Raw genomic sequence first — 126,564 nt, 5'->3', positions numbered from 1 at the left:
CAGTACCCCCTAATACTTCCCAGTACCCCCATGTACCCCCCTGTACGACCCAGTAGCCCCAGTACCCAATAGTTCTCCAAAGCACCCTCTGGTACCACACTGTACCCCCAGAACCCTCCAGTACCCTCAGTACCAACCAATGCCCCCCAGTGCACCCCAGTACCACCCAGTACCCGGTAGTACCCAGCAGTACCATGCAGTACCCCATAGTACTCTTTTTTGATCCCCAGCACCACCCAGTACCCCCCAGTATCACCCAATACCCCCAGTACCTGCAGTACCCCATAGTTACCCACAGTACCCCACAGTACCTGCAATACCCGCAGAGTACCCCCAAGTACCCCTTAGTACCCCCAGTACCTGCAGTACCCCAGAGTATCCACCAGGAAATAATTAAAAAATATTTGTAAACGATTTATATAAATATTTTTATAATCAGTTAATCAATAATTTGTTTAGACATTATTGATCGATTGATGAGTATGCAAGCATTGAACTGTGAACTGTAAGCTGTGACTACTGTGCTTTCATGTAAATGGATACCCACCGTAATGTAAGTTTTTATTTTTGTATTCTTTCATAAAAACTGTATTGTCCTAAAAAGTGCAACATATAAAATCTAAAAAGCTCTTGCTTATGATCAGCAGAAGGCCTCAGAAATGATGATTCATACTCCATGATATAAACTGTATTTTAAAAATATATACAGTGAAACCCTTAATAACGAATACATCGGAAGAATTTATCAAACGTCGTCTTGACAATTTTTCAATGAGTTTTATACTATATTACGTAAATTTCAGTATTAAAATATTCAGAAAATAAATAAATAGCCATGAATATGCGGGAACAGGTTTAAAGAGTTCCATATAATCATTTAATTAAAAAACTAAATATCTGCAACATTCCATTGTCAGAAAGTAAAGAATACGACATTTGATGAATTCTTTCGATGTATTCGTTATTAAGGGTTTCACTGTATACAATTTAATTGACCTATAATATTTAATTCATTTAAATTTAACTGGGTCAGCTTAAAGACATGTTTGATTTTTAACAAAATTAGTTTGAAAAAAGCAATGGGCAAAAGACATGCTCTTGGTTACCTGATCAAAATGTGTATAGGCAAACTTGATCAAGCTAGGCAAACTCGATCAAGCTAGGCAAACTTGAACTAGACAAAAAGTTACCTAGGTAAAATGTTACCAAAGGCAAATTATGTGACTAGGCAAACTTGAACTAGGCAAAATGTTACCTAGGCAAAAAGTTACTTAGGCAAAATGTTACCTATAGGCAAAACTGAACTAGGCAAATTGTGACTATAAGAAAAAATGTGGCTAGGCAAAAGATAAATCGGCAAATTTTGTTAAAAGAGAAAATGTCGCAGATAATTAGCAACAATTTAAAGTTATTAAATCGAAGATGGGCTGGAAGCGCCCTGGAACTTGGAAGCCTAGTCCACAATATTTACTCTAATTAGATATTAGATATTAGATTAGATATTAGTGATATTCCCTGATAAAACCTACATTTGCTAAACCACACCAGGTTTGTATAAACACTCTTAATTTCTTTAAACTTTAGCGAGGGTTTTTTTTTAACAGGGTTTTAAATTAGATTTGTAAAAATGTCAATAATCAGGATGAAGATTTAAATTTACACAATTAAAGTTTTAGCTACAAACTCTGATTTTCTAATACATAAATCTTTGCAACATGATGATGTGATTGTGAATCATTTTTATTTCAAACAATTAGATTATTTTTAAAATTTTTTTTAGTTTTAACTAATGTCTACGACAATGTGCAGAAAACTAGATTTTGTGGCAAAGATTTAATTCCTTTAAACCTTCTTTCGATGTCTGTTAATGCAAATTTTGTTATTTTGAAAAAAATTTTTTTTTAACCTTTCAAGTTCGTGATCTTCAATTTCAAAAGCGTAATTTTAATTTTGATCCTCCACGCAAAGATGGCAATGCCTGATTTACAACGGTACCCTTAAAAGCTTTGTTTGATGACGTAATAATTAAATTTGCATATTTGTGTGTCTTTAAACTGATTATTTTCAATTTCGGTATCTCTGCAAAACTGAATTGCGCATTTCTTGCTTTTAAGAAACAATGGAGAAGAATTCAGAGAAAGAAACAATTTCCGAGTCTGAGTAAGCACATTTTTGCACAGATTAAGGTTTTAATGGCATTGTTGTAAATCGGGCATTGCCATCTTTTCATGGAGGGTTACTTGAAATTACTCTTACAGCACCTTTAAGTTGGACAAATAACTTTGATGAATATTCTTATTATTTTCTAGCCTGGGAACTCAGCTTTGCTTTCTCAACCCACAAAAATTTCGTTTGAGAACTTTTCAAATGTCGTCTTCTTCTGCCATTTGAATGAAAAATATCAAGACCAATCAATCAACAAGGACGGTATCAGAAGATAAAATAAATACCCCCATTTCCCCTCCTCATTGAAGTTATGGGTATTAACTTGTTATAGCTGCCCAAGAGTCGGCCCTGTACTTACATCTAAACAGAGTTTTTAATAACAGACACCTTTACACCTTTAATTATTTTAAACCATAAACATTAGAAAAAATGCACTACAAATTTCAGGGTTACAAAGCAAATATCAAGGATGTTGTTAAAAATCTGGAAAATGATATTCAACATTTATTTTGTAGGTTTTTAAAGGGAGTGACCGGCTGTGTAAAATAGTTGAACGAAGAATGTAGCGATGAAGAGTAATTTTTTAGGATTCATTTGAGACCCATCAGACGTTTTTTAAGGTGCATATTTGTTCAGCAAGAGCGCAAATTCAATCTTTAAAATCCTCATAGATTGTCCATTTTGGAGGGGTGATATTGAGAATCCGTTTTTATAAAATTATTCAATGACAACCACGAAATATGTAACGAAAATACGACAGTGATATGATAAGTTGTTAAGGAACACATTGAGAAAATAAAAATTAACTAAAATTAAATTAAAAAGAAATAAAAATAACTAATTGTTCAGTTATTTATAGTTTCTGTAATGAGATATTCTTTACAAACATTTTCTATAGATTTCCTGCAGTTTTTATTGAAACGACGACATGTAAAGATTAGGGAAAATCCGATAACAAATTTGTAAAGAATAAGAAATTCATTATAATGATGAAAAGGATATAATTAATTTTAAAATTAACTTATTTCTATTTTGAACAATTACATTCCTACAGCCTGGGATAGCAGACCTCTGCAGAGAAAGAAGCGCTATATAATTGAACGGGCAAAGGGGGGCAAGAAAAAGAGAAACTGCGGACATGCAGATGTTAGTTGAGAAGATAGTTGGATAGTTGAGAAGAGAGTTAATTTGATATTATTCAAGTGTATCTTTATATGTTCCAGTTTTATGCCAACCAGTGCATGCCACTTCCACGAAATAAATTAGAAAAAATCATCTTTAAAATGTAAAGTTTGTTTGTCATTTCTGATATGAAATGTTGTTAAAAAGTGTATATACATTATATATTATTATACATATTATGAAAATATATCGGTGCGAACGTGAACCATAAATAAGTGATAATGGTTCAAGGGATTGATTTGTCCTGTGATTTCAACGGATTTCAAGCCTCAGCATTTCCTAACCTTTGGAACGCTTGTGAGCTATATACACATCTACCATACGGATACAGTACACAGCCCGATACAGGTACAATATTTATAGTACACAGTTACAGGTACAATATAATACAGTACACTGTTACAGGTACAATTCATATACAGTACACATACACAGATACAATATACATAGTACACAGATACAGGTACAATGAAATACAGTACACAGATACAGGTACAATTTATATACAGTGCACATATACAGGTACAATATATACAGTACACAGATACAGGTACAATTTAATACAGTACACAGATACAGGTACAATATATACAGTGTACACATATGCAGGTGCAATATATACAGTACACAGATACAGGTGCAATATATACAGTACACAGATACAATATATACTGTACATAGATACAGGTATACAATATATACAGTTCACAGATACAGGTACAATGTAATACAGTACACAGATACAGGTACAATAAATATACAGTACACATATACAGGTACAACCGTACAATATATATAGTACACATATACAAGTACAATATATACAGTACACAGATGCAGGTACAATGTAATACAGTACACAGATACAGGTACAATGTAATACAGTACACAGATACAGGTAAAATATATACAGTACACGGATACAGGTACAATTTATAAAGCACACAGATACAGGAACACTTTATACAGTACACAGATACAAGTACAATATATACAGTACACATATACAGGTACAATATAATACAGTACACAGATACAGGTACAATATATTTAGTACACATATACAGGTACAATATAAACAGTACAAAGATACAGGAACAATATGTACAGTGCACAGATACAGGTACAATGTATATACAGTACACAGATATAGGTACAATATATACAGTACACAGATCCAGGAACAATATGTATAGTACACAGATATAGGTATACAATATATACAGTACACAGATACAGATACAATGTAATACAGTACACAGATACAGGTACAATATATACAGTACACATACACAGGTACAATATATACATTACACAGATACAGGTACAATATATACTGTACACAGATACAGGTATACAATATATACAGTACACAGATACAGGTACAATATATGCAGTATACAGATACAGGAACAATAGGTACAGTACACATATACAGGTACAATATATACAGTACACAGATACAGGTACAATATATACAGTACACAGATACAGGTACAATATATACAGTAAACAGATACAGGTATACAATATAGAAAGTACACAGATACAGGTACAATGTAATACAGTACACAGATAAAATATACACAGCACACAGATACAGGTACAATATATACAGTACACAGATACAGGAACAATAGTTTCAGTACACATATACAGGTACAATATATACAGTACACGGATACAGGTACAATATATACAGTACACGGATACAGGTACAATATATACAGTACACAGATACAGGTACAATATATACAGTACACAGATACAGGTACAATATATACAGTACACAGATACAGGTACAATATATACAATACACGAATACAGGTACATTATATACACTACACAGATATAGGAAATGTTAAACAAAATAAAATGTGGTTTATTTAGAATCTGAGATACAAGCAAGGAATGGTGGATCATTAAACTTCCAGCTTCCAGACCCATTGTAAGCCATTTACTAAAATTTTTTTTTTAATTTTTCGGAGATAATAATTAATTTATTTATCAAGTTATAAAACTGAGAAAAATACAGAACAGCTTACTTTTACTTTTGTATAAAGCCCTAGGCATATACACTCTAAAATTGTAACACACAATTGTGTCTAGCATAGATTTGAAAGTAGGAATTACTATAATACTGCTCAAGTTTTGCGTATCCTGGTTCTCAGTAAGCAATTTAGGATTTTCTAAGTATCCTAACATTTATCTTTTCGTAAAGAATTTCCTTAAAAAAATGTAGATACTTGTAGAATGTAGATACTTGTAAATACTTGCGCCACTGCGCCACTCGTAGTGAGAATTGTATATTCTTGTAGATACAGCTAGCGCCACCAGTGCAATGGTGAGAAATGTATATATTTTTCGATACTACTAACGCCATCTTGTGGTGAGAAATGTTTATACTTGTAGATACTACTAGATACACTAGTGGTAAGAATTTCGTTCAGATTTCAGTTTTGCTACCCCTATTCTTGCCCCCCCTCCCCACTGTGGTTTTTTTCCATTTGCTGTTGAAATGTTCTGACTTTTCCTAAATGCCCATAGCCCTCCCTTTAAGTCTATAACCGTATTTTACACTTACTGCCAAAGCTCTAAGGCACACTGCCTGAATGAATACTTTTTCCTGTAACAATCTAAATCTATGTTTTGACCCAATTTCAGTTGTCTGATTTTGATAAGCAATTTTTAGCTTTTTGGAAAAGCATTTGACATAAGGAAATACAATGCAGCACAAGTTTTGCAAAGAAATGTTTGCAAATTATTTACATACAACCTGTCAAAAAAATGTCCACATTTTTATTTTTTCTTTATTACAAATCATCAGGTTATTTAAAATTTTGGTAATTTTTTGCATATTTGAAATGGCATGGCCCAAGACTTTTCAAAAATGTATATTTTATTATATTTTGGACTTTTTTGCAAACATTTTTACTGTGTAACTGCAGATTTTGGAGGGATAAAGTTAAATAAAACAAAAAATTGTCAAATCTCGGGAAATATTTAAAGCACAAAAAATGCAGACCACTTTTTGGAAATTCTAGGACTAGAGGTATTTTGTCTCTAGAATTTTACTTTTAAAATTAGGTTTACAAATAAATGAAGTTATTATATACGACGTTAAAGTCGTCTTGCTACTGTCATAATTTTTGGGGCACTCTGTATGTGCTCTTTGCATTTTCTTTATTATCATAACAGAAACATTAAATATTTGGATACGGTGAAAAATGAAAAAATGGAAAAACGTTTCATATCCGATCCTTTATTTGTAAAATGTAATTCTCCAAACATTTTTTAAAACATTAATTTTGATTTGAAAACGACTTGACGTACGTCAGTATATAGGGAAACCACAATCGGATATCATAAACATGGTTAGATAGAAAGATACGGTTATCTCAATCAAATTTACTAACAATGGTTGTTCATAGGGATGGATCGTTTCCACTTTTTTGAAAAACGCTAGTTTCGTTTTGAAAACGACAAAGAAAAAAGGAAAAGGAAACGATCTTTTTTTAAAAACAATCATTGCCAAAAACGATCGTTTTTCTTTTTTTAAAAATTAGGTCGTTTTAAAAAACTATCAATTTCAAAAACGATCGTTTTTTCGAGTTTTTAAAAACAGTTATTTTTACAAACGTGAACGACCGTGAACTACAAACCTTCGTTAACGACCGGTAACGACAAACCTTTGATGATGACCGTTAACGAGTTGTTTCGATAAGAAAAACATTTAAGACAACATTCATAACCTTATCTTTATGGAAAAATAATTGAAATTAATTGTCATAAAATTCAGATTCATTAGGGATTTTTTTATAAACGATCGGTTTAAAAAAAAATCTTTTAAAAAAACGATCTTTTTTCGTTTTTAAAAAGCTTTCCCTAACATCGCGCTACAGTGGTCGATCAGATGACGTCTCCGATTGTGTACGTCTGATCTATCTATCTATCAAAAAAGAATTTAACGTAAGACATTTAGCGGCCAATCATCGTCCTCCAAAGCATGCCATTAGGTTGGACATTGCTCATACGTTCGGTGGAAAAGAATGGCCTCTGTATCAACTGCTCAATGTAACAAAGAGGGTTGAGGATATTGTCACTTTCTAAGCTGCAAAAATCGGCCTGGAATGATGAGTATTATGATGAGTATGATCTATATTAATGATGAGTGTTATGATGGGTATGATATATATTTATAGGTACTGAGATGATGAGTCTTATGATAAGTTTAATCTAATTAGGTACTGGAATGATGAGTATTATGATGAGTATGATCTCAAGAATGAAGATGAAGATGAGACTGTTGATGATCAAACCTTCCAAGAATCTTCTATCCTTGACAATATTAGAACCATCATATCTCCAGTCTCCTGGCCAGCTAGAGGTAAAAGTTCACTGTAACATTAAGTTTAAAATAAAACTATACTAGTGTTAATGACAAATTATATAATAATCTACATAACATAAATTTCAAGCTAAACTCTCCAGTTTTCAAAAAAAAACTACAAAAAAGTTCTGTGCAAGGGCCTGCAACTCCCTGCCTCGTTTACTATGTTTCACTTGGTAATCCTGTGCCCATATTTAAACACCTCTTCTTTTCACCCTCTTTCAGAAAATCTTGGCTACGGGTCTGGCTTAAACTGCAAGAACAATAGTGATATAACTGTCACCATTTAAAAGTGTTATGAAATAAAGGAAATCTAAAGCCTGGAAACTGTCCCACTGCTATGGTTGACAGTTTATTTTAAGTAAACCTCTCTCAACCTCTCTCAATGCTTACATTGCAATCTGAGCTTATCTCCAGGTCATTATGAGGACTGAAGGGGTTTCATCAATGAAACTATGCAATCTGAGTTTAGCTCCGGGTTCGTATGCGAATTGAAAGTGTTACATCAATGGAACTATCCCTATCCGAGCTATTGAGCTCACACCGGTTATAATTAAAATGGGATCCCGAAAAAATTCTGTGTGGAATAAAGATAGACAACATAAATTATTAATGAAAACCATGGTAGAATCAAGATTAATCTATCATAATTATCTTCTCTATTAATTTATTTTTGATTTTAAAATCAAAGAAACCGAAGGCATCTTGCCCTGGTTATTCCAAGGTGATATCAGTTTAGTGTAAAATTTTCGTAGTTGTTAAGTAATTTATTTTTTAAATCGATTCTGAAAAGCAAGCCACCGAAATGTATAGTCCAGGAGAATTTAAAAATAGAATTAGCGCTCTTTCTAAGCATCCTTACACCGTATAAAAACGTCTTTAAAGTCTGTGATGAATTAAAAAAAATTTCTAGAATACTCTCATCTACCATGTCTATAATGTTTATGTTTTCTAGAATACTATCATCTACCATGTCTATGTTTATGTTTTCTAGAATACTCTCATCTACCATGTCAATATTTATGTTTTCTAAAATACTCTCATCTACCATGTCTATGTTATGTTTTCTAAAATACTCTCATCTACCATGTCAATGTTTATGTTTTCTAGAATACTCTCATCTACCATGTCTATGTTTATGTTTTCTAAAATACTCTCATCTACCATGTCTATGTTTATGTTTTCTAAAATACTCTCATCTACCATGTCTATGTTTATGTTTTCTAAAATACTCTCATCTACCATGTCTTTGTTTATATTTAATTAGTTGAATTATAAGATACTGTGGCGGAAGACGATCCAACATGAAGAGTCTGAAGCCGGATATTCTGACGCGGCAAGAAGAGCATAAATCCTGCCACGTCACCATCTATAGATTCAATTTTTGATTTTCAAAATTTACAAGATTATTTATTCAGTTAATAAAGTAATTATTTAAACCGTGGTTGTTTAAATCTGAGCATATCCAAATTGGTGACCCCGAGTTTTGAACACTATAGGATTTCAAGTTGCTTGTTTCCTCGCCGCTATAGACTTTAAGAAACTTTACTATAGGCTTTCAAGTGATTTGTTTCCTCGCCGTTATAAACTTTAAGAGAACTCCTGGCTGCTTACCTATCCATCAGACATTTCCGCTTCATGCTCGAAGGTAGAGAATTTTTGTTGTTTACAGACCACAAAACTCTAACATCTGCTTTGTTCAGGAGTTCTCTGCCTTGGTCTGCTCGTCAACAAAGACACCTGGCTTATGTTGCAGAGTTCACTAGTTCCATTGTGCATGTGCCAGGCCTGGAGAATACAGTAGCTGATGCCCTGTCTCGCCCCAGCCCTACTCCAATAATTTCACCTATTCAGTTTACATCCTCTGTATGGGACGGAGTCTGTCGAATCCTTGGAATTTTTACCTCTCAAACAACAAGCTTTCATCCACAGTCAAATGGCATGATTGAACGTTTTCACAGATCCCTCAAGTCTTCTCTCCGAGCCAGAGCTGCTGACTCTGACTGGGTTTCTCATCTACCTCTGGTTTTGTTAGGACTCCGTTCAGTTTCCAAAGAGGACACTGGTTTCTCTGTCTCAGAGGCAGTATACGGTTCTCCCCTGACGATTCCTGGTGAATTCTTAGAAGCTCCAGAAATTCCGAGTTTACAATTCATCAGCAAAGTGGAGAAAGTAATAGCCGGATTTTCAACTCCTCCGCCCCATCATGTTCAATATTCGCCTCCAGTTGAGGTTCCTGCGGCTCTCAGGACCGCCAAGTTTGTGTTTGTTAGAGAGGATGCCAGCAAACCTTCACTCAGTCCTCTGTATCGTGGTCCTTACCTAGTTATAGAACGGCGGAGTAAATTCTTCCGCCTCCAGATTGGTACCAAGGTAGATTCAGTTTCCTTGGACCGTCTTAAACCAGTGCTCTCAGATTCTCCAGTGATTCCTGTAGCCCCTCCGCCTCGAGGACGTCCTCCTCTTCGCCAATCAAAGGATCCTCCTGATCCTTCCTCCGCCACGAAGTCATCCGCCTCCAAGAAGAAGTCTGTATTGTTCCTAACCCAACCTGTAATTATACCAAGAAGGAATCCTCACAGACAAGTCAGGAAAGAAGCCCTTGCTCCGCCGTGACTCCGCCATGCCTTCTTGGGGGGAGTACTGTGGCGGAAGACGATCCAACATGAAGAGTCTGAAGCCGGATATTCTGACGCGGCAAGAAGAGCATAAATCCTGCTACGTCACCATCTATAGATTCAATTTTTGATATTCAATATTTACAAGATTATTTATTCAGTTAATAAAGTAATTATTTAAACCGTGGTTGTTTAAATCTGAGCGTATCCAAAATACTGGCAAAATTGCTTGCTTTCTATTTACAACAACATCAAAAATAACTAAGATTGCTCAAAAGTCTTCTTCGTAATCCACAGTTCTGTGGGTTCCGCTGTTTCTAAAATGAAATGGGATACTAAATAATCTATTAAAAATATTTTTTTTTGTTATTTGTTTTTAAAAAACGAAGTCAAGTGAAAGAGTTTCAATTTGAAGGCAAGCTTAACGTTATTTGTCAAATCAAAAATATTTTATTTTCAGGTTCTCCGCTTGATACCATGAAAAGGATGACATTTGAACTACCTGAATGGCCAGCGAGAGGTGACAACAAGCTTTTAAAATGTGTAAATAAATAAATAAAAATTTGCCTTTTAAGCAACTTCTGAACTGTTCAAAAGAAAAAGGGATTTTTTAAAAAGAAAAAAGTTTTTGTTAAAAATTTTAGTCGATTTTAGCAAAACTTTGATTTAAAGGACTAAAATAATGTTGATTAGAAAATCTAAATCTCTGTTACTAAACGATATTAAAAACAACATGTCAACACAAAATTTAAAAAGTAAATGACATGACAACTTGTAGAGAATAATTCCTAGCCACTGCAAAATATTATAATGTTATTGTTATTTTAGCGGACTGAACATTTTTGCGAGTTAAAAGGAACAGAAAAGAGGTTTCTTTAAACTAGTGACAAAAGTTTGCTCAGTTTTATGGCATCTTTACATTACATTTTCCCTCTTTAATTTCCATATCAATTTCCTTCCTAGTAATTGGAACAAGAACAAAAAGCTGATTTTCGGGATTCTGTATTGCAAACTCTTGGTATCCAGTGTTTTGTATTCTGTATTCTGCAATCTTGCATCTATATTCTGTAATCTTGCATCTGAATTCTGTAATCTTGCATGTATTCTGTAATCTTGCATCTGTATTTTGCAATCTTGAATCTGTATTCTGTAATCTTGCATCTGTAATCTTGCATCTGTATTCTGCTATTTATTAGTATAGTGCGTCTATACAATTTCTTATTCTGTATTCTTTACATTTTATTCTGTAAGTGGTCATCTTAATTTGTAATTTCTTTTTTATATTCTGTATTCTGTATTCTGTAATCTAAAGATTTTTGTTTGTTTTTTTATACCATCTTCTAAGTTCTGTATCATATCTGATGCGTATTTATTACTTCATTATTATTATTTTGTATTATTCTCTACATTATCTTATATATAAAGGATCTCCATTAAGAAACATGAACAAAGTTATGAATAGAATTCAGACTCAACAATGGCCGGCTAAAGGTAAATAAATATTTATTTTTATTTAGCTTTTCCCTTTTCTGTTGGGTTGTCTGTAGCGATGAGCAATAGCTGGATTGGTTTTACTGCGGATACTTAAATATTTTTAAACTTTTAAAAGGTTTTACGACAATATGTGATCTGGAGAGATTTGCTTTTATCAAACATGCAAATTTTTTATCCTACAGGTGTCCCATTAAACACGGGTATTAAAATACGATTTGAAAGTCGTCTTTGATTGCTGATATTTAATGCATGTTAAAGAAAGTAATAGTACGTCTGACGAGCTTTTTATAAAATGTTCTTTCTTTCTTGTATTTTATTGACGAAGATATAATATATTAAGATAATTTTGATTCATGAAATAATATGAAAGGAATTGATTCTTTGTCACAATTTCTGATTTTTTAACCTCTATATCTTTGCAACCAAATGTTGTAGATCTTTGATATTTCAAACTATTAATACTGCTTGAGCTTATAATGTTACAATTAAAAATTAGTATGAAATGAAGGAAATATAAAGCCTAAAAACTGACATGAGTTAAACCACAGAGTATAGGAGAAAATGTATTTACAAGTAAAAAATGAACAAATAAAAATGATACTAATGAATCATATAAGCCGGAGCTCTCTGGCAGACTCTCCGCCTTTCATTCTCGACCNGGGGGGGGGGGGGGGTTGCATGGCTACATGCCCCTTGGTTTTCATTGGTTGTGAATTGCACAACCAGATTGAAAACCACAAATACTTATGCTCATAAACTAATAATAAAAGGAGATAGATTACATAGAAGGACTGGACTAGAATGAGGCCGCTCTGCTGAACCTCCGTGACTCTGGGCTTTTGGACTCTGTCCCTCTGGACCCTCAGACTCCAAACTCTGGCCCCACAGCCTTATCCTACTGCCCCCTCCTTCTAGGAGCAGATGGGAGTTGGTTCCTCCTCTTCAAGGCTTCGTGGATAACTGCCCTCTTCAAGCAGTAGTTTAGCATTTATAGGCTGGCCAGGCTAAGGGAGGCTACAATAATATAAGTTTGAAATATTTACGATGTGCACCATTAGGTTCGATAGATATAGGGATAGGAAAATTTGTGTTTGTTGCATAGACTCAATTCCTTTGTACAAATTTTGCCATATCTCCGTCAATTTTGAAGATACAAAAATGGTAGACCACATTTGAAAGTCTCAAGACCAGGCGTTTTCGATGTTAGTTGTTTAATCTGGAATACTGAAATAATTATATTCATGAAAAAATTCCGCAAAAATTGAAGACGATATAAAAGTCGTCACTGAATTCTCATGTTTATTTGGACACCCTGTAGGTAAAAATATAAGGCAAAAACGAACTAAAAACTATCGTTTTAAAAACCCAAAAACGATAAAAGCAAACTTCTACATATAAACTTAGAAATGTTGGAAACTTCTCTTACTGTCGTAAAACATTTTAAAAGTCTAAAAAAAATAAAAGTTTCTGAAAAACGAATCTGGCTTATGTCCATCCCTAGTTGTCTGCTATATTCTATTCTATTATGATAGATCTAGGAATCTAGCTGTTGTCCGTCCCTAGTTGACTGCTATATTCTATTCTGTTATGATAGATCTAGGAATCAAGCTGTTGTCCATCCCTAGTTGTCTGCTATATTCTATTCTGTTATGATAGATCTAGGAATCTAGCTGTTGTCCGTCCCTAGTTGTCTGCTATATTCTATTCTATTATGATAGATCTAGGAATCTAGCTGTTGTCCGTCCCTAATTGTCTGCTATATTCTATTCTGTTATGATAGATCTAGGAATCTAGCTGTTGTCCGTCCCTAGTTGTCTGCTATATTCTATTCTATTATGATAGATCTAGGAATCTAGCTGTTTTAATATATTAAATACGTTAATTGAGGACATCTTTTAATGTTTCGGAATTTGAGTATATTTAGTGCTATATTAAAATGATAAAGTTTTTACACACAATGACTACTTATATATATCAATAGTGTAGTTTAAATTTATTTAGAACATTTTTCGAAATCAATATATTTTATTAAAACCAAATTTCTAAATTGCCTGGATAAGAAGTACGGAAATGTATTATTTTAGAAGCACTGTTTGAAATTATTTTGTTTTCGTGTTGAGTAAGAAAAATAATGATATCTTCATTGTCGAGGATTAATTGTACCATTGTGAATTGATAGAGGCACTTTAAAACCTCCCAGTCCCTTCTATCAGTTTATAACTTTAGGTTCTCTGCTTGATCGCATAGCAACCAGAATTAAATCAAATGGAAGTCCACAACAGGTTAACAACAGAATTTTTCCTATCAACAACCAACCCCAATCTTTCCCTTCAACTCCTCCATCAAGACGCCCTTCTATCCTTCACCCTTCCCAACCTCATACTGCTGAACCCCCTACTCCATCTTCAAACCAGTTTCAAAACCAGTTTCCCGCATTTCAGCCTCTCTCTGAAGAATTTATTGATAAACAAGATACATTAGACTCCAGGAGTCCACTTGTTCAGGTAGTTTTTCTTGTATTAGTTGAAACCTTGTAAAGGCAAGCGAGCAGTATAATGTTTTTCTCACAGTGGTAATATAAACTCTATTAAATCTATCTCTATTATTTCTACTCTAAGCTGATGGGCCTGGGTGCGCATAATCTGTTAACAAATGGCAAGTTTTGGAAATTAACAGAGAAGTCCCTCACCAAACTGCAAAAACTGTTAATTTTGAAATCGTTAACAAATTGAAATTATATTCGCTTTTGAACAAATATAATGGTTAGTGAAAAAATTAAATGATGTTTTTGAAAACATTGTTTTATTTTTACAGGGAGGATTTTTCGGGTTAGCTCTTCCATTGATCTTAGGAATTCTGTTCACGTTAGGAATACCCCTTGTTCAGGTAAATATAAAAGTTAAGAAAAAGATATTTTTCATAAGGCAAACATTAATAACAATAATTTTCATATAAGATACAATTTATTCCGAAATTCTTCAACTTTTTTATCGTTCCTCGTTCTTTTTTATTATTTTATTATTGAAAAAAATCCTTTTGATGACTATTATTCTTTTTAAATTCTTTTTTCTTCTTGAATTGTTAAGATAAGTAAAAATGTCTAAATTAGAATAATAGGAAATACGGAAATAAGAGTGTTATCTTAAAATATGTCAAATTGCGGATTTTCTAAATTTAATTTAGCGCATTTTCTCCGGGACATCTAATCTGATCTGTATAAGATTTTAGGTTTGATATAGCTAGAAACAATTTATTCCCACCCTTTTTTTCGCTATATAATTTTGAAAAACTAGTTTCCTGAATGTATAAAAGGGGTCTATCAGATTGCCTGAAATAAAAAAAATTAAAAATTTAATAAATTTTTGTCAAAAATGAAATTTTAAAAAAATCTTCTTTATTATATGCAAGATCTCGCTAATCACCTTTTCTTATGACTAACCTTGTAGTATTTAAGCAATATTAAAAAACCATAAGGGGGTTAATTCCCCCCCACCCAGCAAGAAAAGGGTTAAATGAAGATTACGCGCATTTACTATTTTAACTTTCTTGTTGAATTATAAATGTTGAATATATAAAGGCTTTTGAACTATTTTCTATGGATTTTGTATTAGAGATAAAAATATATGACTAAAAATATCGAACCAGAGAAAATGTTCTTTGTTGTAATTTAGTTCTATGCGTTCCTTTAGACGCACCTTCCTTTTATTCTATCGCATTGAGGGATGGGCAAAGTTCTATTAAAGAAACGGAGGTTTTCGAAAATTATGGGAAGAGTCTATTAACGAACGGAAAAACGGTTAATTTTTAAATCCTTATCAACACGGAATAGCCGTTTTTTAAGAAAAAAAATACAGTAAAAGTTTACAAAAACAAAAACCAACGGATTTTTGTTTTATTTTGATGTTTTTAAATGTCGTCTGCTGTGTGCTAGAGACGATATTGCGGTACCTTTGAATTTTGATTAAACAAATTTGGACTTTGTCCAACCGTGAAAGAGTTCTCCTCAGAATAGGATAAATATAGTTTATTTTGATATTTAGATACTACTCAGTCCCTTCAGAAAAGGATAAATATAGTTCAACTGCTAGTGTCGTTAACGATTTGACAAACTGTTAATGCAGTTAATACTACAATAATCGTAAACAACTGCACTGTTAACAATTTCAAAAACGTTAACGATTTTTTGGTGCTATGCGCTATTAATACTGAAATAGAACGTCTGTTAAATATAATTTGGACACTTTGGGCATTTAAAAATGTATTAGACCGTTAACAACTGGAGCCCTAGAAAACTTTAGTAAATGTCGTTAAAAAAATTGAGAACGATAACCAACTGTTATTTTAAAATAACGGTAAATGCAGTTAAAGAAACGAACGTTCCGTTTTTACCTTTAAAAATAAGCGGCTACCTAAAATTTTTCTTTTTTTAATGGTTGGAACTAACCGTTAATGAAACGGCTAGAAAAAGTTGGAATGTGGCCAGCCCTAATTGCAATTTTACCTTTCACAAAAATTTCTTTAAATATTCAAAAGTTTCAATATGATATAGAAGAGATAATAGTAAAAGAGTAACATTGCAAACTTTAAAACCTCCGGATTTCTTAGATGATAATTTCTTACAATATTCTGTTTAGATAATGTTTGCCAGTGCTTCCATAATAACAGCATTTATGATCCAGGGCCGTGGCCTAGAGGGTAGGTTTCTATCTAATTACCCCTTTCCCTGATCATCCAAGTAATATCAAAAATCGTTTTTTGCAAATGATATGAACTGCAGAGCAGATTTATGCTTTATTAAAAACCTAATTTTGAAAATGACCCTTCCTATTTAAAATAGACATACCCACTTCACTTTGGTTCCCGTTGAACCTTTATCTGAGCAGTTATGTGGAAGCTATAGAAACCCCAACTGAAACAATCAATTTTAAAAGTTAAAATCATAGATATCGGGTTATCTCGTGATCTTACACATCTTTAAAGAGTACCTTTGTGAGTCGGACTTGCACTCCTAATAGTGGAGAGAAACCTTTCATTAGAAGAAATTGAGTTTTTGCCACAAACTCAAATCTTCTGATTCCAATTTCTTTGCAATCTTACGGTGCAAACTTATATTTCAAACTTAGATTATTTTATCTATAAGTATTAATATCTAAAGTCTACGACATTGGGTTTCAAAGATATTAGAAAATCAGGGTTTGTGGCAAAAACTCAACTCCTTTACTTCAACAGGGTAATTTGTTCATAGTTAGTTGCACACTTTTAAAAAGAACGGTCATGGACATTTCAAGTAAGCTCTACTACTAACAGGGCCACAACGGTATCCTTCCAACCTTTAACTGAATCCATTATATGAAATGTATCGTCCGTTGCATTGCTTCAAAAGTGTTGAAATCTGTCCTTCATTTTTTCGGAAGCAGAAAAGAAATGCGCAAGTCTTTTCAAGAGCGATAATCATAATCATAAAAAGGAGATAATGAATATCTCTAGATCTATGGATCAGATGTGAATCGAACATGTTAATATATTAATGCAGAGTCACATAAAATTACGTGTACGATTCCTTTACCTTATAAATTATCTAGGATTGAATGCTGCCAGTTTTGATGCTGCTCTACGATATATTCTTATTTCTGCCATGAATATATTGCAAGGTACAGAGCGTCCCATATCATATTAGATTATCTCTAATCTTTAACGACAAAATAAACCCTTAATACTCGAAGAACTTATCATTTTCCGCAAGAAAATTCTTATATAAGCCTTATGTTATTTTTCAAATTGATTTATTCGAATTAAATTTTCTTAATAATCCCGAAAATCGCAATTTAGACCCGTTGACGGTCTAATATTATGTGGGACACCCTGTATGTAATGCGGTGAGAATCAGAAAACTATGGGAGACATGTCGTTTTTGTTCTGCATTTTACTTGATAAATGCTGCAATGGAATTTGTAATATTCAATTGATATTTTTCTAAAAATGTTAAGAGCACTTTTTAGAAATAGTTCATGTGCGAATTACTAAATCGTTAACGACATTTTATAACAGCTGAGAGACGACTTGAAGGTCGTCTTTAATCTATGAATAAAATGTAACCATTACATTTTTAACCTGATTACAAACGTAAAATTCTTAAATTAATATAAAATAACCATGGTCCTGTCATTTCCTGAATGTGGTCTGCGTTTATTGTCATTGTTATTATTTACACAATTTAGATTTTTTATATCTATATGATATAAGCTCTTCTTCGCTCATATCTATTCTTCTATGTTTTTGAAATTCCAGTGGTAACACTGGGCGCTTCAGCTAAAATCATGATTTAATACCAAGGGCGAGTAAAATATCCAGAGCACAAAAATGTATGATTCCTGACAGGTTTCTCTCGCGAGGCTAGAACAGTTGAACTTCTTCACAGTCTTCCATTTTGTGTCAACTCCTCTCTTCTATATTCAAGGTATCTCTCTCTCTATATTAATGTAAGAATCTTTGTTTGTTTGTTTTGATGTCCGATCATAACTCAGGAACCCCTGGACAAATTTGGCTCAAATTTTAATCGGGAAACTCGAAAGAACCACGAAAATGCTCTTAGATTGGTTTTTAAGTTCTCTAGTGGGAGGGGACTTTGAATAGAGAGTTTAGTTTCCAGACTAAGTTGGATTTCCAACATTAATGAAAACCTGAAATCTCTTTAAATTTAACGACCGGAAGGGGTTTTTCCTATTAATGTTGTTTATAATGGTTAGTCAAAGTGACTAAGAGAAGCATTGCAAACGAAAAGTCTCAATCTTTTCGGGTAACTCTGTACAGTGTACATTCAATAAAATACTATGCACTCGAATTTTGATTAAATATTAACAGCTTTATTTGCCTATCCGTATTCGCCGAAAAATTTTATTCCAACAGTACTATAATATATTGTTCAGGCCTTACTCTAAGAAATGTCAAATTTTCATCTTCGAAAATTTGTTGGAGCACTGCAGCCAAATTAAACTTCATTTAAGCATCATTCGTCAAATTTTGTTAGATGAAATTTATCATTCTTCAACATTTTGACGAATGATGCTACTGAGCTTAATTTGGTTCCAGCAGGTGTGCAACTAGGATGGGGGAAAGGGGGCAATGCCCCCCCTAGCCCCGATTAAGGGGGGTCATGCCCCTCCCTTAAGAAGGCTTGCCCCCTTGTAAGTTGTAGGGGTAGGGCAAGGGCCAAGAAGTCCACCCTGTTTTGCAGTTTAGTCTGACCCTGAGCAAATTTAAGAGCTCTTATCGTAAAAAAATAATAATTGAACGTTAGTTTATTGAGCTTAACCGAGGCGCAAAAACCTTGTGAAAATGTGCGTATAGGGAGCCTCTCTGCTGTTCCAGTCGGATTGCTTTACGTCGGGGAACCTTTAGGTTCACCGCAAATATTGTGTGATGTGTTGTAGCGACGAAAGGAATAAGACCAAATGAATAAGACCAAATAAATTGACTGAATATATATTTATCAAAAACAGTATTTATACTAGATGCAGTATATCATATACATGTGAAGTATGGAATATGCTGTGTACTGCATTCCAGGAATCCAGGGGCACCACAGGGGTCCCCCCAGCATCGAGGTGATGAAGTTGATGAAGAGCTCTAGGGATCTGAAGTTGGATTACGGATCAGATCTATGAGGCGAGTGGCAACGTCCTGGGGAAGGGCTGCAACACAGTGGTGAAACTTGGTTAGAGAAGTCGTCACGTGCTTGATTACAAACTGGGCCTCAGCCTGGAGGAACCACACCTCCGGGGAGTCCATCCAGAAGATGGGAAGCTTGATGGATACTGTGGTGAGGGATAACTGACCATCAGGGGGTGAAGATACCTCATTATTGGTCGACATTGCTACTACGCTGAAAAATAACACTCTATTGTCAGAACCTTACTTTGGTGTTTGAGTATGAAAAGAGCAGGGAATCGGTAGAAACCAATTTCGGCGCTTCAACGAGAGGATTTAATTCCGACAAAAGAATCATGTCAGGGTCACCAAAATGTAGCGACGAAAGGAATAAGACCAAATGAATAAGACCAAATAAACTGACTGAATATATATTTATCAAAAACAGTATTTATACTAGATGCAGTATATCATAATCTAAACAATAACATGTGAAGTATGGAATATGCTGTGTACTGCATTCCAGGAATCCAGGGGCAGTGTCATATTTTTTCATGTAAAATCATGATTTTATAATGAAAGGCATTTCTTGTCAGTGTCTGAGTACAATGCACATATTTGATATATGGATAAATATAGAATACAAATATGTAAATTGTATATTAATCAATATTGTAATTCACATTAGCCAGAATAGATTTCTTTTCTTATTTCATATCAGATAACACATCTGAATTACTAAATATCTGGTTGGTAAGGTTAGTTGTCTTTATTTTTTGATTATAATACACATTTAGGACGGGGCAAAAAAAAAATTTACCTCTTGCCCCAACCTTACAAAATGTCTAGTTGCGCGCCTGGTTCCAGTGCTCCTGTAAATTTTGTAAGATGAAATTTGAATTTTCTTCAAGTATATGGTTTATATTTCAAGCATGTATTTTTACACTGTATAGTTCAATTGATGCAAGTTGGTTAACAAACGTTGATTAACAATTTTATTATTTCATTTTAGACTTGAAGAGAACGAATGTAAAGGAGACTTCCTGGAATATATTCTGCCAAAAGGCTCCGGAATTCTGTCCGAAACACAGGTGTCAGACCAATTCAAGATGGCTGACAATGGATCAATGATGGCGGAGAGTAGACTGATTCCCCTCGTGTTGCCTGAATCCTTTGGTTGTCGTGAAGGAAGTATCCCAGATATTGTTGCCAAAATTGGCAGATTGTTGTCTTTAACACTTGGAGATTGTTCAGAAAATACAAATTAATTACTTTTTTATGCTTCCAGGGTTCCGAGGAGTTTCACCCTACTTTTAATAGTAATTACTTAAGCTTTTAAATTTAGTTAAATCAACTGCAAACATAGTTTCTTTGTAACAATTTATGATTTTGTAGATTATCTCACGTATTGATTCGTAGATTTTCAAACAAATTTTAAATCAAAACTTTTAAAGAAGCAAAACTTTGTTATTCTAACCAGCCAAACCTTCCTTGGGGCCTGGGGGCATTCATACAAACAGATCCAAAAGTCAATTATGGATGAACAGACAAAAGAACAATTTTTACCATTAGAACATAAGAAATAGAGTTTTTATTATTAACGTTACATTCAGAAAAATCTGCAGAAGTAAACACCCTACTCCATTATAGTTTCCTTAACAAGTAGTCATACAGGTACAACTCAGATTCTCTTGACCATCAATGTCAACACACGGCTACAATCCTGTGACTTATCAATGTCTCAACTAGGACACAATCCACATTCCATAAGGCTGCAATCCCATGAAATATCAACACCACTACCACTGGGTGCGATCTCGTTAGCTATCAATATCAATTGGGAGCTCATAACTATTGATGCCATCTCAATGGGCATGATCCACATGTCTACAATCCCGTGACTTAACAATGTCTCATGTAGGACACGATCCACGCCGCTACAATCCTGTCAACTGTCAATGCCACTACCACTACCACTACCACTTATAAATATCAATGCCAAATCAAATAAGCATGATCCTTAACCTGTTTATAAAAACAGGGAACGATTACTCTCTCACAGTAAACAGTACAGAGTCTCCATATCAACTATAAAGGTATATTTCTTTAGTTTGGATTAGAATTGGGTCTTAAACAGCATAAATACAAGTTATGCACTATAATATATAATGTCGTTAAGCAATCACCATATGGGTATGATGGAGTTACAGATATATCTACGTGCATTGAATGGGTTAATCACAATGCATGATTTACATTTTTACTAACAGGCACATTTAGCTATATATACAATGTACAACATAATTTAATATGGGCTGCTATATTTGCTAAAAATGGGGAGGGGGAAAGAATGTTGAAAAATAGGGCTATCTATCCCTTATTTTCTACACTTAAGCCACTCAATCTTTGTCTTAGGTATCCATGAACTTATTTCCCGTTTCCATATCTACATCATCGTCTTCCAGACAGATAGGGGGGGAAGGGGGTTCTTCTACTCCTCCAGATGTATTGTTCTTAGTAATTCCGTTTTCAAGTTCTGCTAAGTTTTCAGGAATTGGATTAACTGCTTAATGATTTTTGTTGATATTATCTTCCCTCTATGACGATGTCCCAGTTCCTGTGCCCCCATGAACTCCATTATCTCCTCTGAATTCTTTTAATACTTGTATTGTCTACCCCACAACTTCTATGTATAATCTTTGGATAAAAAATCCAGACCCACTCTCCAACTTTGAACCTTGACACAATCGATTTGTACAATTGAGCATTCCGACATACTGTGGCTTGTTGTTTCTCTCTCATACCAGCATAAGCTCTCTGAAACCTTTCTTGCATCACTTCTGTCCAGTCTGATAACTCCATTTCCCTGTCAGCTTCAGGTAAAGGATATATCCAATTAACAGGAAGTGTAGCTTCCCATCCAAACATGGCAAAGAATAGGGTTTGACCTGTGCTGGTTTACACGGTGGTGTTATAGGCCAGACAGGTTGCCTTCACAGCCAGATCCCATTCATCCTGCATCTCTCTTCCCATTGCCCTCAGAATACCCACTATAGTTCTATGCCATCTCTCCAAGATATTTGATGATGAATGGTATGGTGGTGTCTTTGGTTAGTAATATCTGCAACTAGGGCTGGGCCCGTTAACGGGGGAACGATCGTTCTTTGCCGAGAACGAACGGAACGATCAAGAACGATCCCATCGTTCCAAAAAAAAAACGAACGCTTAGAACGCGTTCTTAAAAATATTGGAACGATTAGTAAAAGAACGGAATGGAACGGAACGGGAAGACCGTTCTTCTACTCAGAACGGAACGGAATGGGACGGAACGGAACGAGAACGGAACGATAAAAAAAAAAGAGGAACGAGAACGGAACGATTTAGCTGAAGGCCCTCGTTCTAGAATGGAACGGAACGATTTCAAAAAAGTCGGAACGTGCCCAGCCCTATCTGCAACTCTTGAATTAACTCTTTCCATAACTGGTTTATAAACTTTCTGCTGTTGTGCAAGTGTATTTGCTTTGGTAAACCAAACACACTGAACTGTTCTCAAATGAGAACTCTTGCCACTATACCAGCTTCCTTGATACAAATCGAATAAGCACTGTCAAATCTTGTGAATCCGTCTTGCACTGTCAACAAATAAAGATTCTTCCTTACTGTTTTTAGATAATGATACCAGATTGATGAAGACTTTCTCCCCTAAGTTTCCTACTGTACTCAGCTTATCACAATGTTCTACTAAATTGCTGATAAAACAATAAAGGTTCTCCGGAATTTGTCTAACATGCCAGCTACTCCTCTATGTCCGGACATTATTCTTCATGACAGATCTAGAATGATTCTTTCAATCTTGCTTCTGGTAGGCAAATGCACAGAGCATTGTAGGGTTTTGTTGGATCTGTGTGCTTGTTGTAGCTTATTGAAGCATCATTCATCACAAACAGCGTAGGATTCAAGATCTGTCTCATATTCATCATGTCTAGTACTTTGCCCCTTAGTTCCTGCATGTGCTTTACCTTCTACAACCCATTGGATAACTTCCTTCAAGACTTTGTCAGTTTATTGTAGTTTCCTTAACTCGTTCCCTTCTATGATCTTATGTCTTGTTTCTTGACTCATGCTGTGCACTGCAGGCAAATAGCCGGCAAACCTCTGCCTCTCTTTAGCTATCTCAGCCAGATCTCATCCTAGATTTGTAGCATAAGTTATCTTGAGTTCTGCTACTTCATTGTCTACCTGGTACTCTTCATTCTCTTCCTTTGATGGTTCATCTAAATGATCTGATATTGACAATGCATCTGCATTCACATTCTCGATCCCCTTCTTGTGTATCACTATGAACTTTTACTGGGCCAAGTCTGCAAACCAATATTATATACCTGAATATTAATTCTGATTACAACAGGCTGCAGACTATTATCAACTGAGACCTAAATCTAGCTCAGAGCATACTCTAGTACAGTGTACACTGTAAAATGCAAACAGTACATGTTTATTTTTGTAATCAGGTTTCTGTATTTTCATCCTTCTCCAGGGTCCCTGCAGTACAGTAAGGAGCAGGTGAAGAGAGATTACACACATGTGAGTGAACCAAGTTATATCTGAGTTATATTAGATTATACCAAATCTATCTAACTTATATTAAACCACTTATTATAAGTGTTTGATTAATCTATCTAAATTCAATCTTTCAAACTGTATAAAAAGAATTCTAATTTCAACATTTATTCAAAATCAGATGCTTGATCCTGTCTGAATCTCTAACTCCCTATTTAATGTAATAGAACCTTTTACGTTATTTATTTTAAAGACACAAGTGCAAGGAAAGATAAAAATATAAATCACAAATCTAATCAATTGTTAGTATCCAGTTTCAAAGATATTTACCTCTATTTTCACAATTCTTAAAAACTAACAAACTAACATATATGTATATTCTTAGACAAAAGGAATTATACACTGAACAACTTCTATATAATGAGGTATTGGGGATTAATTAAAGGGGGAAATTAGCAAAATCTAAGTAAGTGTTACAAAAAATAATACCTAGAGCAGCAAGATTATTCAGAAAGTCCTCTGGGAAAGGTATCGCACTTACTCCCTGAAGGGAGAGGGGTGTGTAGGTTCGATTTTAAGTTCTTTATTCTATAAAAATTGGATTATGCAATTTCCGAAAACCCAAATTTTGAAAATAAAGAAGCCCCTTTCTAGTATTCTCTAACTACCAAAAATGTGCAATAAATTTGCAAACTTAAAATAGCAAACTTTGATAAGATCACGCTTCAAGTTATACAACTTGTATAGGATCAATTATCTTTGCAACCTGATAACATTGCACATTGGGTTATCTCCATCACATGGAGCTAACCCTTATACAATTACTTATCTTTGAAACCTGGCAACATTATACTTCAGGCTATCTCCATCATGCGAAGCAAACCTTTATATAATTACTTGCTCCTGCAATAATTAACACCCAAAGTAATAAACATGCTTTCATTAGATTAGTTACATTTATTTACATATTCATATATGCCTACATGATATAATATAGAGATAACTAGATGGTTTAATGATCAGCCATGGTTCCTTTACAACTTAGGTCCCTTAGTAGCTCTCTCAGTTAGTTTATCCAATCTGAAGTGCAGGACTACTATATTCGCCAATCCATCCATTATGTATTTATCATCTCTATTCCAGGTATGCTGGTCAACCCACTCCTGTAATCTGTGGAGCAGCTATCCAACCTGGACATAAATCTTGGAGCAAACCTCCTCCCTGCTTGCTTCGGGATAAAGGCTAAATCCCACTCCCAGGCCTTCCTTGCGTCCCATGCATTGACGTTGGGATCTACAAGGGGCTCTTGGGTGCTTGTGTCCTCCAGAGTAGAGGATACCATACTCTCAAGCTCCTGGTTCAGCTCTGCTAACCTATCCATCACCTCCTGCATGGTTCGCACCAGGACTTCAGTATTCTCATCCATATCCTCATCCTCAATTGTGTCCTCAGCTATGTCTCCGACCTCCGAGGCTGGGGCAGTGACAATGGGAGCATTCCCACTGACAAGAGGAGCAAGATCTCTAGGATCCACTTCATCTACATCTAAAGTAGCTTCATTGATTTAAGCTGGATTCATCTTCATCTAAGCAGCTCGTCCAGTTAGGTTCCCTCTGTATGCTGTATGTTCACTTTATGTTGTACAATACTGGCAGACTGACGTGTATAGTTACATGTCTACTCTTCTAAGGTTCGGGCTGTACTGATCTTCTGGCATCCGTTTGTATTCAAGGGACTGTTCATTCTTATTAAGAACAATCTAGGATACAACATTGTAACTCTGAGAGTGGGGGTTTCCCCTTCCTCTGGCTTCCGGCATGCTCAGTTCTAACTCTGAATTCATCCTCACTAGGTAACCTTGGGTACAATAATTTCACAGTGTCCAGTGTTGTTGTTGCTGTCTTATCTTCGAAGATATCTCCTCGTCTTGCTTCTCTCAGAACCCCCTTAAACCAGGTACTCACTTAATTTGTCTTCCTTGGAGCTCTAGGCATTTAATAAGGGTTCCTTGATTCACACCACTGCTACCACTTTTGTAGTAAACACCCTACTCCATAACAGTTTCCTGAACAAGTATCTATCCAGTACAGCTCAGATTCTCTTGACTATCAATGTCAACACATTGCTACAATACCATGACTTATCAAAATCTCTACTAAGACAAGATCCACACAGCTACAATTCTGTGAACTATCAACTCCACTACACTGGGTGCGTTCTCCTTAGCAATCGATATCATTTGGAAGCTCATAACTATCAATGCCAAATTAAATAGGCACAATCCTCAACCTGAATATCAAAACAGAGAATGATCACTCTCTCGCAGTAAACAGTAAGGAGTCTCTCTATCAACTAAGGTGTCTTTCTTCAGTTTAGATTAGGTAGTTAAGCAATCACAATATGGGTATGACAGAGTTATTTTTATATCTAGGTACATTGAATGGGTTAATAGCAATACATGATTTACGTGAAGATATCTTCCAAATTTGTTATCAGATGAAGGTTTCCAGGACCTCCTTTTTAGTTGAAATAAAAAAATATAAAAGTTTTGATTTAGATTTGAAATTTCTTTGATCTGAAAATCTATTAAAAATATTTTTCTTTGTACATATTTATTAAAAATGTATGACATACAATAAAGAACAAAGAAAATGCATGATAAAGAGCGAATTTTTCAAAAATTTGTACATAAATTTATTTAGATTATGCTGAATAAATAAATGGATAGATAATTGTACATTTAACAGCTGAACATTTGTAAAACATGGACATGAACATGAACTCATTTGGTACTGATAACATTCTTTTATTTTTTACATAAATTTGCATAGTTAATTGTGATGCATAAAGTACATTTTTGACATAAAATACTGAAAATGATTGGTTGTTTTAATAAATCTTGTTCTGTTTTTTTTTCATAGTATCTATCAAATTAATTTAATTTTGTAATAAATAAAATAAACATCTATTATTGTTGAAAAAAGAAGAAAAAAACTTTACTGTTTAAGGAAGACCTTAAACAATGCTATTTCTTTTTCATGCCAAAGGATGTTTTTTAACTAAAAATTCTTTTTTACCGGTGTCATTGCATTATTTACACATTTCAAATGAATTAGAAACAAAACTTCATGTCTATTTATATTCATGTTTAAAACATAATTAATTCTGATTCTTTTAAGGATGTTTAATAGGTGTAAAATGACATTTAACTATCATATCTAAGACAACATTGATACACATTTTTAACACAGATTTAGAAGATTTCTAAAGTCTCATGTATCTAATTACATGACTAGATTGTAGATACACTATTTTCCATATTTACATATTTTATAAATAAAGAGAAGAAAGGAGCAATTGCTGAAATCATTAAACTATTAGGTTACAGATTAGAAAGATTTTTTTTTAATTAAAATGATACAAATTAAATTTTTTTATATTGTGACAAGTGCCGAGTTTTGTGCAGTACTTTATGGCGATATGTTTTAAAAGAGTCTTGGCCTAGAGCTTCCTTTAAAAAGAGTGGAAAATTGTTGAAGAGATTAGCTTTAAAATAACTAATTCTCTTTGGCAAAAGTGTAGAAAGTCATTTAAACATTAAAGGGAGTGTTCACGAAAAATGAACTGGGGTAAAGGCTTACGGCGATAAATAATCGCTTTTGATCGCTAATAATCTTTCTTCTATTCGTTGCGTCTATAATGAGAAAATTGTTAAAAACGTCTCATACCGAAAAACGTAGATTCCTTACAAATTCAGAAAGTTGCAACATACGACTCGGATGGTAACAAAATCAATTTAATTCCAAACAAAGCATTCAGATATTACAACTTATAGTCATCGATTATTTTTCGACGCATTTGTATATAGTTAATATTTTATAATATTTTTTACTTTCTATGATCCGAGAGTGACTTTTGAAAACATTCATTCCTGTTTCGAGGATTTTGATAATGAAGACGACATTTTCCATATTTTCCGGGAATGCGCCAGTCGTGAAATCAAGTTGTAAGGGAAATATTAATTTTAAAAAACACTAAATAAAAAATGTTATGAAATATCAACTATTTACAAATGCGTCGAAAAATAATCAATGACTATAGGTATTAATATCTAAATTATTTGTTATTTATTAATTTGATTTTGTTACGATCCAAGTCGTATGTTCCAACTTCCTCAATTTGTATGAACGCTTCGTTCTTCGGTATGAGACATTTTTACCAATTTTCTCCAGATAAAAGTAAGATTAGTAGCGATCAGAAGCGATTATTTATCGCCGTAAGCCTATACCCCCTTTCATTTTCCGCGAACACTCTCTTTAATGCGACTCATCGTAGGTTAAAGGTTTGCTGTTCTATCAGCAAATATGCTCATTTCATCGAGGAAAGTTATGCTGCTCCTGCATGAAAGAGAGTTATGATGCTCCACTAAATATATGCTGTGGCTTTTTAAACAGAAAAACTGCCCCGTGTTAAGCAGAGGTATGCTGCTCCAATTTAAGCAAAGATATGCTGCTGCTCTCTAAACAGAGAAGTTGCTCAGTTTTAAGCAGAGGCATGTTGCTAAACTTTAAACATATTTTGCTGCTGTTCTCGAAACAGAGGTCTGCTAGTGTTCCTACGCAGAATTATGCTGCTCCTCCTTGACACAGCTGTTATTTTGTTCCATACTGTATGTTGGTGGATAGAGGGGTGGGCAGGGTGATCCTTGACTAGCTGGACGGTACTGCACTAAATTCTGAAATATACAAAGTACAGAGCCCGAAACTTAAGGTAGAGTATTCATGAAACCAGGTATCAGAAACCCAGTTTAGTGAATGGGGGTATTGCAAGTGAATCTCTATCTAAAAAGGGGCATATCCAATTCTCAACAGTACCCATGAAAGTTTTGTAAAATCTAGATTGAGTGAGATATCAATGATTTCTCTGTGAATTTAGATATTTCAAAGTAACTTTATTTTCAAACTAGGAAAACGAAGATATCTTCCAAATTTGTTATCAGATGAAGGTTTAAAGGTTATGCTACTCTTTAAATAAAGATCACTTGAAATAACAATGATAGTCCTCCCCTTAAGTTTTTTTCTTTTTTTCTTCAGCGATTTTTTTTATAAAGAAACTGAGTTTTTGCAACAAACTTACATTTTATAATCCCTATATCTTTGCAAACTGTTGGTGTAAACCTTTTATATTTCAAACCTAGACTATTTGATCTATCGGAATTAATAGTTTGAAATGTCAAAAGTCTAGGAAAACGGGTTGCTAAGTTATAGGAATTAGAAATTCTGAGTTTGTGGCAAAAACTCAATTCCTTTTGCTAACAATTGCTTATTGGTAAATTATTCCTACTTTCTACTCTTTTTTCTATTTTCTACTCTTTCCAATATAATCTAATCTATTCTTTATATTCTAAACTATTCTATATCAGTGTTTTCATTCTTATTTTCTATTCTTACTGTTTAATTCTATATCGTATATCATATTATCTATTCTTAACATTCTATTTCTATTAAATCCTAAATTAAATTATTATTCTCACTTCTTGTATAACCCATGTCATCTCTTCTCATCTGAAAATACTATTCAATTTAAAATATTACTTATACTGATCTAGTCTTTTGCATATTTAACAAGGCTGTTCAAAAATGAATATTTAATAATGTTTCAAACATTTTTCTTGTTGTATTTTTATTTTAAAAAATTGAATTTTTTAACTTTGCAAATGTAAATGCATCTTCATCAAAGAGTAAGAATGAGGCGGAGGGGGGTATTAGCTATTCTTCTGTACATGGGCAATGTTTTTAAATACAACATAAAAAAGTTTAGTAAACTTAGTAGATATTTTGGTTGAGACTGTTGAAGCTCGGAAAACTTTACTGCTTGATTGCATAGAAATAGGCATCATTTTCGTTGAAATACAAAATCTTTCTTAAGGAACAAAATTGTCCATGAACAATTGTATAGTTCAGAGGAAATAATAAAAGATTAATGAAATATTTACAATTATTCTAATTTCATTAAATTCAGATTGTGAATCATTAATTAACAAATTTGATAGTTCATGAACAGTTAAAAATAAAATTGTGAACCAATTTTTTAGAAACCATGCAGGAACAAACAATACAGAAATAGTCTGTGAACACAAAAGCATATCTGGGCCCCCTGGTAACGTAGAAAAAATAAGTTTTAAATGGAATGTAAAAATTGGAAAGGTCCCCGTAAACAAATTCCTGTATGCGCCACTGATTGCAATCAAACAATTTTACTGTACAAACAATCTCATCAAATAAATGATTTCAGTAAACTAAAGATTTTATTGAAAATGCACAATCAATGTTGGGAAAAATGTACAATCACTTATGTTCTCATTTTGATTTAGAGATGTCAGCTCTATTAAAGGGAGTGTTCACAAAAAAATGAAAGGGGATATAGGCTTACGGCGAAAAATAAGTGCTTTAGATCGCTATTAATCTTACTTCTATCTGTTGAGTCTATAAGTAGAAAATTGTTAAAAGCGACTCATGTTGAAGAACGCAGCGTCCATACAAATTCAGAAAGCTGTTGCATTATTCAATTCGGATTGTAAAATAATCAATTTAATTCCAAACAAACAGTAGTCATCGATTATTTTTTGACACATTCATATCTAGTTAATATTTCATAATATTTTTGATTTTGATTTTTTTTTAAAGTATTTCACTAGCGCTGGATTTTCTAACATTCATGGATAATATGAAAATGTCGCTTTCATAATCAAAAATCCTCGAAACAGGAATAAATGTTTTCAAAAGTAACTATCAGATCATAAAAAATAAAAAAAATTATGAAAGAAAAACCGCATACGAATGCATAAAAAAATTATCGATGATTATTGGTTGTAATATCTGAATGATTTGTATGGAATTAAATAGATTTTTTACGATCCAAGTTGAATACTGCAACTTTCTGAAATTGTATGTACGCTATGTTCTTCATGCAGCACGAGTTGTTTTCAACATTTTTCTCCTCATAGACGCAACAGATAGAAGTAAGATTAGTAGCGATCAAAAGCACTTGTTTTTCGCGAACACTTAATTAAGAGTTTCACAACGAGGCAATCATGCCTTAGAGGACTCAAAGAGATTTACATACACACTAAATGGAGTGTCCAACAAAACAACATAATGGAGGTGTACAAAACAACATAATGGAGGTGTACAAAACAACATAATGGAGGTGTACAAAACGGCAATGTTCAGGATCTCTACACTGTGCATATCCTGCCAATAATCAGTGACATTATTGATGACGAAAAATGTGTGGAATTTGATGAAGAACTCTTGGCTTTTGGTGATTAATATGAAACTTTGTGAATAGAGCGGCATGGACACAGAGCTGTTTGTGAAATCATTTTTAATCCATTCAGGAAGATGGAATTCAAACATGTTAGAATTAAGGTTTCCAATCGGAATTCTGTTGCGCGGAATTGTGCACAATGCTTGCTTCCGCATGCGCCATTTTATTGCATGCAATTGCCCTATAGTTGCGAAAATGGAAGCAATTAAACATTCGCGGAATTGCGTGCAACTGAATTGCTTTTCCATCTAAAAATCAATATTTTTAACTGTTTGACTTACAAATTTATGCAGCAGATACAAGAATGGAAATATCTCTGTAGATTTTAAAATAATCGAGGGCCAAGTTTCACAATTGTTTCAACAGTTTTCAAATTTTTAAGTTTCTATTAATTTTCTAGTTTTTAACAATTGAAAATGATACATTTTTCATTTGTTCACATTGGATGAACGTTAAAATGGAATATTTTTTGGTTAAGATTGTAAGGTTCATTTTATGAAAATTAGATATTTTGCTACAGTGAAAACCAAAAACCTATGGAACAGAAGGGCAACATCACAGTGTATTTTATGTTGTTACAAATTAGCAAAAAATATTAATTAGTATCTTATTAAATCACTTATTCAGTTACATTGGTCAGCTTGAGTTTAAAATGTTGTCCTCCTATGTTTTCTGGTTATCATGCTGCTAATGAATATTATAAAACAAAAGATTAAGTCTAAATTCAATTTTCTTAGCATTTGTGACTGAAATGTTAGTGCAATTTAGTTGTCAAAATAAAGTAAATTGTGCATAAGATTGAAATCTTTTATATTTTCAATAACTCCATACATCAAATCGGGCTATAGAGAGGACAATAAATATTCTCAATTTGTATTATGTAACAGAATAAATTCATGTTTCTCATACTTGTATTTCAAATCAAAACTAGAGGATCTACAAGGTAACAAAGATTTACCAGAAATGTGACATAAATTTGACCTTTTCCTTCTTTCTAGTTCACAGTGTATCTGCCCAGCCCTTAATGTTTATTCCCTGAGTTTTATGTATTGTTTATCTGTGTATAAGTTTAGCTAGATAATGAATATTAACAAATGCAATATCATTATAAAGCCCTACACTACATTGTTTTGTATTCTCCAGGGTATATACTGGAAATATGTTATTATACTTGACATCTACATCTACAGAGAAATATAAATAACTAAACCAGCCTTACATAATATTTTTTAACCAAAACCAGAGAAAATCAATGAAGTTATCTAAAAAGTTAAGAAATTTCAAAACCAAATCCATATTTTATTCAAATAAAAAAATACACAGTACATATTCAGTTACAACCGACATGCAGGATCAAAATATGAATTTTTGATAAAATAAATATACACATAGTGAATGGCAATTTGAAATAAATTAAATTTATATACATTAACTTTCATGTGTTTATACAACATAAATGATAAAATAATATAATTAATTTTGTTGGCACATAATTATACTAAAGTATGAAAATAACATTAATTGCCCGCTATTTGTTAATTTATAATCTGTCTTCAATAAAGTCTTCCAGTAGTCTGATTGGTAAGTTTTATTAATCCTCTAATTTTAGACCATCAAAATAAGAAAATTTATCTTCTGTTTTTAAATTATCGAGGCCACAGTTTTGAAAAAGACTTAAACCTTTTTTAGACTCAACTGCAACTAAGTTATGAGAAAAAAAGTTCTAAATGTTTTAACCACTACCTTAAACAGTAGATGAAAATTGCAAATTTCGAAGAGAAAAGAGAAAAGAGGATTTATGAATAAATTCCTGAATGCCCATAGTGGTTGATTCAAAGGAACAGAGTGACCTGCATTTCTAAAAAAAAACTATTAAATATAATCTTAAAGTCAATTTTGCTTATCATTTATTTTCAGCAAATATTTTGTTTAAATACATTTTTGACACTATTAAAAAATCACCAAAATGTTTAGTTTAAATACTGCTTGAAATAAATGAACATTATTGAATATTCTGTTTATCAAACAGATTTTCACACACAAAAGGTGAATATATTATACTGTTCTTCAATGGCCTTTAATGACAGCTTAACATAATCTGAATCCCCTTTTTTAATGCACAAACAACATATAAGAAAAGATTTAGAAAAAATACCTGATTAAGAAAAGATTCAGATTTCCCCCTTTTTTATAGTACCCAGCCAAATCATACCCAGATGTTTCATCATTGAATGCCCACCAAGACTTTCTAGAATTGGTTTTTCAAATAAACTTGAAATATGGAAATAAAATGTTTATCTTTCAGAAAAGAAATATTTCAATTCAGAGAATATTCAGTGAATATTGATCTAAATTTTGATATTCAAATTGAAATTTATTGCAGATAGCATGTAAAATGTAGATATTGTAAAATGAGAACTCATGTGGCATTGATGATAACTTTGTTAACAAATATGAAACTCAATTAGTTTATAGACAACATTAAATAACTCCAAAGATTATAGTTATAAGCACCACAGCAGAGTGATGTCATCTTCCTTTTTGGATTTGGAAATGTTACAAATGGTCTTTAGACACTATTTAAAATTTAAAAAATACAAATTCTATCCTTGTTGACTGCTGAAATTCATCTGTTCCATTCCAGGACAAAGTACTAAAAATAAAATTACAAATTTTTCACAATTGATAGTTACCAAAATGGAAATTTGATACCTAAACATTTCTTCAGCTCCATTATAATGACAAATGATATCCATTGCTCCATGATAAGCTAAAACCTAAACATTATAAATATTTTAGCTACTTTAAACATGTAAAATGAAAAACAGAGATTAAAGCAATAAATGTATTCAAGTTCAAATGGAGTAAATAATGTTTATACCTTGTAGTTTGGAAGAATTGACTCCATTATAGGTTTAATAGAACGCATTGTATCTCCAACCATAGACATATAAATATCCAATCCATCACTACAAAGTAGAAATATCTTTAAGTGATTGTCTGCAGCCTAATTTTTGTTTTTATTTTATTTCCACAGAATATTTCTTTTATTGTTGCAATAACTTCCAGAAATCTTTACATAAACAAACATATTCTTTTTTCCTTGACTAAAAAGTAAATTTTTAAGGGCAATTAACCATCAATTAAATTTATTGCGACTTTGAAATTTTCAACAGGTTTTGTTTAGAAAAGATGTCTAGATCTTTGTAAGTTAAGACTGATTATTCTTTTTAATTGTTGGTAGAAATTACCTGAAAGTTTGATTTCCAACATGTAAAGCCTTTCTTACTTCCATTTGTTCAACCCAGAACCAAAAGTTCATGGTTGAAGGGCGATATTGATCCTGGAAAAAGATATCATTTTAGGTGTATTCCATTGTATTTCACATTTTCCTCATACCTTGGTCATATCATAGAGATTACTGTAATTCAGTGATGATAGTATAAAATCCAACTGCTCATCTAATTACAAAGATTATAATAATAAGGGGTTCCAGAATTATATTCTCCCTGCCTTACTGAAGAAAAAATTAGACATTTCAAATATTTCTAATGTCTAAAAGATTGCCTGATGCTCTCCATGCTTCATCAAAGTTTTCAGATGTAATAAGGTTGACAATTTTATCATCAATCCTTAAAAAGTAATCAGGATATTAGCCAGAGATTTTTTACTTGTGTTGAAAGGGACTGTAAACCTAAGTTTAAGTAAACCTCCATCCAAAGATAAAAATGCCTGATTCACCAAACTACTATTTAATAAAGTATGAATAAGATATTCATGTTTATAATTATGAAAACAGATTATTCTTAACTGTTGTTTCTCTACAAGCAAGACTTGTTCATATCTACTGCAGGAATGGTTAGAATCAAAATTATTTAACCCAACAAAAAACTATAATATCTCCCACATTTTTAATTAAATAAAGGGTACCAATGTAAATTGGGCATTGCCTTCTTTGCATGAAGGGTCACTTGATATTACACTTTCAGACCCTTTAATTAATTAAATACATTTTTTCTCATACCCATTTAATTTGGTCAGCTGTTGTTTATCCAGTAACCCATGGTAATGAAGATAGTTTGCATATCTACCCTGAATGAAATTTAATAAAGAACAATTAAGAACAAAAGAACATTTATCTTGTTCTACCTGATCTGCAGGACTCATCCAACCATTTCCAATTCCAACTCCAACTAAACAAATAAGTAGCATATTTAAATCAAAGCCTTAAAAGTAACCATTTCTAATTTTACCTAAGTTTATTTTAATGTTCCCCTCCTTAAGGTTTTCATTTTCATTGTGTATTTTGTAGGCAAGCTGAGGGGCATACTTTCCCCCATAGCTTTCTCCAAAAATATAAAAAGAATTGGACTGTTGCTCCGGAAACATTTTGTAGAACTGTTGAAGGAAGTCGTAAAGATCTTCAGTAGAGTTTTCAACAAAGTTTGGGTATCCAGAAATATGCTCTGAATAACTCTGTTAGAATTTTATATTTCTTAACGGAAATATCTAAAGAAAGATTTGACAACCTATAAAATGATTTGTTCTTTATAGTTTAAACAGAATCTTCCCTGTGAATGAGAATCCAGTCCCAACAGGATTATCAACATAAATGACACTGTAACTCTTTGTCCAGCTGTAAGGGTTTTCTTTTACAAAAGGCATTCCCGTGGGATCCACATCTGCTAAAATAGGCCCATGCTCCTTAAGTAGTCCAAAAAGACCAGTAGATCCAGGACCTCCCTTTCATTTTAACATTATAATCATGTATTCTTTAAAGTCAATAATGACTTTGAGATTCAATAAGATTCGATTTTATTGATTGCTTAAAAAGGTTGATTTTATCTAATCATGAATTAAATGGTTTTAAACTTTAATTTAGTTTGATCTAAAATTTCAAGTATCAATTTTCAAAGATGCAAATAAAACCTTTCTCCCTTCCTTTCAGTCTTTTTTTTACAAAAAATTTAGATTCAGGACATTAAGTTTTGTTAACTTTCTTCAAATTTTGAAGTGAAAGAGCACTTAGCCTAAATTGGAATAAATATTCTGGTAGAGTCTTGAAGAATCCCACTCTCCTAGTAATTGGTGTTCATTACATTACATGCCAACCTAATTGGTATAATTATTAATTCCTGAAGCCATACAATGACTGGAGCTGAGGTGTTTCCTGACTGGGCAGGGAAAAACCAAAAGAACATGTTCGAATTATTGTCTTCATTTACTGTGATGAAACCAGAGTAAGATTCGAGGGTGCTTAGAATAGGCAGTTCCGTAACAAGTGACACCTCTCTAAACAAGAACAATTAATTTTTTCCTGAAATTATTAAAATATTAATGCAGTACCTTGCTTTTTCTATTAATCCACTTTTGATTAAAGGTGTTAGATAAAGTGGACTACCAACTTCTGTTTCCGTGAACATCGGAGGATCAGGAAATAAGAACATGTAATACCTAGAATGAGATTTAGAAACATTACATGAATAAAATCTAAAATCGTAATCCTTGGGTATATTTTAAATAAAACAATAAAATTATTTAAGTTTTGACTTGTGTTGCCTACTAGCAGAAACCCAAACAATTTTAACAGTTTGGTTTAATAATATATATACACTCTTGTAAAAAATGACTCAAAAATTAAGAATTGAACAATTTCATGTTAACATTAAAAAAGGTTGTCATCCTTTAAATTTAGTTTTGACTAACATCAGTTGAAAAGTTATAAAAAACTATGAAAAAACTGAAGAAGATGCTGAAACATTCTTTCAATAAAAAATGATTATTCCTGATCTTTGTAATGTGCCTACTCTTCCTACAATTTCAAAGTTGCATAATATAGTCCAATTCTAAAATCTCAGTGTTTAGGGCTGTTGGCTTTTACTCTGTAAGCTATCTTTATAATACAAACCTTCCAGGCTGGAATTTCAGTTTGCCCTGAGCAGTGAAAGTCACAACTGTTTTTATCAGTTTATCATCTCTAATTTGTCATTTTTTTAGATGTATTTTAATTTTACTTAATAAAGTTTTTAGTTTTCGAGAAACTGGCATATTTAATTTTGAAAAGAATGACTAGTTTCCTGTAAAAAATATCAGGGGACTCACACATTGAAAAGCATCTTGGCTTTGCAATAAATGAATGAGCATGATCAATATGCTCCACCATGTCTTTACTGAAATCTCTGAAGTCTGGGTCATCTCTGTATCCAGAATTGGGACCAATACTGGATACAATTAAAAATAGTTTTTAAAACTTTGCTTGAGGCTTTTAAATAAAATTTTAAATAAAATAAATAAATTTTCTAAAACTCACAACAATGCTTCACCAGTAGGAGAATGTAAAATTGATGTGACGTTTCTAACACAACTTTGTTACATCATAGCTCCTCTAGTTTTGAATTATGAAGAAATATAAAAAAAATTCAAAATTTTACCCTATTCCTGCTGGGGGGGGGGGGTGGTCAATTTGACCTCCCTTGTAGTTTTTTTTACATAACTCAAAAAGTATTGGTCTGAGGATGTTGAAATTTCCTGACTTTTCTAAAATCCCATAGCCTTCCTTTTAGGTATAAAACCAGGCTTTTATACTTACTGCCTGAGTCCTCAGGCACACTGCCTGAATACTACTTTTTTCCTGTAACAAACAAAATCTTTGTTTTGACCCACTTTCAGTTTTGAAAGCCTATACCGTTAGGAAACGGATTGCACAAGTTTTGCATGCAACCCATCAAAAGAAATTTGCACATTTTTAGTTTTTCTTAATTACAAATCAGGCTATCCAAAATTTAAATTTAGCATTGTTCACATTTTTTTGCAGATTCTAAAAGCAGATCATAAGAGCTTTCCAAAGATGTATCATTTGTTATATTTTGGTCATCAAACATCAAACATCGAACCTCCCCTCCTGGAATCCTGGTTTTAAAGTACCCCCAGCAAGAATAGGGTTAAAATAAGTTTTCCAAAACTCCAAAATAAAAGGAGTTACGATTAAAGACATAACAAATTTCAAATTATTGCGATTATTTTTTCTTCATTGCTAAAATTTTAAATTGTATTTTCATTTTAATTTCCTGGAATGCCCAAATGAGAACAAGAGATAAAGTAGGACTATTAGAACAATAAGTTGTACTAAACAGGACATTTTCTTTTCAAAACAATTTTCTTAAAAGATTTCTCATAATTTTTGTTTAGAAATACCCTTGTTGTTTGATTAAAGCTTAAGACGGCCCTTTATATTTTCAAAGAGATTAATAATATTTGATTTTTTTTCAAAGCAAGAATTCAAATTCAGAGCTGTCCAATACAAGTCAAGGAAAGATAAAAGGGAAAGTTATTGTTTAAAAGAAAATGTCCCGTTTCCTGTTATTATACATAAAAGAATAGAAACCACTCGGGGACCAAAGCACGTCAGCCTGTAAAAAAATTAACTACTTAAGCTACTTAAGTATGCATGGTGCCCTGAAATATGTATGGGAATGGTAATGATAAACAGGCTTTTTTTTCCGATTAAATGAAATATTATATTTGTTTTCATATTGTCTTGCATTTCAAACTTAATTATCTAATATTTAACATTTCTTGAATTTACTTTTATAATCCTTTTTTAGAAGCCCACGGCTTTCTAAAACCAATAATGACCTTTCAGGTGAAAAAAAGGCTAGCAAAAAAATTTAAAAAAAAATTTGTGTTCAATTTAAATTCTAAAATCAAGAAACACTTTTCCTGTTAGTAAAAAGATTACGCTGAGTGTCATCCTCTGCACTTTTTGGAGTTCTTACAACAACATTAACAGCTGAACTCTGTTCAATCAGATGATTGTCCTCAACACTAATCTCCGTATTGGTTTTAACAGAGTCTTCTTTCATACCGTTTCTGTTTGTGTCTAGTGTAACAAGTTTACAATTTGTGGGATCAGGTCCAGAAAATTTACCATTTTGTTTCACTTCATCACATTTTACATCAATCAAGGTGTTAAGCGTATCACCCGGTGTGCAGTTTTCTAGCTGAGTTTTTTTCTTGAAGCAAACTACCATTCCTCTACTGGGTTCATCCTCCTCCATGGATAAACATAAAATCAAAATGTTACAGATTTCTCATTTTTTCTGAAAATAAAATAAATTGTATTTAGTTCACTACAATGAGTTTGATAAGTGACAATATTGGGAAATTTGATGAAAACTAGCAATTATGATTTAAAAGAATTCTGATATGCGAAAACCTAAGTTGCTATAATCAGCAATGATATGAGTAGTAAAAATAGATTGATATAAAAACAATGAATTATTTTTATACAAAAAATTTGTTGAGGCTCCCCAAGCATACAACACTAAAGTTTGTTAAATGTTGTTTTAATGCTAATATTATTCCAAATCCAGTCTATCTCAACTAATGTGTGTTTGTATTTGTCTGAAGATAAAGTTGATGGAAATCTTTTAAAAGAATTTACTCTTATTTCTATTGAATTTTCAGTTGGGATATTTGAGTCCAATTGCAGATGTTTTAAGTATAAAGGAACTGAGTTTTTACCACAAACTCAAGTTTTCATAACCTATTGCTTTGCAACCCAATGTCGTAGACCTTTGATATGATAAACTTTAAATTCTGTTAGATATAATAATCTAAGTTTTAAATATCAAAGGTTTACACCATCCGGTCGCAGATATATAAGGATTAGAAAATTTGAGTTTGTGGCAAAAAAACATTTTCTTTATTATTAACAGGTTGAATTTTTTCAAGATAAAGCCAAGAAAATTATCATTTCAATTTTTAAATTAGATTTAGACCAGGTTTTATATCTGTAAACCTTTTTATTATTTCCTTTACTTCCTTGATATCTAGAACAATAGGAAGTCATTAAAAGGAAAAGTAAACATTAAGCTTTATTTTCCTTTGCTTAATTAAAAAGTCTAAATACTTTGTTAATAAAAGGAGCGTTGATTAAAAATTTAAGGGGGATTTATATCTATGTATTTGATTTAGCAATCATGAAAATGTTGAAATGGCTTGGAAAAATTGTCTAGAACATGATATATAAAATATTATCTATATATATATGTATGGCTTGATATATAAATAAATGTGATATTTCATAATACTTGGATTCCTAACCCTCCCCCCCCCCCCCCCTTGGCTCCCCTTATAGCTCACTAAACAAATATATAATACTGGGGAGCAGACCCTGTTGACGGAACTACTTGAACTGCCAGAGCCAGCTGATGATAGAAGGATAAATAGATGAGTATATAAACATATATATAAACATATATGAAAGGATGGGAGTTTCAAAAAGCATGAAAACAACAAAATTTAGGAAGTTGTCTTTGATTTATCAAATGATTTGCGGGGATTTCAAAAACGTGGGTTGTCTTTTCAGCATGTTTCAAATTGATAAGGAATTCTAAAAAGAAAATTAAAAAAATAAACATCAAATTATCAGTAAGGTTTTTAATACTATATTAAAGGGAGTGTCCGGGAAAAAGGAAAGTGGGTATGAGCATAGATCGAAAAATATTCGAAGGTGATTGCTGCTAATCTTACTTCTTTCTGTTGCGTCTATAAGGAAAAAAATTGTTAAAAACTGCTCATACCGAAGAACGTGGCATCCATACAAATTCAGAAAGTTGCAATATTTGACTCGGATCGATTCTAAAAATCTCACAATCTATAATTTTTTTTTCGACGTATTCATATATAGCTGATATTTCATAATATTCTAAATTTGTTTTATAAATGATGTAATTTAAACTACAAAGAATCCTGACAAAAAATCGTTGTTTTAAGTGCATTGTATATAAAACAAATAAAATTTATTATGAAATATCAACTATATACAAAAGCGTCGAAAAAAACGATGATTATAGGTTGTAATACCTTAATGAATTTTTTTTTTTGATTTTTTCATGATCCGAGTCGAATTTGTATGAACGCTACGTTCTTCGGTATGAGTCGTTTTTATTAATTTTCTCCTTATAGACGCAACAGATAGAAGTAAGATTACACAGTAGCAATCATCATCAAATATTTTTCGACGTAAGCCCCTTTTATTTTTCGCGAACACTCCCTTTGAGTAAAGAAAAAGGAAGAATTTAATTGATTAAATTTTCAAGATGAAAGATATGTGGCACTTTTAAACAGAGACACTCTGCATTATAATGAAGTTCTGAATACATATCTTTACAGGGGCACCCTATAGTATGATAATGTTGTGTATATGTATACAGGGACACCCTATAGTAAAATAATGTTGTGTATATGTATACAGGGACACCCTGTTATAATATAATGATGTTGTGTATATGTACTATACTCTATATTTTCTCTATATTCTCCATATTCTCCATATTCTCTGCTGGATTTTCTAGATTTTAGTAGATTTTCTAGATTTGGTAGATTATCAAGATTTTAGTAGCTTTTCTTGATTAGTTAGATTTGGAAGATTTTCTAATTTTAGTAGATTTTCTAGATTTTAGTAGATTTTCGAGATTTGCTAAATTTGGTAGATACTTAAATATTGGTAGATTTTTAAGTTGTATTGTAGATTTACTAGATTTGTTTGGTTTGGTAGATATTTCAGAATATATATGAATTTCTTCTATATCTACAGGGAATCTTTCTGTAAAAAGTTCTTCTGAACTATGCCATACTTGCTCTTCACTACACCACATCACTCTGCCCTGTTTTGCTCTGCTCAACTTATGCAACTTTGCTTTGCTCTACTAAGCTTTACTTTGCTCATATTTTGCACATCTTTGCTCTACTCTGCTTTGCTTTACTATACTTTGCTTTGCTCTACTCTAAAATTATCTATACTATTTTCCTATACTCCTCTCATGTGCTTTGCTTCGGTTTGTTCTACTCTGCTTTTCTTTGCTCTACATATGATTTGCTTTGCTCATCTCAGCTTTGCTTTGCTCTAATCTTCTTTGCTTTGCTCTACTCAGCTTTGTTTTGATCTTCTCTGCTTTGCTTTGATCTACTCTGCTTTGTTTTGATCTACTCTGCTTTGTTTTGCTTATCTCAGCTTTGCTTTGCTCTACTCTCCTTAGCTTTGATCAACTCTGCTTTGCTTTGTTCATCTCGACTTTGCTTCGCTCTCCTCTACTTTGATTTAATCTACTCTGCTTTGCTATGCTCATCCCAGCTTTGCTTTTCTCATCTTATCTAAGCTTTGCTTTGCTCAACTCTGCTTTGCTTTTCTCTACTCTAATTTGCTTTGATCTACTCTATTTTGATTTACTCATTTCAGCTTTGCTTTGATCTACTCTGCTTTGCTTTGTTCATTTCAGCTTTGATTTGCACTACTCTGCTTTGCTTTGATTAACTATGCTATACTTTTCTCATCTCACCTTTGCTTTGCTCTACTCTGCTTTGCTTTGCTCATCCCAGCTTAGCTTTGCTTTACTCTGCTTTGCTTTAATCTACTCTGCTTTGCTATGTTCATCTCAGTTTTGCTTTACTCATCTCAGCTTTGCTTTGCTCAGCTCAGCTTTGCTTTGATCAACTCTGTTTTGCTTTACTCATCTAAGCTTTACATTGCTCTATTCTGCTTTGCTTTGCTCTACTTTGAATTGCTCTACTTTGCTTTGCTTTGTTCTACACTGCTTTGCTTTGCTCTAATGTGCTTTGTTTTGCTCAACCATGCTTTGATTTGTTCTACCCTTCTTTGCTTTGCTCCACCCTTCTTTGCTTTGCTCCACTCTGGGCTGTAGAAGAGTGCGAACTGAGTTCCATGAAGAAACCTTAGAACTAGAATTATCTGCATTTTTTAAAGGATTACATCATTAGATAAAAACAAAATTCCAAAAATTTTAAAATTTGTCATTAAATATTTAGAAAATATTACGAAGTATGAATTGCAATTTAGAAAAATATTTCAATAACTGATATTTTGTTTGATGAAAATGTCGAGATTCACACAGTGAGCACTAAGCAGCATTAAAGTTGTTTTTTGTCTATTTATTAGAACTGTGAAAAAAACATATTCAAATTTAAGAAAAATATGATTTGCAAAATTCAAATGATGATAATTTATTTTTTTACGATATTTGTTGCCTCAAATTTTATAAAATGTTTTTATAAATCTCAGAAGTTAAATGCGAATTTATTTTAACGGATTTTCCCTTTGTGTGCTGAAATTTCTTAGTTTATAAATGTTTAACCTCTCAGTCTCAGCCTCTGTACTGGGTTAAAAAATGTGAATATATTGGGAATTTTGTATAAAATGTACAATGCATATATGTTTAGGAATGTATAATAGAAAATAATGGATCAGAGTGCAGGGGTTTAAACATGAAAACATACTTAGCTTACAATAAGGAGAGGAAAATGAGATAGAAAGATAGAAAGTGGAAAGATAGAAAGATAGACAGATAGACAGATAGACAGATAGACAGATAGACAGATAGACAGATAGACAGATAGACAGATAGACACAGATAGACAGATAGACAGATAGACAGATAGACAGATAGACAAATAGACAGATAGACAGATAGACAGATAGACAGATAGACAGATAGACAGATAGACAGATAGAAAGATAGACAGATATACAGATAGACAAATAGACAGATAGACAGATAGACAGATAGACAGATAGATAGATAGACAGATAGACAGATAGACAGGTAGACAGATAGACAGGTAGACAGATAGACAGATAGACAGATAAACAGATGTGCAGATACACAGATAAACAGATATACAGATAGACATTTAGACAGGTAGACAGATAGCCAGATAGGCAGATATAGACGGATAGACAGATATACATTATCATTATAATTTCACAAATATAGCAATCTATTTATGTAGTATGTATGTGTATATATATACTTTGCTTGTCTGTCTGTCATGTTTGTTTGTCCCTTTGTATCCAATTATTCGAAACGACTGAACCGATCGGGCACAAATTTGATGTGTAACCTTACATGACCCCACTAAAGGTTTAAGGATGATCAAACTTTCAAAAAGCAGCCTCCAACAAAAGTTCATTTTTGTAAAATTTTGAAAATCCACGAACATTTTTTGTTTTACAATGTATACAAAGAGAAAATGTTCAAGATTGAACTAGAAGATGGACGCGAAGCGTCCTGAAGCCTAGTTTATATATACAAATTTAAAGATAGACGTAAAATAGGGTACAGAGTAGGGTAAGACGACTATCAAAACTACTGAGTATTTTTTACTATCGAAGACGACAGAAACAAGAAGTTTTTGGGAAGACGACAATTAAAGTAATGGGATTTCATCTCTCCGAGTGTAAAAATTAGACTTATCTACCAGAAAATCAAAATATATCATCAAGAAAAGGCTAGATGTTTTTGACTGCTTCCAATCTAAATTTCGATAAGTTTTATAAATTATGAAACTGGTAATAAATAAATGGAGTTTAACGAAAAATATTAAAAGTTATTTAATTAATATTCATTTCCAGTATTTTCTTTGTAAGTTTTTAAATTAAAATTATAATTTCTTGATTTTCCATCTAATTCATAACTTCATAAAATATTGGTTTTAGAACTACATATGTTAGTAGAAATATAGAACATACATTTTGTATTTATATTCGTATATTACATTTCTATCCTTTTATTCAAAATTATTTCCGGAATTACAAAGCTATAGATTTGAATCATCATAGCCCCCGGCTTTATACATACAAATAGTCTAATCTTTTGAATTGAACTCTTATTCAATTGGATATTGTAGAAGTAAATGTTTTATTCAACATTTTAAAAATGTACGCTCTGAGACTATACGCATGAATGTCGATTTTATAATAGAATAAAATTTAATGTTTTATATGTCACACTCACATCAGATCAAAGTTTAAAAAAAAATTGCAAAAAAGACTAAATCCCAATGGTTGTGAAATATGTTGCCATTAATTATCTATAAGGGTTGTTAACGATGCGTAAAAGTGGTGGACAATTTGTTTTATGAAAGCTTATTGTTTATTGACTATAACTTGTTTCTCCCTTCCTAATTTATGTATGATGATCCTAATTATATTGAGAGTATCTATAAACAGTAAATACATATATTCACTGGAATTCCAAGAAATCACAAAATATAAATTATTATTGCAGATCACAGCCTAAACAACACTTTTTTTTAAATCGCTAATTTCGTTTCTTTTTCGCGCTGTTTTTGCCGCATATATTTAATTATAAATCATTACGGGCACGACTTTGTTACCTCGTAGCTCAGCTAGCTTCGATTTTTCACAAAATAAACGATGATTGTGAATCAATCCAGTTACTTCTCCATATCTTTATCAATAAGAGGAGTTTTCATTGAAAACATAATAGATTTCAATACAGTTAATTTACTATGGTTTGACGTTAGTCAAATAAATTAAGTTTGATGTGCTAATAATAAATTATAAATAAATAGATAAATAAATAAATAAATAAATAATAATAAATAAACATGATTTTAAATATATCTTACAACAACTTTAGATTTACTTAACACTGTGTAAATCTACTCCATCCATTTTGAAAAATTGGTCTGGGGTAAATTTTATGATCAGAGCTGGGAACTTTTGAATGGTGGATATCGAGATTTATGCTTAATCCACTCTTTTGCTTAATCTCCAGATTAAATAATGCTTGTTCTCCTCTTGTTATTAATCTCCAGATTAATCAACCGATCGGGATTAAGGATATCCCATTCTAAAGTTTTCAATTCAGTTTTTTTAGGATTATGATTACAGTTCCTTTAAAGATACTTTTGCTATCAAGAGATTTGTAAAATCTGCAAATTAACATGATTCAACTTTTGATTTCAAAAAGTTTGCTATTACAAAATCAAGCAAAATTTTCACTCTAACAGAAGATATTTCAGCCTGAACAAAGCAGTGCATCTGCAGTTCTCTGACCAAAGAAATTGTGAGTTTTAGTTGAGCTGTGCTACGGTCAAGTTACATTTTCTGGAAACATTTTTAAAAGTGAAGAAAAATCTAACTTTATAAAATACAACTTTGAAATCTGCTGAAGAACTAAACTTTTGAGAAATTTACCTCTGAAATGCCACAAAACCTATACGTACAGGGTTACCCGCAAAGGATGAGATTTGTTTACTCCATAGATATGACGATTCAAAGGTTAAATTAACTTTTAAGTAAATCGAGCAGCTCAAATATTTGCGATTTTACTTGAACGACTTTGTGACTTATAGTTTGATGTACAAGCATGAGAAAAGTCCAATCACATAATTTTTGAAATTCGAAACATTTTGTTCTTTTGTTCTTTAAAAATTACCACGGGTAACACCAGGCCCTTCAGCCAGTAACAAATAAGATTTCAATCTACCTAGCTGCATACAATTTACTTTAATTTGACATCAAGTGTTAGAGATGATATCTCTATGTAAATATATATCTAATATGAAAACAAATTATTTTTGTCTCAATATTCATGACTTTTTATTTTTATTTTCTTCCTATATATATATTTATTGTATAACGTGCTTACTGCTTATAGTTTCTTGGCCCAGGAATGCCCCCCTAACCCTGTGTGGGAGTTGAGTTACCCCTGAGTACATTCTCTGATTGTAAATTGGCTTTCAAGAGAACTCACACACTCCTAACATACAGGCAAATATATCATCAAAGAAATAGATAATATTTTTTCCACAATCTAAACTACGAAATTAAACAAATCGCCTATTTTGTAGCAAAAGTTAAATGTCCATTAAATTACAAAATATGACTTATATTCCCAAAAAAATCGCTTATTTGACTTTTGATGCCAAATAAGCCCTTTTCTAAATTTTAGCTATTTAGAGTGTAAATAACTTACATGATCATGACATGTCAACCAAACAATTCTTGTAGAAACCTAGAAAATGTCCTTATCACACACCTCTGATCCTTTAGTAAAAGTGAATTCAATCTAAAGTCTGACCACGTCAACCTTGTTGCACCGGCTAGTTCTATTGAGTGTCTGCTTTATTTACTCAATATTCGGGCGATACAGTACAAACTGGGACCAGAAAGGTTGACCCGGCTCGAAAATTCAAATGTACTACGGCTGCCCGTGTTATTGTTCTAACTTAAAAAGTATTTAGGTCTGCTACTCCGTTTTTTCGGAAGCAGAGTAGGGCCCTGGTCACTTCAGAAAGAAACCATGATAGAAAATAATAAATTAACAAAAAATATATTCACGGTGCAGTCTTGATCGAGTCTTCGAAGCTTTTAAGGTACCGTTGTGTATCGGACAGGACAATATGATAAAGACTCGTTGAAATTACTTCTACGAACATGAGAAAAAATTTTGAAAAAATCTTTTTTTTCAAACTTTTTTGAGAAAAATTTCAGGATTACGATTGATTTGAGTCATTTTTATAGAGTTAAAGTCATTTTAAGTTAATCTTTATTTAAACATTGACATTACTGATTCACAGCTGTGCCATTCACAAATGGACAAAATATTCATATCTTTTTATCTGAAAATTTATCATATTCAGGGATGGTTTCTCTTAATGGTGATTTATGTAGCGATTTTTTAAAATAAAAATTATTGCAAAGAAATGTTTGTAATATTATTTTAAAAGTACGCAATATATAATGAACAAATCTTGGAATTTTAGTTGTTCAAAGAATTTTGACTATGAAGGATCGTCATGAGACGTGAAACATTTATGTTTAGATATATTTTGAGCAATTTAAGTGTGATTCAATTTAATTTTAACACAAATAGAAATTTTTGGCTTGAGCTAATTTTATCGAATGTTCTGTCAAATTCGAAGCTATAAAGCAACATTTTGGCATATTTTTGCTATGTTTTACATTTCTCAGAATTTTGGGAAGCTCTTGTTTTTGTTAGAATGAAATTTGGTGTACTGCACTCTTAGATCTACACTGCACCACACCAAATTCACCTTCCCCCTTCCCCTCCTTCTTCTTTCCACCCCCTCCCTACCCCTTTGTATCCGTAGTAGCTGCCGTAGAATAGTGCTGTAGTGTCATATCCTGGTAAAAGCTGTCGGTCATCTACAAGAAATCAATTAATCAAAACCAATAAATCAATCATTCAACTTATATAACTTGTTGAGCCTATTCCATTTCCAACTAGCCTCTTCTTTGCCAAAAATACGATGGGCGGGAGAAACTATATCCATGCCATTTCAGACAATTTTTGGAAAGCCCTTCAATCACTCAATTAATCAGTCAACTGGAAATGGGAAATTGTGTACACATCTGGAACTCTGGAAATGGCAGCTGAATACAAGTGGGGTTCGATAAGTTTACACACACATATTCTCTGTACTCAACGACACCACGAAGGTTTTAAAGGTACCGTTGTAAATCGGGCATGGAGGGTCATTTGAAATTACGCTTACAGTCCCTTTAAGTAGTGTACACTGTACATACTATTTCTACGGATTATACAGAGTGATTCAAATAGAAAAGTGTGTTACTCACCTACCTGATTGTAGCGATGAAGGTTATGTTGATGATAACCCTGTATTCCTGGGTGGGGATATCCTCGACTACCTCCCCCACCCTGCCCTCCGGGATAAAGTCCTCGCATCATACCAGCGTAGTCTGCAGGACTACAGGAGGGTATAACAGCTGGAGAAGATAAAGCTTTCTGTAGTTGTTTCTCCTGTTTCCTATACTTAGCTCTCCTGTTCTGGAACCAAACCTAAAACAAATCAAATATAAGGTTATGTTCGGAGACATTTAATCTATATAAAAAACAAGACATTCGTATATATGTTCCTTTTGACCCCCAAACAGCTGGACCGAATGGGCAAAAATTTGTTGTGGACACCCCTGGGTAGCCTGGGGGTGACCTTGGCTAAAAAATCGGGTTTTTTTAATGTTTTTTTTACAATTTGTTTTCCACGGGCAACGCCAAGCACTTCATCAAGTATACGATATAATAAATTAATTGAAGGGACTGAGGACATAATTTCTGACGACCCTCGGTGTTTTGATTTCCATTGCAGACTTGCGGATATCTGTTGCAGAAACATTTGTGGAAATTTTGATCATTTAACACTTTCAAGGTAGAAGAAATGTAATATCTTTCCCATTATTTATCCCATAAAGATTTAAAGGGTGCCATTGTAGATCAGCCATGCTTCTTTTTACTTTATACTGGCTAGAGTGAAAAATATAAAAGGAAAACTTAGATAATTCTTGATCAGACAAAAGTTTAAAGAATATCTATGTACAGTGTACATACCACTCTACAAATGTTTAAAGAGTATTTGTGTACAATGTACATACCACTCTACAAAGGTTTAAAGAGGATCTGTGTACAATGTAAATGCCACTCTACAAAGGTTTAAGAAGTATCTGTGTACAATGTACATACCACTCTACGAATGTTTAAATAGTATCTGTGTAATATGTACATGCCACTCTACAAAGGTTTGAAGAATATCTGTGTACAGTGTACCACTCTACAAATGTTTAAAGAGTATCTGTGTACAATTTACATGCCACTCTACAAAGGTTTAAAGAGTATCTGTGTACAATGTTCATGCCACTTTACGAATGTTTAAATAGTATCTGTGTAATATGTACATGCCACTCTACAAAGGTTTAAAGAGTATCTGTGAACAATGTACATGCCACTGTACAAAGGTTTAAATAGTATCTGTGTACAATGTACATGCCACTCTACAAAGGTTTGAAGAATATCTATGTACAATGTACATGCCACTCTACAAATGTTTAAAGAGTATATGTGTAATATGTACATGCCACTCTACAAAGGTTTGAAGAATATCTGTGTACAATGTACATACTACTCTACAAATGTTTAAAAAGTATCTGTGTACAATGTACATGCCACTCTACAAAGTTTTAAAGAGTATCTGTGTACAATGTACATGCCACTCTACAAAGGTTTAAATAGTACAATGTACATGCCACTCTACAAAGGTTTAAATAGTATCTGTGTACAATGTACATGCCACTCTACAAAGGTTTAAAGAGTATCTGTGTAGTACAATGTACATGCCACTCTACAAAGGTTTAAAGATTATCTGTGTACAATGTACATACCACTGTACTAAGGTTTAAAGAGTATCTGTGTACAATGTACATACCACTGTACAAAGGTTTAAAGAGTATCTGTGTAGTACAATGTACATGCCACTGTACAAAGGTTTAAATAGTATCTGTGTACAATGTACATGCCACTCTACAAAGGTTTGAAGAATATCTATGTACAATGTACATGCCACTCTACAAATGTTAGTATCTGTGTACAATGTACATGCCACTCTACAAAGGTTTGAAGAATATCTATGTACAATGTACATGCCACTCTACAAATGTTTAAAGAGTATCTGTATACAGTGTACATGCCACTCTACAAAGTTTTAACGAGTATCTGTGAACAATGTACATGCCACTCTACAAAGGTTTAAAGATTATCTGTGTACAATGTACATGCCACTCTACAAAGGTTTAAAGAGTATCTGTGTACAATGTACATGCCACTCTACAAAGGTTTAAAGAGTATCTGTGTAGTACAATGTACATGCCACTGTACAAAGGTTTAAATAGTATCTGTGTACAATGTGCATGCCACTCTACAAAGGTTTAAAGAGTATCTGTATAGTACTATGTACATGCCACTCTAAAAAGGGAGGGTTACTTTAAACTCTAAAGTTCCTTGTGAAATTAAATAAATTACTTAAAAATTCTTAATTTGAAGGTTCTAAATAGTTTGTTGTGGGGAGATTTAAAGGTTAAAGAAAAAGGACGGTTATGGGTAAAGTCCTAAAAACTAATACTGACAGAGCACAGAATAAGTATAAAGCAAAGACATTATTCCATTACTCGTTTTTTCTTAAATAAATTAAACTTCTTTATTTAAAGATTATGAATGAAAGGAAAGATTTATAAAGGGTGAATTATTGAAATGTATGACTGAAAGGAATAGGATTGAATAGCTTATTAAGAATGCTTCTACACCCATCTATACACTTGTTATCAGCTATGTTTAACGCTCAGGAGTGTTCACGGTGTACAATTTTTAAGGGGGGGGGGATAGTGTTTTAAGCTTATTTGGTCATTCTACTTTTTAGCAGAAAGTTTTAGACCCCCTNGATACAATAGATAGATATAGATAGATACATAGATAAATAGATAGGTAGATAGATAGATATATACTGTTGATGATAATATATATAGATATTTCAACTAGATAAGGAAAGTTAGAAAGTTGATATAAAAAGGAATATCAGGTTTCAAGGGATACAAATATGTAATATATACATATATATATATATATATGTAATATATATATTAATATATTCAATATTTTTGTAAACTGTATCTGTACAGTGTACAGCACAAATAGAAAATGCACTGTTTTTATGTACTGTACAATAATTTATGAATTTATTTTATAGAGAAAATGTTGAAAATATGTCACAATATGGAAATCTCAACTGCACATTACTGTGAAAATTAAGAACTTTTCTTTTCTGACATTTTCTTCATTTTAATTTTAATAAGATGTTATATCTACTCTTTTTTAATTATCTATCTAATGTTTTGACAATCATGGAAATCAAAGAGTGCATTATCACGGGCAGCCGTAGTACATTTGAATTTCCGAGCCGGGTCAACCTTTCCGGTCCCAGTTTGTACTGTATCGACCGGACATTGGGTAAATAAAGCAGACACTAAATAGGACTAGCCGGTGTAACAAGGTTGACGCAGTCAGACTTTAGGTTGAATTTACTTTTACTGAAGGGTCAGAGGTGCGTGTTATAAAAGTACATTAAAGTAAACTGTTAATACAGATATGGATGGTTTTATAATACTTTTATCCCATATTATTTGGCTAAGGGGGGGGGGGACAGAATTCGAAGCTTAAATTTGTTTAAGCTTTCTAATTTTTCCCACCGGACTATTACTATTATTACTGTACTAGCTGTTTAACGCCGTTGAAAAACTGGCCGAATGCTTATTGAATTAGCCAAACTAAATCTGAATTATGCCCCCTTCCAGCCTGGACATATTATACCTGTATTCTGGCTTCGTTTAGTTTAGTAGATCTGGCTAGTTCCTCTCTACAGTATATATCAGGGTAATGAGATTTTGCAAATGCAGTTTCCAACTCCTGCAGCTGCTCTTGGGTAAACGTTGTTCTATGTCGTCTTCTAAATAGAAAAATGATTATGCTCGAATGGAGAATTTTATATCAAAATGTTTTTTCCTCTAAGTAATCCAATTTGGAATTTACAAACTGATATATGTCTTTTTTATATTTAAAAATATCGGAAATGAAATTATTTCACCATTGTTTCAGAAATTTCTTAATTATGAAGAAGGTAGGCAATATTTAACACGCTCAGTATGCATATTTGATAGCCATGCAAATAGAAAATAATATACACAGATACTGATACAAAAGTTGCAAGCCACGGGCAGCCGTAGTACATTTGAATTTCCGAGCCGGGTCAACCTTTACGGTCGCAGTTTTTACTGTATCGCCCGGACATTGGGTAAATAAATCAGACACTCAATAGGACTAGCCGGTGCAACATGGTTGACGCGGTCAGACTTTATGCTTCATATATGTTGAATTTACTTTTACTAAAGGGGCAGAGGTGCGTAAAGCTCTCATGGTAAATGTTTGTATTTCATGTTTTCAGCAACCAAAAAGGAGAAGTGAGTTTTTTAGGTAGGATCAAATGCGTTTCGACACTGCAAGTCATGAAAATTGATGAAACTTTACAGTTTGTTTTAGTTCTTTATTATATAGAGTTACCCACAAACGGTGAGACTACAGAGACGATTGTACACACATTACATTCACGTTTTCTTTCGGTTTTAAACTTGATTTATAATTTGAGAGACTAAATTTAAGATATTCAGATTGTCATGTTTAAAGAGTGGTCGTCATTACAGTTTCATCCGTTGTGGGAAACCCCTGTATATTCCTATTTTTAAAAAAAGCATAATTTTTTTTTTTACCAATTTGTTAAAGAAAGTGAAGATATGACTTGCCTAGCAGGTGTAGGACAGGTAGAGGCTGAAGGATTATGCATGCTTCCATTCTCCCCTTCAGTCTTTAACTTTTTAAAGGCGCCATCTTGAACAAATTAATTCATGTAAACCAAGGTCATAATGCAAGGAAAGTTATTTAAGAGGTGTGCGCATCTTTTGTACCGCAGTGTACTATCTCTGGGCGGTAATGGAAACACATGACGGATGTCGAAGCCTAACATGGGATCCATCTTTCACATAAAAAATCAATGAAATATTCTGGTCATAGGAAACTACTATATGTGAATTATCAAATTTATCAAAATTTAATGCTTTTAACCTCCTCGGATACTAAACGAACACATGATGCATCTATTCTTGTTTACAAATTCCGCCCCGAGAGAACTAGTTTCAAGTATACCCAACTGCAAATAACTTTCCTTGCTTTATAACCTTGATTTAAACAGAATCTAGATGTTATGTTAAATGACCCTCTATTGGATGAACTATTCCTAACGTTTTATCTTGGTCTGATCAAAAATAAAATGAGATATTTTTATTTGATTTATTTTTTTGAAAAAGACACTTTTTTCTACTGAGACATGATTGTCAGAATTCCACTCGTGCTTGAAAAAAAGAAGATGTTTTTTTAGTATAATGTAACTCAAAACTTTAATAGAGATAAGGTTTAAAAAGTACAATTGTGAATCAGACATGACACTTTTTAAGCTCTGCAGCCCTTTCACCAAAAAAAAACTATAATAACTATAAATAATTATAAAATAAATATAGTTCAAAGTTAATTCAGATTTGAAAACTATAATAACTATAAATAATTATAAAATAAATATAGTTCAAAGTTAATTCAGATTTTAAAAAAAATACAAAGAGTTACTTTTGATTGATTGAATAATTGTAAATCAAAAGTAAATATATTTAGTTTTTGAATGATATGATTTGTAGATTATTTTAACTAATAGGATTCATAGTTCTACAAAATTTGGTTGCAAAGATTTAGAAATTAGAAAATCATAGTTCGTGGCAAATAATTAATTCCTTTGTATCTCAAATAAAGAACAATAGAAACGACAAAGGAAAGAATTTGCTGTTTAATATATTAAAAAAAGAATTACATGTCAATTTTGTGTTTATATTACTATATTTAAGGTATTTATTTATGAAGGTTGAAGGATATTTATTAATTTACCAATTGTATAAAGGTTTCTGCTACTGTTGTCTAAAGAATGAAGACCCAAAGATCTGCTCTCGTCTAAAACAAAATCTATGTTCAGAATACTTTAAATATAATTATGATAAAGGTTTATAATTAATGTAAAAAATAAAATATTTTTTTAACGTCACGAAAAAAAATTTTGCGCGCAAGATATTTCTCTTTCACTGAAAACCCTAAATTCTAAAATAAAAACCAACTAAAAAGGGAGAAAATTCGGTTTTATTAGGCTTCTAGAAACGTTGCTGAACTCTAAAAATATGCCTTCAGCGGAATTCAGCACATATATGTTTGAGGATTAACAATATTTGCACAATAGTTCCGATCTCAAAGCATTTACAGAGAAATTTTAAATAAAACTTTAAAAATATTTTCATTAATCAATTACAGTAAGACGGTTTATTTCAGTTTCTGCTGATAATGACCGTAATAATAAACCCGGCCACCTTGAGCTGATAGCCAGAATTGTATTGAAGATGGAATATCCCCAGAATTAATAAAATACACCAACCTTGAGCTGATAGCCTGAATTGTATTGAAGATGGAATATCTCCGGAATTAATAAAATACACCAACCTTGAGCTGATAGCCTGGATTGTATTGAAGATGGAATATCTCCAGGATTATGGGAACCAAACAGAGATCCAAACTCCTCTGCACACCTAGATATTAAAGAGATTGTTCACCTATTTCCAAATATACCTCATATCTCGATTTCTAAGTTTAGGATCATAATTACTCAATACTCATATAACATTATTGTAATTCTCAATGCTTTTCATCCATCTGCAGGTGTTACTAGAAGTGAACCTTTTTTGCTACAAGTTGATCACAGCAAACTATAGACAGAAAAAGAAGGTGGTAAAAGGCATTATTCCATATGACTAGTGAGGCTTTGTGACTATAAAGTGACTTATAGATTTGAGGGGTTAAAAATGTTGAGAACGATTAGAATTAAAAACAAAAAGTTGGCCCCACAATGACGTTTATTGGAAATTTATCAATTATGATAAATAAAAAAAAACTATGTAAAATAGATTGCAAAAGAGGAAATATTTCAATTAGGGATTTCTCAATACAAAGATGGTATAAATTGATTCCGCAAATTTTATGTTAATAAAGAAAATTTTGTGAAATTCAAACTATAGTAAATTGCAGGTTAATCTGAACTGAACATTTTTTGCAAAAATCCAAACATTTCTTATAGAAAACTAAACATTATGTAGATAAAACTAAACATAGCATAGATAAAACTAAACATTATGTAGATAAAACTAAACATAGTATAGATAAAACTAAACATTATGTAGATAAAACTAAACATTATGTAGATAAAACTAAACATTATGTAGATAAAACTATTCAACAAACAGACAATGTCTTATCAAAACAGATCCAACTAATCCCCTGTTATTCCCCATCCCCCCTAAAATCCCCAAGTGCGATCATTGATTATGTGTTAATGGTTAGATAATGTTGTAATAATTGTTAAAGTATTTAAGAGATCATACAGTTGTCGTATATATCAATCAAACAGCATGGAGGATAAACAAATAAACATGGTAACAAAGAGAAGCTATCAACGAACGGATTTTCTTTGCTAACTTGTAAACTTGTAATTTGACAAAGCTTGCTAGAAATCAAAACTTAAATATAAAAGTCGTCTTCATTGTATTGATATAAACGCCAAAGTAAATTTCACGTTAGAATAAAAACTGACATGTTTTCAAAGTTACAAATAAAAAGTCAAATTTTCAGACTAGGAATACTTTGAATTGTCTCAAAACCTTGATTTTACCCCCACCAACTCACTTAAACTCTTTTGTTGTACTGGAATTAAACATTTTTGAGCTGAAACACGTTTGGTTCAAGAATTTTATTTTAAAAGAAGTGATTGGCAAAATCCTAAAAGTGTGCATTTTTTTACTATTTCTAATATATAATATAGTTAAATGTAAATTGTTGTTAATTTTCCCTGCGCCAACCTTTTTGATAATGTGATATTTTGGCGGATTATAAACTTTCTTCATTCTAATTTTTACAAGAACATTTACAAAACTTTATAGATACCCATTTTTATGTACTTCACACTAACAGAAGAAAATGTCGTGTATCAATGAAATAAATATATATATATATATATATATATATATATATATATATAAATATATTTATATGTTTATATATATATACTAGCTATAGTTAAGCAAACGGCTTGACCAAATGTGCTACATTTTTTGATGATATCCATGGGTACCCAAATGGTAACATAGGATAAATTTTTTTTTTCAAAATCGATATTTTTTTACTTCGAATTTTTTCAAGAAGTTTTTTTTAATTCCACGGGCAACACCAGACACTTCATGGACCTCGTTCCATTTTTTGAAAAAATGTTAACATACTAAATTTGTCTTGTAAACACCTAAACTTTAACCTTACATGCTTATTTTAAAAACCTAAACTCAATTATCTTAAATTACTCCTTGGGCCCTTGTCTACTTGTAGTTGCTTGTTTATACATAGTCTTGTAGTCTAAAAAATAATAAAGCTAAGCCTAGCATAACATTTTGTTTATTTAAAAGAAATTAACGTCAAAAAATGCTCCATTAACTTCTTACTGGAAATTCTAAAATTTAATTTTTCCTCATGTAGATTTTTTCCTTCACGAGAATAAAATTTAGATACAACAATATCTGCACGGCGTACTGACCAATGTTTAGCGCGATATGACTGTTTTTTTTTCACAATCTTCTGCTTAAATGTACATGCCTTGTGTTTCATGATGAGAATAGACCAAATAATGTATATTTTATGTTATTTCATTTACAAATATTGTATTTTAAGTAGCTTGCATGGAATTTATTTAAAATGATTTCCATTTATATGATTACTTTTTCCAAGGCCGAATTTAAAGAATTTGAGTCACGGCTTAAATTTAAGCCGCGGCTCAAATATTGTTGGTTCCACTTAAAGTTGTATTAAATTTTTCAAGATTAAGGCCGGCGCTCAATTGAAACCGATTTTTTGTTGGTTTTGAGCCGCGGCTTAAATTCATTAAATTCGGACACCGTTCATTTTATTTTCTTGGAATTAATCCAGTAAATCCACTAAATTGGGTACAAGGTGTCTCAATAAACATGGGAATTCAGTGACGAATTCGATATCGTCTTTTTAAATGATTCTTTGATTTAGTATAGTGATACATACTCAGATACCTGTGATCCGTAATATTTTCGTCTGCTATGTTTACAATTTGTTTGTTTATGTTTTGACTGCATACGGTTGTACTTAGTAAAACAAGAAAATTGCAGTATACAAACACAGTAAACTTTTCCGTCTTCATTGTTCTTCTTTCGGAGACATTATAGACACATCTTTACAACCATTTACCGTTTTCATAAATAAACTCTAGCAGACATAATAATAGTATGGCTTTTGAAATCAGGTATTACAATAAAAATTCATAACAAAGACGATATCGAATTCGTCGCTGTATGTTTATTGGGACACCCTGTACAATTGCACAGGTCACTGTGTACATAGGATACACAGAAGACGTAAAAAATGCCATAAAATGCCGTTTTCCGTTGGTTTTTTAGAACTTCAACGTAACATTACAACGAATGCATACTTCACTCAAATAAAATTCTNCCCCACTTAGGGGGGGGCACCTACCTTTTTTTCTCCTGTGATTCTAGTAGAAGAGATCGTTGATGAAGAAGTGGTTGGTGACTATCCCTGTGGTCCATCTAAAATAAATATCTAAATTAACGGAGAAACTGTATTAAACTTTATTTTTCTAATTCCTTTATCTTTGAAACCAGATGTTGTATATATTGGATCACACATAGACTAGTTGGACTAGCAGATATCAAGTTTAAAATATCAAGTTGGTGCTTCTTGCTACTACATATAAATCGACATTAGGTTGCAAAGATATAAGTCTAGATTATGTAAATTAGAGTCTAACCCTATTTGACTTTTCTAACATATACATGCCCCTCATTTTAGGCTAAAATTTATGTCTACTGCCTGAGTCCTCATGCATACTGCCTGAATGCCTTTTCTTACTGAGTGTTACCAGACTAAATCTTTTTATAGTCCTACTTCCAGTCATCGGATTTCAGAGCTTTTTGGAAAGCCTATGCCAAAAAGATGCAGATTGCACAATGTCTGCAAAGAAATTTTACCTTGATTTTTGCAGACGCCTTTAACGCCTTTAATTGGAATTTGCACAATTTATATTTTTCTTTTGAAATTGCAATTTAATATTCACTGGGTCAAGGGCTTTTCAAAAAATGTTTACTTTGTCATATTTCGCAAAAAAAAATTGTGCACACTTTTACTAAATAAATAGATTTCGCAATAAATTTTTGGATTCTTGCAAATTCGCATTTTTTCTTCAGATTAATGAAGTACAGCTGCAAGGGCTTTTAAAAATATATCAAATGTTATAGATTTGTAACCAGCCGTCAGTCGGAATAGGGTTAAGGCAAATAATTAGTTGTTTCCACGAACAATTTCTGTTTAAACCTTTAGATTTTTAATCAAAAATCTAAATGTTTTAGTCAACATCTTTTTGATACAAAAAAATTATGTCTATGTTTCATAAACTTGAAAATTAAAATTTAAACCACAATTGCAAAAAAAGGGTTTTTTTTGGCGGCAAAAATATTGTAAAGCTTTCGGGCTAGATTTTTTTTGTTCATTTCAAAAATTTCACTCACGAAGATAGGTCCTGATTTCTCAAAGGTTGACAATTGCTGCCGCCAAACCTTCAATCAAGATTTACCAAGATGAAAGGTCGAGTCGATGAAATTTTAAGATTGGCAGGTCTTATTCACAACGGTACCTTTGACACCTCTACCTGAGTAACGAGTTGGAAGGTATCTTCGTTTTTTTATCTTTAAAAGTAAAAAGTCGAATTTTTAAAGAGGATTAAACAATTGCTTCATTTAAAATCGATTTGTATTACATATATTGTATTTTCAGGTTGTTATAATCGATGAAAATGTTACTGATTTCTTATTTTATAATGCTGAAAAGTTAAAAAAGCACTTAATTGCTTTAAATTTTCCAAGTCTGTAGAGCTGCAAAAAAATGAATAAGTAAGTAAATGAGAAAAAAATCTAAGGCCAAGGCGTTTCGACACTTAAGAAGTCAACCCAGTCTTGAAAATTGCTGCAACTTTTCATAGCTTTCTGATCGATTCTAAGTGATCTTCCATTTAATTCACCATATTTATTGACACTTTCAAATATTTAACTTGAAAAGTTTAATTCCTCAATTTTTAAAACAAAACAAAAAAGATAAAAAGGCTCAACATCTTCAAATCAAAATGTCTTGTTAATAATATGCATCCAGCTTATTTATACTTCTTTAAGTTTAGTTAGTTTTGTTTATCAAAAACAAATGTCCAAAATTGTCCCATGATATATTCTTTGGAGAAAAAAACAGCAGTAGCGGTTAAACGATCGGTTGAGACATATCTATAGACTCTTTGAAGAATTTTAAAATATTTGAATACTAATAAACCAGTAAATATACAAATATTTCATAATAATTTTCTCTTTTAACCGTTGGAACTACAAATTTTGTAAACTTCTTTTCCTTCAATTGATGGAAGCGCGATTCGTATGAGTTACCACTGAGTATTTTCTCAAAAGTATGTAACATTTTCCGCAATCATTAAGATTGATATCTCCAGGATTCTCATTTGTTGGCACTACATTTTTGATTAGAAAAAAAATATTTTTCGATGTTTTAATTTATATTTTGCGGATCCGGATCCGGATCCAGAGAGCGCCAACCAAAGAAAATAGAATATATATTAGAGTGGAATTTACTAGAAAAAATTGTAAAACGGCCATTTTGTTGTACTGTTTCCATACTGCAGGTGTACTTCACATATTTGTGTTAAATAAACTTTTGGGCCCATGGAATATCATTTTATAGAAAATCTAAAATTAATATTAAAAGAAAACCAAATTATGAAATAGGCTTGTTTCATATCATTTCACATTATAGACTCTATGCCTTTTACTTTACAAACGATGATTTTCTGTTATAACTATAAACTAAACGATTTTATTCACCTAATTCATTTTATAAAGTTTTTAAACTTAACAGCTTTAAAAAATCGAAATTGAAATGGATTATCTAGGGAACATACTGTATTAATGTACTCTACTGCATACAATTTGTGAACATTTACATGATTTGTACACTTTGAACTCCTTTTCAGACTGAAAGGGACTGACAAAATTCATACCGAGGGATCGTCTAATTTCCACTCTAATATATATTCTATTCTCTTTAGCGCCAACATTTCGGATCCTAAGCAATGATTACATGAAAAGCTTTCTATCCAGTAAAAGCGCATATAAATGGGACATGATTACCCAAATACCTAACTATTTTTTATCCTTTTTCTTCCTTTCATGTACAGTTTTCTTTCCTCCTTCTCTTTCCCCCTTCTCCCTTCTTCTTTTTCTTACGCTCCTGTGTACTTTTCCTTTAATCTCCTATCTCCTTTCCTTCCCCCCCCTTCTATTTATTTTCATTTTTCAGTCTTTCATGCTCAGTTCTCCACCCCACCTTCTCTCTTCTTCCTGTACAAAACAATGCAGTACGGATTTGAGGATTTGTAGCTAGGGTTCCTTACTGATAATCGTACAATTTTTGAGTGTGTTTGTAAACTTGTGTATTCGGGAATTATACCATGAAGGAACTATTAACGTTATCTCAATTAAAGATTTGCATGCTCTTTCCACAATGATACCCTTTTAAACTTTATCTGGAAATAATGAGCAAGATATCTCCTGGAAAATTTGTTTATCACTTTTAAAAAAAAAACTAACTGAAAAAAAACTTTCCACATTTGTTCTCAGGAAAAGGTCAACATAATATCCTGCAAACATTTTTCAAGTTTTAGGGTGACAATAAATATAACGTCTATGCAGTCCCTTTAAATTAAATCCAGATTGTTTTTCACTTGTTTGCAAATAGTTGAGTCTCATTGTTTTTATTTGGTCAGACTTATATTGAGTTTGAAGAATCTTATGAAAAATGTTAAAACAAGAAGAGGGCTGGATGGAAGACATAATTGAGTCAAGTTTAAACATGAGTTTTGTTAAATTTGATTTTAAACTCACCGGAAAGTCTGGTCTATGGCCGGGTTTAGGTTCTAGGCTCGCCAAAATGCGGGAAGAAATTGGATTAAGTCTATTAGGGTCCACACTAATACGACCTTGCCTGGTATATTACGAACAGATAATAAGTTAAATTTGTCTAAATTTTGTTAGTTCCGCTCAATAACCTTCTTAGCTAACGATAACTGAATATAGGAGAAGGACAAGTATGGTAACTCTATTAGAGCGCTACAGGACCGGGAATCCGCGAACTATCTGCTCTCCTATTGGATAGAATCCTGCAGTGACGTCACGCTCATTTCCCTCTTATCCAATCAGCGTTTAATAAACAGAAACTTAATGGAAAATCAGGCTGAACGTGATCTTATTGGTTAAGGGAATGGGGAAAGAGTGTTGGGGAAAGTTGCGCAAAGCTGGCAAGGAAAGGAGAAAGGAAGGGAGTACTGAGACCAAAGTCTGAAACCTTGCAAAATGGAATTATTAATTTTATTAGAGAACGGTTGCAGCTTTACAATTAACTTATATGGGGTCTCTGACAATGAATTAAGATGCAGAGCTCGTAAGGTTGCTAAATGAAATTAGTTGCGTACACAAATAATTAAGTTTAGTAATGGGATTGCACGGTGCACCAGCTACCCTCGCAATAAAAAATACTTTAAACTGTTTTTTAATACCTCCGCGCGCACTGTAAAACAAAATAATAAATATGCAAACTTATTGATTATAAATACATCTAATTTATATTGAATAAATATCCATAACTATTTATTTATTGAATAGATTGGGTTAAAGAGACTTTAAGCTTAACTGTGACCCTCCATGCAAAATATGCAATGCCCGATTTACAACGGTACCCTTAAGACCTTTTGTATATTTGTGTGTAAACTTATCGAAACCAGTTTGTATTCGAATTCAAATTCCGGTGTGCGCTACATACAGTCTACTGAACTCAACACACAGATTTTTCGGCTTTGATTTTTACCGGACTATCTTAATTTTTATTTTGCTAAGCCCTGATACGAGTACTTTTATGAAGTTTTTTGGCAAAATTCTACATTAATTTGAACAAAAACCTATATGTTGCTTTTTTAAAGATTAAACCCCTTACTTATAGTGTCATTTAACTTCCTCTGTTTTAAATATTGTTTTCAAAATAAAGACTTCCTTCGATAAAAGTATTCAGAAATCTAGTTATTTAGCAAAAACAAAAATTGCGCAAAAAGTGGCAAATTTATAATTTTTTAAAAACCTTAACCCAGCAAATTCAAATAAGCAAAAATTGTCAAAACCTAAATGAGTGTATTAAAGAAAAAAAAATGTGCAAATATTCTGTAAAGTAAAAATAAAAATAAAACGCGCAGAGTTTCGTTGCCAAAATTATGCAATGTAATTTCTTATGTTTTAGGCTTTTTAAAGAGCTAAAAACCTGAAAGTAGATCCTGATACAGAATTAGTCTGGTATAGGTTTAATAAGGCCTTAAACGTGGGGCACGTGCTAACCCTAGTCAGGCCGACGTCTGGGTTGCCTAATATATTTCCGTATTGTGATACAAATCTAGAACATTTGATACATTTTAATAATCGGCGAAAACAATTGCGAATTTGCGGTAATTATCTGCAAAGAAATTGCAAATTTGCACAATTTCAAATATTTATTGCAATAATAAGTTATTAAGCAAAACCAAAAGTGTGACTGTGCGCGCAATATGATAAGTTATACATTTTTGAAAAGCCCTTGCCGCGGCAAATTCAATTATGCAAAATATTTGCAAAATTTTCAAAAACTAAATTTGTATTCAAGGAAAATTCAAAATGTGCAATTTCTGGTCAAAAATTCTGCAATCTGCTTCCTTTTGTTCATGGCTTTAGAAAGCGATAAAAAAAGCCGGAATCCAATGACCGGAAGTAGGTCTAAATATAGATTTAGTTGGGTAAAGGTAAAATATGGCATTAAGGCAGTATGCCTAAGAACTAAGGCAGTTGGTATAAAAGCCCTGATTGGAGGCTGAAGTGGCATGTGTTAGTTAGAAAAGCCAGAAAACTTAAGCCTCTTAGCTCAATCACTTTTCAAATGCTCACCAAAAAACTACAGGGGAAAGGGGGATCGTTTTGACGGGCCTCTCCGTCAGAATATCTTATTTCTTTCTTTCTTTTTGCTTACTTTTTTCTGATATATTTGAATGAAAATTTGACTTATTTTGCACTAATTGTTCTACATATGATACCTTTTACCGATCATTCATGAAAGGCGAATACGTTTTAACCGCACAGCCTATTCCCGGGACATGAATTCTTTGTTTATTTTAAGTGTACGTATATATCCTTTTTATCACAAGAATTCTAAATATAAATTTATATTATACTTCGAATTTCCCCAATTTCATTCTTCTGTTGTACATCCTTTGTCTCTTCTAGCCCCCTCTTCAACCCCTTGGGGGTGGGGGGACCATAGATGGTTAGATATATAGATAGTCGGACATGTGTGAATAACTAAGATTATTAGAGGGATTATCCCCCCACTATATAGACTATAGAGACCATACAGCAACTAGTCAAGGGATTTTCTTACACTTCAGATAGTCTTGGAGTATATATGTATAGATACAAAGTATATATAGAGATATCATTATCTTGGAGTATATATATATATATACAGAATATATATAGATATACCATTATCTTGGAAATCTTGCCACCCCCTGGATAAAATCCTGTTACGCGCCTCTATATACATATACAATATACATGATATAAATAGAGATATTATTATCTTAGAGTGTAAGATATGGGATATATATAGATATCATTATCTTAGTATAGATACAGAATATATATGTATAGAGATATCATTATCTTTGAGTATATAGCTATAGGAAATATATATAGAGATATCATTATCTTGGAGTATATAGATACAGGATATCTATATAGAGATATCATTATCTTGGAGTATAAAGATACAGGATATACATATATTCAAGTGAACAAAGAAAATAGTTTTATGAATGCACAAATTTTAATACTGTAAATACTAGATCTCAGTGTATTTTAACGCATTTATTTCATTTCAAAATAAACGAAAATAAATATTTCTCTTTAAAAAGGATTAAAAATAATATAACGACAATTTGTCGAAGAACAAACATTTATATTAACTTTTTTTAAATATTGAAAATATGAATAGATAACCAACAAATTACATCAAACAATTATTAAACAAATGAATATTATCCGCCTGTACTGTATCCCCTCCAATCCTGAGAGAGTCTTCAGCTTGTTTAAGAATCTTCGAAATCTTCATTTTCAACTAAAAAAATCTTTATTCATTATTCTGACATAAGTCGGATCTTTGTCTGAAATCAAACAAATCTAGAACTTGAACTCCTTCAACCAGGGCTAATAGTACCTGGGGATAATGATTAAGAAGAACATGAACTCCTTGAACCAGGATTAATAGTACCTGGGGATGATAATGATGAAGAAGAACATGAACTCCTTGAACCAGGACTAATAGTACCTGGGGATAATGATGAAGGACATGAAATCCTTGAACCAGGACTAATAGTACCTGGGGATGATAATGATGAAGAAGAATATGAAATCCTTTAACCAGGACTAACAGTACCTGGGGATAATGATGAAGAACATGAAATCCTTGAACCAGGACTAATAGTACCTTGGGATGATAATGATTAAAAAAAACATGAACACATTGAACCAGGACTAATAGTACCTGGGGATGATAATGATGAAGAAGAACATGAACTCCTTGAACCAGGACTAATAGTACCTGGGGATAATGATGAAGAACATGAAATCCTTGAACCAGGACTAATAGTACCTGGGGATGATAATGATTAAGAAGAACATGAACTCCTTGAACTAGGACGAAAAGATCCATTTCTCCAGGTCGTCTACTCAGGAGAAACCCTGTACTGGGGTTATAGACAGATCTAGATTTAATGATGTATGGTAATGTTAACAGTTAATAATCACAATAATGATCATGCTAGTAATAATGAAGAAAAATTAATATTATAATGGCATTGTTAATAATATTAATGATATCAATAGTAATAAAACGATATTAAAAAAGAAGTTTTTGCAAAACATAGCTTCATTGGATTTAAATGCTTTTAAAAATATTAATTATCATATTTTGACCGTGTATTGATTGCTATAACACTTAACCTACTACTAACTAAACCATTATCGAAAATGACGTTTTTTAAACAAATTAAAGTTTTTATTAATAAGAAAATATTGAAGATATCCGATGAAATTTGAATATTGAAGATAGTAATGTTTAAATAGGACTGTAGACGTGTTTCAAGAGACCTTTTAAGTAATGTTCTTGCATGTCTGATTCAAAAAATGAACTTTTTATCTGATCTATATTTTGGATAAATAGTGTTGTTTTTTTAGCTTCAAAGGTTTTCATTCTAAAGATTTCGTTCGTTCAGTTCGCTCAGAAAAAAAAGTTTGGCAGATAAAACTGTTTTTCGGTAAATTAAGAATCGTTTTGTGAAAAGTCAGTTCAAAACTATCGTTTTTGTCAAAATCTTTTGAAAAATTTGTTTGTTCTGTAAAACACAATCGTTCTAAAGTTTGTTTGAACCATTTAGATGGATTTTTTTAATATTTTTTGTTTTTCCATTGCTCTGAACGATCCAAGACGTTTATCCATCCTTTGTTTTCTTTTCTGATCGACACAAGCATTCACAAAAAAATGTCCGTCCGTCCGTTCTCAAAAATGTTGTTTGTTTACAAATTTCTTTCTCTATAAATAATGCTGGACACAATTGAAATTACGTCTACAGTCTTTTTCAGAGAAAAAGCTCAGCCATTTTGAATTTATCTGCTTACTTTGAAACCTGATGTATGATGAGAAGCGCCAAGAATAGTTCCAAGTTTCTAATTGGAACCGGAGATGGAATATAAATCTGATCAACTAAACAGAACAAATTATTATTTATCTAAAAAAATTATAAAATACAAAACTAAAAAGTAAAAGGTAGAGATGGGCGCATTCGGCTTTTTTAATTAGTTTATTTATCGTTCGATCGTTAATAACCCAATTCGCTTGGTTTTTTTCAGTCATTCAAAAAAAATTTTTTTTTCGTTTTCAGAATTATCGTTAATTTTCTAATTCTACTTACGATTTCTAACTAACCGGGCAATCAATTTAATCGTTCGTTTTATAACAATTTGCTAAAAAATTCGTTTAGTAAAATCTAGATTTTTTCAAGGTTGTTCAAACAATGATTTATGAATCGTTCATAAAACATTCATGGATATGAATGATAATTTTAAATCATTAGTTTTTCAAAAACGATGATCTCTTAAAAAAGTGACTTGAGGCCGAAGTTAAAGAATTTGAGTGGTGGCCTAAATTTAAGCCGCGGCCTAAATATGGTTTATTGAATTCAATGTTTCAAGATTTAAGCCGGCGCTCAATTGAAACCGGTTTTTGGCGAATTTAAGACGCGGCTCAAATTCATTAAATTCGGACATTGGTTTCTAAAACCTGGCTGATCAAGTCCGATCCATTGAGTGATACTTGTCAGCTCAGATACCAGGTTTCTCTTACTCTCCTCTCTAAACCCAGATTCTGGAGAAGAGATCCATTATTCTATAATTTACAGGGATTTTTTAAAGAGATTTTAGCCTTTAACTATTTATATTTATTTTAATTTATTAAATGTGTTTGCTTTAATTGGTGTATTTTCAAAATTAGTAAAAGCCGATCTTTTTCAGTCACAATTTTTCAATTTTAGGTGCCCTATGGGTTATGTGAGATACTGCAAAAAAATCGGTCTGATAGGATCAGATTCTTTGGCGTTAGTTCCCGCTAGACAATACATTTTATGTTATATTTAGACTAGATTTTTAAAGTCCCTTTACGACCCTTTCATTTTCAATCTCAAAGAATAAAAATAAAAATTATTTTGAGGCACATTTTTTACTGGCTTAACAGTTAAAACCTTTTTCTGAGTTACCATAAAGATTTGGGCCCAATCATTTCTTTAGTTTTTGACGTTTATAGGGACAGACAATTGATTGTGGGCCTTGTTGTCAAACAAGAATTGAAATTGTAATATATATGATTTATAAAATCTGCTGTGTATGTTTTTCACTTGATCTTTAAAATTTTATTTTTTCATGAACAACTATTTTGGAAAATGAATGTATTCTTCTTTATTGTGTTATCTTCTAACACTACACTAAGCTAGTGGGGTAGGTCAAATAGGCCTGGTTGATAGGCCGGGTACTGTACAAATAGGCCTGGTTGATAGGCCGGGTATTACTGTACAAATAGACCTGGTTGATAGGCCAGGTACTGTACAAATAGGCCTGGTTGATAGGCTGGGTACTGTACAAATAGGCCTGGTTGATAGGCCGGGTACTGTACAAATTCTGGCCGCGCCATTAAAGTTGAAACTGAGCAGTCATAGGTTAGTGTTGGGCCAGTACTTTCCACTCGTCACTCAGGCCATAAAGCAGGGTCGGTCCAGTTCGAAATCAAATTGACTTTATTAGTCCACTCTGTGCCATATAGATGAGTTTAACAATCAACTTTATTTTACCTTTTGTCTGCCCAACAGTGATGATTCCAGCTTGAAGACTTTCAACCGTGGATCTGAGGAGAACAAATGTTTTGTCTTTGAAACTTTTTATCAGCTTTTGATAAATAGATTTTTGAATAAACTATTCTTGGAATTTATCTATTAAATTGACAGGTTTTTCTTTAATTTCAATGTTTGGTTTTTATAATTTTACATTGTAAGGTAAATATGATATATCTAGTTCAAGGGACATTAGTTCTAACCCAGGCTTATAGATCATTTTCTTACACTAAGTATCATTTCTTACACTAAGTATCATTTCTTGCACTAAATATCATTTCTTACACAAAGTATCATTTCTTACACTAAGTATCGTTTCTGACACTAAGTATCATTTCATACACTAAGTATCATTCCTTACACTAAGTATCATTTCTTGCACTAAGTATATTTTCTTACAAAAACTATCATTTCTTATACTAAGTATCATTTCTTGTACTAACTATCTTTTCTTACAATAACTACCATTTCTTGCACTAAGTATCATTTCTTACACTAAGTATCTTTTCTTACACTAAGTATCTTTTCTTGCACTAAGAATCATTTCTTACACAAAGTATCATTTCTTACAATAACTATCATTTCTTGCACTAAGTATCATTTCTTACACTAAGTATCATTTCTTACACTAAGTATCTTTTCTTACACTAAGTATCATTTCTTATTCTAAGTATCAATTCTTACAATAAGTATCATTTCTTACACAAAGTATCATTTCTTACACTAAGCACAAAGTATCATTTCTTGCACTAAGTATCATTTCTTGCACTAAGTATCATTTCTTACACTAAGTATCATTTACACAGAGCTGACCCATTTACCTGAGAAGCTTGGCCTGAAACCTGGCAGACCCAGAGAGATGATGGGACATCAGTTGGCGAAGTATTGTTAATTGTCCCAGGGACACAATCAGTACACTTATATTCTAAACAGAAAGATATGGGACATGAATAGACGTAGTTTTCAAATCAAAACAAATATAAAATTTGTCTCAAGCATATAGAGAATAACATTTTTATAACATATTTATGATACTTTAGAGTATTGTCATCTGTGCAAGGGACGACAAAGCTATTTAAAAAAAATTCAAATAAATTTAAAACTTTTGTTTGAACGACTGAAGGTGGATTTTTGAACATTTCTGGGAAAGAATTAAAATGTCGCCTTCATTATTAAAAATCCTCGAAATTTCAGGAATTAATATTCGCAAATCACTTTGATCATGTAACATAAAGAATATTGTGAATCATTAACTACATTTTGATAATAAAAAAATCCATTATTTAATAATTACAATCTCTGAATGATTTTGTTTAATCGAATTATTTACAGTCTGTGTGAAATAAACGCAACTAAGTGAATTTATATGGGGATTAGGCTCTATTGGGTTGTAGGCGTGTTCAATCAATTTCTCCAAATAGACGTAACTGATGATGTAAAATTAGCAACGACCGAATCCGACTTTTTAAGGGTTCAGCAGGACCCTCATTTAATTGTTCGCGAAAACTCCCTTTAATTTCTCTGTACTATTTTTTGTGGTATGAATCTTTTTAAATTAAAAATTTCAAATTTGTGTATTTAAATTTTTTTAATCAAATTTTACCCAAGAAATTGCTCTCTTTTGAAAATGGTTTAATATCTTCCCTTGCATACCTGTATGTTTTTACTAATTTTATTTAGGATTGTTCCATAGGTTTTAGCCGGGTAGGGAACCAGGTCCGAATACGAACCTTGTAAAAATTCCTTCAATTATTTTTATATTTATTATAATATCCAAATTTTACTAAGTTAAAATATCTTGCCGGGTATTCATAATTTTCAATTTTAAAAAAAATTGTCAAGGCGACATTTTATAAAATTGTTTCGATGACTCCGAAGTTCCGGGTTCGAATCATGCAAGGATTGGACTGGATTAAGATGACCCCCCTCCCCTGTTGCTTCTCTGATATTGAAAATAGATCAATAAAGAAATATTTAAATTTAGAGTTTTTAAATTAGTAAGTTATATCATTTATTCCAACTTTTATCGTTTAGTTACCAAGATGTTCCTGAGTTTGATCCAAAAGTTTGAAGACATCTTGCTCTTCCAAAATCTGAAAAAAAAATGTATTAAATGTAAAGTTAGGATTATGTTTGGCTTTATAAACATTCAGGCCCATAGAACTTTGGAATAAGTAGATGATTGTTAGACTCAATAACTTATTTTTAAAACCACTCATAAAAATATTTCCTTTACAACAACTTCAAATTACGTCTTTTATGCTCCATAGTTGTTTGGAATTCAATGCAAACTACGTTTAAAAACCGTAACTAATATTTTAAACCTCTTTTTGTAGAACCTCCACTAGGTTTTGCATCTTCTGCACTGACATCAGACCAAGCAGTCTGTACAGGATGAGACTTTAGAAATTCTGTATTTCTGCCCGTCAAAAGTATACTTCTTTGTTAGGATCGATCTAAGGGCACCTTCTTAGAGACGTAAAAGCAGAAAAATACAGAATGATTGGATAATTTAAAAAAAAGAAAGAGAAAATGCTCATTACTATTAGTCAAGTTTCACTAGACATGAAATATTTTTTTTCAGGCAAAATGAAATTAACTCTGTCTGAAAAAAATGTGATCCCGAAAGAAAATCCAAGATCAAGAAAAAAGGGACTATCGATAAAAAGCAATTTTGTAAAAAAGTCCTACCTTGATAGTCCCGCTATTCCTGGCACTCCAATACTAAGTCCAAGCTGATTAATCACACTCTCACTCACCTAAACAAACTAAAATTAAACCCTTGTGAGCATGCGATGCTTTTTTTAAGAGAAAAGACAACTGAAAAATGCTTTAAAAATTATTTACAATTAATTTTTCCCATTTTTCACAATAATTGACAAATTTCTTCGATAATATGTGTATTTAATATTTATCACTTTAATGTTCAAGATATAACATATAATTCCTATAAATTTTGTACAGTGGGAAAGTGTGTCTGATATCTTTTTTGAATAAAAATTTTAAATTAAAGTTTATAATTTGTCTGTTTAACTGACCATTAAGGAGTGCGGAGGCTTCATAGAAAACCAGGATTCATCTTCCCCAGCATACACTACATTCTGATATTCAGATACACCTGTGTATCAGAAATATATATATAGTGGCATACACTACATTCTGATATTCAGATACACCTGTATAAGAAATATACATAGTGGCATACACTACATTCTGATATTCAGATACACCTGTATCAGAAATATATATATAGTAGCATACACTACATTCTGATATTCAGATACACCTGCATCAGAAATATAAATATAGTAGCATACACTACATTCTGATATTCAGATACACCTGTATCAGAAATACAAATATAGTAGCATACACTACATTCTAATATTCAGATACACCTGTATCAGAAATATAAATATTATCTTTATAGAAGTATAAACAAATTGGAGGCGATCACTTGTTAATAATTCAAATTTAAAAAATTTAAAAAATATCTTTTAGAATTATGTTCATGTCCAAAAATTAAAAGACCCACCTATGAGCTCTCTGGCAATTCGTCCCATAAAGTTTTTTGATGCATCGTCTATATTTAGCTTGTGCTCAGGGATAGGTATAACTGAAACAAACTGATTAAAGACAGGCAGAGGTGCAACTAGGACAGGGTAGGGTAGGGTATGGCAGAGGTGCAACTAGGACAGGGTAGGGTAGGGTATGGCAGAGGTGCAACTAGGACAGGGTAGGGTATGGCAGAGGTGCAACTAGGACAGGGTAGGGTATGGCAGAGGTGCAACTAGGACAGGGTAGGGTATGGCAGAGGTGCAACTAGGACAGGGTAGGGTATGAGCTCTTTTTATTTCATTTTCTAACTGAACGATCATTAAGTAAAATCGTTCATTTGATTAATTTGTTGTTTCGTTGTTTCAAAAGTTTGTTAGAAAAAATCGTTTGTTCAGTAAAAACCTTATAATTTTCAAAAATATATGCTACATATGGAACTGGTTTAATTTCTACAGACTTATTTGTAATCGGAGTTTCAAAATTGACTTTTTTAACATCTACGTAAAATGTCCGATGTATTAAGCACAATATAGATCTAAAAATGACCATTTTAAAGGCTCTCAAAGAGTCTTCTAATACCATTATACAACGGAGATTATCTTTATTTTTAACCAAATTTACTTACTCCAGTTGGAAACTTAAGGGGCCTATAAAATTGTCATTTTTAGACAAAGAGAATAGAATATATATTAGAGGGGAATTTGAGGAATCTCTCTGTATGATTGGTCACTTATGAAACCAGCCTATTTCATAATTTGGTTTTCTTTTAATATTAATTTTAGATTTTCTATAAAATGCTATTCCAGGGCCCAAAAGGTTATATAGCACAAATATGTGAAGTACACCTGCAATATGGAAACAGTACAACAAAATGGCCGTTTTACACTTTTTTCTAGTAAATTCCACTCTAATGTATATTCTATTCTCTTTGTTTTTAGATCAATAGCCTAACGTTGTGCTCACTGAACCGTAGATTTTAAAAATGGTCTTAATCTTGAAAATCCGATTACAAACGAGTCTGTAGACAACCTGTATGTTAAAACATTAATAATCTAATATATATTTATTAATTTTATTAAAAATTATTCTTTATAAAAACTGATATTTTTATCAAAGAATTTTCCTGCATGGGAAAAATGTTGTTGGGAAAGTACCTATTGAAGAAATTAATGGTTGGGGAAATTTACGTTGGGGAAATTAAGGTTGGGGAAATCAAGGTTGGGGAAATTAAGGTTGGGGAAAGTAAGGTTGGGGAAATTAAGGTTGGGAAATTAAGGTTGGGAAATCAAGGTTGGGAAAATTAAGGTTGGGGAAATCAAGGTTGGGGAAATTAAGGTTGGGAAATTAAGGTTGGGAAAATCCAGGTTAGGGAAATCAAGGTTGGGAAAGTTGTGACTATGGATATTGTGTTGGGTGAAATGACCATAACAGCTTCTATATTAATTTTTGAAAAAATCATATTAATATAAGCAATACTGACCATTACTCTGATACTGGCTGTGAAATTGCGTAGGTCCGCGAAGAAACATGGATGCTTCTCTCTCAACTGAAAAAAAACGTTAATGATTAATGAATAAAAGAAGATGAATTTATAAATAAGGGTTAGCAATATATTAATCTACTTAAAAACTAGAAGAAGATAAGAAACTCAAAAGAGCTATTAACTGTTTTAATATTGGGATATGTCATATGAGTCTAAATAGATTATCAAGTACAATAGGTGGCAACAGAGAAATGGATCAATTATACACGACGTAACAACTAACAAGTGTCAAAAATAACAAGGAAAACGAAATTTTCTCACATTATTTGACATGTTCTTCAAGATTAAATAAAAAAGTGTGAAAACGGAACATAAATAACACATAAACTTGCACCATTTTCATTGCAAGATCCCAAATTATCACTATTATTAATAATTTTGTCGGACACAATACAGAGTTGACACTTGTGATGTAAGAATACAACCCATGAATACAACTGTACTGAGAGTGTACAAATATTACGTTGCCATATATTGTACTTAACAATCTATTTGCATGAGTCTAAAAGAAGTCGAATTCTTCCCACAAAATGGAATTTTATAATTGATTTATCATTTCAACTCAATATCGAAGACCCTTGATATTTTAAATTATGAATTCTGTTAGATTAAATAATTTAAGTTTGAAATATCAAATTTTTACACCATTAGGTTACAGAAACATAGCGATTAGAAAAATTTAATTTGTGAAAAAACTCAATTCCTTTGTCATACTAATTATTCCATTTCTAGAATTTGGCTAATATAACTATATAACTATATAACTATATAACTATATAACTATATAACTATATAACTATATAACTATATAACTATATAACTTTATAACTATATAACTATATAACTATATAACTATATAACTATATAACTATGGAACTCACAACGCCTTAATTTAGATTTTTGGAAGCCCTAGACATCTACAGTTTAAAACTATAAAGATCTTGTTCTTCGCTTTAGCAAAATACCAGAATAAAAAAAGATAATAAACCTGCATAGTTGATCAATCTTGATATTTCCTCTTGCCATAGACAAAGAGTAGATATCCCGATATAGTCCTACAAATATAATTTGTATATAAGGGTAAATATCCCAATATAGTCCTACAAATATAATTTGTATATTAGGATAAATATCTTGATATAGCCCTACAAATATAATTTGAATATAAGGATAAATATCTCGATATAGTCCTACAAATATAATTTGTATATAAGGGTAGATATCTCAATATAGTCCTACATATATAATTTGTATATAAGAGTAGATATCCCAATATAGTACTACAAATATAATTTGTATATAAGGGTAGATATCCCAATATAGTCCTACAAATATAATTTGTATATAAGAGTAGATATCCCAATATAGTCCTACATATATAATTTGTATATAAGAGTAGATATCCCAATATAGTCCTACAAATATAATTTGGATATAAGAGTAGATATCCCAATATAGTCATACAAATATAATTTGTATATAAGAATAAATATCCTGATATAGTCCTACAAATATAATTTGTATATTAGGGTAAATACCCCAATTTAGTCCTACAAATATAATTTGTATATAAGGGTAAATATCCCAATATAGTCCTACAAATATAATTTGTATATAAGGGTAAATACCCCAATATAGTCCATCAAATATAATTTGTATATAAGGGTAAATATCCCAATATAGTCCTACAAATATAATTTGTATATAAGGGTAAATATCCCAATATAGTCCTACAAATATAATTTGTATATTAGGGTAAATATCCCAATATAGCCCTACAAATATAATTTGTATATTAGGGTAAATATCCCAATATAGTCCTACAAATATAATTTGAAAATAAAATACCTGGATATACTCAAAAGACTTTCTAAAACTTTCCATCACTGAAGAAAAAATATTTCAATAATGAACAAATCTTAAAGTTTATTCAGAGGCTTATCTAGTAGTTAAAACTTGGCATAACAAAGGTTTGCTTTTGTTCTATTATTTTGACCCCTGGAGGGCAAACACCTTTAGGATCATCTTTGGTCTAAATATTCTTAAAACGGAATCTGATTTTTCTCCAAAACCTTGAGAGCAACTCCAAAATCCTGGGAGCACTCCAAAACCCTGGGAGCAATCCGAAACCCTAAGAGCAGCCACCCTTCCCTCGTTGGAGTAACCCAATCAAAATTTGAAGCAAATCAGTCCAGTGTTTATGAGTTATGAATATGAATATAAATATGAATATAAATATATAAATATGAATATGAATATGAATATAAATATGAATATGAATATGAATATGAATATGAATATGAATATAATTATGAATATGAATATGAATATGAATATGAATATGAATATAAATATGAATATGAATATGAATATGAATATGAATATGAATATAATTATGAATATGAATATGAATATGAATATGAATATGAATTCCTTTACGTTGACATCAAGCAACCACAAATGTGCTGAGAGCAATGGTACTGTAAATTAGGAGACTTTTCATGGGAAATACATTTTTCTTTAAGTCTAACCTTTCCAACTCTTTGTGACTTTATCGGTCAGTTCTCCAAACCTTTCTTTGGATCTAAATAAATACATTTTTTAAGAACTGTAATTTCTAGTGAACAATGCTTGTAAAAAAAGATTGAACCCGATTCCCTACTGTACCATTTAAACCTTTCTCCGATGATTTTCCTGAAAAAATTTGTCGTTTTTTATCTTAAAAACTGTTCAAAGCTAACAATTTCTTTCATTATTGCGGAAGTAACAACAATTGAAAATTAATATATATGATGCATTATTGGTAAGAAGTATCTTTTGAGGAAGGTACCGTAGTGAATCAACTTTATAACAAATTGAATATATTGATTTTTGACCTGGAGGACCTTGATTTAAAATTGGATTCAGCGACCTGGGATTAAAATTGGATTCAGCGACCTGGGATCAAAATTGGATTTTTGACCTGGAATTAAAAATGGATTATTAACCTTGAATTAAAAATGAAATATTTTGACCTGGGGTTAAACATGGATCATCAACCTGGGATTAAAAATGGATTATTGACCTGGGATTAAAAATGAATTATTGACCTGGGATTAAAAATAAAATATTTACCTTGGAATGGGATTAAAGATGAAAAATTAACTTGGGACTAAAGATTTAACATAAAATAATGACTTGGGATTAAAATGATATATCGACATGGGATGGTTCTGAAAATAAAATATTAACTCAAGAGATTCAAAACGAAATACTGACCTGGAATTAAAAATCAAATATTGACCTGGGCTTTGATTAAAAATGAAATATTTACCTGGGCTAAGATTAAAATTGAATTATTGTCCTGGGATAAAAAATTAAACAGTAACCTGGGCTGGGATTAAAAATGAAATATTGACCTGGGCTCAGATTAAAAATCAAATATTGACCTTGGCTGGGATGAAAAATTAAATATTGACCAAGGCTGGGATTAAAAATCAAATATTGACCTGGGCTGGAATTAAGAATTAAATATTGACCTGGGCTGGGATTAAAAATCAAATATTGACCTGGGCTGGAATTAAGAATTAAATATTGACCTGGGCTGGGATTAATAATTAAACATTGACCTAGGCTGGGATAAAAACAACTTAAATATGTTCCTGGGATTAAAGATTAAAAATGTACCTGGGATTAAAAATAAAAGTATTGTGAAGAAGAAGTGAAACCCGTGAGATTAATTCTCTTCTCATTCCCTGAAGAAGAAGAAATATTTAATAAAAATCTTACTTTTTACAATATCTTTACTTGATAAAAAAAAATAGATTTTTCTGTTGACTGGACCCGAATGTTTACATTTTAATAAAACCTTACATAAAATTATACTTCTCCGCAGTAAAATTATATTATTTTACAGTCCGACCTAGGGATGGGCACTTTCAGCTTTTTTATTTGTTCGTCCATCGTTTGTAAAAACCCCTTTTTTTAAATCGTTCATACAAAATTGTTTTGTTCTAAAAATTATATTTCATTTTCCCTTTTTTCTTGTTAATTTTCGTTTTAAATCGTTCGTTTAGTAAAATCATTCTTGGCAAAAAATTGTTCTTTCAGTTTTTTTCCAAAAAGCTTTCCTTTAGTTAAGAAGACAATTGTTTTTTTTATTATTTAAGAAACTTTTATGGTTGAGTAAAAAAAAACTACCGTTTTTTCAAAATCTACACCGACCTATGTTGGTAACATTTAAATCTATATAGATTCAATCATTTCAAAAAAAAAGACAGGAAACGAGATATAAAGAAAAATTTAGCGAATTATAAATACTCACACTATTACATCATAAATATCTAATTTACTGAAATAATAAATATCTTTTTTTTATCTTTTAATATCAGAAATATCCAAAAATTGATTTACAGCTATGAGAAAATTGTTGCAACCATTTAGCGTCCAACATTACGAAAATTTCACGCTAGGCCTGAGGTGAAAACCTACTAAGAAATTGATTCCCCCTTTTCTACAGCCATCGTCGCATATCAATACAATAAAGACGACTTTTCAGTTCCATTTTTATTTCCACAAAGCTTTCAAACAACATGGATACACAAAACATATAAACAATTTAAAGCTTCTCTTTGTTTGTTTGCAAACTTGCAATTTGAAAAAAGCTTGTTAAAAAATCAAAACTTGAATAGAAAAGTCGTCTTCATTGTATTGATATCAACGCCTACCACTGTACAGTGTTCATACGAAAATTTATAATTTTTGTTTCGCATTATATGATATTTCTGATACCTCCTCCAACAGTTTGTGTGGGTCTACTTGAACTACTCCAACCAAGGTCTTGCCTAAAGCCATAATGCCGCGGCTTAGAACTGATACCTACATATCATGCGAATATAAGCTTTAAAACAGAAAACAATCTTAAATTTTAGATATTTATCCATACTTATCATTTCATTGGTTTGCTTTATCCCAATTTATCCTTTTCATTAGAGGGGTTTTCCCATTCAGTGGTATGAATATTCAATACAATAATTCCAATTATCCCAATCAATAATTACATTATCTCAATCGATCCTAATTAAGTCGGCATCATCCCAATCTATAGTAGGGATTACCCCAATCTATAGTAGGGATTATCCCAATCTATAGTTGGATTATTCCCATTGTGATTATCCCAATCTATAGTTAGGATTATCCCAATCAAAAGAGTAAAAGATATAATAAAACATAAATTAAAAAGATGCAGAAAATGCCCGTTTTGCGTAAAACCTTTACCTTTTCCACACCCCATAAAGTCTATTTTATTTTTATTTTAAACATTACAAATAAATCTATAATATTTATTTCTAAAAGTTGTAAGTAATCGTCGAAAAATACTATCGATCTACCACTAGTTTATAATGAATAAATGTAAACAAAAATATGTAACTTTCCTTTTCTTTCCTTTCCTTTTCCTTTTATTTATATTTTCTATTTTTATATTATAAATCAAGTTGGGAATATCCCAATCAAGTTGGGATTATCCCAATCAAGTTGAGAATATCCCAATAAATACAATGCCCTATTCTAACCTGATGAGTTAGTTTGGCGATTTCAAATCTTTTATCAAAGTTAGAAACCTCTCTCAGTTTATCCTAGATAGTGCATTAATTTAAATAAATATTTTAGCCTGAAGAATTCATTTTTTAATATTAATACTGGTCTTAGACAATCCATTTTAAAGCCATGTAATGCACCCAAATTGAACTTTTAAATATATCGATTGAAAAAGTTAAAGATCGTAAAAAACGACTTAAACTAAAGGGCTTCTAAAAATTCCTTACGTTTTAAACTTTTTAATTATTTTGAAGCAGGAGGGGGTAGCTTGTAGAGTAGAGTAGAGAATGGTTTAACGGCTGGTTGGTGTTTAAAAAAAATCAAAAATAGTCTGTAACTTTCTTATTCTATTAATGCAAAATTGACATATTTTGAAGCACTGAAAATATGTATTTTGTATTGTAAACCAGCTCGGTTTCATTCCTGTGAAATAGTACATATATTGCGGGACATAAATAATCTAGTATGGAATGGGGATCAAAATCCAAGCCAGAGTTTAGTTGTCCATCAAGTTGCACAGATAAAAATATACAACACTGCAAACCTTTGTTGTGTCTCATAAAGATCCTATTAGCAACAAAATTAGAATAATGATTATTTCAAAATCTGATAAATCTTCAAAATAAATCCACCTTTTCTAACCGTGTTGGTATTTCTGGTGTTTGAGCCTGGAGAGCAATAATTTGATCAAGAAGATCAAACATGGAGTCAGGAATAACCTGTAGCACCTTCCTGGAATTAAATAAAATCAAATCAAATTGAATCAAATTGAATCAAACCAAATCAAAGCAAATCAAATCAAATTAAGGAAAATCAAGTGAATCAAATAAAATTCAATCAATTAAACAAAAATAAAATAAAATAAATCAAATCAAATCAATTGAACAAAAATAAAATCAAACAAAATAAATCAAATCAAATCAAATCAAAGCAAATCAAATTAAATAAAATGTTTCAATTTAATGAAGAAACCCCTGTAAGGCTGTAACCGGCATATCAGCGTAACCTTGTTTCTACCTTTTCCCTTTATAAAAAATGTAACCTAGAGTAATGTTACCTAATAAATGTAACCAGGGTTCTAGAGTAATGTTACCTAATAAATGTAACCAGGGTTCTAGAGTAATGTTACCTAATAAATGTAACCAGGTTCTAGAGTTATATTACCTAATAAATGTAACCAGGGTTCTAGAGTAATGTTACCTGATAAATGTAACCAGGGTTCTAGAGTAATGTTACCTAATAAATGTAACCAGGGTTCTAGAGTAATGTTACCTAATAAATGTAACCAGGGTTCTAGAGTAATGTTACCTAATAAATGTAACCAGGGTTCTAGAGTAATGCTACCTAATAAATGTAACCAGGGTTCTAGAGTAATGTTACCTTGTAAATGTAACCAGGTTCTAGAGTTATATTACCTAATAAATGTAACCAGGGTTCTAGAGTAATGTTACCTAATAAATGTAACCAGAGTTCTAGAGTAATGTTACCTAATAAATGTAACCAGGGTTCTAAAGTAATGTTACCTAATAAATGTAACCAGGTTCTAGAGTAATGTTACCTAATAAATGTAACCAGAGTTCTAGAGTAATATTACCTAATAAATGTAACCAGGGTTCTAGAGTAATGTTACCTAATAAATGTAACCAGGGTTCTAGAGTAATGTTCTGAAACTATGAGAAGATCTGAACTCTCAGCTTCACTAATACGAAGAACAGCTCCTGTAAAATTATTTAAATTATAGAAATATAATTAATTGTGTACAATTCTACTTTACTTTAAACAGGGTTCCCTCGACCAATGTTCCCTACAAATCATCCAGAGTGTATAATGACTATTGATTTCTGAAATTCTGACCGATCTTGCAAGCAAATTGTTTCAAGTAAAAATTCGTTGATCAAGTTAAGGAACTTCAAGATCGCAGAACTATAACTGCACGTTGGTGGTAGCCATCTTGGAACTAATCAGGGATGAACTCGGTGAACAGAAATAAATCCTTCAAATATCGGAATTATTTTCTGTTTTTTACAGAATACAATTCACGACTTGATTTTGGAATTAAATTAGGTGAATTTAGGAATTATAATCTTAACATCTCATAATTTAGTTCTTTCCTAATGGACAAAATAAAGATTAAAATATCTATGATGACGGAATATTATTTCCTGAATTTCGAAAATTATTTAATGGAATTAAAAAGAAATTATATTCTGAAATTATGGTAAAGGATATTTTTGAAATCCGGAAAATGAAACCATTTCATAGACTCCAATTAGTTCTCTGTGTGTGTTTACAGTGTGGGTGTGGGCAACTAAGTGCTATTGGTAAGCGCACTGCCGCAAGTGTACAGCATCTCAAATTTCATTTTTACAAGATTTAATGCTTTACGATAATATTTCAATTTTTTCTTTTTGATCAATTGAATTTTAAATACCTTCCATTGCCCCAGACATCTTGATAAAAACGCATCTGATATCCGACACTACAGAAGGCGTACTCTTTATCTACAAGTAAAAAAGTATGTTTGTAAAACTATTTTTATAATTTTTCTGTATAAATTACAAACCTCGGATTGCATAATTTGTGTGAAGTTTTGTACAAGCTCCCAGCCATAGCTGAAAAAAAATCAAAATGTCAGCCTGTTTTAAGAGAACCAGAAAACTCTGGAATAGGAAGACGACTTTCGACAAAAGTTGAGACTTTAAATAGTATAAATATTATGAGACACAACAATTATGCAATGAACAGACCAATGTCACTTAATAAAATATTTGATTAATTATTTAGATTAATTATTTTACATAATTTGAAAATTCGGATTAATTCAAAATCAGTTACCTGAAATCCGCAAGTATTTGAACTTTAACTGAAAGAAAAAAATTATCTAATTTCAAATTTATTTAGTTTTTAGAAAATAATTCACCTAGAACTTGATCTTTGGCAGAAACAAGTTGGACCATTTGTAGTAAATTCTTCTCTGTCTCAGACAGATATTGAATAACCTGAATATAGGTTTCGAGATTAGGAAAAAATTAATGATCCAAAATTATATGTTTCAATAAGTGAAAATTATTAATGTTTTTTAATGTGTTACGCTGAAACAATTTGAAAGTAAGAAAAAATAAGTTTTTTAACTTTTTTACTGTAGAAACTTTTTAGACACAAGCTAAAAGGATCTGTGGATTTCTCAGAAAAATATTGACAATTAGAATTAAGTTTTTAATGTTTACGAGTAATAAAACAACGCAAAAATACAAAATGAAGGTGTCTCTGTCCTTTTTTCCTGAATATCAAATTAAATTAAATATTGATTTTTAAATAATATATCTTGATAAAATTAGTAGGGTTAACAAAATGCATTTTTTTTAATCTCTATATTTTCCTTCTGTTTTGATCATTCTTTGACATGCTTATATGACTTATATGTATAAAGGAAGAGCAGTGCCTGTGCAACAGAGGTCTGTGCACTGGTGCAGTTAACAAGTGGACAATTAAATCTTGGACTTTAAAATTTATCTGAGAAAAAGATCAGGTAAAAATTCAAATTTGAAAGTTTGATTTTTTGTCCAAAGGAAATTCTTTAATTATCATGAATTAAATTGCCTGAACGTGTTTTTCAGGGTCGCTTTGTTTATTTGAAAATGTGCAGTGTTTATTTATTTCGGAGATATTACAAGAATTTTATAAAATGTTGTCTTGGAAATTTTCTCAAAGGAGTTTTTCCTCTAAGAATCATAAAACAAGAATGTAATACTTAATTCTTTGTAATTGTTAAAAATAAAGAAATCGGTATGAAATATGCAGAAACAGTTTTAAAGAGCTTCATATATCCAAGGTTATAATGCAAGGAAAGTTATTTCAGAGGTGTACGCACTACGCATCTTTTGTACTACAGTGTACTGTCTCTGGGTGGTAATGTAAACACAAGACGGATGTCGAAGCCTGATTTGGAATCCATCTTTCACATAAACAATCAATGAAATATTCTGGCCCTAGTGAACTATTATGTGAATTATCAAAATGATCAAAATTTAATGCGTTTAACCTCCTCGGATACTAAACGAACACTTATGCATCTATTCTTGTTTAAATATTCCGCCCACAGAGAACTGGTTTCAATATGTACGCAGAGTATACGCAACTGCAATTAACTTTCCTTGAATTATAACCTTGCATACATCTAACTATTTAACTAAAAAAATAAATATCTGCGTCATTAGAAAACAACATATCAAAAATTTGCTTGATTTTTCCGAAGTTCATAGATAAAATCTTTCTCCTTCACTCGATAGTATTTCTTGCGTTAAGTTTGTTGATTCTATTGGTAAAATGAAATATTCTCTACCTGTAGATTTGAACTAAGTTGATTGAAACTACGCGCCTCAGTTAGCGCTTGAATCAGCTGAACAGCAATGTAAGACGACTTTTCAGCATCGTCTACATCCAGCTGGGATATTTGTTCCGCTAAAACAAGGAAACAATGGTTTTCACTCTTGCCTTTAGTGCTAATGTCATTTTTCATGGCATCATTTTCTCGAAAACTTTTGCGATGAAATGCGAAAATGTTCGTTCATATTTCGCAAACTGTTAGTGAATTTAACTAAAAAATGCAAAGACAATGTTAAATTTCGCGTAAAAACATTTGAGAAAAAAGTGTTGTAGCTGCAACAACTAATTGCGCAAAAACTTTGCAATAATTCAGCACTTTTAAAGAAATTTTCTATTTTTTTTCGCGAAATTTTGGCATTTCTTATTTCGCGAAAACTAAACATTTTTTTGCAGAACAGATTAAAGCGAAATATCAATAAAAAAGTTGAAAATTTTCGCATTTTGGCAAGCAAACGAATTGCGAAAAATGCAAAATTTTCGGCGAAAATTTTTTTCTTACGCTGATGTAATTCCCCTTTTTTTGGAAAGCCTAGGCATGATATTTGAATTGTGTAAAAGAAAAAACCTCCCCCTTACATTATTTAGGGATGGGTATCAGGCCCTGCAGGCTTTAATCTAGGGGACAAGTGCTGAAAAATCGAAAAGTTTGAGGGCCTCTAGCACTGCAGCTAGCACACGCTAGGGATATTTGTAACATACAGAAAAATCCTGTAGCAAAAAGGATTACAACTTCCAAATTTCAAACCTTACATTAAGTAAAAGTGGCACAGAAATAAATTACACTAGCTAAAACGTGTTTGAGCAAGAAGGCATATATTTAAATTTAAGGTTTTTGTTGTGTGGAAAATCTAAACACAGTTAACCTCTTTGTTGAAGCCAGCTCTGTAGTTTCTTGTTTGGTTGGATCCGGCTCAATTTCTGTTCTCCTCCGAACACATCAGCAAGTTCTTTAAGTCTATAAAATTAGTTCATAATTTGGTCATAGTTTGCCTGTTTTTTAATGCGTTAGATCATTTTTTATTAATGATCTTTGCTCTTTCATGAAAATGATACCAATGTACAATCCATGGTTCATTGCAGCTTTGGTTAAAAGAGAATATTCAAAGTAGAAAGCCAAGTTTTGTACAAAATAAAGTATTAGAAAGTCACTTTATCGACATTGTTTTGGCTCACCCTGTTACAAATATTATTGCTTGTACCCTGCTAAGCTTGATCGAGGTCAGATTTAAAGAATTTGAGCCACGTCTCAAGCATGCTGGTTTTAATAGAGCGCCGGCTTGAATCTCGAAACATTTAATACAATTTTAAGTAAAACCAACATTTGAGCCGCGGCTCAAATTTGGCCTCTGGAAATCTTCATTCCCCCCCCCCTCACCTCTCATATAAATAAAACTTGATTTACTCCCAAATTCCTTTCACCCCATTTTCTCCCTAATATCTCATTCCACAATTACCTTCTCTAAACTGACCTCACTTTACCTAATACACACAGGTCTATACCGCTTTAGTAATCGTAAATTGGTCGTACAGTTCAACCTAGGACCGCAAAGGTTGGCCCAGCTCGGATATTCAAATGTACCTCGATTATGCGTGAATAGCCATGGTCCACGCCCCCACCTTTTTTCCCACACTTACCACCTCACCCTTCCTCAACCATCTTTGTCCTCTTGCTTTCCTACCCAATGTAACTGTTAATACATTAACTATTCACCTATTGCTAGAATCCTCTTTCAGTTTATTCCACATGTCTGCTCTGTGCTGAAGAATTTTCTGAAACATTTCTCTGATCAGCTGTTCAAGGCGAGAGCTGAGTACAAGAAGAGAAAACAGATCTTTAGATCCAATCTTCAGTTCCTTCAGGCATAGCTCATACAACTGCCTTGACATAAAATTGAGCTTTATGCCTAATCGAATTTAATTTTGTTCTATTTTTCAAATCGGAAAAGGTCCTGGAAACCCCAGATTTCTAGATCTTTCTGGAGTGGATTTTTTTTTATTAGCTAGAATTTTTATTTTCTTTGCTTTCTATATTTGTTTTTTGTTTTCACAGGAATTAATAAAAAGGAACCTGGTTCTTTTATGTCCTGCTGCGAAGTTAGTCAAAGCAGTTGAGTGAAGAAAAATCCATCGCAGTGTGACATTACTTTCTCGTACAACATTTATCAACTAAATAGTAAAATATTTTTAAAAGCAAAAACAATTTTTTTACAGAATGATGATTATCAGTTTACTTTGGCAAATGTACTCCATATTTTCTCTTCTTTTATCATTTTAGTTGTCATTACAATAAAATTCACCTTCAGAGAATTTTCTAGAATTATTTTCTTTGTTACTGCGCCTTCCAGTAGCAGCTCTTCCAATCTTTCAAATATAAAATTCAAATTCAAAACTTTTTAATGTACGGAACTTATGGTCCATAAAAGAGTCTGTTTTTTCTTCATGAAACATGATAAATTATCAAAATTTCGACGACAGTTTCTCCAGCAGAAATATGCAATTCACTTTTATAGAGAATTAACAATTAAAATAACCAAGTTTTAAAAAATTTCACTGATATTTCTTTCGTACTTTAGTAATCAGAAAAGTTTTAAAGGGTTCCAACATTAAAAATCCTTACACGAAATTGTTTACATAATATTCCATAAAATTTTGGATTTGTAAGCATTATTTATGAAAAAATAAGAGATGATGTACAACATGTCTCTGAAAAATAAGAGATGATGTACAGCAGGTCTCTGAAAAATAAGAGAGGATGTACAGCATGTCTCTGAAAAATGTGTGTTAAACTTTATTGCCTACTAAACATAATTTTACTTTTATTGTACTGAACAATGTGATTATGTGCTTGTCATCGACAAAACTTTTTGCTCTAAAATACTTTTTTCACCATACAATAAAACAGCATTAGTGGGACGAAAAAAGCTGTTGAAATCTTTGGAAAAGGGACTGTATACTTTTCAAATAGTAGGCTTACTTGTATAGATTTAAACCGCAGTTTAGAACAAAATGTTTCATCTTTGACAAGCATTTGTACTTGTAGTTATACCTGCTGTAGTGTAAACACATTATTTTCAGGGACAGTATGTATATATTTCCCTTTCAAAATTAAAGTTTAGTTCAAGCAGTTAGTACTAATGGAGTTAGATGACCGTAATAGGCAAGCATTTTAAAAACAATTTTGGAAATACTAGTTTAAAAGGCAGATTCAATTTTCAGACTGATTTAGAATGGAATCTAGGATCATGCACTTATTTACCCAGATCAAGTCCAGATCAAAATTGAATCAGGTTTTCAGACTCACAGGCGTCATAGCATGGTAATGACAATGGGTTTTATATAAGCATAATTTTTTAAATATTTTGAACACTGCAAGGCAAACATTGAATCTTTCGTTTCGTTGTTTGGGATGGCAGTTTTACCTCGGTATTAAATTTAATAGCTTCTCTCCATGCCTGGAAGCCAGAATTTTAACATCTGAGTTGGTGGTTGTATTATTGATAGCTTGCTTCCCAGCCTTAGTGATTAAATAAAACTTTTTTCCCTTTATTTTGTTTAAAATTGCATATACAATATTTTTAAAATAAATCTTCGTAAAATGTAACTATTTTTTAATAATCCCATTTTCTAATCCATTATTTAATTAAGTCACAACATATATCTATAATAAGATAATGATAAAAACATAATATGTATAGGTTATTATACAAATATCATAAGGAACAAAATAAGAAATGTTTTTTAATATCATTAAAAAATACAGAAATTTGGAAATTTGAAAAAAAAAATATTCAAAGGTTACCTTATAGTTTTCCCATGCCTCTGGTAGCCAGAAAGTCATACCTTAGCAAAATATTAACTGTAGTCAAAAAATAATGAAAAAAAAATCCAGATTTTGTTAAAAACTCTTTTGGTTTTAACTTTTTTTCATTCAACAACTGGAATCTTAAATTTTTAAATGGTCTTTTTTCCTTCAACTGCTGGTTTAACTCTTTTTACAAAACTTTTATCTTTTAACCGCTAGGTTCCATATTTTTCATAAACTTTTCAACAGCTGGTTTCACTTTTTTCATAAAAATGTCTTTGTATTTGTATTTCAGCTGTTTGGTTCCACGTTTTCAAAACCTTTGCTTGGTTTAAACTTTTTTCCACTGAAATCACACATTTTTTATATAAAATGTTAATTTTCAAACTGGGACACTGGTCATATAGTGAAAACAACAAGACATGAGACAGGAGAACACTCTATCCTGTTTTCACCTTCTTAAATTTTTTTACCCAACATCAAAAAGTCCTATCTCGGAAATGTCTAACTATATGAGCATCAATTCACAAAATATAATATTTTTTTGAAATACTTATATCTGTGCTTTTATGGTATTTTATTTTTCAAGTATTTCGAAAAAACTATTATGTTTTTGAATTGGTGCTCATATAGCTAGATTTGTACATGATAAACCTGTGAAATGGTATTAAATTTGTTTATCTTTATCTAAGCTGCAATAGTTATGCACAAGTTTAGGAATTTGGGACATTTAAAAAAACAAAAATGAGAAGTCTTAATCTAAATTAAAGTAGAATTTTTAATACAAATTGTTTATTCATCATCAACAAATTTTTTATAATGTTGAGATTTTTCCAAAAAAAAGGTTTTTGGTCGTAGTGGGGAGCTGATTTAAATACATAAAAACGCGCAGGGAGTTAAAACTACTCAAAATTGTCCAAAGAACTACCTGTTGATACCATTTTATGTAGGCTTGATTGTTTCTAATCTATTTGAAGGTACATCGTTAACAATTGTTAACAAACGTATGTCATAAACAGTCATTAACCCTATCTCTGCTGGGGTACTTGAAAACCAGGATATGCTTGGGGGGTCAATTTGCCCCCCCCCCTCTAAATCCCATGTTTGATGTCCAAATATGACAAATGATACATCATTTGAAAGCTCTTGTGCTCTACTTTTAGAATCTGCAAAAATATTTGCAAATTTGCAAAAATTGATTTTTTTTCGCAAAATCCAGTTATATGGTAAAAATGTTTGCAAAAAAAAATTTGTCCAAAAAATGAAATATTATACATTTTTGAAAAGCCCTTGATCATGCCATTTAAAATATACAAAAATTTTTGCAAAATTTTAAATAACCTGATTTTTAATCAAGAAAAACTAAAAATGTGCAAATTTCCTTTGACAGGTTGTTTTGAAAAAATTTGCAATTTGTTTCGCAAAATTTGTGCAATTCGATTCCTTATGTCAAAGGCGTTCCAAAAAGCTTAATTTTATCAAAACCTGAAAAGTGGAAGAGGGGCAAAACAAAGATTTAGTTTGTTACAGGAAAAAAACAGTCATTCAGGCAGTGTGCCTGAGGACTCAGGCAGTTAGTATTAAAGCCCGGTTTTAGGCCTAAAGGGAGGGCTGTGGGTATGTAAGAAAAGTCAGAAAATTTCAACAGCCTCAGACCAATACTTATTGAGTTATGTAAAAAAAACTACAGTGGGGGTCAAATTGCCCCCCCCCCCCCAGCAGGAATAGGGTTAACACAGGTACAACGTTAACAATCACTAAGGAAGGTACAGTTGTACATTAAAGATTGTTAACTATCCCCAAAAATTAAAAACAACTTACCTTATTTAGTCAAACGATAAATCAAAAAATCAAAACTACTACTTTTTTAAAAATTTAAATCATGAATCCTTTTTAAAATGATTGTTTAGTTTTTTTCATTTATTCTACGCTGTTAAAAAAAAACTATCATTTCGTTTTTGAGAGAGAGAAAATGTTCCATCCCAATTTTCAAAAGTTTCCAAGTATTTATTGATAAAAATAATATAAAAAAATGATAAAAATTCCCAAAAAAAGCAAAATTTACAAAAAGGTTTATTTTTTTGTTCTAGAATATTTGGCGGTTTCAATATTGATATTATTTATTTTTAAAATCATTAAAAGTCATTAAGAAAGGAAAAATCTGACAAAATTGTTAATTGCTATTGATCAACAATGCAAAAATGACAGAGAAAATAAAAACAAAGAGTTCTTATCGAAATACAAGAAGGTTCATGTTTTAATATTTTATTCAATATTCTTGTTATCTTGCATACAAGGGGAAATTAGCCATTAACTCTGAGAATGTATTTAAAATACAGATTTTCTATATGATCAATATCGTTCAAAATATTGTGTAAGAACTGAGACCATAGATTAGTTATAGCATACCTAGGTAGAGTGAGATGACCCAGTTATCAGAAAAGTATTTGTCAACAATTTCCCTCATCATTGCAGTTTCCAGCCTGAGAATTGAAATTAATTAAAAATATACCCCCAAGCTATGGGTCCAATAAAATGTCAAAAAGGAATTGAGTCTTTGCCACAAATTCTGCTTTTCTAAACCCTATATCTTTGGATCCTTAGATATTTCAAACTATGAATTCTGTTAGATCAGATAATATAAGTTTGAAATATCAAAGATTTACGACATTGGGTTCCAAAGATATAGGAATTATAAATTCAGAGTTTGTGACAAAGACTCAATTACTTTGTAATTTCTGATATAATTAGAGCTTTAACAAGCAAATTTTCTTTAGTGCAATTAGCATACCAACCATTCTGTGTAATTAGCACATTTAGGTGGAATGTTGTGTACTTGGTAAGCATAAAATTGTAATTTGCTGCAGCCTAAGGGAAAAATTGCATTCATAATGATTCCACTCTACTGCACTGTACTGTATGGAACCCCTGGGCACAATGTTAACAAGGGTCATTTTGGAAAATTATATTAGTTCTCAAATTAATCATAAACAAAATAAAAGGTTCATGAAAAGCAATGAATGAAAAATTAGATATATTTTTATAATTATTAACAAACTATTTTTTGTTTCATATTGTTAATCTTGAACCGTTTTAGCATCTAAGTATGTGGCATACAGGCTTATTGTAAAAATTATTGTTGTGTTATTTCTCAATCAACTATAGGGTGTCTCAAGAAACATGACAGTTGGTTAAAAGTTCTAAATGTCTCCTTACATAATTTGTTAAGTTGCTTGATACCAAAGAGAATAATAAAAAATATTATATGGCAGTCATTATAGTTAAATTGATTTAAAGGGAGTGACCGGCAATGTAAGGTAGTTGAACTGAATATGCAGTGTTGTGGAAAACTTCTTTCGGATTCATTTGAGACATATTAAACTTTTTAAAGGTCTGTAAATCCTGAGTTTGAGCGCAAATTCGACGTTCAAAACTCCTACTTTGGGGGTGGATACTTTTTCAGAATTATTTTTTTAATGTCATGTTTCGTGAGACACCCTGTATAAAATGATGTGTTTTTCAAATTAAGTTTAATGTTTTTCTAAAAGTTGTTTTTTTATCAATTAACTATAATGATGTGCTCTTCAAAAAGATGTTTTTACAAATACATCAAAGTTCAAAAGAAAAATTTGATGAATTGCTTTTAGTTGTTTTTAATCAATTAAACATAATGATTTGCTTTCAAAATATGGTTTTTGATTTTCACAAAAAAAAATTATTTTTTAATAAAACATTGAACATTGCGCATTGAGATGGTTAATTACATTACATTTTGTTATTCTTTTTGGCTCCGCATTTCAAATATTAAGATGTGAAAAATCATTTTTTCTTTAACACATTTTAAATAACAGAATGATATATCCAACTCTAGATCTACATACATACCTAAGAATCTGCGGATCAAAATACAAGATAATGAATAGCATGCCTGCCTGTACACTCAATGCAGTACTCCTATCCTAAATCATACAAAATAAAGCTAAGGTCTAACTTGGGGGCGGTAGATTCCATCCACCCCCCCCCCCCTCTCTATGATTTTGCCCTTACAGTTGAGGTTAGGCAGGATGATACATTTCAAACATTTTTAGACCTCTAACTTTAATAGTTGGAGACTATTGGGAGGCTTGAAGATAAATACTTTTTACTTTTTTAATGGCTTTTAAACATTTAAATATTAGTTCTGTAGCTTTTTTGTTCTAAGTTATGAAGTTGGAATAGTAAAGAAGTAGCGTTCTATAGTGATTAGTTACAGGGATTTATTGCGCTTCAAAATGTTGAGGATTTTTTAGCAATCCATGATATGTGTCAAGGACCACCAAAATATTATTTCTGAAAAATCAAGAAGCTTCAATGCAATCTGAAGATTGTAATTTAAAAAGGCAAATTTAACCCCCAGCCTGTAAATATTAAGGAAAGCCTACTACCTCAGGCTGTGGATAGTATGGAAGCATGTTGTATAAATCTTCAGATCTCAAAACTCCGACCAACTAAAATAAATTGAATGAGTGGGGGAAGACAAGAAGCCATGTTTCACAGTTTTTATCTTTCATGTCATTTTTAGCTTTTTTATCTTCCAGCAGCAATGATCAACAACTACACAGCCTTCTATGCTTCAACAATTTAGTCTTTTAGCAATAATTGCTTTTTGAAATGTCAAATTTAGTGCTTTAAAAAACCTATCCATATTATGCAAAAAAAAATGTTTAAATTTAATAAATTTAATTGAGTTCTTAAACTGCTTGAAAGTTTGTACCAGGTAAAAATTTCACGCATAGTAATCACAGAGGGATGATTTTGAAAATCGGTTTTTAAAAATTATTAAATAACAACGACGAAAAATGTATTTCACAGTAAACTAATTAGTTGTTTAGGAACAGGTTAAGAAAATGAACATTAACTTGTATCATCGAAAGTAAGTAATCGTATTCAGTTATTGGGTTCTGTAATGTCTCATTGTTCACAAACATTTTCTGTAGATTTCCTGGAATTTTATTGAAATGGCTACATTTGAAGAATTTGAAGAAACTTGTGAGTAAATTCATAAAGAACAAGAAATGTAATATAAGTATGAAAATGACATTAGTTTTGTAAAAATCGATTCTCATACCGTAACCACTCAGATGAATGATTTTGAACGTGGACTTTGTGCTCAAACTCAGTTATTATACATCATTAAAACGTTTTATATATGAATCCTAAAAACTTCTCCACAATACCACTTTCTGTGTTCAACTACCATACATTGCCGGTCACTCCCTTTAAACACTTGTTTAATAACTGTTTTAAATACCTGTTTTATAACTGGTTTAAATACCTGTTTTATAACTGGTTTAAATACCTTTTTTATAACTGGTTTAAATACTTTTTTTATAACTGGTTTAAACACTTGTTTTATAACTGGTTTAAACACCTGTTTTATAGCTGATTTAAATACCTGTTTTATAACTGGTTTTTGTATGCTTACTCTTGAGAACAAGTTTTCAGGATAATTTACTGGCCTTTTCCCACCAGACAGTAGTCCTGCAGATCTAAGGGAAATATTTCATTTAATTTTAACTTTACAAACTAATTTTTAATATTTAAAAATGTTACACAACTTACAAATTATGAATGAAACAGAACTTGAAAAGTTACGATCAAAACTATGCTCTAGGGAACGGACATATGCACAAATTGAGAACAAATTTGCGAGACCATTACTCCGCTTACAAAAACATCCTTGATATGAGACTTTAACTAGCTGGTCAAATATATTCAAAATTACAAATGTATATTGCAGAGATTTGCACTTTCTAGTCAAGAGATATTAATTTTGTAAAAAAAGTAAACTTCATGCTCCCCTTTTTTCATGGAATTGCCTTTCATTTGCCAGTGTTCCGCCAAATTCATTTTCGCGCAAAACTGCGAAAGTCCAACCAAAAGTTTACAAAATTAGCAAGCAAGCTCAGGACTGTGTGCAATGTTCTGGTGGAAACCCTGGGTTATGATTACCTAAGAAGTTGGCAGACAGTATCAATGTTTGAATTGTTAGTTGACTGCCCACAATACCTGTAGTTTAGAGATGGGCAACATTTTGTGAACGAGATAATGTTTTCAGACCAAACGAAACTTTTAATGAACGATTGATGAAGTTGAACGACCTGGATCGTTCAGAGAAATGAAAAAACGATATATATTTTCTAATTAAACGAAAACAACATTTGAACAAACTAGAAAAAATTATCAGCTTTTACTTAACAAACCTTTTAAAAACCCATTAATTTTGTACAAAACGAATATTTTGAAGAAAAACTTTTATAACAAACATTAATATAAAACATACAATTTTCACGGTACAAATACAGAATATATAAGGAAAAACGGGACTGTACGCCAATGAATAATCCCCTTCTTGTGAAATTTATGTGTTTTACTTTACGATCATTCAGTGAGAAAAAAAAAACGAAATAGATGAAAAATGAATGGTAATTTTGAAAATAAACGAAATCCATTATTTTTGAATGATTAAAAAAGAAAATAAATGGGTGTTTCACAGACGATCAACAAACGAAATGAAAAATAGCCGTACACGCCCATCTCTACCTGTAGTAGGATACAAGCAACCTCTCCCTTGTAAAAGAATAATCAATTCTTTATTATAAGGCTCTTCACTAATATATATATATATATATATATATATATATGTATAAATGGCTAGCACGAATTGGCTAAAATGTTTTGAGGAAACCTGGAAGTAACTTACATAGGCTAAACAAATTCATAGATTATTTTTTCATCATGTACATAATAAAGCTCTTTGCTGGACTGAAGTTTGTTGAGGGTACCCATGGGCCATGGCGAGTACCCTGGTTGTAGCATAGACTTAAAAAAATAATTTTTCAAAGATCGACTTTTTTTGATGAAATTTTTTTAATGCAATTTATTTATTGCACGGGCAACGCTAGTAGTTTATGAAATTCAATGATATCTTTGCTACATAGTACATAAAATTCAATGTTTATCTTTTCTACATAGTACATAAAATTCAATGTTTATCTTTGCTACATCGTACATAAAATTCATAGATCATCATAGTACACAGAATTCAAAGTTAGTGTGAGAGGTGATATGGTATTGACACTGGTTTACGAATACCTGATATCCCCTGCTATTTGCTGATCTATGTAGAGTAGAATTACCCCCTGCAAGTAAACTGCTTCTGGTCTATGAATACCTGATATCCCCTGGTATTTGCTGATCTTTGTAGAGTAGAATTACCCCCTGCAGATAAACTACTACTGGTCTATGAATACCTGATATCCCCTGGTATTTGCTGATCTATGTAGAGTAGAATTACCCCCTGCAGATAAACTGCTTCTGGTCTATGAATACCTGATATCCCCTGGTATTTGCTGATCTATGTAGAGTAGAATTACCCCCTGCAGATAAACTGCTTCTGCTAGAAGTTGTTTACCCTCCTCCCTTTGGAGTATATTCTCTGTAAAATTAAAATAAATATTATTTATAACTACTGTACAGGAAAGTTCCCAAGACCAATTTGCCTACAAAACATCCAGAGCGTGGGAAGGGCTGCTTGTAAGGCAAAATTGGTCAAGGGACCTCATGGTTAAGTAAAAAATTTAACTTCCCGAAAAAGTAGAATTGTACATAATTTTATCGCCTTTTAAGATGAAAATGCGCGTGTGGATTTTTACAGAGAAACCGGGGGGGAGGGGGGAAATTTTAGGTCGGTAATGTTGGCCAAAAAGGTGGTAAAATACGTAAAGGGGTGACAAGATGGTTCGTTTTTTAACTTTAAGGTTTTTGGACTTATGAGTGGTTCCACACAAATCTGAGAAGATGTAAAAATATCAATTTTATTTATTAACACTTGCTTTTCTTACCCTGATAGAAAAATCATTAAAAAAAACTAATGACTAACCAAAACGATCCTTTGATTTTTTTTTATATTTTTCAATTTAGGATAAAATTTTGCCTAGTTTAATGAAAGCAATCTTTTACAGTTTTGAAGTGTTGGAAACTTATTTTTGTGGAACAGTATTTTGTGAAACAGTATTTTGTGGAACAGTATTTTGTGGAACAGTATTTTGTGGAACAGTATTTTGTGGAACAGTATTTTGTGGAACAGTATTTTGTGGAACAGTATTTAGAAGTTCAAATTTGCCATCTACTGTTCTCAGTAGCCTCAATTCAAACTTAAACTCATTTAAAGCAAATGTTCTAGGTTATTCTTCGAATAAAAATTCCATTATTTGTGCTGATAATCTGTTTCTTGATGTTTTTTTTTACTAGGTAGTTCCATAAAATAACTTCTTTTCACTATAGCACAACCAGCAATGTGGACTCCTTTTCGGTTCAAAATATAAACAAAATAAGCTAAGCTTGTGTTTGGTTTGGCAATCAACAAAATCTTCCGTTTTTAAGTTTTAATGATAAACTATAACGATTTTTTCTCTTCTTTTAATTGTGTTCTGAATCTATTCGTAACAGATATTTGTCAGTCCTTCTGTTATGTAATCAAGCGTTTTGGTCTAAATTTAATTAAATCAAATTTTAGTTAGGCACCAGTTAATTTTAAATTAACTTTTCCAACCCATTTCTAAAAAAAGTATCTGATTACTAATTACCAAGATTTTGTTGAATAAATCTTCCTTCCTCCAGATCATCAATAAACTGTATTAAATCTGTCCCGTAGCGTTCAATGCTTTCAAAGCAGTCATAAAATCTTAAATATAAAACAGATCAGAGCTGAAAACTTTTGAATGGGATATCCTTAATCCTGAGATGGGAACTTTTGAATGGGATATCTTTAATCCTGATCGGATAATTAATCTGGAGATTAAAAATGAGTGGAGAACAAGCAATATTTAATCTGCAGATTAAGAAAAAGAGTGGATTAAGCCTTAATCCCGATATCCACCATTCAAAAGTTCCCAGCTCTGATCGTATAATTAATCTGGAGATTAAAAATGAGAGGAGAACAAGCAATATTTAATCTCGAGATTAAGAAAAAGAGTGGATTAAGCATTAATCCCGATATCCACCATTCTAAAGTTTTCAGATCAGATGAGAAGGTTCGGAGATAATGTGCGAAATTAAATTACGAATATCTGCAATTTTATTTATTTAATTTCGCACATTTTCTCCGAAACTACTCATCTGATCTGTGTAAGATTTTAAGGTGTGATAGAAATAATATATTCCCGCACTTTTGTCCTTTCTACTCATCTAACTAAGAGTAAAAAATGATTTCTCAGGTTGTTTAAAGGGTTTATTAGATTACCCATACAAAAAAAAATTCAAAAATAACACACTTATTTGTGAAAAATGAGATTGCCAAAAAAAATGCTGTGGACGTACTTTTAGGGTGAACGTATAAAATGCTTTTTTTACTTTAAATGTGCACCCTTCAGAAGTTGGGTTGTGAGGATAGGAAAGGTCGGAGAGCTTGAAACTAAATCTGAATGGCAACTACCCTTACTTCCCCAACTACGTCTGTTTTTAGAGAGACCCCGCCCCCACCCTTGAATCTGAATCTGTATAGGAATTACTCTCACTACCCCAACTACCGTCAGTTTTTTTAAAAGAGACCTCATCCCCACTCTTTGATTATTCTTTGCGCATGGTATACAATATGGGTATCGATTCAACATTAAATCAATTGTTTTAAGCTTGTTTCTGGCAATGCGTAACACTCTCCTACCTTTACTAACCTCACCACCCACCTTGTGAAGGGTGCACATTTCATAGTCGAAAAAAAGGCATTTTATACATACAGACTTTTAGGTGCCCCTCCATTTCAACTTTAGTCTTTCGAAAATTCTAGAACATTTTCTAGTTTTTTTAGTAAAACTGGATAATTTTTAATTGTTAAAGTGTCTTTCCGCCATGCGGTTTATTGCAGCAGCGAAAATGAAGGAAATGAATTTACATATTCGTAAGATAGAAAAAATGACGATGGCTTCCGCAACCCCAATCGTTGATCAGATAAAGATTGAAATTGTGCTGTTTTGAGTTAGACATGAAATTATATTAATTAAAGTTTGCTTGAAGTTACGTATACAGTCCCTTTGATTTATGTATACATATATCAAATCAAATCAAATCAAATATTTATTGCACGAAGATTAGAATTTATACAATACATGTATATATAACTTCTATAAAATAAGTTCATAACATTTTCTATTGTTTATTTAATATAGTTTATTGCTGGACACTGTGTTTCATGTTGGACATCCTTCAGCAGCATATATAATATATATATAATGATATATTGAGACTCAATTTTTACCTTTTCAAAAGATCCAGGTGTTCTTCTTTAATCTTAAGATCAAGATCATTCAGTCTCTCATTCCTATACTTTTTCCCTTTTTTATGGTTAACTAGTAAAATGTTGGGTTTGGGAGATGTTGTCACGAAGGCTCATTTCCGAAATGAAGGTTTTTTATGTTTGATTTATTTTCATGTGTTTTTCGCTGATTACAAAGCGTTACTAACTTGAAATTTGCATTTTATTTTAACCTATCCTGGCTTTGTCCAATGTTTGTCTTTTTCTACGTTTGTCTGGCCCACTTTTTGTCCTACATTACATTTAGAAATTAACCAAAACAACCCTTGCAAATTTCTCTTTAAAAATATACATTAATAAAAAATTGTGAAAAGTTCCTAGCGATTTGTGACTCGAGGATATCTGGAGATTTCAGATAAGAGAAATCCGCAATAATACTCGACACTTCACCCCGTGGATCCCTAAATGGATATTGAAAAAAAATATTATGTACGATTCTGAAGAACTGGTCTTTCTCCTTGTGCACTTCTCTATATCTTAATAACGTGATTGATGTGAGGTGAGAGTCTATTACCATGGAAAATATTTAAAATTACATTAATGCTTTTAGATCAAATTGTCAAAACTAAAAATATCAAATGGATTACATTATCTTGTGGAAAGGGTTTATAATTCCTTTATACGGAATTTAAGCAGTTTAATATTGATCATCAGGATTCATTTCCGTAAAGTCCTTTATACGGAATTGAAGCAGTTTAAGATTGCTAAACCAGGATTCAGTTCCGTAACGTCCTTTATACGGAATTGAAGCAGTTTAAGATTGCTAAACCAGGATTCAGTCCTTTATACGGAATTGAAGCAGTTTAAGATTGCTAAACCAGGATTCAGTTCCGTAAAGTCTTTTATACGGAATTAAAGTAGTTTAAGATTGATGAACCAGGATTCAGTTCCGTAAAGTCCTTTATACGGAATTGAAGCAGTTTAAGATAGATAAACTAGGATTCAGTTCCGTAAAGTTCTCTGTACGGAATTGAAGCAGTTTAAGATTGATAAACCAGGATTCAGTTCCGTAAAGCCCTTTTAACCCCCCCCCCTCATACATATTGAATTGATCTGAAATAATTGTCCCGTTGCTCTGTGTTATAGCATTTAGGACTGCGAGGTAGAACCTAACAATTTCAGATTTATTCTTGATTCAGTTAAGGAAGGTCCCGCCCTTATTTTCCACAAGTTTTTAATTGTTTGTCATTTCTAACATTTTAATGGTCTTTACTAAACAAAACTGATTGTGAAGAAATTAGAAACCCTTATATAGGGATCAACAGAGTTTCATTTCAATCTGATCAATCTTAAAGGGCCGGAAAACCAATTTCCACTTTTACTTTTGTAACACTCTGAAATTTACCTGAACACTGAGGGTATCTCCTGACTGAACAGAAAATTTAAGAATTTTCTTTTTTTAGAAATATACTTAGGAACCTGAAAATTGTTCTTACTTTTACTTAAAAATGTCGCAAATAATTGTGTAACATGTTGCAATGCACCTTATAGTTCGAAAATATCTAATGCACAGTTTTACAAATGATTCAGTTGCAAGTTACACATTTCTAACAACATTTTATCATCATAAAACATAGAAAAAGACAAGAATATTCCACTGTTTTTTTAGGATTTCTGCCAAAAAAAAAATTTCATTTTTTTCTGTTTCCTTCTTCTTGATATATCTGCTAGTAAAGTATTTGCCCGTGCTACTAGGGTTAACATGGCTTCTTCTGCACCACCCTTCATTTTTCTGTAAAATGTGATTTTATTGAACATTAAAAGGTCGGCCTAAGGAGGGGTGGTTTGGGAAGTGTAGATTTTAAATCCCCAACCGGGCATTCAACAGTCAAGAATTTTTTCCAAAGTATTGCTCGTAAAAAAATGTATTGTCTCCAAAATACAGCAGTTTTAGTGAGGCTATAGTAGAGCGCCTCAACGCCTTGTAGAATAATGTAGGAATAGTCTAGGGGGGCTTTACAGATCTTCTATTCAAGGAGGAGAGGTAGCATCTGATTGTTGATGCCTAAAACCCTCCTGGATACCATAGAATTCACTGAGAAGCCCCAAAAGCCCCCTCCTGTATACGCCAGTGGAGCCAGAGAAATGTGTTCAAATGTAAGTTAGTAAAATTACTCCCTTTTCGTTATCTTATCTGTAAAGACGACTATTCAATTAGTTTTTAACTTTCTTCGTATTCGGCAGGGAGTATACGGCAGGGAGTATACGGCAGGGAGTATACGGCAGGGATTATACGGTAGGAAGTATACGGCCAAAACGACCTCAAACACGACAGTATAGTTCTAGTTACAGGGACTGTAGGCGTAATTTCAAAAGACCCTGTATTTGTAGAATGGCATGTCCGATTCATAACAGTACCTTTTAAATCTTTGATGTTAACTGAAAACTTTAGAATGGTGTTTATCAAGATTAGTGCTTAAACTCCTGGTTTTACTAAACCCAAGATTATTTTAAATCGCATTCGATATCCAAGAACTAGTTAAAAATTTAACCAATCAGCGTGTCATGTTAAGATGTACTCTTTAACTTTTGAAAAACCGGGTTTGATTTCTGGTGTTGATGGTGTGACACCAAATATTGGTGTCATATCAACTGAACTAAACAACTATTGAACGAACGTAAGTTTTGGATAAATGTTTATTCAGACTAACGTTCAAAATGACAACATCCATACAGAGGATTAAAATCAAAAGTGTGTACAATGGATTAAGGGATCATGATTAAGGATATCTCATTCTAAAGTTTTCAGCTCTGGGTTGTCAGACTTATCCTCATAAATCTCTTGGCCTTTTATCATAGATATTTAAACCCTTCTTGTAAATATCACATGTAAAATATATGAGATATCCCGGGAAAAACTTCATGCTTCATTTTTGATAGAGTTGCAAAATCACAACACTTGGTGTCTCTGCTCATCTTTTAAGAACTAAAAGTTTATTGTAGAAAAATGAAATATTTTAACTGACATACATTTTTCAGATTAAAACAAGCATGAGCAGAGTATAGAAAAGTTTCACATTGAAATTTTTATTGTATTTCTCAACAACATCTTTTTCGAATATCGACCGTTTAGATATAATAGGAAGGGACATTCATGCAATTTTGAACACGTTAACATAGTTGAACATTATTTAAACTTGAAATATCGCTTTGTGAATAATAATAATATTTTAAAGTTTAAATGTTCAAGATGTTTAATGTAAAAGATAAAAACTAAAATGTTTAGTTTGTAAACATTTTGTAATAATTATATACTTATACTCAGTATTTTTTATAATAAATCTATATATCAGAAATCAACTGTATATCACCACTCCACTTCCTAGGTTAAAAAAAATATATATTTTAAGTAGATGGGAGAAAAATAAGTTTCTCATGTAAAATCCCGTGTTCATCTCGTGAAATAAACTCGGTCCTAGACCCCTGATCAAATAGTCGGCATTCACCTGGACAACACGTGAATTATCACGAGATATTCACGGGTCACTCTTGTGAAATATACACCAAATAACCTTGTGTCCTTTTTGGGTTTTTGTTTGTTGGGCCGAAGGCGAAAAATGTTGTTTTCCTGAAAAACTCAAAACAGGTCAAAATTAATGACTTTAAAAGAATAAAAAACTATATTTTTAACTTGTCACATTATATTAGATGGATTGGTTGCCTGTTCTGCATTATGTTTTCTATTCGCATCAAAACAAAAACAAAAAGGTATAAGATATAGAGATTTGAGTTAAACTATGAATAAATGTATTACTGAAAATATTTAAATCACGAATAGCCAATATTTATTTTTAATACAGGAAAATTAAAGGATGTAAATGCTAACGCTGGGCAAGATTCCGATAACGGAACAGAGGTTTTCGAAAATTAACGGAAGTGACCGTTAAAGAATTGCAAAAATCGTAATTTTAAAACGTTAAAGACACGGATTAGCCGTTTTGAAAAAAAAACTAACGGTTAAAAACGAAAACGGCATTGATTATTTATTAAAAACGGTTAATTTCATTAATTTTTCACCTTAAAATGTCCTCTTCTTTTTTCAAAAGCTTAAATCTAAGAATAGAACGATTTCTTAACCATTAACAATTTCTTAACTGTCAATTCGGGGATAACTATTTATTGAACCGTTAACGATATTTTTTACATGTTTTGAAGGATTTTAATGTCGTCTTCTGTTTCCAAAAGCTTAAATTCTAAGATTAGAATGATTTCTTAACCATTAACGATTTCTTAACCTTTAACGAAATTTTTTTTTGACGCTTTGCGCCGTTAACGATTTCATAATACGTGAATATTGTAAAGGACCATTAACAGCTGCGCCATTAACAATTTCTTAACCTGTTAACAATTCTTGCGCTGTTAACATTTTTTGCTAACGATGTTAATAAAATTTTAAACATTAACTAATGGTAAACGGTTAATTCCGTTAATGAACGAACGTGCCGCTCTTGACTTTAAGATAAACGGCTACTTTTTTACAGTTGGAACTAACTGTTAACGGAACGGCTAGAAAAAGATGGAACGTACCCAGTCCTAGACTCCCTAGACTAAATCCCTGTAAAGATTCAAGACAAGCTCAAGCAAGAAAATCTCCAGTTTTCTAAAAACTGATATTCGAGGATGAGTACTAACATGAACAGCTTCTTATAAACCCGGCCAAATTTTATGTTTAATTTCAATTTGTCTAGATAGATTTAATAGATAAATATAATTTCCAAATTATTTATTTCAGAAAGCACAATATTTTCTTTCATTTAAAGAAAAAATAATCCTTTACACATATTATTCTCCTCTTTTTTCCTTCTTTCTTTAATTTTTCGTTTCCATTTCATTTCTTCATTTTTTTCTCCGAAATTAAAAGTTCGCAAAATCTTATTAAATTCTTTTGAATATTGGCATGTTTCTCCCCCCCTAAGGACTGGCTTTTTTTAAAGATCCCGGCCCAATCGAGAGTTAAGGTCTATAAACAACTGTAACCAACATTTTATTAAGTATGATGAGGACAACAATTCCCAATTTTATATAAAATTATATAGAAGAGTTCCTATTAAAGCCCTTGATCCTTTTCAAGTCAATGTCAGGTTTTCAATTTTCGGACATATCCTGAATTTGAATCAGTGTCACGTTTTCGAGACAAACCCCACTTTTCTGTTTTTGAGTATATTCCTCAATTTAGAACAAAACTCACTTGCATAACTTACAAAATAAATCACTGAAAGTAAAAATTACATTACATGCCAGATTCTGGACCGCTTGGGCATTTGTGCACCTGGCAAGACACTAAAATGGTGTCTTGTGTCTAGTTTATGCAATATGCATACTGTACAAGGAAGCAACTGAATAACAGCTTTTGAATTTGTATATAATACCAGTGTATTTGTATTTTGTAAGCATATTATTATTTAAACCATGAAATGTCTCAATGTCACATTTCTGTAAAACAAGCGTATGCTTACACACACATTTTTGATCAAGAAATATAGGTGTCTTAGTGTCTCAATGTATCATTTCTATTATACCAGTGTAAGTCAAAAGATCTTGTTTATTACTTAAGTGGGTAAATGCTTGAAAATTGACATTGATATGAATTCGAGTAACTGTCTTAAAACCAGTATATATGCTACAAAAACTTGACATGAGCTGAAATGAAAGAATTGTTTTAAAATAGAGATTTGTTCGAAAATGAAATCGAGTATCAACAAAAGCTAATTCTCGCACCGTTTTATAAGTTAAAAGTTTACATTTTTGTTTCAATATATAGTTTTAGCCATTTTTTATAAAGTATAGTGTTGTTTTGTATAACTCGGCGCGCTCGTGTTAGAACTGGGCCAAGTGTTAGTTTTGGAACTAAGGATCTCTGTATAGTGTATAATTATCATTATCATTATTATTCTTATTATCGTTATTATCATTAAGAGCAAAATTTTCTTCTGAAAACTTTAAAATGGGATATCCTTAATCTCACTAGGTTGATTAATCTGAGCTGGGAACTTTTGAATGGTGAATATCGGGATTAATGCTTGATCTCATCTTTTTCTTAATCTCCAGATTAAATAATGCTTGTTCTCCTCTTGTTTTTAATCTCCAGATTAATGAACTGATCGGGATTAAGGATATTTCATTCTAAAGTTCCCAGCTCTGGAGATAGATAACAAGAGGAGAACAAGCATTATTTATCTCGTGATGAAGAAAAAAAGTGGTTCAAGCATTAATCCCGATATCCACCATTCAAAAGTTCTCTGCTTTAATTTTATCAAAATTGTTATTTTGTTATTAATACTAGCTGAAAAAAATTTCAAATTTGTTGTTTTTATATGCTACCCCCGGGGTACTCAAGGGTTTCCTCCAAGGAGTATCAAATAGAGGGGAGATTTTACTGACGCGGCCTGCCCTACCATATCTGAATATTTCATATACAAATGGAGTACCCTTCTGCAAAGCATGAATAATCATATGGTTGTTAACCATTAATTATAAGAACTCTGTAAAATGTCGTCTTCAACTCGAATCTCCTGTCGGAGACAGCCAAACCAAATTTCAGCCCGCTAATTCCATTATACTCCAGCTCACGGNTCCACAACAAGGAGAATCTTCACAGCGTTGCCCTCACCCAGTCTCTGGTACAGAATATTATGAAGAGCCTGCCCATGGAAGTGAGACCATCTTTCAACGATCAGTTCTCCAAATTTCGCAAACAGTGTCCGGACAATGTCCGACCTCCGGCCACATTCTTATTCTTAGCCCAGTTTGTGGACGAATTGGAGAAAAATTATCGATCCACTCCTTTTCTCTACGACCTCGACCTCACTCCTTCGAGTGTAGGAATCAACGTAGTTAGGCCAGCAGCAGCCTCCAAGCCTAAACCTCAGCCTCAGGATCCTTCTGACCAACCGCGGAATCATCCTCCGAAGCCCTGCGCACTGTGTTCAGCCATGGGTTTTGAAGACAACCATTTCTCCCTCACCAGACTCTGCGGCGCTGGCAAACTGAGTTCTCCTGAGATCCTCAAATTGATCGCCGACAATCACCTCTGCTTTTCATGTACTCAATCTCATGGGAAGAACTACAAGTGCAAGCCTACCTTCTTCAACGGTACCCTCAAAGCGTGTCCCAAGGGTTGCATGGAGAAAGGAGTCCCTGTACATAGGCGTGCCTGCATGCACAACAACCAGGCCCCCTTCATCTCTGTCTCCAAGGTCAGCACCGACAAGTCTGTCCCTCTGGTGGAGACCATAATCCTGGGCAACACTCCAATAGGGATTCAATATGACACGGGTTGTCAACTCAGCCTCATCTCCAAGTCAGCTCTCTCCACCATCCCTCAGTCAATGTACTCCCTTGGGAGTTCCTCTCAAGTAAAGATAATGACCTACGCTGGCGAAGGCAAAGTTGTTCTCACCACCACAGTTAAACTGAAAATCCAAGGCAGAACTCTGAAGCTGTCCACTATAGAAGAGAACCTAAACAACAGCTTCGCCTTCTCTTTCTCCATCCCAACCAAGTGGAGGGCTCTCACGAGGTCATCAACGTCAAACCATGACGGTCAAGTGTCTATCCTACTAGGGGGGGACAACCTCCTCTCCTTCCCCACCGAAATTGAACGAGATCCCTTGGGTATGGCCCTCTATCGCAGTACCCTCACCAACAACTGCATGGTCTACGGAGCTGTCCCCTCCAAACTCATCACCTGGTCCGAGGCTCCCCTCGCCAACACCGTCAACACCGTGATCATCAACTCGTTGTCTGTCCAAGATGTACAAGATCAACTCCTCCTCCTCACCTCTGCAGAAGATTTTACAACCCCTTCCAACCGAGAACAACTCCTCCAGATCACCAAAGAGAAGAACATCCAGGCCATCATGGACAACACTGTCGTGGACCCCGTCGAGGGGAAGGTCCGGGTTAACTGTCTCTACAAACCGAACCTCCCCAGCCTCGGCGAGAATTATTTTGGTGCAACGAAGAGAATCCATGCTCTACATGTTAGGATTGCTAATAAACCTGAAATTGCAGCTGAAATGGATAAATATATCAATCAACAAATCAACAATGGTAATTACATTGAAATCAACCCTGATGACCACAGAGAACAGTACCAACTCCATTTTGTAGCCTACAACTTCGTTGTGTCTTCCACCAGCTCGTCCACCAAAGTTAGAATGACCACGGACAGCTCTATGCGTACCGAGACCGGCCTCAGCCTCAATGACGTGTCCCAACCTGCCCCTGGAAATGTTCCCAATATGAGAGGAATCTTGTTACGCTCCAGATGTCACCCTCATTTTGCAGTTTATGATATTCAGAAATTCTTCAGATCTGTACTCACTTCTACCAAGGACTCGTTTCTCAGAATTATGTGTGTTCCTTCCGACTTCTTTTCCAGCGCTCCTACCTCTAATCCTACCTGGAGATATTTCCGGGATCAGGCAATCCCTTTCGGCGACAGTGCGTCCGGCGATTATGCAACTTGTGCCAAAGTTGCAACTGTCAAAGACATTCATCACAGATTCCCCACCTCCAGCCTGCCATCCTCCAAGCAATCCTGGAGGACACATACATTGACGACGGAGGGGTGGGCGCCAGCTCTCCAAGTGAGCTCTCTGCCCTGCAGCAAGAAGTAGAGAGAATTCTCAACCGAGGGGGATTCTCTATTAAATCCTGGGAGAAATCCGGCGAGAATGGAACCAGCAAATACCTGGGTATGACGTGGGACAGGCTCAAGGACCTATACAGCTTGAAGTTTCGCCTCAACCTCCATAAGAAGTCCCGCGGAATTCCATCCGGTGTGGATTTGGACTCAGATTTCTTACAAGACGAATCCATCCCGGTCACCAAGAAGAACGTTCTATCTGTTGTGTGTCAGTTCTATGATCCCTCAGGATTAGCTGCCCCCCTCATGTTCTCCGTCCGGGCACTGTTCAGTGAGATCTGTCACGATCAGCAGTGTTCCATCAACTCAATCCTGTCCGAGGAACGCACTGCCAAGTTCAGAGATGCAGTCAGAGAGATCCTGCTCACCAGGGAATTATCTTTCCCCAGGCAGGTCATTTTTCATTACCAGGCTCAACTCTTCATTTTCTTTGATGGTTCCCTGCAAGGATATGGAGCTTGTGTGTATGCTTACTCTGGCGATCAGTTCAACCTCATCTCCAGCTCCTCAAAGATATTGGGAAAATCTGCATTCTCCGCACCTCAATCAGAGATGGCTGGAGCATTACTCGCCTCCAGAATGGAGCAAAAGATTAATCAGGAACTCTTCAATGTCTCCCTCTCTCCTCCTACGTTCATTGGAGACTCAGAGATCATCCTGAGAATGATCGCTAAAAACGATCCAGCTGGAAATCCGGTGTTTTACGGAGTCAGGCTGATGGAAATCCTAGCTACGTCCTCACCCAATACTTGGTTCTGGTGTCCTGGTAACCTCAACCCAGCTGACCTGCTCACCAGATCTGGAACCAGCTGTGCGCAGGTCAACTCAGAATTCTGGTTAAATGGTAGTTTCTTACCGCAAGACAAGTCCTCATGGCCCATCATCCCCTGTTCTTCCATCACCTCCGGTGAGATTCCCACCAGGGCGGTCAACCTCGCGAAATTATCACCAGATAATCCTTCCCGAGAATATATTTTGAGTCTTCTTCATCATGAACAGAGCCTCTCCACAGTTATCCGGGCTATAAACCTTCTCCACAAGGTTTGCAGATCCTGGAGAAATGATCCTGCTCGAGAAAGAACCATCCAGGGAGAGCCCACTGCTACCTGGAATTCTATTAAATCTTCCATCTTGTCCTCAGTCCTCAAGTGTTTTACCACGGAGTCGGCGCTCATCATTGCCAACAACAAGATGAAACACCTCGTCATCCAGCTGGTGGATGGGGTATATTATTTGTCAGACCAGAGCTTCTGTTCCAGAATCGGGGTTCCTCTCATCTGCAAGAAGACTATTCTCGCCAAATGCATCCTGAACGATGCTCACGCTAATCTGGGTCACGGTAGAGATGTCCTCCATGTACTTGCACATATTCAGACAAGTTTCTTCATCCCTGGGGTCCGCAAGATGATCACTGCTTTAAAGAAGTCTTGCCCTGGATGTATCAAATTGAACAAGATTCCATTCGCAGCATTTGAAGCTGATGTCCCTGACGTCCTCAAATCCATCCAACCCCCCTTCTCCTACTGCCAGGCAGACATCTTCGGACCTGTGTTTGCACAGAAAGACGGTACCAAGACCAAGAGATGGATCCTGGTAATCCTCTGTCTTTGCAGTCGCGGGGTGCATCTAGAAATCCTACACAACTACAGCGCCCAGAGCATCACCAGAGGTTTTAATAGAACATTCGCTCTGAGAGGCACCCATAGCATCATCTGGATTGATGCTGGACTGAACATTGTCAAGGCTGGCAAGGACCTGGTCAACACTGAGATGAAGGTCATCTCTAACCTCAACTTAAAGTTCACGTCTATCGAATTCAGAGTTACTCTGCCTAAACACCACGCCGGTATTGGAGCTGTGGAAAGAATAATCGGTTCCATTAAGAATACTGTCAACAAATCCCTCACCGGACCTCACCAGCTGACCATGGATGACGAAGAACTACTTACCTGGACGCATGGAGTCATTGAAAGACTTAACAACAGACCACTGATCCTCGGAGCACCACTTGGAATCACCCTCACCCCTAACCACGTTCTCCAAGGGTTTCGAGAATGTTTCGGAGACGAGGTCAACCCCACAACATCCATCAATCAACAGATCTCCAGGTGGAATGTTGTCCTCAACTTGTTCCATTCATTATGGGAACAAGAGTACACCAGACGCAAATTCACTGTCACCTGGAAGAACCAGGGCAACCTCCCTCAGGTTGGAGATATAGTTCTGTTCAAGAATGAACCTATATACAAGAATCCACTCTCAGCTGCCAGGGTGGAGCAGCTCCTCTGCAGAAAGAACGGAGACGTCTACGGCGCAACCATCAGCTATCGGCGTGAAGTAGGGGGACGCAAAATGGTAGTGGACAGACACCTCAACCAACTCTACCCATTCATGAACCTAGAAGCTCAGAGTCCTCAAGAAATGGTTCCCAGCCTGACCTCGGACTCCACAGAAGCAAGGAATCTAGCTCCAAGCTCCAGACCGGAACCCACACAGGATGAAATCCTCACAGAGCTCAACGAAATCAATCAATAGAGCTAATACAAATGTCAACGCAGGAATCAACTATTTTAATATTTAATTTCTTCTTTTCTTTTTTTTCCCACTAACAAAATAAACAGGAAAATATTTCAATTCAAATTACTTAAATTTCCATTGAAAATTTACGATTCTTGAAGTTGACACAATCACTCGCATTTCCATTCAAATTAAATAATGATCTTCTAGCTTCATTAAATCCTTCATTCAAATCATTTCCTTTTAATTTATATTCAAAATCCATTCTCAATTTACACACTAATTTTATATTTTCCTTGACTATTCCTTAAATTACTTCATCAATTTAGCACAGGGAAATGTGCAACTCGATTTCAATTTTACTTCACAGTTTAATCTCTTCAACTATTTGCTTATTCAATACTGTATCAATTTATGTACCTCGTAATAATACTTCTGTCCATTTCAATCAATCAATCTAGTACCTATCAATCATTCAAACTAAATGTTGTAAACAAATTAATGGTTATGTTTTCATTCTCGTATGTTACCTTAACATCCTCAAACCCCTGCCTGGGGCCAGTGTTAACCATTAATTATAAGAACTCTGTAAAATGTCGTCTTCAACTCGAATCTCCTGTCGGAGACAGCCAAACCAAATTTTCAGCCCGCAATTCCCTTTGTACTCCGGCTCACGGAGCTTGAAATATTTTGTTATTGTGAAATCATTAAAGTTAAGCAAGAATATTTTCATAAGAAGCATTAGTGAACTTCGTTAAATATTCAACTGTAATTTTTTCAGAAGTTAAAAAAAAACGTATTTCAATACTGATCAACAATAAGTTTCCCCCGATCACACTCAAATATTTCGTAAGATCTTTTTTTTATTATTAATATTCATTATAACATTGTACAAGTAACCATGACCTATAATTTATGTTATTTTTTAGGAAATAAAGCTTTTGTTATCGATTTTCTGAGACGGGGTTACTCTGTTGTGTGTGTATTTTTTCGGCCTACCGGGAAAGAATTTTCCGGGAAAATAAACATCCCCCACCAGAATCCTAACTGGCCTATTATCCTGATTTGTCTATTGTGTTGCTGTCATCCGTCAACATTTCGAAATATCCCAAGCGACGGCTCTACAAAACAACCTCGAGATGAATCCAACTACTCCTCTCACTGAGGACACTCTCAACGACCTTCCTCCTGAAACCCCTCATCAGGAAGCTCAAAGATGTACGAGAAACTCTCCCTGCAGATTGCTAGGATGGGCAATTTGCCCCACACCCACCAACCATGTTCGTTTACGTTATTTGGACGGACCTTGTTCAACGTTCGTTGGGAAGAAACGCACTCTGAAAACGTTAAGCTTAACAAACATTTTGCTGCTATATTGGGACCTGTGAGGCTGTGAATTAACGTAAAATAGAAAGACGGTTGTTAGAGTCAATTTTTTGAATTTAAACAGAAAGTAATTAAAATGAAACACAGCAATTTGCATTCTATACAGACCACTTCGCTTCCTTTTCCACAGTTTTATGATTTTACATTTATAAACTCTGTTCTGCAGTTGGAGTCATGAAAGTGAAAACAGTTCCTTGTACACGGATGTATGCAATGTTATGTACCAGCATACAACAGGAAAAATATTGTATTAGATACAAAACTTAAAATTTAGAAGATTTTTATCGAACGAAACTGATACCAATCAAAAGCTATTAGGGTATTTAGTTTATCCTGAAATTACCCAAATGGATTAATTATAATTCCTTCCTATTGCCTCACACAGTAAAACCTAGTTTCCAATACTGGGTTTCAATAGCGGTAAATCTTTTAAGTTTCAACCATTGAAGTCTCATCTCATTCAAACCATTAAATTGACCCTCCATTCTTTGTGCATGTCCGATTTTTATGGGTAACCTTAAATACTTTGTCTGATCAAGTATGTTTTTCTTTTTAAACTGATCATTTGTGGTTTCTCTACAAAAGAGACTTACGCATTTCTTGCTTCAGAAACAATTAAACACTTTCAAGCTATTATTAAACAGTTTTCAAGGGTCCGGTCCTTTGTGATTCAGACATGCCCCTCTTCAAATGGAAGGTCACTTAAAATTACAATGATAGTACTTTTAACGTCGTTTATGAAAAGCCTCTAAATTATTTGACTATTTACAATTTTTGACAAAGGAGAAGGATGCCCCAGCTATCATTTAAGGTGATCTATTAATCAATTTAATATAGACGATATTCTAGTGCAGCTTTTCACTTTCTATCCAACTATACTGTGGTAGGTCTAATAACCAATATAATATAGATTATATTCTAGTGCAGCTTTTCACTTTCTATCCAACTATACTGTGGTAGGTCTAATAACCAATATAATATAGATTATATTCTAGTGCAGCTTTTCACTTTCTATCCAACTATACTGTGGTAGGTCTAATAACCAATATAATATAGCATGATATTCTAGTGCAGCTCTTCACTTTCTATCCAACTATACTGTGGTAGGTCTATTAACCAATATAATATAGACAATATTCTATTGCAGCTCTTTACTTTCTATCCAAGGCTATGGACATATCTTCTGGTGATCCTTTTCTTACATTTCATGCCTCATTCACAACAATACCCTTTAAATCTTTGTATGAACAAAAACTACGGAAATATACTTATTTAATTGTTATGTTTGTTTTGTAGATTTTTCTATATAAGTTATGTTTGTTTTGTAGATTCCATATATAGTTATGTTTGTTTTGTAGATTCTCTAAATAGTTATGACTTGGGCTTTTTTTCAGGAAAAATTACTTTCACTGTGAAAACAAATGACAGAAAAAAATTTCCAATGGATCAGTGAGATCAGTGCCTGGTATTAGACAAATTATATTTTCGAATGGATCAGTGCCTGGTATTAGACAAATTATATTTTCCAATGGATCAGTGCCTGGTATTAGACAAATTATATTTTCCAATGGATCAGTGCCTGGTATTAGACAAATTATATTTTCCAATGGATCAGTGCCTGGTATTAGACAAATTATATTTTCCAATGGATCAGTGCCTTGTATTAGACAAATTATATTTTCCAATGGATCAGTGCCTTGTATTAGACAAATTATATTTTCCAATGGATCAGTGCCTGGTATTAGACAAATTATATTTTGATCATCAGCGAAATCGGATTGTTTATATTTTGATTTAATTATTTTTTAGTAAGTTTTAAGACAGATTTTTTTAGATAAAATAGTTTTTTTAAATTCAATTTTTAAATAATTCCAATATTTCTAGATCTGGAGAAGAACCAAGAAGAATAAATCTAGAAAGTATGCATGAGGCTTTGCTAAATATTGGTAATACGAGATTTATAATAAACTAGCTTGAAAACCCAGCTTTGCCCAGGGTAACTTATAGTTACTCCCACCGATTAACCCCGCTTGGTCGTAAATTACGATTTTTTTTTCACTATAAAAAACTGCATTAACTCAAGTTTCTTAAGAACATTCCCGTAAGTCTCCCCTGAGTTCCTGAATTTAAGGCAAATCGGTCCAGGGGTTTCTGAGTTATGATCGGATATATATCTATAATTTATATAGATAATTTAAAATTAAGCATTTATTTGAATTCTTAGTGCTTTACGCCCTATTTCTTCTGTGAGATCAAGTTTTAAAGATTAACGGTACTAAAAACAAAAATTCCGAGTTTTCTCAGTGAATTTTCTTGCAAGAACGAAAATTGAACTTATTTTTGCGTATCCAAAACTTCTTGATTAAGAATATAAATAGGGAAGATGTTAAAATTATTTTCAAAAAATTTGATCTTTATATCGGTTTCAGATAAAAGTAGAGGGCTGAAGTGTTCCTCTTCAAGTAGTTGTGTCAGGTGAATATATATTGCAGACAAATTAAAATTATTTACAACGACTTTACAGGGAAGTTAAGGGAATTTTACCTTACCAAGGGTTCCCAAGACCAGTTTTACATTTAAAACATTTAGAGCGCAGCGAGGGATGTTATGTAGACAAAATTGGTCGAAGGAACCCGTGGTTAGTTAAATTTGTAATCAAAAACTTCGCTTCAGAACGGGTGGTAATTTTACATAACTGTCCCAAGGGACGATAAGTAACTTTACTACCCTCTGTTTGGGGAATCATAGGTAGGTTAAAAGACGGTAAAAAAATTAATCTTGCCTTAATATACCTTGCTCTAGTTAAGTATACATTGGGAACCCAAACCTGGTGAATGAATATCATATTTGCATTTTCTTTTTCTATTTTCTTCTTGGAACAAATAAATTACTACAAATAGACCCATGACAGGACATTTTTTCAGAAATAAATCATTTGCAAAAACGGTTCGAGTTTTAATGTTTTCTGATCCCCACTCTGCAATGTTTTAAGACAGAAAATATTTAGAAAATAAGGAAATCATTTTTTTTCTCCTTTTTTATTTTGTGAGATGCAAAATATTTTAATTCATTTTGAAAATACTACATTGACTTCATGTTCATAGTGTACATTTAAACATTATTTAGAACATAGGTTTTCAGGTTTACTCAAGCAAAAGAGAAGAAAAATGTTCAAGTTTCTGTTTTCTGTTCCCAAGGAAAATCTAACATTAAAGAGGTATATTTTATGATAAAATTTTCAAAACAAATCATTCAGATACTACAACCTATAGTCATCGATTATCTTTCGCCACATTTGTATATAGTTTATATCTTATAATATTTTTTAATTAATTTGCTTTAAATTTGATTATTTCTCTTGTCTCTTGCGCAATTATCTAAGAATGCCGCGTACCACTCACATTTATCGAAATCCGTTAAAAACTTTTCTTAAAAAAAAAATATTATAAAATATAAACTTGTTAAAACAAATTCGAAATATAAGGAAGACGATTTTTCCGACTCAAATGCCGACGTTAATTCTCTAAATGTGTGTGTACACAGGAAGCAAGCACACCACTGTAAGAATTATACAAATTCAACCTTTTAGAATTTGTACAATTCCGTATGAGAGCTCTCCAATCGAACAGTTCTCATTCTCATTTTTATCTGAAATGGCGCTAAGTTATTCGGTATGAGACGTCTTTAACAATTTTCTCCTTATAGACGCAACAGATAGAAGTAAAATTAGTAGCGATCAAAAGCGCTTTTTTATCGCATTAAGCCTATACCCCCGTTATTTTTCGCGAACACTCCCTAAAGTTCTTTCCAAAATGTAAAGTTTAGATCTGCAGCTCGATTGAAAATTTGGACTAATGAAAGTGTTTTTGTAATACTGGACTTTCTAATAGTTTACAAAACATCTTTTAATTACTATTTTTTATTGAAGTTTCAATGTGAAAGTGTGAAAAACGCGGCCTATTGAGAAAGCACCAGACAACAATAAGCAAGACAAAATCTTGATTAGATAAAAAATAAATATGAATATAAACAAATGACATAAAGAGAGAACCCCGTGTGTATTTAAGAACCTTTTATTTATATAATTCTAACCATGTGAAATTTTTTTGATAAAAAACGCAATTATTTATTCACTGAAATAAGAAATGAAATGTACAAAAAATAAAATCTTGAAATAACTGTATTTTTAAAGATAAGCAAAAACAACTTTTGTTAAAAACTAAAAAATTCATTCTTAACTTCAGCAAGCTAAAAAGAAAATTAAAAAACTTTTAAAAAATGCTGAATGTATTTTTCAGGGCTGCTTCTCAAAGAATGTATTTTCAGGGCTGCTTCTCAAAGAATGTTTTTCAGGGCTGCTTTTTAAAGAATGTATTTTCAGGGCTGCTTCTCAAAGAATGTATTTTCAGGGCTGCTTCTCCAAGAATGTATTTTCAGGGCTGCTTCTCAAAGAATGTATTTTCAGGGCTGCTTCTCAAAGAATGTATTTTCAGGGCTGCTTCTCAAAGAATGATGATTTAGAAGAAATATGTTTCTGTGACGCTGACTATTGCAACAACTCATCTGAGCTGAAGACCCATCCATTGCTTCTTTTATCTTTCTTATTTTTTGAATTAAGCTTTTCACCTGAATTTATAATTCACCCATAGATAATGAACCTCATAGATATATTGTTTTAATTAATAAATATGCTATTTCTTTTAAGTTTTGCCCTGTCATCCAACTCATCCAATAGTTTGGGATATTATATGTATAAGTGTATATTATATATGATAAAAATAGACAAATTTTACATTAAACAGTTTTTGAAAGCTTTTATTTTTTAATTTTAGAATCATGCTAAAAAACAAATTTGGAGAAAAATGTGTATGTAAGAAGTACAGTTTCTGAATACGTTTTTACTTCTAAATAATGTCATATTTCCATATTGGATTTATTTAAGATATTAACATACTACATTGACGACAAGAAAATTTTTGAAAATAGCAATAGAATATAAACATAAAAGAATATTTTTTCAAAGTTTTGCAGAGTAGCGTTTCTAAAGATTTAAAAAAGTAACATCTTTTTCCTCTTAGAGTAAAACTATTTTTTATGTTACTAAAAATAAATAAAGTTTTTTTACAGATCTTTGTAGTTAATGTAAAATGAATGACTATAATGAAGGATATCTGCAAACAAGGTGAAAGCTGAAAGGTAGTTTAATGAACTTTTTATTTGATGTCGAGTTTGTAAATGCCAGAAATGAGTGACAAATGCAAATCAACCCCGAAATTAAAACCAATAATTTGATATAAATTAGGATTTTTTTTTTGGGGGGGGGGGGAAATTCCGGGATGTAAAAAATTAGAAAATTTTACCACCCCCCTTACAGAATCCTTATTTACGCCCTGTGATCGTTTTCCACTTCATTTTTAATGAAAAAGTGGTGCCTCGTATCAAAATTAAATGACTAGAAGGTGGTTGTTCCCTTTTTGCGCTCCTAATTTTTCCACGGGGGTCGTCCTGCCCCTTCCCCCATCAATAGTGCCCCCTCGGTTTTGTCAATATAATTGCTTTAGCTAAAAAACATGTATATACTGCGTCTGCGCAAAGTATAAAGTTTGCGCCTGCGCAGAATATTATTGTCCTAGTCAGCATTCAGCTGCAGGCTTTTGCCTCCTTCCCCGTGCTCTGCCGAGCTGTGGGTACAGACTACAGAGTACGGATTACGGACAGGCACTCTCAAGTCTCAACTCAATCTACAATCATCTAGTATATAGTTAGTAGTTCAGTTGAGTGAGTATACGCAGTACACGCAAGTTGCAACACTCAGCACACACAGTTCACGCAAGTTGAAAGAACATTTACTTAACAAGTTAACAGTGCGATACTTATACATTTTGATAGTACATCTTTAAACCATAATGCAAATAGTGCACAAATCATTAAAAGTGAAGTTATAAATAATACCAAGAAATATGGTAAATATTAAAATTCTACTAATATTATGGCAGCTGAAACACTATCCCCCCCCCCTCTTACGTTTAGCTGATGATAGTCGATACAATAAAGTTAAAGTAAAAGAAACTATAAATATTAAGAGGTTTATTGTTACCAAGCTTTAAATCACTGTTTTCTGTATCTAGTGTAATTTTTCTGGGGAGGGGGGTCCAAAAATTGTTAACTAGGACGGACCCCGATAATTGGACTAGGACAGGCTAGGGGGCCGGGCGCTGCGGCCACATAATCAATTGTATCCATGTCTTACTTATAAGATCCATGTACAAAAATTGATAGAAGGGGGAAGGGGGGTTGGTCTAAAAATCGTACATTAGGAAATTACCCAATTGTGCCTTGTTGTAAAAGTTGTATGTTGGATCACCTCACCTTATGTTAAGTAGGTTTAAACTTTTATAATTGGGTTTCCTCCCAAGATACACAGGGTTACCCACAAAGGATGAGACTGCAAAAACGACATTAAACCAACCAAAAGTTAAATTAAGGTTTGTGAATTTAAAAATAGCTAAAATTTTATAAAATGTTATGGCAAAGAAAAAATAAGTGTACAGTTGCAGGATATCATGAAAATATGTAAAGAGACAGTATAAATTCTGTACAGTTGTTTTTGAAGTCTCATCCTTTGTGGGTATCTCTGTATAGTAGATTTTATTTATCATATTAAAGCTGAACATATGATATAGTATTAAGTCACATTGATTAAAAAAAATATATGTAAACTAAATAAAAATACTAATCTGAGGATTAATAGTTGATTTGTCTGAAGAGACCATGTTGGATCTACAATATACCCATTCACATGAGCAATTCATTATATTGCATATTGCATAAACACATGAATGCTAGCTTGTTTTTGAAAAACTTTCTGGAGACCTGACATGGCTCCTGGGATGGTTCAATTTTATTTTGATCTCACTTAAAAAAAATATCCTTGAGAAAAAAGATTGTTAGTTATTTTGTGTGACTCGATCAAGAGTGGCATTCATGGCATGTGTCGTGTCGATTGAAAATGATATTCTTAAAACCTTTGTCTGATCAAGGGTAACATGAAAACAAGCTTAATAAAATCAGCTGTTTTCAATAATTTATTCAAAAATGAAAAGTTTTTTTTTTCGTTTTTTCCTGTTTTTTTTTTGTCGAAATTCTTCATATCTCCTGTTATTAATCGAGCAGTTCTTTTAGTAAAGGATCAAGTGGAATTTAGTTGTCAGTCCCTTTTATTCAGGTCTTAGATCGTTTCACATTTAGTTCTTTACTCATAGCGCTCATATTTATGAAATCAGCCTTCTTGTAGTTTAAAGGATTAAAAAACAAAACAAATTATAGAATATAATTATAGCACAATGCACATGATACTCAACCTGTGAACTTGCATTAAAAAAATGAGCAGGTTTATAACAATTTGGAATTATGAATGTACCTCCATATTTTAATTTCGAGGCTTTTCGGATGGGTAGGCGTGGGGGGGGGGCAAGAGATCCCCCCCCCACGCCTTGCTTAATGTTGTTTTGAAGGGAAATATCAAGATTATAGTGTGGTGTGCAAAGTATATTTAAAAACCTGTCTACTGGCTAAGCTGGCTTACTGCTTTACGGCCTTGCTTGTTACTAGGCTAGTCCGTCCTATACGATATTAGACAACGTNTTTTCTCACTTTTTCTCCCTTAGAGCTTTTAAGGGTTTCTCCAAAAAACCGGTTTTTGTATTGAAAATTTAGAGTAGTCCCTTCGTTTTTTGGCCATAAATCAAAAATAAAGATGTGGACAGTATTCATCAGCTTGAGATACATCTTTTTACACCAATATTGATATATTTTGAAGATTTTTTTGGGGTCCTACTAGTGATTTTTTTGGTCTATTAATTCCTTAAAATGGCTCTCAGCCCGAGAGCTAAAAAAGATTTGATTATTTTTTTTGCAAAATTTTTTAAATAGTTAAGCGCAGTTATATCACTATAAGGGCCTTAAGCTTGGTTTCAAAAGCGACCCGGCCACCCTGCTGCCCCTTATTCTTATTATTTTGAAGTGTAAAAAGTGAAAGCATGATCCTTATCTACTTGAGATTAACAACATGTTTTTACGTCACGTCTTGCGGGTTTAGGGTTTAATTTCTGAGAAGTGGAATTTGATTTTTCAGATTTAAATCTTTATTTCGTGATCACAAATTTAGATTACAATTGTAACATTTTTAATACATGTTGCGTTTATCAATAGTTTTACATAGGTTTCTTCAGGATTTTCATTTAAATTGTTATTTGAGGGACTGTAAGCGTAATTTCAAGTGACCTTCCATGCAAAGATGGCAAAGCCTGATTTAAATGGTTCCCTTTAAACTGTTGTGTGTTCATTTAGTACAGAGATTTTTGTGTCTAAACTTAACGAAAACTGCTTGTATTCTCACAAATTCAGATGTTTGCTGTAAACAACGTGAATTCAAAAGAGCTGCGACGTTACTAGCTTCCCATGAAATGTCGTCTTTTTAACGTTAAAAGCGGTTTTCAAACATTTGAAAGTAAATATTTATTTTCCGCCTCTTCTAGAAATAAAAACGCGCGCGCGCACGCACTTTTGCTCAGATTCCTTCAAAACCAAAAAATGCACGTAATATACATAATTCTGAGTTTGCATGCAAAAAATCAGCCTCCTACGACAATTCTAAGTTATGTTTAAACACTGTTTAAATTTTCCGGAGAGTAATACGTTTTGTGGCCCCCCCCCTTTTGCGAATTTCTGGTTGTGAAAATTTAAAAATAAACATTTATATTTTCTAAAAAAGTTAAATGTATAAATTTAATAAAATTAATGTCACTAGTTAAAAATTACGAATATAAATTATAAGTTATAAAATAGTATTAATACTTTTTTTTATGTTCTAGATAAAAATGTAGAATACAATTAGTTTTTCTCTGTGTATCTAGAGTCTAGGAAGACGAGGTAAGATTTGTTCAAATAATGTTAAAGGCTGAACATTTTTTTGTTCAAATTCTTTTTCCACGGGCAACGCCGGGCCCTTCAGCTAGTTATACATATTCCCCTTGGCCTCGTCAAAATTATTTTTTCCAATTATGGCACAATCTTATTCTTCGTGGGTAAAATAAATAGGCTGCTTCAGAATATAGAATTTTTTTTAGGGCCGGGGCCGGGGGGTAAATGAAGCTATAACGAGTGTTTAATATTTTTAATATTATTTATAAATTATGGGAAGTTTTTTCTTAAGGATTATTATATTTTTAGATGGATTCGACGGAGGAGCCGGTTGCTGGGAAGACTAAAGTTAGAAAAAGATATGATATCCCAAAAACTGCAAAATGCCATGTTTGCGGTAGGTTTAATAACATTTTTACTCTTCTGCAATTTTCTGTGGCATACAGGGTGGCCCGAAAAAAAGTCTGCAGGTTTTAAGTCCCCGCAATTAGAAAAAAAGGGGAGTCGAGAGGGATAAATAACTTTTTGCCATTTCAATCTTTTTGTCATTTTATTAAATATGAAATAATACCATTCCCAAGTTGGTACAAATTAGTCACTCCAAATAGATTATCAAGTACACTAGGTGGCAACAGAGAAATGGATCAATTATTAACGACGTAACAAGCGTCTAATATAACAAAGAAAACGAAATTTTCTCACATTATTTGACACGCTTTTCAAGATAAATTAAAAAGCGTAAAAACCGAAAATAAATAACACAAACTTGCACCATTTTCATTTTTAAGATAAGCTCATTATTCTAAAATTATCACTATTTTTAACAATTTTGTCGGACACAATACTCAGTTGACACTTGTGATGTCAGTATACAGAGCTATACAGAGTGTACAAATACTATAGTTGCCATCTATTGTAATTGACAATCTATTTGGGTCACTCTGTATTACCTTGTTAGTTAGTTTTCATATTTATTATCTCAAAACAGCATAATTTAACGGGTTCAATGCACTGGGGATGATTCAAACATTTTCTATTTTTACAATTCAGCATGTTTGAACCAATAAGCTTTTAGAACCATTTGACAATGCGAAACTTTTATGATTTTATTTGGAAATCTGAAATATCTAGTTATGGCGAGTCTAGTTGTGAATGCTAATAGAATGATTTGTATTGTATTCAATTTTAATCTGATCTGATCTAAAAAGCAGAAAACCTACACTGCCGGTGTCCTACATCGGTTCATCCAACCTGTTGCAGGTTGGATGAACCGATGTATTGTCCCTAGAGTACACAATGTAATATTGTAATAACTAAATAAAAAATGTTTGAAAAGTATTAAAATGCGAAAGTAAAAGAAAGGCACGAAACGTTAATTACATGCAAAGGAACTGAGATTTTGCCACACACTCTAATTTCTTAATCCCTATATCTGTTCAACCTGATGCTGTAAACCTTTAATATTTCAAACTAAGATTATTTCAGAATTCATAGTTTGAAATATCAAAGGTCTGTAATAAATGTAGTTTGAACATGAACATGCCTGTAGCAAAAATAGAAACTATATTAAATTATGTTGAATATTGTCCATATAGATTTAGTTGCTTATTTCTAAATATATGTATGGATATTGTTTATTGGGGCCTATGATACATAGAACTTATCACGTGACCTAATGGTTCGATTTGATAGTTAGGGCCTCACCACTGTTCTGCTACAAGGATTGAACCATTTTTTTGTTCCATATTTTTGTCTTTTTTTTCTCGAAGTTATTTAACGCCAAGATTGTGTAATTTTCAATTGAATTGTTTTAAAACTGTGCGTTGAATTTTTTACAGAGATGTATCAGTTTCAAATTACAATATCTTTTGTTAGATTTTTAAGGAATTGCAAAGCTAAGACGACATTAATTTAACATTTCTCTGGTTCTTACTGTACAAATAAACTTTTAATGAAATTTAAAAACATTTTAGGTGATTTGGCAGCAGAACATCTTCATTATGGAGGGATTGCCTGTTACAGCTGTAGAGCATTCTTTAGGTAAGGATTTTATTTTCTTTGCGATTTATCTTTTTTTAGATTATTTGATTGTTTCATTCTGATATTTTGGTTCTTTTTTCCTAGTTACTTTGATTCTTTGATCCCTTTGATTCTTTGATTTTTTGATTCTTTGATTCTTTGATTCTTTGATTCTTTGATTCTTTGATTCTTTGATTCTTTGATTCTTTGATTCTTTGATTTTTTGATTACTTGATTCTTTGACTTTTTGTCACTTTGATTCTTTGATTCCATAATACCGCGTTTCTTTGGTTCTATGTTACTTTGATTTTATTAATTCTTTGTTTTTTTTGCTTCTTTGCTTCTTTGCTTCTTTGCTTCTTTGTTCTTTGATTTTTTGATATCTTGCTCTACTTTAATGATGACAGGCGGACAGTTAACAGTACCCGACCAATGCTGGACTGTTCCAATGGTGATAACTGTACTATAAACAAGGAGACTAGGAAACGTTGTCAGTCCTGTAGATTCGATGTAAGTACAATAAGAAGTTACTTAAATTTTTTTTAATTATGTAACGAACAACCAGAAAACAAAGAATTATTTTCATCTTATTATACCAATAACAATGTGAGCGCTGTTCCAGTATTACAACTTTAACAGCAATTTCACGGGTTTAAAACTACGATTATTAAGTTCTAAGCTAATGAGAACAGTTAACAGAATTTAAGCTAATGAGAACAGTTAACAGAATTTAAGCTAATGAGAACAGTTAACAGAATTTAAGCTAATGAGAACAGTTAACAGAATTTGCCACAAAATCTGATTTTTAATTGAATTTCAGTTTAAATCCCAAACTTATTGACTTTAAGTGTAAAGTAATAAGGCATCTCTTTACCAATCATAATTTTTATTTTGTCAATTTGATGCTTAAACTTAAAGAATCTTTAAAAATAAGGAAATGTTATCTTATCAATTGTTGAAGTAGACTAAGAGGGTTTTGTTTCAGAAATGCAAGGCAGTTGGTATGAAATCTCTGTGGGTTCTATCAGAGGATGATAAATCCAAGTTGTCCGGATTAACTGATTCTATAAAGCAGAACCCAGCCAAGGAGATCACTATAAAGAAGGTAATACAACAACATAACATTGTCTTCCTCGTCGAATCAGGGGTGTATATTCTTCAGAATTAATTTTAACAATTAGAGGGGGGGGGGAGTTAAAAATTTGACATAAAAAGGCAAGTTTTTTCATTCTTTTTTGAACCTTATTTATTTTCCCCTAAAACTCCGTTATTTATCCCCAACAAACCCTAAAAAAATGTTTGGTTCTCCGCTCCGCTTAAGTCTGCATAAGATCAGAAAACATTCACAACAAAGAAGTTTGGACTTGAGATCGATTAATTAAAGGTACACATCATCAGGAATTGCAAAGATGTAGATCATAGAAAACTAGAATTTGAAGCGAGTAATCTGTTCGTTTCCTGTACTTTATTTTTTAAATTTATTTCAGAGTAAGGTAAGATACAGGGATACCCACAAAGAATGAGACTTCAGAGACGACTCTACAGAATTTTTGCATACTTTATACACACTGTTTGGGTTCCCTGCTGCTTGATCATCGAGCAGTACATTTTTAGTGCAAAATACCAAATTCAACCTTCTCTATATTTCGAAGATTTTTTGTTGTCATCAAAATTGCAACCTTTGTAGGTAACCCCATGCATTTCATACAAACTTTCGAGTACTTAAATTAGAATTTAATTCAACAAAGTTTTTAAGAACTTTAAACTTTCATGCTTTTTCTTTTTCGCTCTCTCTTTTAATTAAAAGTTTGGTTCTTTTAATTAAAAATCTTGTTAACAATTTTGATGTTGTTGTTTTATATATTTGTCCAAAATGTAAAGAAGTTAAAACTTTTGTGTTAAATGGCGTAAATTGACAACTCGATATTCAAATTTGATCTAGGGCACACCACAGGATATCCAAGAAGAAGAAATAAATCCGTAGATTAAATTAATCCCGAGGCATGACAAAATCTGACCTCTGGAGTACGAACTCTTGTATCAAGCATTGAGTTCTATTTGAATTAATCTAATCACTATTAGATATCCCGTGGTGGTCATACCCTGTAGGGATGGCTTTAAATATGGGATCAAGCATTTATACTAAAGTTTAAAAGCACCCACACTGGATGTTGAGATCAAGTGTTAAAGATTTAAGATGCTACGCACAAAAGTACTGACCTTTAAGGACACTTAATTTGAAAAATTAAATCAATTCTATTATTAGCATATCTTGATTTAAAAGAAAACGAAGACGACTTATATTTATCTGTTTTCAGTTCTCATTGTATTATTTGACTAGGAGGAGATAGATGATGAAAATGAGACAAATTATCCTTCCAACTCCAACATGCAAGGTCTGTAGTATATAAAAACAAGGCTACTTCTACTTTAACTTTTATTTGTTAATCTTTAAGAATTTTCTCTTAGATAAACAAAACAATTTTTTTCGGATTTATATTTTTTTCCGGAATTTTAAAATTTTACGGAAGTCGAAAAATGTTTGAAACATGTAATTCTGAGGATTCATAAGTTGAGTCTCCTCAACAATTTCGGGCCCAAATCGGTTCAGCTGTTTTGACATTTATTGAATAAAGACTAGGCTATCTTCTATTTCAATTGTGACCATTTTCTCTTTTATACATAAAACAAAACCAAAACAAAAGTGTCGTGGATTTTATTAAAAAAAATTTCGTGGATTTTCGAAAATTTTCAAAAATCAAATTTTTTTAGAGGAAAATTTTTGAAAATTCGATCCTCCATAAACCTTCCCTGGTGTCATGTGACTGTGAGGTCCCACTAAAAATTTGGGCCCGATCGGTTCAGCCGCTTTGACCTTTATTGAATACAAACAAACAAACAGACACCCAGACAACAAAAGTATTTATATAAAGATGAAGAACTTGTCACTACTATTTTTTATCCTTTCTGGAACCAGATTTAATAAATATTGAGAAGTTGTTGAACTACAGTTTAGTCCACTTTTACCATTTCTGGATTTCAAGCAGCTATTAACATTCATAGCTGAATTAGTGTATAAAGTCACAGACTAAAAATTTTAAATGTGTTCGTGAAATCTTTTGTTATTTCAAACTTAGATTATTTGATCTAATAGAATTTAGTTTGAAATATCTAAGGTCTATAGCATTGGGTTGCAAAGATATAGGGATTAAAAATCAGAATTCCTATACTTGTATCACACTAATCACAAACCTTGGTGAAATTATGAAACAAAACGAAATAAGTTCTATACAATCATGTATCATCCGTTGTGGGTTAGTTTATCCTTTTAAACTGTTAATGCTCAAATTTAATTTGTTTACAATTTAATTTTAGGAGTTGGAATGTCAAATATATATAACCTGCCTTTTCTGGGACAGGGACAATATAATCAGCTAGGGTTTTCACACAATAGCAGGTAAATTAAACTTGATTTTAGTTTTTGAAAGTCTTTTTTCTATTTTAAGGGACTGAGATGTATTTAAAGTGACCCACAAATCTACACAGTGGTACGTCCGATTAGTACCCTTTGAACTTTTAACTGGTCAAGGATTAATGAGATTTCGTTTTCAAAAGAATTAGGTTTTTAGGGCGCTTCACGCCCGTCTTGTATTTTAATTGTGAACATTTTCTCTTAAAATACATTGGAAAACAAAAACAAAAACAAAAAAGTTTTCGGATTTTCTAAATAATTCGTGGATTTTTAAAAATTGAATGAAAATCGAGTTTTATTGAAGGCAAATTTTTGAAATTATTTCGATCATTTATAAACCTTCCCTGGGGATATGTGTATTCCCACACAAAATTTGGGCCCGATCGGTTCAGCCGTTTTGACGTTTATTGGATGCAAACGGACAGACAGACAGACACCCGGTCAGATAAGTGAAGTATATATATAGAACTTTAACAATAGTGAACATTAGACTCTTGAAATTCTGGGTCATGTAGAATAACTTCTGCATTCCGTTTAATTGATTTATTATTCTCACTTTAGGGGAGTTGTATTTCCAGAAAATATTGTAAAAATTTGTATCCCCCAGAAGTGATGTTCGTTTGCAAGGAGCGGAAAAAAATCCGACCTTTTATTTTTTCTTCCAAATCATCAAAAATTTGAAAAATATACTTTATACACCCCTGACACATTTTACATGAAAGATCGGCAACTGATACTTTTAGTTTCTTGATATATCTTTCTAACATGTAAACAAAATTAAATGATTAACCCAACATTTTTGAATTTTGGTTGTTTTTTTTACTTTTTATTTTTTTCATGAATCTCACTACCTTAGAACTTGACACTTTATACTTTTATTTTATAAAACTGGGGCATTTTATACCTACAGGGGGGGGAGAGGGGGCGAAGCAGTTCAGACATTTGATTATCTTGCTTTTCTTTTAACCTTAATAATTATTTCTTTGCAAAAACCCCTTCAAGGAGCAATGAATTGGCATGAAGTTGAACAATGTCTTAGTTTACCATAAAGTTGAAAAAGCTCTTCAAGGAGCAATCTATTACCATAAAGTTGAACAATCTCTAGCAAAAATTTAAACTAGGGTAAATTCTCTTTATATAGCTTATCAAATATTACAGGTTGGTTGGAGGGGAACCCTCAGTGTTCTCTGGTAGAAGTAGCATCTCTGGAAGTATGTACTCCGGGAAAAGTGGAAGCGTGTTTCATGGAAATAAAGACGACCTTTTATTTCCCGAGCACATCAACAAAGATGACCTTTTTCAACCAGACCACCAACCCCCACAGGTCTTTAACACTTAATTTTATCAATGACGAAATATGACCAATATTTTTATAGATATTTGCAGTCGGGGTTAAAAGTTCCTGAACTATAGAATCTTGTATATATATAAATACGTTAATATGTTTGTAAGAATTAATGTGGAACACGTTGTTAATCCTATTCATCATTCAAATTATTTTTGTTGTTGCTGAACTTGGTTCTTAAGCACTAGCTTTGGAACCCAGTTTTCCCTAACCCTCATTTTAGAATCTTTAGATCAAGCCAAAAAAAAAAATAATGGCAAATGGGTCAGATGGTTTATTATCGGGTATCCAAACAGTGATTACTACTTTTTTTTAACTTTGCAACATTTTCTTTTATTTTCAAACTCTGGTATTGGCGGTAGTGAGATTTCAAAATCCAAAATAAAAAATTTCAACTTTTATTTTCAAACAGTGGTATTGGCAGTAGTGAGAATCGGTTCAGTCGTTTTGACGTTTATTGGATACAAACGGACCAAACAGACAGACACCCGGTCAGACAAGTGAAGTTTATATATAGAAGTTTAACAATAGTGGACATAAGACTCTTGAAATTCTGGGTCATGTAGAATAACTTCTGCACTCCGTTTAATTGATTTATTATTCTCACTTTAGGGGAGTTGTATTTCCAGAAAATATTGTAAAAATTTGTATCCCCCAGAAGTGATGTTCGTTTGC

At 32.5% G+C, this 126,564-nt stretch overlaps 6 protein-coding genes across 7 annotated transcripts; 3 read left to right on the top strand and 3 right to left on the bottom strand.

Annotated features, from left to right (window-relative positions):
- The first annotated feature begins 3,315 nt into the window (after positions 1-3,315).
- On the top strand, positions 3,316-20,772 carry LOC111698347 (uncharacterized). Its single transcript, XM_023468661.1, has 11 exons — positions 3,316-3,696; positions 5,239-5,296; positions 7,593-7,735; positions 10,817-10,876; positions 11,782-11,847; positions 14,077-14,354; positions 14,665-14,736; positions 16,485-16,545; positions 17,433-17,501; positions 18,229-18,307; positions 20,510-20,772. Exons 1-11 carry the CDS (start codon positions 3,570-3,572, stop codon positions 20,763-20,765), a joined length of 1,269 nt encoding a protein of 422 aa, XP_023324429.1. The 5' UTR covers positions 3,316-3,569; the 3' UTR covers positions 20,766-20,772.
- A 7,531-nt stretch (positions 20,773-28,303) lies between these two features.
- Positions 28,304-39,481, bottom strand: LOC111698343 (venom serine carboxypeptidase). 2 transcript variants are annotated; one of them, XM_023468658.1, is made up of 20 exons: positions 39,106-39,481; positions 38,743-38,795; positions 38,454-38,511; positions 37,464-37,607; positions 37,295-37,363; positions 36,733-36,840; positions 36,522-36,678; positions 35,958-36,129; positions 35,640-35,852; positions 35,536-35,579; positions 35,411-35,478; positions 34,954-35,018; positions 34,786-34,847; positions 34,638-34,729; positions 34,268-34,355; positions 34,099-34,163; positions 33,995-34,039; positions 33,542-33,634; positions 33,130-33,244; positions 28,304-28,792 (listed from the first exon to the last, which is right to left on the bottom strand). In XM_023468658.1, the coding sequence occupies exons 1-20, from the start codon at positions 39,441-39,443 to the stop codon at positions 28,673-28,675; spliced, it is 2,169 nt and encodes a 722-aa protein (XP_023324426.1). In that variant the 5' UTR covers positions 39,444-39,481; the 3' UTR covers positions 28,304-28,672. The 2 variants fall into 2 exon arrangements, with proteins under 2 accessions (XP_023324426.1, XP_023324427.1); XM_023468659.1 differs by lacking the exon at positions 28,304-28,792 and adding an exon at positions 32,670-32,960 and having other exon boundaries at positions 33,197-33,244.
- Positions 39,482-48,307: 8,826 nt separating this feature from the next.
- LOC111698337 (ALX homeobox protein 1) lies at positions 48,308-61,955 on the bottom strand. The gene is made up of 8 exons (XM_023468654.1): positions 61,739-61,955; positions 58,260-58,333; positions 55,161-55,246; positions 54,561-54,623; positions 53,375-53,459; positions 52,389-52,524; positions 48,819-49,037; positions 48,308-48,382 (listed from the first exon to the last, which is right to left on the bottom strand). Exons 2-8 carry the CDS (start codon positions 58,331-58,333, stop codon positions 48,308-48,310), a joined length of 738 nt encoding a protein of 245 aa, XP_023324422.1. The 5' UTR covers positions 61,739-61,955.
- A 2,824-nt stretch (positions 61,956-64,779) lies between these two features.
- On the bottom strand, positions 64,780-99,342 carry LOC111698335 (WASH complex subunit 5). The gene is made up of 44 exons (XM_023468652.1): positions 99,227-99,342; positions 98,924-98,947; positions 97,896-97,979; positions 97,522-97,584; positions 95,855-95,952; positions 94,599-94,704; positions 93,810-93,836; positions 93,219-93,275; positions 92,662-92,755; positions 91,652-91,714; positions 91,113-91,186; positions 89,637-89,710; positions 87,225-87,265; positions 86,845-86,939; positions 85,723-85,786; positions 85,494-85,591; positions 85,137-85,304; positions 84,289-84,380; positions 83,382-83,500; positions 81,960-82,038; positions 81,875-81,902; positions 81,603-81,651; positions 81,471-81,540; positions 80,670-80,757; positions 79,672-79,771; positions 79,015-79,077; positions 78,233-78,319; positions 77,129-77,196; positions 75,994-76,046; positions 75,311-75,348; positions 74,451-74,517; positions 73,400-73,465; positions 71,897-71,977; positions 71,400-71,479; positions 71,053-71,120; positions 70,686-70,746; positions 70,400-70,454; positions 70,015-70,091; positions 69,183-69,286; positions 68,323-68,375; positions 67,263-67,346; positions 66,602-66,686; positions 65,577-65,688; positions 64,780-65,042 (listed from the first exon to the last, which is right to left on the bottom strand). Exons 1-44 carry the CDS (start codon positions 99,334-99,336, stop codon positions 64,932-64,934), a joined length of 3,378 nt encoding a protein of 1,125 aa, XP_023324420.1. The 5' UTR covers positions 99,337-99,342; the 3' UTR covers positions 64,780-64,931.
- On the top strand, positions 98,706-125,868 carry LOC111698336 (uncharacterized; the record flags this gene model as incomplete). The annotated part of the gene is given in 11 exon segments (XM_023468653.1): positions 98,706-98,716; positions 107,476-107,480; positions 107,603-107,607; positions 119,003-119,062; positions 119,363-119,450; positions 121,027-121,093; positions 121,480-121,582; positions 122,058-122,177; positions 123,414-123,468; positions 124,448-124,529; positions 125,703-125,868. Coding segments are annotated over 7 exon segments (681 nt in total), but the record flags the coding sequence as incomplete, so codon positions are not given.
- LOC111698346 (uncharacterized) lies at positions 109,885-119,016 on the top strand. Its single transcript, XM_023468660.1, has 8 exons — positions 109,885-110,060; positions 110,298-110,368; positions 110,915-110,942; positions 112,016-112,077; positions 112,561-112,606; positions 113,273-113,348; positions 114,430-114,558; positions 119,005-119,016. Exons 1-8 carry the CDS (start codon positions 109,885-109,887, stop codon positions 119,014-119,016), a joined length of 600 nt encoding a protein of 199 aa, XP_023324428.1.
- Positions 125,869-126,564: the final 696 nt, after the last annotated feature.

The sequence above is a fragment of the Eurytemora carolleeae genome, unplaced genomic scaffold (assembly GCF_000591075.1).
Source record: "Eurytemora carolleeae unplaced genomic scaffold, Eaff_2.0 scaffold325, whole genome shotgun sequence".
Taxonomy (NCBI): domain Eukaryota; kingdom Metazoa; phylum Arthropoda; class Copepoda; order Calanoida; family Temoridae; genus Eurytemora; species Eurytemora carolleeae.
Note: the sequence above shows the minus strand (reverse complement) of the source record. Positions and strands in the feature narration are given on the sequence as shown.

Coding starts and splice junctions, on each gene's coding strand:
- LOC111698337 (XM_023468654.1), bottom strand. CDS start 58,333: ATGGACCACAGGGATAGTCACCAACCACTTCTTCATCAACGATCTCTT. Junction 55,247..58,259: donor GAATCACAGGAGAAAAAAAG/GTAGGTGCCCCC, acceptor TTTAATATCTAG/GTGTGCAGAGGAGTTTGGAT. Junction 49,038..52,388: donor TAAACGAAGCCAGAATACAG/GTATAATATGTC, acceptor GATTTGTTTTAG/GTTTGGTTCCAGAACAGGAG.
- LOC111698335 (XM_023468652.1), bottom strand. CDS start 99,336: ATGTTCAATAAAATCACATTTTACAGAAAAATGAAGGGTGGTGCAGAA. Junction 85,787..86,844: donor CTATTAAATTTAATACCGAG/GTAAAACTGCCA, acceptor TATATTTGAAAG/ATTGGAAGAGCTGCTACTGG. Junction 80,758..81,470: donor GATGTCTGGGGCAATGGAAG/GTATTTAAAATT, acceptor ATAATTTTACAG/GAGCTGTTCTTCGTATTAGT.
- LOC111698346 (XM_023468660.1), top strand. CDS start 109,885: ATGAATCCAACTACTCCTCTCACTGAGGACACTCTCAACGACCTTCCT. Junction 110,061..110,297: donor TTGGACGGACCTTGTTCAAC/GTTCGTTGGGAA, acceptor TCTGTTCTGCAG/TTGGAGTCATGAAAGTGAAA. Junction 110,369..110,914: donor TATGTACCAGCATACAACAG/GAAAAATATTGT, acceptor TTTTTGACAAAG/GAGAAGGATGCCCCAGCTAT.
- LOC111698347 (XM_023468661.1), top strand. CDS start 3,570: ATGGTTCAAGGGATTGATTTGTCCTGTGATTTCAACGGATTTCAAGCC. Junction 10,877..11,781: donor ACCTGAATGGCCAGCGAGAG/GTGACAACAAGC, acceptor TTATATATAAAG/GATCTCCATTAAGAAACATG. Junction 18,308..20,509: donor TCCTCTCTTCTATATTCAAG/GTATCTCTCTCT, acceptor ATTTCATTTTAG/ACTTGAAGAGAACGAATGTA.
- LOC111698343 (XM_023468658.1), bottom strand. CDS start 39,443: ATGGAGGAGGATGAACCCAGTAGAGGAATGGTAGTTTGCTTCAAGAAA. Junction 38,512..38,742: donor TCTTTTATGTATAATAACAG/GAAACGGGACAT, acceptor TGTCCTGTTTAG/TACAACTTATTGTTCTAATA. Junction 34,164..34,267: donor CAATTCTTCCAAACTACAAG/GTATAAACATTA, acceptor TATAATGTTTAG/GTTTTAGCTTATCATGGAGC.